Source organism: Hemiscyllium ocellatum, chromosome 18 (genome assembly GCF_020745735.1).
Source record: "Hemiscyllium ocellatum isolate sHemOce1 chromosome 18, sHemOce1.pat.X.cur, whole genome shotgun sequence".
Lineage (NCBI taxonomy): Eukaryota > Metazoa > Chordata > Chondrichthyes > Orectolobiformes > Hemiscylliidae > Hemiscyllium > Hemiscyllium ocellatum.
The window spans coordinates 15,186,169-15,318,531 of NC_083418.1; the positions used below are offsets into that span (position 1 = coordinate 15,186,169).

The window sequence follows — 132,363 nt, forward strand, 5'->3', positions numbered from 1 at the left end:
GTCCCAGACAGTGTTCCAACTTGTAATTATGCACTTTGAGAAGGCCTACTGGGGATTTGTGGTCTGTTACTGTTATAAATTTACATCCATGAAGCTATTAGTGGCAATTTCTCACTCCAAAGATGACCGTCAAACCATACTTCTCTGTCTAGGCATATTTGCCTTTGCATTAGCCAAAGGCCAGGAAACAAGCAATATTGGGCATTCCTTTCTATTGGGCCATCTATGAGCCAATATTACCCTGATACTGCATAGGGAGGAATTGCATATCAGCAACAGATCTCACTTGGGATTGCAATGTACTATCACCTTAGATGATGATAGCTGCTTTTTCACTTTCCTGAAGGCTATGTTTTGGCGTCAACACCATTTCCAAGGCTGACCCTTTTCAATAGCAGATGTAAGGGTGCCAGGATGGAGGCCAGGTTATGTATGAACTTTCTGTAATAATTTATCAATCCAAGGAAAGACCTAAGCTTCAGTACAGACGTGGGAACCGAGGCACCTTTAATCACCCTTACTTTATTTTCCAACAGATGTAACCTGGTCCAGTCAATTCTGTTGTCCAAGTAAATCACATGGGGTGCCTGGAACACATTTTACCTTCTAAGGTGCATGCCTAGCTTGTCTAAGGATGATGTCCAATTCTCTAAGTGCTCCTCATTGGTCTTCCCTGTTATTAGTACATCATCCAGATAAATGATGACTGGGGGTAGACCTTGTAAAATATCCTTCATCGTCCACTGAAAAACAGTACAGGTTGATGATACCCAAATTGCAGTCTCAGATATTGCAGGATATTTCTGAGAATGCTCACCTTATCGCAATTGCAGTTATGCGTGGCTTATGTCCAGCACATGTGAGGAATTGGGTATTTATCCAGCTGCGAGCGGCAGTTTATCATTTGTTTAAAATTCCCACAAAGGAGAATCGAGCCATCAGGCTTCACAATTTGTAAAACTGGTGCAGCCAAACTGTTCTGATTTGATAATTCCTTTGTCTTCCAGCCTCCTGATTCCTGCTTCTGCTTTTGCACATGAGGCAAATGGTACAGGGTAGACCTTGCAGAATCATATGTTACAACATGATTCTACAAGGCCTACCTTTTGTCATTCATTCCTGATGAAGGGCTTTTGCCCAAAACGTCGATTTTCCTGCTCCTCGGATGCTGCCTGACCTGCTGTGCTTTTCCAGCACTACTCAAATCTTGACTCTGATCTCCAGCATCTGCAGTTCTCACTTTCACCCTGTTACAACACAGAGTAAACCCTACTGCTCAATTTAACCCAGCAACACAGAAATGATTTATCCCATGCAGTAATCTGTGAAAATTCGAGAGGACAAGAACTATTTAAAATTAACAACTTTATTTCTTAAGGCATAACAGAGAATAATTAACGAACAACTATTAACAACTTCTTCTCTAACCTATCTTTTACCTTCCCCTTCTACAATACTAGTTTGATAAAACCTCTGATTAAGATTTATAAAACAAAACTTCTTATCTCAAAACCAGGCAGCTTTCAGTTCTTCTCTGTATTCCGGTCTTTTCTTCTTTTTGGGGATTCTGCCACACAAGTTACTGATTGATAAAGATACCATTAAGAGAACTATTTTTCAAGCAGTCTTTACATGCTGGTAGCTTGGCAGTTCTCCTCTTAACTGTTCAAATTTCCTGGTCCTATACCCCGAAGCATCGGATTGTGTCATTGGCTTTTAAGATTGTCAATATACTCAATTCAAACTTGTTTGGAATTTGGTATTTTTGGAGTATAATTTAAACTGATTGGCCAAATTCAAATTTATTTTTGTCTCATAGCAACTCAGCAGTGCTTTCTGTTCTGAGCCAAATGTAAATTGTAAATTCTCCAGCACTCGGAGTGCTTGCCAAGTCCTTCACTCTCTTAAATGTACAGTACGCCTCTACACCTTCACAACACATGGAATTGCTTCCTGGTTAACATGCAAAATGGCCTTTTTCCTTTGATAGTTCCTGGACCTTCCTGAAATAATCTGGGTATTTAATTAAGACTTCACTCAGGCAGCCATTTTCTAATCAAAAAATGTTGAGCCAATCAAGGTGACTCTTTCTCAACAAATTTCACCCCATCAAGCTTGGGCCCAAGCCTTTTACAACAATTACTGGTAACTGAACCAGCTGTTTCTCATACGAGACTGGAACCGAAGTTGTACCCCTAATCTGTAAATGTTTCCTGGTTCATGTTCTCAGTCTAGCCAAGGGCTTACGTAAACTTAAGGATTGGAGTCCAGAGTGAATTTTGCTAAAGACAGGTTCTGCAATCGCTAATGCAGCTGCACTGCTATCAATCTCCATTAGAACCAGATGACTGTTCAACCAGATGTTTATTTTGATTCGATCTAATTTGGATTTCACTAAGCAATTTAACTGTTCCAAGCCAGATGTAGGTGAGTGTACCAGATACAACTACAATGGCTTGCCAGCCTGGATCCTCAAGAAAATATTAACTGTTTGCCCGAGGTTTGGCTTTGTTTTGGGGTTTTGCTTTGGGCTGACCAAGCACCTCTCTGTTCAGGATATGTCCTGACTGAAACTAAGGCTATGCAATTGCCTTAACTGAAGTGCTGTGCCTCAAACTCAGTTGTTCTGCTTGTTTGAGGTCCATTTGGTCTTCAGCTAGTAGGAGCTTTTAATCCCATATACAAAACAGTCTCTCAGCATCTCATTCAGGGTTAAACCAAAGTCACATGCCTCTGCTAGTCATCTTAACCTCGTCAAAAATCCCAACATGGATTCCCCTGGTTCTCATATTGCTGAGTAAAACTGATAGCATCTCAAATGAGAGGAGGCTTCAGTTTGTAATATTCCTAAACCAAACCAGTCAAATCCTGAAAGGTTTTAGTATCTGGTGCCTCAGGAAAAGTTGGGCTCCTAATAACCAAAAAAACTGTGTGTCCACAAGCTGTCAGAATTACTCAGAACTTTTCATCTGCCCCAATGTCATTTGCCTGGATAAAAAGCACATTCTTTCACATATTTAGCCCAGTCTTTGACGGCAGAATTGAATGAGTCAAGTTTCCCAACTAACAGCATGACGTTAGAAATTCCAATTCAGAGATGAATATAATATGATTACCTTTGCTATTTTATGTAGGAATAGTAAATAAACAGTATTTCCAACTTTGGAGAGGACAGTGCAAGAAGTTACAAAATCCAATGAAAGTATTAGGTGGAGTCGCAGATAGAAAGGATAGTGAAGAAGGCATTTGGTATGCTTTCCTTTATTGGTCAGAGTATTAAGACAGGAGTTGGGAGGTCATGTTGTGGCTGTACAAGCAAATTTCTTCAGGCATTCATTTTTTCTCTTGTCGCCATTGAAGTAACTCACAAAGGCTGGTATCCCGTCACCAAGTCACCCTTTGTCTACATGTGCATTTTTACTATGTTCTTGACTTCTGAATCTTGGGTAGAAATATTTTACACAATTTGCAAACATAGAACAGACTAGGTGGTTCCTTTCATAAATTAACATGCCTATTAATGCGCTGAGCTGACAAGTTCTAATTCCTAATCAACTTTGGAGTTTTAAAACTTCTGTTGGAATTTGTAAATTGTTTGAGTTGCAATCATTAAATGGACAGAAGGAATAAAACAATTTTCTCTTGCAGGGAGTCGAAGAAGTTGAGGTAATCATTAGTGATCTGAGGCTTCACATGCCTGAAAAATTAGTCCTATTTCTCCTTTCATAAAAGGTACCGGAGCTACTGAATATTCCCAGCAGCTTTGTTTGGAGGAGAATGTTGGGACCATTTGTTTGAGACCTGGAGATTTATTTTCTTTTTGGGTAACTGCATTTGTGCAAATCATTCTCATCTTAACCTCAATGGATTTTTAATTTATGCAATTCAACAACTATGCAATATCTTTTCTAAGTGTGAGGCTGACTAAACAACTACAATTCATTTGTTACATTCTGTTCTGTTTTAAACTATTATAATATTGCCCAGCCACAATGTCTCCATACCGACTTATGCTTGGCAGCACAACTTCCCAAACCACCAATAACTGTGAACCTCCAATAGACTTCCCTGTATGGCACATGCCCGAAACAGTATGGTGGAAGCAGCTATGGTTGGTATGTAATGTAGATAATTCTTCTGATCTCAGAAAGTAAGTCAACTGAGATGAGTGTAGACAATTTTGATACGTGCCCCACTGTGGACCTTGGGACTCATACAGTATGATTACCTTTGCTATTTTATACAGGAATAGTAAATAAACAGTATTTCCGACTTTGGAGAGGACAGTGGAAGAAGTTGCAAAATCCAATGAAAATATTAAGTGGAGTCACAGGTAGAAAGGATAGTGAAGAAGGCATTTGGTATGCTTTCCTTTTTTGCTCAGAGTATTAAGACAGGAGTTGGGAGGTCATGTTGTGGCTGTACAGGACATTGGTTAGGACGCTTTTGGAATATTGCGTGCAATTCTGGTCTCCTTCCTATCGGAGAGATGTTGTGAAACTTGAAAGGGTTCAGAAAAGATTTACAAGGATGTTGCCAGGGTTAGAAGATTTGAGCTATAGGGAGAGGTCGAATAGGCTGGGGCTGTTTTCCCTGGAGCGTTGGAGACTGAGGGGTGACCTTATAGAGGTTCATAAAATCATGAGGGGCATGGATAGAATAAATAGACAAAGACTTTTCCCTGGGATGAAGGAGTCCAGAACTCGCGGGTATAGGTTTAGGGTGAGAGGGGAAAGATATAAAAGAGACTAAGGGGCAAATCTTTTCACTCAGAGAGTGGTACATATATGGAATGACCTGCCAGAGGAAGTGGTGGAGGCAAGTACAATTGCAACACTTGAAAGGCATCTGGATGGGTATATGACTAGGAAGCGTTTGGAGGGATATGGGCTGGGTGCTGGCAGGTAGGACTAGATTGGCTTGGAATATCTGGATGGCAGGAACGAGTTGGACGGAAGGGTCTGTTTCGTGCTGTACATCTCTATAACTCTATGGATGGAGCTGATGGTATTTTAACAAACTTTCTTTTCCTAAATCCACTTAAAAAAAACTTTCTCAATTCTCACAAAGGTTACTTCAACATTACTTCAACAATTATTTCTTATTTTACACTATTGTCTTCAAGGTAGATAAATTTATCTATTCAGTACTCCAGTGGAGCAGCATGTTTGAGTTTCATTAATCTATTGGACAGTTAGTTTTCAGTTTGCTAATTTCATAACTTAGATGATAAACTTAACACCACTTTTGTAAAAAAGTTTAACAAAGTCAACCAAGTTTGCTCTGTACAGCATACCAAGTAAGATTAATTCATAAGAAAGGTCTGTGTTTCACTGATGTTCCAAACAGGAATTAAATGTAACGAAAGAGCAGTCCCCTAGCATACTAAGGTCACCACAGCTAAGAAGTTTGAAAAAATGTAATTAGATAAATTTAGTTTCCAACGGTAAACATAAATTACAGCAAGGTTCCCACATTTCTAAATCATTAAAAAGAATACCAAAGATTAAATGAGTTGAACTTAACACAACCTGAGAGGTAAATCAAGGGAACTATAATTCTTGGGATGACTAACATCAACAAATATCTTTCAAAGATATTCAGGATCTGCATGTTTCATATAGGACATGAGAAGCAGAAGATTATAATGTACTGATTGCTTATGAAAAGTAGATATAATGAAAAGAGTCATTGCATTATAACTGCCTGTTGGTGAGGAGGCAGTTGGAAAACAACTTGCATTCCACAGTGGAATATTTTCTCTCCGCAAAGTATTAATATAATTTCAGACTTTCTTCTTAAAATGAATATTTATTCATGTAATTACTTGAATGAATAATTTTTGTATTTAATATGTGGTTTTCACATACCTTTTGATTTCTAGGTGCCCTAATAATCCATTTGCATTTCACATTACTGGAATGAAAACCAGGATAATTTGGTGAGGTGAAACTGCCAGCATTTCTCGTGAATAGTTTTCCACAGTTCTCTTAATTTAAAAAAGAACAAAAATCATTTATACGGCATCTTTCATGACCACAGAATATTCAAAAGCACCTACAGTAAATTAAATACTTTTAAAGTTTAACCATTGTTGAAAGTAGAGAAACATGACAGTTAGCTTATCCTTAGCTGACATGTTATCAAAAAACAGCTGAAGGCACTGGATACTATGATTACTATGGGCCCTGACAACATTTAACCATAGTACAAAAGACGTAGGCTCCAGATCTAGCTACATCCCTAGCCAAACTGTTCCAGTACAGCTACAACACTGGCACCTACACTGTAAGGTAGGTGCCAGTGTTGTGGCACTGTAAGTGGAAAATTTCCAGATATGTGTTCTGCACAAAAAGCAGAACAAAACCAACCAGGCCAATTAATACCCTATCATTTTACTCTTATCGTAACTAAAATGATAGGTGGGGCCATCATCACTACTATTAAGTAATCCTTGCTCAAAAACAACCTGCTCACTGACGCCCAGTTTGCATTCAGCCAGGGCCACCCAGCTCCTGAGCTGATTACATCCTTGGTTCAAACATGGACAAAAGAGCTAAATTCCAGAGGTAAGGTGAGAGTGACAGCCTTAATACTAAGGTCATGTCTGACCAAGTGTGGCATCAAGGATCCCTACAAAAATTGTAGCAAAATTCTGGCTGAGTCAATATTTATTCCCTAACTGCCCTTGAGAAACTGGTGGTGAGCTGCCTTCTTTAACACTGTAGCTCATGACAGTGTAGGTAGATCAACAATGCCACTAAGGAGAAAATTCAAAAGTTTCTCCCAGGGACGCTGAAGAAACGATGATATATTTCCAAGTCAGGATGGTGAGTGGCAATAAGGGGAAATTGCAGATGCAGTGTTCCAATGTATCTGGTGCCCTTGATCTTCTGGATGATAATGGTTGCGGATTTGGAAGGTGATGTCTAAGGAATCTTAGTGAATTTTGAAAATGTATCTTGTAGGTGCTATACACTGCTGCTACTTAGCATTGGTGAAGTGGGGAGTCAATATTTGTTGATGGGGTACTAATCAAGTGGGCTCCTTTGTCCTGAATGGTGTGAAGCTTCTTGGATATTGGTGGAGCTGAACCCATTCCGGCAAATGGAGAATATTCCATCATATTTTTTATTTGTGACTTGCAGATGGTAGATAGGTTCTGGGGAGTCAGGAGGTGAGTTACTTGCTGTAGGATTCCTAGTCTCTGGTCTGATCTTGTAGCCACTGAGTTTATATAGCTAGTCTAGTTCAGTTTCTGGTTGGTGATAATCCCAGTGATGTTGATGGGGGATTCAGGGATGACAACACGACTGAATAAGGGTAATGGTTAGATTCTCTCTTGTTGAAGATTGCCATTGCCTGGCAAGTGTGTAGTCCAAATGTTAAATGCCATTTTTCAGCTCAACCTGGGTATTGTTCAGATCTTGCTACTTTTGGACAGAGGCTGCTTCAGTAACAGAGAAGTAACAAATGATGCTGAACATTGAGCAATCATTGGTGAACGTCACCACTTGTGCCAGAGGGAAAATCATTAATGAAACAGCTGAAGATGGATGGGCCGAGGACATTACGATGGGGAACTCCTGCAGAGATGTCCTGCAGATGTACAACAACCACAACCATCTTCCAACTTGCCAGGTATAATTCTAATCAGCAGTGAGCTGTCCCCCTGAATACCATTGGCTCCAGTTTTGCTAGGGCTCCTTGGTGCCACACTCAGTCAAATGCAGCTTTAACATTAAGGGCTATCACTCTCATCTCACCTCTGGAATTCAGCACTTAACAGGGCATCACTAAGCAGGCTATTGGTGAGCAGGTGCTGCTTGATAGGAGTGTTGACGACACATTCCCTCATGAGTCGATTGATGGGCAGTAATTGGCCAGAATTAATTTTTCATGCTTTTTATGTGGAGGACAAACCTGAGCAATTTTCCACCTTACTGGGTAGGTGCCAATGTTGTAGCTGTACTACATATGGACTTTAGATGTTAAATGCAAGATATCTTTTACTTTTATATAGGTTTCCCTCTAATCAGGCAGCCCAACTGACAGCCTTTCTGCATATTGGGTGGAAAAACATCCATTAAATGGACACATCAGAGCAAGTCAACAGAGAGAGAGAGAGATCATAGTTAGGGATAGGATGAGATCAAGGGGTCATTGGTTAGTAGACAGTCATTGTTGACTGTAACAGACCTGTCAATAACACATAAAGGCTAAAATCAAGAAGCTTCTGGTTAGCTATTGTGAAACATTTGAGATGCTGACAAGTTCAAGATGAATTGTTACTCTAGCCTGAATTCAGTCTTTTTTGGGGAACATTAACTTTGTCCAGAAACTTTTAAGTCCTTAAAATCTAGAAAACTCAATTTCAACTTCCTACCAATGAGATTTATCTGTAACATGAGCAAGAAACTACCTGGAGTTCTGATGGGAATTTGTTTGAATTAGGTGAGTTTTAAGAGTTCAAAGTTTGTGCGAAGATTTGTAGCTCGGGTGCTTGTTGTAGTGGTTCTGTTCGCCGAGCTGGAAGTTTTTGTTACAAACGTTTCGTCCCCTGGCTAGGAGACATCATCAGTGTCATCAGAGACACCAACACCTACCAAATGAAGGATTCTGACCCCACACCACAACTCACCAATAGAATAAATAACACACTAAGGAATCTACAAAAAAACGGACAGATAATCAAAGCAGACCTACGAAGAATGAAACCGGGAAGCAACAACACCCCCAGATTCTATGGACTACCCAAAGTACACAAACCAGACATCCCACTCATACCCATAGTATCACTACCAGGGACACCAGCATACAAACTGGCCAAAGAACTACAACAGAAACTGAAACACCTGGTCAGCGGATCCAAACACTCCATACAATCAACACAGGAATTCTTGGACGCCATCAGGAATACACACATAGACAAAGAAGAAACCATGATCTCATTCGATGTGACGGCACTGTTCACTTCGATTGACAAAACCCTAGCCAGAGAAACAATAGCCAACCTACTGGACATACAGAACAGAAAACAGGAGGCTGAACCTATCAACAAAGACGGCATACTTATACTACTGGACTTGTGCCTCACTACACACTTTACATTCAACAATCAGATATACGAACAAATCAACGGAACACCCATGGGATCACCAATCTCGGGACTCATAGCAGAGGCAGTTATGCAAAGGTTAGAACAAACAGCCCTACCACAAATTCAACCCAAACTCTGGGTCAGATATGTCGATGACACGTTCGTAATCATCAAAAACACGGAAATAGAAAAAACACACCGGATCATCAACGCCACACTCACAGGAATCCGATTCACAAGAGAAGTAGAAAAGGATAGCCAACTCCCATTCCTAGACGTGATAGTACAGAGAACACCGAACAGAGAATTCACCACAAGGGTACACAGGAAAACAACACACACAGACCAAGTCCTAAACTATGAAAGTAACCACCCCAACACACACAAACGAAGCTGCATCAGGACACTATTCAAAAGAGCTACAACACACTGCAGTACACCAGAACTGTGAAAAGAGGAAGAGGAACACCTATACAAGGTATTCGCCAAAAACGGATACCCGCGCAACTTTATCAACAGATGCCTAAGAGATAGACCACGGAACGAGGACATGCCACAACCAAAAGGACTAGCCACACTACCATACATCAGGAGCGTTTCAGAACTGACAGCCAGACTACTGCGACCCTTAGGACTCATAACGGCACACAAACCAACAGCCACGCTCAGACAACAACTTACTGGAACAAAGGAGCCAATATCCAACATGAGCAAAACTAATGTAGTTTATAAAATACCATGCAAGGACTGCACAAAACACTATATAGGACAAACAGGAAGACAGCTAACAATCCGCATACATGAACATCAACTAGCCACGAAACAACACGACCAGCTATCCCTAGTAGCCACACACTCAGACAACAAGCAACATGAATTCGACTGGGAAAACACTACTATCATAGGGCAAGCCAGACAGAACAGCCAGGGAATTCCTAGAGGCATGGCATTCATCCACAAACTCCATCAACAAACACATCGACCTGGACCCAATATACCAACCACTACAGCGGACAGCTGAAACTGACACCCGGAAGCGGCAAGGACAGACCACTATAAATACTGGAAGAAACATCAAAGAAGCGCTTCGCAGGAGGCTCCAGAGCACTGATGATGTCTCCTAGCCAGGGGACGAAACGTTTGCAACAAAAACTTCCAGCTCGGCGAACAGAACCACTACGAGTTTTATGAGTGGACAGTGTAAACATTAAGGTGCATTAGTTCGCTTTTGGTTTTAAAAAAAGGTATTGTTTTTGCAAGAGGAGATTGCCTAATATTTTTTGTTTACTGAAGTGCTGGTTGAAGGTAGCCATACAAAGCAGTTTCTCCGAGAGCTAGAATCATAGAATCCCATAGTACATTCAGCCCATCAAGTCAGCACCAACCATCTGAACAGCATCCCATCTTAAGCCTGGCTAATGCATCTAGCACACACATCCCACTCTGGGGCAATTTAGCTAGCCAATACCCTTAACCTGCATAGCTTTAGACAGTGGAAGGAAACTGGGAGCACTCAGCAAAAACCCAAGCAGACACAAGAAGAATGTGCAAACTCCACATGACAGTGACCAAGATTGGAATCGCTGTGCCATTCAAAAAAAGATAATTAAGAAATGTTAGGAAATAGATTTCCTCAGTGTAAGGAAATTATGTTGAAAGTTCCAGACCTGGAGTGTGATTAGAACCCAAAGATGTTATTCAAATTTGAGCAAGTCGAAAACAGAAGCTGCTGAAGAAACTCAACAGGTTTGGCAGCATTTGTGGGAAGAAAGGAGAGTTAATTTTTCTGTTCTGAAGAAGAATCACTGGACTCAAAACATTAATTGTTTTCTTCCCATGTTTGCTGCCAGACATGCTGAGTTCCTCCAGCAATTTGCGTTTTTGTTTCAGATTTCCAGCATCTGCAATTATTTGTTTTATTTATTTGAGAAAGTCTAAGCTTATTTGTGTGACTATTAAATGAAGAGTCTGGCAAAACTTTGTTAAGGTTATGTATTAAAAGAAAAAGTCAAGATAAATCCAAGGTATGACACAGAAGTAAACTTTCTCTGGTGTTTGAATACTGTAAAGTGACAATGTTGGGATAGATGTATTTGTATTTTTACTGTGTGTTTTGAAACCTTTCAAATTGTGATTTCGAGGTGCCGGTGTTGGACTGGGGTGTACAATGTTAAAAATCACACAACACCAGCTTATACTCCAGATTTAATTGGAAGCACACTAATTTTCGGAGCGCCTCTCCTTCATCAGGTGATAGTGGAGGACATAATTGTAAGGCACAGAATTTATAGCAAGAATTTACAGTGTGATGTAACTGAAATTGTACATTGAAAATTACCCTGATTGTCTTTTGAGTCTTTCATCTGTTCGAGTACTATGATAGTTTTACTTTTTTCATGTGTAAATCACAAAACCTTTTTTAAAAAATTGCATTCTCAGGTTAGCTATAACAATTGATGTTAGCTGGACAATATGTTGAAGGTGTTAGCCCCGTGTTCTCTGTCTATGCCATGATGTTTAGATTGATTCTAATCTAAAAAGTGAGATAACAGAGTTTTACATGAGTTTATGCAGTTTTTGAGCTCAGAGTTCTACATGAATTCATGCAGTTTTTGAGCAAAGTACAATGTAACTCTGCAAGTCCAAATTCACCCCACAAAATATATGTGTGCATGTGAGTCTTTGTGTCTGTCTGGGTTGGGGGGTTGGCTGTGAGAGAGAGTGTACATGTGTGTGTAGTGAGTGTAGAGTGTCTTAAGTCTGTGAGGGGGTGCATGTGTGAGTGTGGGAGTGTGTGTGTGTATAGGGTGGGGAGTTGTGAGTGTTTGTGAGAGATAGTGCATATGTGGGTGCATGAGTGTAGAGTGGTCTAAGTCTCTGAGAGGATGCCTGTGTGAGTGTGTGTGTGTGTGTGTGTGTAGGTGTAGGAGTGTCTGTGTGAGTGTATAGTGCAATGGTGGTCACCTGTAATGTGATATGAACCCAAGGCTGAAAATGTGTTGCTGGTTAAAGCGCAGCAGGTCAGGCAGCATCCAAGGAACAGGAAATTGCTAGACACACTTTCCTCATTCCTGATGAAGGGCTTTTGCCCGAAACGTCGAATTTCCTGTTCCTTGGATGCTGCCTGACCTGCTGCGCTTTAACCAGCAACACATTTTCAGCTCTGATCTCCAGCATCTGCAGACCTCACTTTTTACTATGAACCCAAGGTCCCGGTTGAGGCCCTCCCTATGGGTACCAAACTTAGCTATCAGCCTCTGCTCGGCCACTTTTCACTGCTGCCTGTCCTGAAGTCCGCTTTGGAGGATGGTCACCCGAAGATCCGAGGTGGAATGTTCTGGACCATTGAAGGGAGGGAACACTCCTGTCTGTTGATTGTTGTGCGGTGCCCATTCATCCATTGTCATAGTCTTTGCTCGGTTTCCCCAATATACCATGCCTCAGGGCATCCTTGACTGCAACGTATAAGATAGACCAACGTTGGCTGAGTCACATAAGTACCTGCCACGTACAAGATGGGAGGTGTCCCCACATGTAATGGTGGTCTCCATGTCCACACTCTGACACGTCTTGCAGTGCCTACCGTGACAGGGTTGTGAAGTTGTCTTGAAAGCCGGGCAGCTTGCTATAAACAATGATTTGTTTGAGGTTTGGCAGTTGTTTAAATGCAAGCAGTGGAGGTATGGGGAAGGTCTTGGCAAGGTGATAACATGTTGCAGGTCACGAAGAATATGGCGTAGTTTTTCAGTTCCTGGGAAGTACTGAACAACGATGGGTACCCTATCGGTTGCAGCATGTGTCTGTCTCCTGAGGAGGTCATTACGGTTCCTTGCTGTGGCACATCGGTACTGGCGCTCAATGAGGGCATCCTTGAGTACTTCCAGGTGTGCGTCATGTTCCTCCTCATCTGAGCCGATCCAGTGTACGCATAGGGCTTGTCCATAGGGAATGGCTGTTTTAATATGTTTTGTTTTGGGTGGAAGCTGGAGAAGTGTAGCATTGTGAGGTTGTCTGTGGGTTTGTGGTAGAGTGTGGTGCTGAGGTGTCCATCCTTGATGGAGATGCATGTGTCTAAGAATGAGACAGATAGCTGAGCCTAGTCCATGGTGAGTTTAATGGTGGGATGAAACTTGTTGATGTCACTGTGTAGTTTTACCAGTGACACCTCGCCATGGGTCCAGAGGAAGAAAATGTCATCAATGTAGCTGGTGTACAATGTTGGTTGGAGATCCTGCGTGGAGAAGAAGTCTTGTTCAAATGTGTGCATAAAGATGTTGGCATGTTGGCAAATTTGGTCCCCATGGCTGTTCCACATCTCAAAACATCACCTGTTCACAACGCAATGCCATCCAGACTCTCAAAACCAATCACAACATTGTCACCAAACCAGCAGATAAAGGAGGAGCCATTGTTATTCAGAATAGAACAGATTACTGCAAGGAAGTGTACCGACAACTGAACAACCAGGAACACTACAGGCAACTACCAGCTGATCCGACCAAAGAACACAACCGTGAATTAAACACATTGATCAGGACCAAATTTGCACCCCAATAGGCCAACATCTTTATGGACAGGTTTGAACAACATTAGCCACTCTCCATTCATCTGGCACCTCACCCAAAGTTATATAAATATTTCCTCATGGAGCACTACAATTTTCTCCCTAACTTCCTCAAAGTCTGGGATATAGCTTTTTTAATGCCATTTTATTCTTTTTTTCTTTTGTGTAATAAACTTCTGTTTATTGTTAAAACCATGTGTGCAGCATTGTGTGTTTGAGTTGCAGTGAAAAAATATTCATTAAAAAAATTATCCACCAAGTTAGATTCAGTTTGACATCTTAGTTTTCCAACAATAAGAACAGCTGAATTCATAATGCTGCTAAGGCATCTACTACAGTGGCTCAGTGGTTAGCACTATTACCTCACAGCGTTAAGGAATTGGTTTCATTTCCAGCCTCAGGTGACTGCCTGTATAGAGTTTACACATTCCCCCTGTGTCCACATGGGTTTTCTCTGTGTGCTGTAGTTTCCTCCACTGTTCAAAGATGTGCAGATTAGGTGGCCATGGTAAATTTCCCATAGAATTGAATGATGTGCAGGCTAGTTAGATTACCAACACAAAATGTGAAGTTATACGTACAGAGTAGAGAGATGTGTCTGCTGGGATGCCCTTTAGAGGGTTGATATGGGCCAAATGACCTGTTAGTAAACTGGAGAGACTCTATGAGATGTAATCCAAATGTAATCATTTTGTTAAATAAATTATGGTTTGCCACTGCTTTCTGTCTTTGGTCACTAAAACTGTGGATTTCCAATTTTGGAGCACTGATGCATGAATGATTTCACAACTATTATCACAGTGGTGTGTCTTTCATTTCATTTTGTTTGATTGACAGTTACAAATAGTTGTAGACTCTTTGAAATGTGACTATGAATTCTAAAGCTTGTTTCATTAGATTAGATTCCCTACAGTGTGGAAACAAGCTCTTCAGCCCAACAAGTCCAAACCGACCCTCCGAAGAGTAACCCACCCAGACCCATTTCCTGCTGACTAATGCGCTTAACACTATGGGCAATTTAGCATGGCCAATTCACCTGACCTGCACATCTTTGGACCGTGGGAGGAAACTGGAGCACCCGGAGGAAACCCACGCAGACACGGGGAGAATGTGCAAACTCCACGTAGACAGTCGCCTGAGGCTGGAATCGAACCCGGGTCCCTGGTGCTGTGAGGCAGCAGTGCTAACCACTGAGCCACCGTGCTGCCCCATAAAGTAAATAGCAGAGGGTTTGTATGCTTGAATGAAATCTTTATTGTCATAAAACTTTGAAATTTATTTAGTTGCAGGGATAAAATGTAGGAAATGATTTTTTTATGAACCCGTTTTTAATCAATTCTGTTCCAAAAATGAGTCATTGGACTTGAATCATTTAACTTTGCCTCTTTCTCCAAAGATGCTTCCAGACCTGCTGAATTTCTCCAGTACTTTGTTTTTATTTTGACTTTGCTTGCTTGAAATCTACTTGATATTTTCTGAGATACTTTTTGTCAATGTCGCTGTAGTGATTGGAACATGGAGGACTTTGTTGACTATGAGGTCCTTGAATGGGGTTGTTAACCTGGGCCAATCAGGAGGCATTGGCTGACCAATAGTAACAGGAGATAATATAACCAGGAGATTAGAATCTCCTCAGTTGAGAGAGAAAAAATATTAATGGGGATTTAGAATCTCATCAGTTCAGGGAACTGTCTCCAAGCTGGAATACTGGCCTCTGTGTATTATTTCAGTCTAATGCACATGATTAAGAAGTGTTTTGTGCTTAAAAACTCAGATTTTGAGGATTTAACTATCTACCTGGCTGACATTTTTATAGGTTTGTAGGAACAGCAGTTATTTTCAAAACATGATTTGTGATTATTTGTTTTTCTGAGCAGCTCCTGATGTCACGTTTGGTTTAATTGTTTCTGTACATATAAATGGATATGGATGGACCATGAGCTATCATGAATTAGCAAGGTGGGTATGGGGTTAATGAGAATACTGGGGAGTCGGGGGTTGGCATGGAGTACATGAAAGATAGTGTGCATAAGACCTTTAAAACTTATCTTTCAAAAGGGTCCTAAATCTGTAAATGCTCTGAGGGGCCATGTAATATACAACATGGAGAAATGGCCTGACTCCACAAAAGTTGTTGGGACCAGGAAATGTCCACTCCTACAGTAGTATGGCCAAGTCAGGAGTAGAGAGGGTGCAATTTCCCACAAATATGCATCCAATTACCTCCTGAAATCATTTACCACTTCCATTTCCACCATTCAGGTAAGCAGTGAGCACCAGATCATTAGTACTCATTTGATTATCATAATCTCTTTGCATTGCTTTACCAAAATTTTAAAGGTTTGCCCTCTGGTCTTTGAGCTATGGGATCAGCCTTACTTTATCTAAAATTGTCATAATGTTCAACATTTCTATCAAATCTGCCCTCAATCTCTTTTGTTTCAAGGAGAACAAGCCTACTTCTCCAATGAGCTGGTGGTAAAATTTCTCATTTCTTGAACCACTAATGTGAAGTTCATTTGCACCCTTTCTTGAATATACTTAATCTTGGTTTTAAATAAAGTTAAAAATCACACAACACCAGGTTATAGTCTAATTGTTTTATTTGGACTATAACCTGGTGTTGTATGATTGTTAAATTTGACCACCCCAGCCCAACATCGGCACCTCCACATCTTGGTTTCGAATGAATACTTTGCATCCATCTCCACAAATGAGGGGCAGGATGATGCACATATTGTAATTAAGGAGGTTGTGTGAAATATTGGTTTTAGTATCTTTGATGGTGGCTAAGTCATCAGGCTCATTTGAAATGCATACTGAGAATGCTAAATGAAGTAAGGGGGGAATTAATGGAGGCATGAAATATCACTTTTCAATCTCTAGGCTAGTGTGTGTGTGTTGCTTGAAAAGTGAAGCACTCCTAACATTGCACTATTGTTTAAAAAGGATGAAAAATGGATATATGAATAGGTAGGGTTTAAAGGGATATGGGCCAAGTGCTGGCAAATGGGACTAGATTAGGTTGGGATATCTGGTTGGCATGGACAAGTATGCTGTACATCTCCATGACTCTAAAAGACAAAGTAATTGTGAGCCAGCTAGTCTGACCTTGGGTGTAATAAATTTAATTAAACAGATTTCGAGGGACAGTATAAATCATCACTGAGAAAGGGACAGACTCATCAAGGTCAGTAGGAATGGATATGTTCAGAGATGATCAAAGCTGATTAAATTGTTTGATTTTTTTCTTATCAACCAAGAGTTCAGCCAATGAGAATAGTATGTTCAAGGCATAGTACTCTATATAGATTTTGGCAAGGCTTTTGACAAGGTTCTAGAGAACTTAGCAGAGACTTGCCAAGGTTCCATGTGGTACACTGGTCAAAAATGTAAGCTTGCATGTGATTCAAGGACAAGTGGACCCATAATTGGCCATTGGTATAATATAAAAGACAATATTCAAAAGGTGTTTTTGTGACTAGAACAGAATTTCTCGCAGAGTTATGCAGATATCTATATTAAATCGTTTGATTTTCATGGTATATCTCAATCACTTGAAATTAAATGTGAAAGGCATGATTAACAAGTTTGCAAATTGCAATGGTTGATGGTATGCTGTTTGGAACAGAGGAGATGGATTTAGTCAAGAGACAAAAAATTACGAGTGGCTAGGAAGGAATTTTAAACAATAGTGCTATAATTTCCATTAGCTTTGTAATAAAGGGGCATAGATTTATAATAATGTTGTTGTGGTTCTGTTCGCCGAGCTGGGAATTTGTGTTGCAGATGTTTCATCCCCTGTCTAGGTGACATCCTCAGTACCTGGGACCCTCCTGTGAAGCGCTTCTGTGTTGTTTCCTCCGGCACTTATAGTGGTTTGGGAGAAGATTTGTAGCTCTGGTGCTCATTGTTGTGGTTCTGGTCGCCGAACTGGGAATTTGTGTTGCAGACATTTTGTCCCCAGAAGCGCTTCACAGGAGGCTCCCAAGCACTGAGGATGTCACCTAGACAGGGATCGAAACGTCTGTAACACAAATTCCCAGCTCGGCGAATAGAACCACAACAACGAGCACCCAAGCTACAAATCTTCTCACAAACCTTGAATTTATAATAATTGACAGGATTGGTGTTGAGGAGATTTGTTTTCCTGCCAGAGAGTGGTGGGTGCTTGGAAAAGTGGGAGAGACAGAAAACCTAATTTTATTTATAAAAAAGGGTAAGGACAAAAAGTGCAATAATTTACTGGAGTTAAGCACTACAAAGTGAGATCAGTTTGGAAACATTTTTTGGCTGGCAAAAGTCCAAATAATCTACTACTGTGAGATACAATTTGTATTTCTATTCCAAACTTATAGAGTCACAGGGTTGTACAGAACGGAAACAGACCCTTCGGTCCAATGCATCCATGTTGACTAAACATCCCAATCTGACATAGTCCCATTTGCCAGCATTTGGCCCAAATCACTCTAAACCCTGCATGTTCATATCCCCAAATGTTATAATTGTACCAGCCTCCATCACTTCCTCTGGCAGCTCATTCCATACACACACCACCCTCCACATGAAAACATTGCCCCTTGGATATATAATAACTTGGACATATAATATCAGCTATAATAGAAGCCCAGAAAGCTGTGCTACAATCAACCACTAGAATTGTCTCAGGAGCCTCAGATATTAGTTTAACCAGAAAATAAAGTTGATTGTACTATCAATGAATAATAAATAGAGTCAAAAATGCTGAGTTACAGACATATATATATATTTTTAAAATTATTTTAAATTAAATTTTAAAAATTTTAAAAAGTATTGGGCAATATTTACATTTATTGTTCAAGATTTGATATAACTGAGTGACTTGATATGCCAGTTCAAAGGTTATTTAAAAGTAAGTCAGTGTGGCACCAGATTCATGTTCAGACAAGGACAGGTAACAATAGGTGACAAACTATCAGTTTCATGGTTACTCTCATCAAACTTTTATAATTTCAACTGAATTCAAATTTCCAAGCTACCATTGAGACATTTGTATTCTTGCTCTCTGAAGTAGTCCAGACTTCTGGAAAAACTATTCAATATAATCACTATATTATTGTGTACTTACAAAATACTAAAGTGATACACCATTGGAAACAATTATTTTCTGGTTCAAAGTCTTCAGAAATCAACAAGTATTAAAGGACATTATTTAACGAAAAATAAATTTATATTGTTATACTTACTGCAATTATACAATCTGTTTATCTTTATAACATCTAGTTCAGAAAGCCCTCTTATTTGTCCAATAAGTACCGTTCGATTTGGTTTGGGAAGAATAGTAGGTAAACCATAACCTTTTGAAAAAACATACCTGTTTAGAAAGATGAAAGATATATAATTGCTTTTTTAAATGAAATGTTGCTGCTTTCCTATGTTAAGTGTTAGAAAACAAAAACAGTATGAGAAATACAACTTTGCTCATTTGCATTTAAGAACTGATTATCAGTCATGCCTGCTCCCTCTCACCAATCATCAATAAAGAAAAAGTATAAATAAATCAAATGTGAAACGAAAATATGCTAGTCAACTGATCATGAGATACCACTATCTCTTTAAGTCGCTTGATCTCTCGCAAAAGCATCTCTCTAATCATAAGTAGCATGAAGTCCGCAACAGAGTGTTTCTTCTACAAAATACTTAATTTGTGAATATGGATTGATCTCTTCCTTAGTATTTATTAGTTAAATGGTAATGTTGTGGCAATGTCACTGGGCTAGTAATACATAACCCCAGGTTAATGTTATGGGGATGCAGGTTTGAATCTCACCATGACATATGGTGAAATTTGAATCCAATGAAAAAGCTATTATAATGGTAACAACTGTCAATTGCTGTGAAAAACTCATCTGGTTCACTAATGTCCCTTAGTGAAGGAAATCTGACCTCCTTTCCTGTTCTGGCCACATTTGACTCCAGACCTACACTTGATTCATGACACATCCAGACTCTGAAATGTAGTCTGAATAATTAGGGATGGGCAGGAAATACTGGTTTAGTCAGCAATGTCCAAATCCCATGATAAGTTAGGGTTAAAGTTAATTTTTATAATGTTAGAAATTCATAATCAAACTATCTTCTCGTGGTAACTGCGTAGTTAATATAAAGAGTTTCTACTAGTCTGCAGGGCCTCCCTCAGAATTTTGGCATTTTTGGCTGGTATAAATTTGTTTTCTAACAAATGGAGTCTGGATCGACAAAATACTGTTTCTACAAAGGACTTGACTCAGTAATTTGGTGAGCTGGGACAATTGATTTGATGTAATTTATTCTAGTCACATGTACCTCAGTGCAGTGAAAAGCTTTGTTTTTCAAGTAGTACAGGCAGTTCATAGCAAACAAGAACATACAGATCGCAGGGTACTTGGGCACAGAGAGGTATATGAGGTTATAAGCTGCACAGGAGGTTCACAGAGCAAGATCAACATTAGCGAGATCAATAATCATTTGAAGTTAAAAAGGAGCATTCAGCAGTCTAATACCAGCAAGGAAGAAGCTGTTCTTGAACCCATTGGTGTGTGTGTTCAAGCTTCTGCCTGATAGAAGAGGTTGGAAGAGAGCATTACCAGGATAGGAGAGGTCTTTGATGATGTTGGCAGCCTTTTCACGGCAGCAAAAAGTGTAAATTGAGTCCATGGATGGCAAGTTAACTTCCGTGATGGTCTGGACTGTGCACACAACCTTTTGTAGTTTCTTACGGCCCTGGGCAGAGCAGTGGCCATACCAAGCCATTATGCACACGGATACAATGCTTTCTATGGTACATCTGTAAAAGTTGGTGAGGGTCCTTATGGACATGCCAAATTTCCTAAGCTGCCTGAGGAAGAAGACATGTTGCTGTGTCTTCTTGACCATCACATTTATGTGGGAGGTCCACGACAGATTGCTAGTTTCTGTCACTCCTAAGAACCTGACAATCTTGACCCTCTCCACCTTAATTAAGGAAGAAGCACTGTTCTGATGTTTTAAAAGCAAGGAGTGCTAAGGGAATGAAGCATTAGTTAGGTGAGCAGGTCAGTGACTGTTATGCTTATTATTTATAATGTGAAGATTATATAGCTCCAAAATTAGCAACTCAACCTCTCTTATGAACACTAATGTTAAACTGTGCTTTTCATAAACAAGAGAAAGGCCAAGAGAAGATGAACTGATCATTTCCAAAACTTTGACAATGAATGTCATTGATCAGTTAATATAGAAAACTGGTGCAGGATTAGGCCATTTGGCCCTTTGACTCTGCACCACCATTCATCATGGCTGGTCATGCAATTTCAGTATCCCGCCATTAGCACATTTTCTCTGTACCCCTTGATCTCTTTAGCCACAAAGGCCACGTCCAGCTCACTCTTGAATATATAAAGTGAACTGGCCCCAATAACTTTTTGTGGGAGAGAATTTCATCGGTTCAAAATTCTGAATGAAAAAATTCTTCTTCATTTCAGTCCTGAATGGTTTACCTTAGTCTTAGACTGGGAACCCTAGTGCTGAATTTCCCCAACTTCTAGCCTGTCCAGTCCCATCAGGATTTTATATGTTTCTATGAGATCCCCTTCATTTTTCTAAATTCCAGCGAGTACAACACAGTATGATCAGACTCTTTCTCATTTGAAATTCTTTGTACGATTTCAAATTGCTGCCAGAAAAATATCTATTACTTATCATTCTTCTATTAAACTGTAACTTGCGTGTCTTGCACTTCTTATGCACTTTATGCCGTGTACGAATGTGTAGCTTGTGCTATCCACTGTAACACCCTCGGTCCTGAAGGAATGCTGTCTCGTTTTTACTGTATCAATTGTATATGGTAGAAATGACAAATAAAAAGCTACTCAACTACTCTACTCTACAAGCCCAATTGATCCAGTGTTTCTTCATATGTCAATCCTGCTGTCCCAGGTATTAATCTGGTGAATCTTCACTGGACTCCTTCAATAGCAAGAATGTCCTTCCTCAAACTAGCAGATCAAAACTGCACATAATCCTCAAAGTATTGCCAATAAAAACTTTGCAAAGAGACAAACACATCTCAACTGCAACAAAATTGTGATTACATTTGAATGATTAAGAATCTGATCTTGAGATACACAATGCCAATGCTGATGAAATAATCAAATGCCTCAATAAACTATTTCTATTTACAGAGTCTAGAAAAATCCTCCAGGAGTATAAAGATGCTTCAATTGTTCATGTGGCAAAGACACAGCAAGTTGTTTTATCTGTAAAAATCACTTAAAAATATATTTAATTATCACTGCTGGAATGATTCTTGCAAAAGATATTCAATCAGTTTAGTTTAAACATTGTTACGTAGATCCGACAAGTTAATGTTGGCTAGAAAGGAAGATGCACAACTGATATAATCTTTGCAGCCAGAGAAAAGCAGATTAGCAGCCAATATTTCTCCACTTATGAATTTCACTAAGTTCACAGTTAATTTCAAACTCATTCTAGGAACTCGTTTCCTAGTTTCTCATTTGGTTTGAAATGAACTACCTTGAAAATATTTACTAAGACAAAGGAAAATGTTTAAAAATGGCCCTGTGAAAAATCAGCTGCCAATTCACTACATGTTATATTCATTGTATTACATTCACTGAAATTCATTATAATAGTCAAACATAATGCTTTAAGTAAGGAAGATTGGATTAATTCTATCTTCTTCTTGACTATAAATGTTGCAATGCTTTATCAATGACCTTCCCTTCATCTTAAGATCAGAAGAGTGGATGTTCTCTGATGACTGCACAGTGCTCAGCACCACTTGCTGAGATAATGAAACTATCCTTGTCCAAATGTAGCAGTTCAGGCTTGGATTGTTAAGTATCAAATAAACATTCATGCCACATGAGTGCCAGGATCTGACCATCTCCAAAAAGAGAATATCTAACTATTGTCCATTAAAATTCAATAGTAATAATGCCACTAAATACACCACTATCAAATTCCAGGAGGTTGCCACTGTCCTGAATCTGAAGTGGATTAGTTATTGTTGCTGCAAGACCAATTCAGAGGCTAGGAATTCTGGGGTGAGTAACTCACCTCCTGATTCCCCAAAGCCTGTCTACCACACAAATGGAATGCACTGACCATCACCAATATAAGACAATCTAACCACTGCTTCTTGACATTCAATGATGGTGACATCACTGAATCCCCCATTATCAACATCTTGGAGGTTATTAACCAGAACCTCAACTGGACTCACCACATAAATACAGTGGTGACAAGACCAGGTCAGAGGCTAGGAATACTGTAGAGATTAACTCAAATCCTGACTCCCCAAAGCGTGTTCCATCATTGACAAGGCACAAATAAGCAGTGTGATGAAATACTTTCCGCTTGCCCAGAAGGGTGCAGCTCCAACAACACATGAGAACCTTAATACCATCAAGGACAGAGCTACCGCTTGATTGGTATCCAATGTAATATTTTTAACATTAACTCCTGGTATCACTAAAACAATGTAGCAGCACTGTACATCATTTACAAGATGCATTGCATTGACTCACCAAAGCTCCTTTGATGACATCTTTCAAACTCACTGACACTAATTATTTGAGTTATTGTTATAGAGAATGAAGCTTAGCAGATAAGGAGAAGTTGAGAGGAGAGGCAGTCAATGCAAGACTGACCGTGTTGTATTTAAATGAACTCTGTATTCAAAACAAAGTAAATGAGCTTGTAGCGCAGAATGAAATTGGTAGATACGTTGCTGTGGACATCAGAGAGACATGGCTGCAAGTGCATCAGGGCTGGACACTAAATATCCAAAGACACATATCCTATCTAGAGGACAGGCTGATGGGCAGAGGGTTGCCATGTTAGTAAGAAACAAAATTAAACTGCATGGTAAAATAGGGTGGAGTCATCACGTCTTCATCATGGAGAAGTTATGCCTTTCAAATCTGTTCAAATTCTCTGAGGAGGTTATGAGCAAATTAGACAAAGAAGAACCAGTGAACATGTTCTGTTCAGATTTACAGAAGGCCTTTGACAAGGTACCAGAAAGGAGGCTGCTAAATAAGAGCCCATGGTGTTTGGGCAAGATACTGGCATGGATTGAGAATTGTCTGGCTGGCAGAAGGCAGAAAGTGGGGATAAAGAGGTCATTTTTCACAATGGCAGCCAGTGACTAGTGAACTTCTGCAGGGGTCAGTGTTGGGACCACAACTATTCATGTCATACATTAACAATCTGGACGAATGAACTGAGAGCATTGTTGATAAGTTTGCAGATGACACAAAGATGAGGGAAGGACAGATAGATTTGAGGAGACAGGAAGGATACAAAAGACTTGGGTGGGCTAGGAGATTGAACAAAGTAATGACATATGGAATACCATGTGGGAAACTGAGAGGTTATGCACTTTGGTAGGAAGAATAGAGGTATAGACTATTTTGTAAATGGGGAAAGTCTTCAGGAATTTGAAGCGCAATAGGACTTTGAAGTCTAGTTCAGGATTATGTTAAGATTAACAAGTAGGTTCATTTGGCAGTTTGGAAGGCAAATGCAATGTTAGCATTCATTTCAAGAGGACTAGAATACAAGAGCAGGGATGTGCAGCTGAAACTGTTCAGGGTCTGGTCAGACTGCATTTAAACTATTTTGAGCAGTTTTGGGCCTTGTATCTAAGAAAGGATGGGCTCATGTTGGAGGTGGTCCAGAGGTTTACAAGAATAATTCCAGAGATGAAGGGCTTATTATATGAAGAAAGGTTGAGGACTCTGTACCTGACGGAGTTTAGAAGAATGAGGAGATCTCATTGACATTTACAGAATACCGAGAGGCCTGGATAGAGTGGAAGTGAAAAAAATGTTTCCTTGAATACGTCAGACTAAAATCTGAACACAGCCTATGAGTGAAGGGATGACCCTTGAGAATAAAGATGGTGTGCAATTTCTGGTTGATGAATCTGTGGAACTCATTGTCACAGAAGGCTGTGGGGGGCCATATCATTAAGTGCATTTAAAACAGTGCAGAAGCAAGGGGAACAAAGGTCATGAAGAGAAGGCAGGTGAATGGAGTTGAATAGAGAAGCATACTCATATGGGCAAAATGGTCTAAGTCTGCTCCTACATCTTTTGGTCTTATGGTCTCCTAAAATGTTTCCCTCCCTTTTTGAACAATTTTGTCACATCTGCAGTTTTCCAATCCCCTCGGACTTTACCAGCATCTGTGGATTCATGAAACATCACTATCAATGCAACCACTCTCTCTGCAGCGTAAAGACTTTGGATGCAACCTATTAGGTTCACGGATTGCTTTAGCTTCATTCATTTCCCGAGCACCTATCCTTTAATCAATCCTGTACCATGGTAACATTTCAAACTTAACACTTTCATGATCATAACAGATGCCTCTGATGAAATGGATATAATAGATCACCATATAAAAGATGAATACACTCACCAAATGTGTGATAGCTCTTTTAAGAATATGGAAAAAAAATGATATGGAGGAGGTGAAAAATGACATATTTGGGTATGAAACTATTAATACCTCCTGATAAATTGGAAGTTTATAGTCGTTTATATAAGTAATTTCTGTAAAAGTAGATACAATATTTAAATTTGCCTAAAGCAGAGCAAATCTTGTTGAAAAATTAAAGATCTTGAAAATCTGCTAGAATTTGGGTTTGCCAAGAAGTATTAACAGCCAATATTTTGACTCAGATTATTATAGTTAACTGTGGTCTTGTGAAGCTTAGACATTCATCACAATTCGTCACATCATGCCATGGAGCATCCCCTACGCTTTCACAAAAAATCTCTGTTGGATTCCCTGAGAAACATGACTTTGATGGGATGACACTTAATTTCCTACCCCTTGCATACTTCTGGTATGTAGATGATACTTTCTTATATTGCATTCCCAGCTGCACTTCAGAATTTCCTTGCAGGTTTTATGGGCTTCATCCTGTGTTCAAATCCACACTTGAAACTGAATACTCAAATGAGCTCCTTTTCCCTAATGTCCTAGTTAAGAAATAAGCCAGGGCTTTTCTGCCTTTTGTAAACATATCTCTGCCAGTTAATAGTCATGTTGGAATTCATGCAATTGCATTCACTATGCAGCCTGCCCTATCATTAATCTCTTAAATAGGGCCCAAACCATTTGTTGACCATGCAAGTTTAATGCTGAAATACATCACATCAAAGCCATCCCATGGGATAATGGCTACTGTGCTAATTTCTTGCTGTATATCACGCAAACTCATGAATGGCTCAGGGACCATTCCCTTTGGTCCTGAAAAGTTCTAAGTCTACCTCAGATTACTCTGGAAATGTGACACATCGCAAAAGTTTGAGCAGCATGTGAAGCTAGCTGTTCATGCTGCTCCTGTGCAACAACAACACAATGATGCTGCAACCAAGGTGAAAGAATTCTCTCCAAAACACAAATGAACAATGGGATCTATGAATTTCAGTGCTGGTGTGATGCCAAGTATATGGACTGTAAATTGTAAAGACTGACAAAATGTATCAAATATCATATCCTTTCACTGTTTGCAACAAGCCACATCAAACCAGCTGGCACTTGCAAACTTGTGACATAGTGTCCAATACTAGGTGTGACTGCACAATTGGACAACATTTGCTGCATAATCCTGAGTGTGTGACAGATTAAGTTGCCAATCAATTTCAGATTGTCACTTGATCTGGCAGGGTGGCACACTTGTGTATACTGGAAGCTACACATATTAATGCACAGAGCCCTGTTATTTGTAGTCAGAAAGAACATACCTTTTTCAACTCAAAATCAATGACGAACATTCAATGGCTCATTTTAAAGGGAAATGCCTTCATCAAACAGTGTCAACCTACCTGGTTTAAAATTTAAGCAAAGCCAATCATTCACTGCCAATCATCATTTAGCTGGTGCATTTTCCATGGTCATGCCTCCACCAGCTTGCCATCAAGCTTGCAGTCTCCTCTCACAATGTGTAAATGTTGATTTTTCTCTTAAATTGTTATTCGTTCAAATTATTTTTATTACTGTAAGACAAACAGCTTCACCAAAAGAGTGTCTCTTTTCCAGCAGTACTGAAGTTCTATACTATTAAATAACTATATTATTCTTAAGTGTTCCTTCTTCCATTGTTGGTCCCCTTTTTAACTCCTACTTGCATGAATAGACCCTGAAAGGATCATATTACAAATATAGTCTGACCCATATTATGGGGAAATATCACAAATTATAGCCAGGAATTTTGTTATATCTTTGTCTGCTCAGTTGCTGGTCTACACAGAACTCGATTCTACAAATCACAAAACCCCTGCTCACACTGGCTACATTTTTAATAGTTATTGTGACAGACAAAAGAAGTTTTGCCAAAATATCTGACCTATGCCCTGTACTAGTTTTGTTTGCATACTATTATAAAATTTACACGTAAGCTGTACTTACTTTCCATAATGCATAATTGATCCATAATCATATGGGAATCCCATGTTATTAGACTGTTTTGTTTTAAAATTACCATAACTACCTGTAAAAATAACATGGCAAATTAAATTGAATTAAGCTCATTTGCACAGTTGAAAAATATCAAATACTATATATGAAAATAATATCTTCTCAAAACATTCATCCAGAAACATTACTGGTAAGACTGAACAATCAATTGTCAGTTAAAGGCAGCAGTTCCATGTGTAACACAATTGAGGTGTTTGTGCTGTTGCTGATTTGCCTCAAAATTTCTATCTGAATTGATCATTATTCAAAGCTTTGAAAGCAGGTTTGCCTTTGAGCAGAGAATCAACCATGAGGGTTAAGTGGAATTTTTGGCTATCAGGTCTGTATTAAATGGATTTATTCACTTAAGTGTACAGTTAGATAAGTATCTATGTTTTTATTCTTCTGCAGTTCTCTGCCCAAAGTCAGGCCTGACTCACAGAGTCATGGGTAGGGCAAGGAGGAAGATCCTGTATCTACCCTGGACAGAATAATGATTGAATGCTGTGCTGTTGGCAACAATCTCATTCACAATAGCTACCTCCCAGAATGCATGATTCTGTAGCAATGTACACTTTTACACGAGGCTTTAGTCCTGGAGCTGAGAGTGGTGATAGCAGAAGTTCTAATTTTCTTTATGGCTGGCCAGGAAACTCTCCCATTCTTACCATCTGGCATTAGTGTATGGTAAAAGAACTTGCTGATACTCAAACTGTATGGTCATGTTATGATTCATCTTCATATCATTTACACTGATCAACACAGAAGTTCACTGACCGATGCCATTACATTTTTTAAAATTTTGCATCTCTGAATGCTTCACCTTGGTGCTGCTCAGCTGGAAGCAGTGGTTGAGAATAATACCCATTGTGTGAGATTACCTTGATGTAATGTTTGGTGGTCCAAAGTCTAAAGGTTTGAGGCTCATGGCCTGGTATATCCCCCACCGTGGTTCAATGGAGAATGCAGGAGGGCATACCAGGAGCAGCACTATGCATATCTAAAAATGAGGTGTCAACCTGATGAAGCTACGAAACATGTCTAGAGTCACAGAGATGTATGGCACAGAAACAGACTCTTTGGTGCAACTTATCTATTCGGACCAAATATGCTAAATTAATCTAGTCCCATTTGCCAGCACTTGGCCCAAATTCCTCTCAACCCTTCCTATTTATGTACCCATCCAGGTCTCTTTTAAATGTTGGAATTGTATCTGCCTCCTCCAGTTCATGTGACAGCTCATTTCATACACAGACCATTCTTTATGAGAAAAAGTTGCTCCTTAAGTCCCTTTCCTCTCTCACCCCAAACTTGTGCCCTCGAGCTCTGGATTTTCCCAATCCAGGGTAAAGACCTTATCTATTGACCCTCCACATGCCCGTCATGATTTTATAAATCTCTGTAAGGTTGCCCCTCAGCCTCTGATGCTCCAGGTAAAACAGTCCCAGCCTATTCAGCCTCTCCCAAAAGCTCAAACTCTCTAACCTTGGCAGCATCCTTGTAAATCTTTTCCAAATGCTTTCAAGTTTCACAACATCCTTCCTGTAGGACGGAGACCAGAATTGTACACAATATTCCAAAAGCAGCCTAACCAATGTAAAGCTGCAACTTGACCTCCTAACCCCTATACTGAATGCGCTGACTAATAAGGAAAGCATACTAAATACCTTCTTCACTATGCTATCTATCTGAGATTCTACTTTCAAGGAACTATGAATTTGCACTCCAAGGTCTCTTTGTTCAGCAACACTCCCCAGGATCTTACCAATAAGTGTATAAGTCCTATCCTTGTTTGCCTTTCCAAAATGCAACACCTCATGTTTATTTAAATTAAACTCCATCTGCCACTCCTCAGCCCATTGGCCCATCTGGTCAAGATCTTGTTGTAATCTGAGGTAACATTCTTCACTGTCCCCTACACCTTCAATTTTGGTCTCATCTGCAAACTTAATAACTGTACTTGCGATGTTCACATCCAAATCATTTATATAAATCACAAAAAGCATTGGGCCCAGCACCAATCCTTGTGGCACACCACTGGTCATATGCTTCCAGTCTGGAAAGCAACCCTCCACCACCACCCTCTGTCTTCTACCTTCAAGCCAGTTCTGAATCCAAATGGCTAGTTCTCCTGTATTCCATGTGATCCAACCTTGCTCACCAGTCCACCATGAGGAACCTTGTTGAATGCCTTACTGAACTCCATATAGATCATGTCCACTGCTCTGCCCTCATCAATCCTCTTTGTTACTTATTCAAAAAACTCAATTAAGTTAGTGAGACATGATTTCCCATGCACAAAGCCATGCTAACTAGCCCAAATACGGTTTCGAAACAGTTTCTACCCTTCTGTTGTTAGAATACTAAATAGACTCAGAAACTCTAACATTCACCTGTACCTATGTTTTTGTTTTGCCACTCTTTGCCTATTATTTACTAATCTATGCCACTTAACTATGTGATCTGCCTGTATTGCTCGTAAGACAAAGCTTTTCACTGTGTCTCAGTACACGCGACAATAAATTCAATTCAGTTCAATTAAATTCAAATACACGTATCCCTCCAACAATTTGCCCATCACAAATGTCAGGCTCACCGGTCTATAGTTCCCTGGCTTTTCCTTTCCATCCTTCTTAAATAGTGGCAACATGTTAACCAACTTCCAGTCTTCCAGCATCTCATCTGTGCCTATTGATGGTTCAAATATCTCAGCAAGGGGCCCTAGCTTCCCACTGACTTCTAGGGTACACTTGTTTAGGTCCTGAGGATTTTTTGATCTTTATGCATTTTAAGACAATCAGCACCTCCTCTGCAATATGGACATTTTTCAAGATGTCACCATTTGGGTGTTGGTTTGCTGGCTGAGCTACAAATCTTCTCAAACCTCAATGTCACCATCTATTTCACCACATTCTGTATCTTCCATGTCCTTCTACACAGTAAACACTGATGCAAAATGCTTATTTAGTATCTCCTGTGGTTTCACACAAAGGCTGCCTTACTGATCTTTGAGGAGCCTTATTCTCTCCCTAATTACCCTTTTGTCCATAATGTTTTTTATAAAATCCCTTTGGATTCTCCTGAACCTTATTTGCCAAAGCTATCTCATGTCCCCTTTTTGCCCTCCTGATTTCCTTCTTGGGTATATTCCTACTGCCTTTATACTCTTCTAAGGATTCTCTCGATCTATGCTGTCTATACTTGACATTTGCTTTCTTCTTTTTCTTGATCAAAACCTCAATTTTTTTTAGTATCTAAGATTCCCTATACTTACCAGCCTTTCATTTCACCCTAACAGGAACATAATGTCTCTGGGCTCTCGTTATCACATGTTTGAAGGCTTCCCATTTTCCAGCCATCTCTTTATCTGCACCCAATCAACTTTTGAAAGTTCTTGCCTAATACTGTCAAAATTGGCATTCCTCCAATTTAGAACTTCAACTTTTAGGTCCTGTCTATCCTTTTCCATCACTACTTTAAAACTAACAGAAGTATGGTCACTGGCCCCAAAGCGCTCCCCCACTGACACCTCAGGCACTTGCCCTACCTTATTTCCCAAGAGTAGGTCAGGTTTTGCACTTCTCTAGTAGGTACATCCACATACTGAATCAGAAATACTTAACATTATCTCTCCATTCAGACCCTTAACACTATGGCAGTCCCAGTCTATTTTTGAAAAGTGAAAATTCACTACCACTACCACCCTGTCATTCTTACAGATAACTGAGATCTCCTAACAAATTTGTTTCTCAATTTCTCTCTGACTATTGGGGAGTCTATAGTACAATTCCAAAAAGGTAATCATGCCTTTCTTATTTCTCAGTTTCCCCCAAACCTCCCTAGACATATTCCCAGGAATATCATCCCTAAGTACAGCTAGAAGGTCGATCGCTTCTCAAAAAGCCACTTCTCCTCCTCTCTTGCATCCCTTTCTATCCTTCATATAGCATTTATATCCTGGAAAATTAAGCTGCCAGTCCTGTCTATCCCTGAGCCACGTGTCTGTATTTGCTATGATATCCCAGTCCCAACAGAGTTCCTAACTCTGCCTTCCCAGTAAGGCCTTTTGCATTGAAATAAATGAAGTTTCATTTACCTCGTTCTCTACTTCATTTTTGCCTGCCCTAACTGTTTATCTTGCTCCTTGTCCCAACTGTACCAGTCTCAGACTGATCTGTTTCCTCACTATCTTCCTGGGTTCTATTCCTCTCCATCTTACCCATTTAAATCCTCCCAAGCAGCTCTAGCAAATCTCCCTTCCAGTGTATTAGACCCCTTCCAATTCAGGTGCAATCCATCCTTCTTATACAGGTCACTTCGACCCCAGAACAGATTCCAATGATCCAAAAATGTGAACCCCTCTCCCCTGCACCAGCTCCTCAGCCATGCATTCATCTGCACTATCCTCCTACTCCTACCCTCACTAGCTCAGAGCACTGAGATAATCCAGATATTACTATCCTCGAGGACGTCCTTTTTAAATTCCTGCCTAAGCTCCTATACTCTCCCTACGGAATCTCATCCTTTTCGCTTCCAATGTCATTAGTTCAAACATATTCAACAGCGTCCTGCTGGTACCACTCCCTTTTGAGAAAATTCGGCAGTTTCTCCAAGATATCCTTGATCCTGACACCAGGGAGGTAACACACCAATCTGTGCCTCTGACTAGAGAGTCCCCTATTTCAATCGATCGCTTAGAAACTGACGTACACCTTGTTACATTTGAGCCAGCCTCAGTACCAGAAACTTGGATGTTTGTGTTACATTGCTCTGAGAGTCCATCACCCCCTCCATTTTCCAAAACAGCATATTTATTTGAGATGTGGATAGCCACAGAGGACTTCTGCACTACCTGCCTCCCTCCCCTACCTTTGCTGGGAGTAACCATCTATCTGACTGTATCTGCAGTTTTTCTCCCTTCCTATAATTGCCATCCATCACACCCACTAGCTCTTGTAAATTCCTCATTGCCTCTGCTGCTCCAACTGATCCATGCGATCTGATAGGATTTGCAACCAAACACACTTACTACAGACACATCATCAGTAACAAGGAATCACTCCCTAATCTCCCACATCCAACAAGGCCATCTTTGCACCTCAATAGTTTATAGGAAACAGTACAGTCTTACTGTTCTAAAAAACACTGCTCCAGCCAAACTTAGTATTTATGCTTTATATTTTTAAATTTTAATCAAGAGATGGATCTCAATAAAACAAACCCACTCTACTGACTATTAAAAAAAACTACTTGCATACCAAACAGCATAAGCAACAAGTAATAAACAGACCTTGTTGTTTTTGAGGACAGCATGAAACATGCTGATATGCTCGAACAGGTTGATGTTATAAAGGAGGATATGCTGAAAATTTTGAAAAACATGAGGGAAGATAAGCCCCCGAGCCAGACGGGATATACCCAAGGTTGCTATAGGAAGTGAGGGAAGAGATTTGGCAATGATCTTTGCATCCTACCTGTCCACTGGAGTAGTACCAGATGATTAGAGGGTTGCAAATGTTATTCCCTTATTCAAGAAAGGGAATAGGGATAGCCCTGAGAATTACAGACCAGTCAGTCTTATGTCAGTGGTGGGTAAATTATTGGAGAGGATTCTGAGAGACAGGATTTATGATTATTTGGAAAAGTATTAGAAGTAATCAGCATGGCTTTGTGAGGAGCAGGTCATGCCTCACAAGCCATATTCAATTCTTTGAGGATGTGACAAAACATATTGATGAAAACAGAGCAGTGGATATGGTGTACATGGATTTTAGCAAGGCATTTGATAAGGTTTCCCATGGTAGGCTCATTCAAACAGTATGGAGGCATTGGTTACAAGGAAATTGGCTGTCTGGATATAGAATTGGCTGGCCCATAGAAGATAGAGGGCGATAGTAAATAGAAAGTATTCAGCCTGGAGCTCAGTGACCACTCGTGTTTAGATTAGATGACTTACAGTGTGGAAACAGGCCCTTCGGCCCAACAAGTCCACACCGACCCACCGAAGTGCAACCCACCCATACCCCTACATATACCCCTTACGTAACACTACGGGCAATTTAGCATGGCCAATTCACCTGACCCGCACATCTTTGGACTGTGGGAGGAAACCGGAGCACCCGGAGGAAACCCACGCAGACACGGGGAGAACGTGCAAACTCCACACAGTCAGTCGCCTGAGGCGGGAATCGAACCCAGGTCCCTGGCGCTGTGAGGCAGCAGTGCTAACCACTGTGCCACCGTGCCACCCCTAACCACTGTGCCACCGTGCTGCCCCTAACCACTGTGCCACCGTGCCGCCGTGTTCTGCAGGGATTTGTTCTAACACCTCTGCTCTTTGTTATTTTTATAAATGACTCAGATGAGGAAGTGGAATGGTGGGTTAATAAGTTAATTGATGACTCGCAGGTTGATGGCATTATGGATAGTGTGGAGGGCTGTTGTAGGTTGCAATGGGATCTTGACAGGATGCAGAGATGGGCTGAGAAGTGGCAGTTGGAGTTCAATCTGGAAAAGTGTGAAGGGATCCATTTTGGAAGGTCGAATTTTAATGCAGAATACAGGGTTAAAGGCAGGGTTCTTGGCAGTATGGAGGAACAGAGGGACATTGGGGTCTATGTCCTCAACGTTTCCACGCAAATTGATAGGTTTGTTAAGAAGGCGTATGGTGTGTTGACTTTCATGAGCAGGAGGATTGAATTTAAGAGCTGCAAGGTAATGCTGCAACTCTATAAAGCCCTGGTTAGACCATATTCGGAATATTGTGTTCAGTTCTGGTCACCTCATTATATGGAAGCTCTAGAGAGAGTGCTAAGGAGATTTACCAGGAAACTTCCTGGACTGGAGAGCATGTCTCATTAAGAAAGGTTGAGGGAGCTAGGGCTTTCCTCATTGAAGTGAAAAAGGATGAGTGGTGACTTGATAGAAGTGCCCACCACAGGCAATTGTCTGTGCGGAGTCTGCACATTCTCCCCGTGTCTGCATGGGTTTTCTCCAGGTGCTCCGGTTTCCTCCCGTAGTCCAAAGATGTGCAGGTTAGGTGAATTGGCCATGCTAAATTGCCCATAGTGTTAGGTGAAGAGGGGAATGGGTCAATGTGGGCTTGTTGGGCCAAAGGGCCTGTTTCCACACTGTAAGTCATCTAATCTAAAATGTGTACATGATGATGAGATGATGTGAAGGTGCCGGTGTTGGACTGGAGTGGACAAAGTTAAAAATCCCACAGATCAGGTTATAATCCAACAGGTCTATTTGGAAGTACTAGCTTTTAGAGCGCTGTTTCTTCAGCAATAGCCTGCTCAGTGCCACTCAGTTTGTGTTCTGCCAGGGCCACTCAGTTCCTTACTTCATTGTAATCTTAGATCAAACATGGACAAAAGAGCTGAATTCCGTAAGTGGTTGAAATTGACAGTCCTTGACATCAAGGCCATATTCACGAAGCGTAGCATGGTTGTGGTTCTTGGGAGGTCAGTCATCTCAGCTCCAGGACATCTCTTCATGGGTTCCTCAGGGTAGTGTCCTAGGGCCCACCATCTGCAGCTGCTTCATCAATGACCTTCCCTCCATCATAAGGTTAGAAGAGGGGATGCTCGCCAATAATTGCATAATGTTCAGCACCATTTGCAACTCCTCAAAGCAGTCCATGTTCAAATGCAATGGGATCTGGACAGTATCCAGACTTGGGCTGACAAGTGACAAGTTACATTCGCACCGGCATAATTGCAAGGCAATGACCATCCCCAATAAGGGACAATCTAACCACTAAACCTTGACATTCAATGGTATTACAATCACTAAATCCCCCACCATCAACATTCTGGGGATTATCAATTACCAGAAACTCAACTGGACTCACCACATAAACACAGTGGCTAAAAGATCAGGTCAGAAGCTAGGAATATTGCAGAGAGTACCTCAAATTCTGACTGTCCAAAGTGGCTCCACTACCTCCAAGGCACAAACAAGGAGTATGATGAAACATTTCCCACTTGCCTGGATGAGTGCAGCTCCAACAAAACTCAAGAAGTTTAACACCATCAAGGCCAAAGTAGTCCATTTGCTTAACACCACATCCACAAGGATCCATTCCTTCCACTACCAGTGTTCAGTAGCAGCACTGTGTACTATCTCCGAGATGCACGGCAGAAATTCACCAAAGATCCTCAGACAGCATCTTCCAAGATCCACAACTCTTGCATTTAGAAGTATAAGGGCACTAAATACATGGGAATACCACCACCTGTACGTTCCCCTCCAAGCAACTCACCATCCTGACTTGGAAATATCATCACCGTTCTCTCACTGTCGCTGGGTGAAAATGCTGGAATTCCCTCTCTAAGGGCACTGTGGGTCATCTACACTGACATGGACTGCAGTGCTTCAGGAAGGCAGTACACCATCACCTTATCAAGGGCAACTAGGGTGAGGCAATAAATTCTGATCCAGCATATGATTCCCATGTCCTCCATGTAACTTCTAAGGGCTGCCACTTACTTGTCTCAATCAGTCTTGCCCTGTTTGACCACAATTGCCATTCAGTCTCGATTATCAATGCCTCTTCTCCTGTGGTTCAATGATTCCTCCCATACAAGAAGCAGCTCCTTCTCAATCCATATCCACCAGGAACACAATTTCACATGGTGCACACTCATTTTAATGGTTATGAATCTGAAGTCTTATAATTATCATTTGCTGATTACTTATTCCTAAAGGTGCACTGAATTCTGAAATTGTCATTTTAATGAATACTCATGACACACTAACACATTATGTCAATTAATTCTCAATCCACAGCAATTTCATATCCATTTTCGCCCCACTATTGAAAAGTTGGCACTTCATCTCCCATTCAATTAAAGGCATCACGGGGTATGGGTAGAAAGCAGGAATATGGTGCTGAGACTGAAGTTCAGCCACAAACATGTTTAAGAGTGAAGCAGGCTCAAAGGACCTGAATGGCCTACCACTGTTCCTAGTTTTTATGTTTCTAAATGCTCATTTCCATCTCACTTCATGCTTCTGGGCTTCACAACATTTGCCCACGAGAGTGGAAACATAATGTGCAATTAATTCTGATGGCATTGCATAAATGCTGCAGCAGTTTCTTCTCTTTCAAAGATGGTGAAAATAAAGATGCAGAGATGTCTATTCTGGCACTTAAGGCATCTTCCCAAAGGATACCAGTATTATTTTGGTCTCAAGAGGCCTGTATGTGCCATCATCAAGTACATAATCTGTAGGCCACAAAGTAGCTGGAGAACCAAAAGATTGCTGTATGTCATGAATGGCCTAAATGTTGCTAGCCTGTTTCAAATGTACTCTTCCACTTGTAATACTGCATGTTTCCTTGAAATATAGCTGGGAAGTGAGCCTTCAGGTTGATTAGCCTCATCCATTGCTGAGTGAAGTGTGTGTGAGAGGGGCAAGTGGAGAGTGAATTAAGGTAACTTGAGTGATAATGGAGAAAATGAAAAATAAGACTACATATAAGAATGCTGGGGGAGGGGATGGGAAGGAAGCTGCTTAACTCAATACACCAAAAGAGAGATAATGAGACTAACAGCATCACGAAGATGGCATAGTGAAGTGATAGAAATATGGCCCAAATTTATTGTGGGGCAGGGTCTCAAACTCCAAGATAAGAGTCAGGGGCAACCACCCTGGCTGGCTTTTCCCATTGTTATTTACCAACTGTCAGCCCATTCACAGAGGATTGTGTCTCCATTTGGAAGAAACTCCTACCCCTGAGAGCAATTGACTAATCAAACTAGTCAAGCCTATCTTGACAGCACCTTCCAAACTTGCAACCTCTATCACCAGAAGAACAAGGGCTGCAGATGAACAGGAGAACCATTCCCCTCCAAATCACTTATCACCTTGAGTTGGAATTATATTGCAATGCCTTCATTGTTGGTCGGAATTCTGAAACTTCTGAAACAGCATTGTGGATGTACCTATATGTTGGGACTGCAGCAAGAATATGGCTCACTGCCTCCTTTTTAAAGGCAACTGGAGATGGGCAACAGATGTTGGCCTTGACCGTAACAAGCAGATCCCACAAAATAATAATTAAAAACAAACTATCTTGTTTCAGAATCAGCACTGGGAGTAGTGACTAACTCTGGGACTACAGTCAGAGGAGCCCTGAAGTTCAAGATCTTGTTCAGGCCAGGACCTGCTGAGCAAGGTGAGAGCTGGGATTTTCAGAGCTGGCTAAAGGTCAAATGTGGGGCATGGGATCCGAAAAGGAGACACCCTACCCTTGCCCATCTTGTCAGGTTTTGCCAGATTAAAGATCAGCAATTATTAATTAAATTTGTCAATGACATCTTCTCGAAGGTAACTAGGGATGCATAATTAATTATATTAATGCCTACATCCCATTAAGTGACTAAGATAAAGTAACAAGGCCAAAACTGATAGACAATTATTAATACAAATAACCAACCAGTTACACATACATACTGACATAATAAGAGTGCAGAACATAGCAAGGATTTCCCACAGTCATGAATTGCACACAGTTCATATCAAGCAAGAGTGCTTGTAAATTGCGAGTGGTTTCTGTCCATCAATATGCAGCTGATGTGCAAAAAATGATTTATGTAACTTTGTGCCACATTCCCAGGGAGCTGTCAAGATACAAACCTTCTATGAATATCATTCCTTCTTTAGCTCTTATAGATCTCTTTTAGACTTAAGAAATGACTGTGAGGAAACAAAGGACAATCATTCAAACGTGGCTGAAAACACTTGCAAGGAACTGATGAGACTAAATCAAGAATAGTTTCTCTGACAAGTAAGTATGTCTTTTAGAAATCGACTAACATGCTTTATGCTTACTGCAGGTGACTAGACTGTTCTAGATCTGCACTTCACCAGCCAAAACTCCTAGAAGATTATAGTGTACTGAACGCGCCACAGTATTGTTTAGCTATAATGAAAGCCACAGTTGGAATATTAAGGCACTAGTGAGTTTTAAGAAGATTTGTAGCTCAGGTTGAGGGTCTGGATGTAAGTTTGCTCATTGAGCTGCAAGGTTAGTTTTCAGATGTTTCGTCGCCATACTAGGTAACATTATCAGTGAGCCTCTGGTCATGCACTGGTGGCATGGCCTGCTTTTTGTTTATGTGTTTAGTTTTCCTTGGGTTGGTGATGTAATTTCCTGTTCTTTTTCTCAGGGGCTGGTAAATGGGGTCCAAGTCAATGTATAAGTTGATAGAGATCCAGTTGGCATGCCGTGATTCTAGGAATTCTCACGCGTGACTCTGTTTGACTTGTCCGAGGATGGATGTGTTGTCTCAGTTGAAGTTATGTCCTTCATCATCCATATGTAAGGATACGTGAGAGATGGTCATGTTGTTTTGTGGCTAGTTGGTGTTCATGCATCCTGGTGGATAGTTTTCTGCCTGTTTGTCCAATGTAGTGTTTGTTACAGTCCTTGCAAGGTATTTTGTCAATGACATTAGTAATGCTTGTTGCCTGTATAGGGTCTTTCGTGTTCATTAGCTGCTATTTTAGTATGCTGATGGGTTTGTGGGCTACTATGATGCCAAGGGCTCTGAGTAGTCTGGCAGTCATTTCCTCGATGTCTTTGGTGCAGGGGAGAGTGGCTAGAGTTTCTGGACAGATTTGTCTGCTTGTTTGCATTTGTTGCTGAGCTTCACCAGAGGCTCACTGATGATGTTACCTAGTATGGTGATGAAGCATCTGAAAAAGGAACCTTCCAGCTCAGTGAGCAATCTTACATCCATATTAAGGCACTCAGAGTCTATTGGTGAATTGAATTGAATTTATTGTCACGTGTACCAAGGCACAGTGAAAAGCTTTGTCTTGCGAGCATTCCGGCAGTTTACATAGTTAAGTCATGAATCTCCTGAAGAGGAAGCTGGACCTTGATGATTGGATTAAGGTCACACAGCTGTTTCTAGTGTCCAGAGGCCTCAATGTGAATGAGCAGGCAGTGCTTGTGAAGGATGACCTATATGGAAAGGCCATCAGGAAATACCAAGAGGTATAGATGTTCATAAAAGTCTACCAAGAATGCTTGAGATATTGACAAGGATGTCAGTGATACCTTTATAGCTGCATAATCCTGCTGGTTCCTATTATCAATAGACTCATGTAAACAACCACACCCAATGGCCACTCTCATTGCAATCTCCCTGAACCTTAGAACAAATCAGTACCATAACCAACCCTTCATCTATTGCCACAGCAACCATTTCTGCCCTTCCTCCCACACCACTGACACCACTCAATTGAGCTCCTCCTAATCAATAGAGAACTATAAAAGGAACAATTGGTAAACAAAAATGGATTACACAGAAAAGTGCTGCAAAGTTACTAATACATTTTATGTGATTCAATTAAAGAATGCAAAATGAGCAATATAACACAGTGTCACACACTCATGTGCATGCTCTGTGCTATACAAAGCTTTACTCTTTCTGCTATTGCCTCTACATGGCACAACCATAGTGGATTAGCAGATGTGCAGCCAGGCTGCTCAGAGCCCTGATCTTAAAGCAAAAGAGTGTAGATGCTCCAAGTCTGAAATAGACAGAAAGAATGCAACAGCAGGTGTGTCAGCATCTGAGGAGTTAACCTGTCAAGTCATGATCTTGTATCAGAACTGTGGCAGCTGAAAGGTTTCAATCTTGAACAGCTAAAAATATCGAGGTCTCATTGATATCCAGCATTCCCTCCTCTGCAGTTGTCAGTCGTGAGGTCTGTGAAGGGCTACCGCAATTTCACTCTGTTGTTTTTGTTCTGCAATTTTTTTCATTTTATATTAGACAAGAGGTGGGGAAAGAACATGTGACCCTAATGTGATGAGTTCAACCAATGATTAGCCTGACAGCCTGACCTGCTGTGTTTTTCCAGTGCCAAACTCTCAACTCTAATCTCCAGTCTGCAGTCCTCACATTCTCCAATGATTACATTTGTTAATTATGTTTATTGGAGCATAAAATCACATAATGAAGATGATGAGGGACAGTGCTAGATGTATAGATGGCTCTATGTCAATGTACATACTAAGATAGACTTGAAAGAAATAGGGAATAATTGCAGGATTAAGCCATTCAGCCCTTTGAGCCTGCTCTGCCATTCAATATGATCATGGCTGATCATTCAACTCAGCTCCCTGTTCCCTTTTTTCTCACCCTTATTCTTTGATTCCTTTAGCCCCTAAGAACTATATCCAACAGATTTACAGAGTCATAAAGTCACACAGTATGGAAACAGACCATTTGGTCCAACTTGTCCATGCCAATCAGATATCCTAAATTAAGCTAGTCCCATTTGCCAGCACTTGGCCCACATCCTTCCAAACCCTTCCTATACATGTACCCATCCAGTTGCCTTTTAGATGTTGTAATTATACGCATCTCCATCCATCCTCTGGCAGCTCAAGTATGTACCACCTCCTGTATGTAAAAAATCCTTTTAAAGTCTCCCGCCTCTCACCTTAATTCTATGCTCACTAATTTTGGACTTGTCTATCCTCAGAAAAAGAATTTGATTATTCATCTTATCTATGCCCCACATGATTTTATAAACCTCTATCAGGTCACTCCTCAGCCTCCGATGCTCCAATGAAGGAAGTCCCAGTCTATTCAGCCTCTCCCTATAACTCAAACCCTCCAGTCCCAGCAACATCCTTGTAAAATCTTTTCTGCACCCTCTTAAATTTAACAACATCCTTCTGAAAGAAGGGCAACCAGAATTGTGTTCAGTATTCTAAAAGTGGCCACCTTCTTGAAAATATTCAGTACAGCTTACGGTTGCAGAGAAATCCACAGACTCACCATTCTGTGAGTGAAGAAATTTCTCCTTATCTCGTATGTGGCCTACCCTGTATCCTTAGATTGAGAAATGGGTTGCACGGTAAACAGCTTGAAGTCTTGAAAGCTCCTTGCTTAATCTGATGCACGAGCTTCTGCAAGCCCAAAATGTAGAAAGCTGAGTTAGAAATATTGCTGTCTTTGCCTGGATGAATTACAAGGTGACCCTCATCAACGTTTCAGAAAAAGGTCAAGCCATCCACATTTATGCCTGTGAAACAATGAGTCACAGAAGTCATTTTAGTAATCTGGCCAGATTTGTTATTTACTTTATTTATCACTTGACTGTGTTAATTTGTCTGTCTGCCTTTTTTGTGAATAAGGGCGAAAACAAATGTTTTGGGTTTAAAGCACAGACAAAAATCAGTTTACCGTGCTTCTTAATTTCCTCTCTGCTAAAGTTACTATGTACCTAATAAATTATTAAGCCTTTTGTTTAAGACACAAAACTGGTGGCTTGGAAACTAATCTTTTACAAAATCTGGGATTAGTTATTCACAAGTCTGGTTAAGAACAATCGGAGTGACTATTTGGAGGTCTTTGATGGTTTGATAATTGGGGCTCAATTCCTGAATCTTCAAATGCAGATAATATAGGTCCATGCAAAACTCAGGAAAATTGACTGGAAAAGAACATTGTTTATTGTTGAACACCAAAATAGAGCCATTATTCATGGCACAAATAGGCCAGTCCCAGCTGAGGCAGACAGTTCTGCAGACCAATCCTGGATATGCTTTGTTTTAAAATATATCCAGAAGTACTCTGGAAAAGAAAACAGATTTTTCCCCATCACCAAATCACTGACTGTTTTTGCTTTTAAACGAGCAATCCCCACCAGTAAAACACCCATTCGGCCAATTGGCTATTTATAGGAAAAGCCTGTTATGCATAGCGCAAACCATCAAAAGTAATGGAGAGTAGGGAGAGCAGGCAGGAGCTAAAGCAAAATGGAGTTGGAGTGGAAAATAAAGCACTGAATCCCTCACAATATCCACTTCTCTCTAAAGGCATTGAAAACATTGATGGGACACTCTGTGCTCCCTCTCCAAGGACACCCAGGCATGAACATAACCATCGAAGAGAAAGTGAGGACTGCAGATGCTGGAGATCAGAGCTGAAAACGTGTTGCTGGAAAAATGCAGCAGGTCAGGCAGCATCCAAGGAACAGGAGATTCGACGTTTTGGGCATAAGCCCTTCTTCAGGAATGAGGAAAGTGTGTCCTGAGGAAAGTGAGGAAAGTAGGACACACTTTCCTCATTCCTGAAGAAGGGCTCATGCCCAAAACGTCGAATCTCCTGTTCCTTGGATGCTGCCTGACCTGCTGAGCTTTTCCAGCAACACATGAACATAACCATAGAAAGATCGGCAGAGATGGCCCATTCCACAGCATGCTGCCTGGACTATTCATGGCTAGCCTGACCAGATCCAGGAGCAGACACACATCCCTCTGCACTGGATGCCCAAAGCTCAGGAGGGTGGGGATAAAGTGCAACCAAAAACACCACAAAAGATTTTTTGAAAAACTAAAAAGGGGGTGTATTCACTCACAATCGATATATATAGTGGATCCATTTTTTTCCTCATCTATTTTCTAACTAAACTGTTCAGAAAAAGTTATTAAACACCTCTGGAACTGGTGGGACCTGAACCTGGGCCTCCTGGCTCAAAGGGAGGGACTCTAGCACTGTATTACAAGAGTTCTGGACCTACTTAATAAAGGGTTCAGGTGACAAATTATACCTGGATAGGCTATTTCCTATTACCTAGGAAACTCAACAACACCTTGTATTCATCTAAATTAAACTCCATCTGCCATTCCTCAGCCCACTGGCACAGTTGATCAAGATCTCACTGTATTCCCAGATAACTTCTTCTCTGTCCACAATACTACCAATCATCCGCAACCATGCCTTCTAAATTCTCATCCAAATCATGTATATAAATGATGGATAACTGTGGTCCGAGCACCAATCCCTGTGACACACCGCTGGTCAGAAGCCTCCAGCTTAAAAATCTTCTACCACTACCCTTTGTCTTCTAGATTCAAGATACTTTTGTATCCAATTGGCCAGCTCTCCCTGGACCCTGTAGGACTTAACGCAACAACCCACCTTGCGGTAACTATCAAAGGTCTTGCTAAAGCCCATGTAGATAATATCCACTGCACTGCCCTAATCTACTTTCTTAGTCATCCCTTCAAGACTCAATCAAATTCACGAGACACAATTTCCCACGCACAAAGCCACGCGGACTATCCCAAATGAGACCTTGGCTCTTCAAATGCCTGTAGATTCTGTCTCTCAGAATCCTAACATCTTACCCTCCACGACATTAGGCTCACTAATCTACACTGATCTACAGTTCCCAGGCATTTCTGTGCAACCTTTCTTAAATAATGGCACATTAGCCACCCACCAATCTCTGGGCACTTCACACGTGGCTGTTGATTATACAAATGTTGGTGAACATCCCACATGCTTTCCCTCTGCTTTGAGAGCCTGCATGTCATCCTTACAGGATGGTGATTCAACCTTCTCAACATATGGGGAAAAAAGCAGATCAGTGACTGTTCCTCACACAGTACAAGCTTCTAACCCCCATTTGAGACTGGCAACAGGGTTCCATAGGTCCATCAGAGAAAATGTGACCTCTGTCCTTTTCTGAAATAGTGGGACCAATTTTATTGAAATTGCTACTATGCTCTATAGCCTTGATATTTCTCCTCAGACTTACACATTTGCCTTTGTTAACGTGCCATATAATGATTCGGTAATGTAGTTAGAGCCCATTAAATAGAAGGATGGATCTGAAGTTGGCTGAGTGACAGGAAACAAAGGATAGTGGTGAAATGTTGTTTTCTGACTGAAGGGAGGGGCTACCAGGTGTCAATGGTAAGACCCCTGGTTTTCTTGCTAAGTTTTAATATTCTAACTATGAATGTACAAAATACAATTTCACAACAATTACACAAAATGTAATTTTCACTAAACTCCTTAATATAATACGGGCTCTGTAAATAAAGGCCAATTATGATAAATCTATACAAAATACTGATACTGTCTCAACTGGAGTATTATGCTTGGTTGGAGACACCACACTTAAAACCAAGAAGAGGTTGCAGAAAAAAAACCCATAATTGTTCCAGCTATGACTGACTTCAATTGTGTTTGTACATTTGGGAATTCAGGCTAGTCGTCTTGAAGAAGACGAGATGAAAAGGAAATTATTAGATGTGTTGAAATCCAACAGGTCAGGATAGAGTAGTGAAAAGAAACTATTTCCATTGCCGATTGTGAACCAAGGATACCGATTTAAGGTTTTTGAGCAAAATCATTTTAAACCTAAACCAAAATTCTAAGTCTGTAAAGATTACTAATAATGTTCTTTTAACTCTATTTACAGGTTTGAGGATTCTACAAACATCCAGACCAGGGTACTACCAATGCTGGATTCACAATCCCAGGACAAATACAGAGTTCCTGCATGAGAACACCCGGAACCAAAATCCGAATCCTGACCTAGAACAAAACCAGTCCCAACAGCGACTTGACCCCGAGAAGACCCAACCAGCCCAGGACCTAACGCCAGACCCACAGCGATGCAACCTCAAGGAGGCCTAACCAACCCAGGCCCACTCCCCAATCCTGCAGCTCGAACCCGGGAGGTCCGGCCATTCCTGAATTACCTTCCTGAATCACTTACCTTCTGGAGCAGCAGACTAACACCACTAACAGCTGGTATCGTCCAGTAGCAGAAATTCTACTGCGGAAATCCATTCCCAAGGAGACCAGACCAGTCTAAGGCCAAACTCTGACCAGACAGTGTCCCACCCCAGGGAAGCTCAGCCAAGCCGTACCTGACTCACCTACCTTCTGGAGCAGCAGACTTACACCACTTACTCCCAGGGTAAGACAAAGGGTGGAGGGGTATGCTTCCTAATCAACACTTCCTGGTAATCCTATCTTGCAGTGAAATGCCAACCCTACTATCCATCGCAGGGGTTCACCTCCGCAATCCTGACATCAGTCTCCATACCATCCCGTACCCTGGATGAAATTTATACTACTACAAATGTTCTGGAGTTGAAATTCCCCATGGCCTTATTCTTCATGGCTCGCAACTTAAACCAGGCCAACCTCAAGAAGGCGCTGCCAAAATACCGTGAGTATGTCTCCTGCCCCACTGGAGGACCAAACAACTTGGACCACTGCTACATAACCAAAGATGCCTACCGTTCCAGTGCCTGTCCACACTTTGGAAAATTGGATCACAACACTGTGTTCCTCTTCTCAGCTTACAAGCAGAAGCTGGGATGGGTGGATCCTTCACAGAATGTAGTACAATGCTGGTCTGAGGCAGTGGAAGAGCTTCTCTGGGACTGCATGGAATCGTGGACTGGACCATATTCAAGAACTCAGCAGATAACCCAGACAAGTATGCCACCACTGTCGCAGACTTCATTAGCAAGTGCACAGACGACTGATTGCCAAAGTGATTAATCCGGGTGTTCCCCAACCAAAAACCTTGGATGAACCAGGAAATCCACTGCCTACTGAAGACCAGGCAGGCAGCATTCAAATTAGATGACCAAGACCTAAACAGAAAATCCAGGTATGACCTCCACAAAGCCATCAGGGATGCCAAGAGGCAATGCCAGACCATGTTAGAGATCCAAACCAACCAAATGGACACCCGCCACTTGTTGCAAAATCTACACAACATAACAGGATACAAAATGAAGCGGTGCAAGATGGCGGACAAAAACACATCCCTCCCTGATGCGGTCAATATTTTCTATGCTTGGTTTGAGCAGAATGCCAGCGGCACAGCGTCACCTGCCCTGACAGTCTGGGATGTACCTGTTCCCTCTATCACCATTGCAGATGTCAGATCAGTCTTCCTGAGAGTCAACCCAAAGGAAGCAATGGGCCTGGACAGAGTCCCAGGCCATGCACTTAGGTCCTGTGTGGGCCAGCTGGTGGAGGTATTCACTTACATCATCAACCTCTCCCTCTAAAACCCAAAATACCCACCCCTTAAAAGAGGACAACATCATCTCATACCAAAGAAAGCTTATGGAATGTGCCTTAACAGCTACCACCTCATGGCTCTGACCTCCATAATCATGAGATGTTTTGACTGGCTGGTCATGGTCCACATCAAGTCTTGCCTGCCTCGATGCTCCGCAATTTACCTACCAATGAAACAGGTCCACAGTGGACGCTATTTCCCTTCCACTACACTCATCCCTGTAACATCTGGACAACAAAGATACCTCCATCAGACTCTTACTCAGACTATAGTTCCACCTTCAACAACAGGGTGAGAGGGGAAAGGTATAAAACAGACCGAACTCATACTTTTTTTACTTGATCTGGCCTACTTGTGACTCCAGACCCACAGCAATGTGGTTGACTATTAACTGCCCTATGGACAATCAGAGATGAGCAATAAATGCTGCATAGCCAGTGACACCGTCATCCCGTGAATGAATAAAGAACAAAAAACTTACGTACATGTGACTACAACAAATCAAATCAAATCATCTTTGCAGAGAGAGTGCTTAGGATCTGGAATGTGTAATCTCAGGGTGTGATGAAGGCAGAATCAATTAAGTTGTTCAAGAAATGCCACAAGAGATGCAAAACCTGCAAGCATACCTCCCCCATCATTTCCAGCCAAGCTACAAAGGATCCTTCTACGTCCAGCAGAGAGATTTTCCCGTACATCCAACACCTCATCTACTGTATCCGTTGTTCTCGATGTGGTCTCCTCTACATTGAGGAGACAGGCCGCCAACTTGCAGGACAGCATGGTGACTGAGTGGTTAGCACTGGTGCTTCACAGCATCAGGGATCCAGGTTCGATTCCAGCCTTGGGCGATGGTCTGTGTGGAGTTTGTACAGTCTCCCCGTGTCTAGTAAGCTTCCTCCCATAATCCAAAGATGTGCAGGTCAGGTGAATTGGCCATGCTAAATTGCCCATAGTGTTCAGGGATGTGTAGGTTAGATGCATTAATTAGGGGTAAATGTAGACTAATCAGGTAGGGGAATGGATCTGGATGGGTAACTCCTTGGAGGGTCAGTATAGACTTGTTGGGCCAAATGGCCTGTTTCTACACTGTAAGGATTCTTAGTTCTATGTTTCAGGGAACAACTCCGAGACACACACACCAAACAAGTCCACTGCCCTGTGGCCAACCACTTCAACTCCCTCTCCACACTGCCATGGACATATGAGTCCTGAGCCTCCTCCATCGCCAAATCCAAGGCACCTGATGTCTGGAGGAAGAAAGCCTCAACTTCCGCCTTGGGACCCTATAACCACATGGCATTAATGGCAACTTCGCCAGTTTCCTGATCTCCCCTCCCTCCATCTCATCCCAGATCCACTCCTCCAACTTGGCGTCCCCGTCTTGACCTGTCCTACCTGTCCAGCTTTCTTCCCACCTATCCGCTCCACCCTCCCCTCTGACCTATCACCATCACCCCCCACCTACATCTACCTATCGCCTTTCCAGCTATCTCACCCCCACTCCCAATATCCTATTTATCTCTCGGCCCTCTTCCCCCTTCCCACCCCACATTCCTGATGAAGGACCCATGCCTGAAATGTCGATTCTCCTGCTCCTTGGATGCTGCCTGGCCTGCTGTGCATTTTCGACCATACTTTTCGACTCTGGTTACAGTGAGTGGTAGAATTGAGCTAGCACTGAACAAGAGGGGCGCTATATGGATGGGTAGATAATTAATAAGGCAAATTTGGGATGATAGTGTGACAAATTCACCAGTCTTCATTAAGCTTCAGAGAGAAAAGTTCTCGATAAAACTCAGATAAAATATCATAAGATTCAGTCCAAAATTATGTGTACCAAGCCTTTACACTTGTCCAGTATCAACATCAGCAGGGATCATAATAATGGGCAGAATCTAACTAGGTTTGAGGAACATGGGCTATGGTGAAATGAATGAGAATTAATGAAAGCTGGCAGAATTAAATAAGACAACCAACGAGGCCTGTCTTGACATCAGGAAATAGGAAACTTTGTGCTCATGGACAGACATCCAGATCAAGATTGGACCATGATTTGGAGATGCCGGTGTTGGACTGGGGTGTACAAAGTTAAAAATCACACAACACCAGGTTATAGTTCAACAGGTTAAATTGGAAGCACACTAGCTTTCGGAGCGACGCTCCTTCATCAGGTGATTGTGGAGGGCTCGATCGTAACACTGAATTTATAGCAAAAATTTGCAGTGTGATGTAACTGAAATTATACATTGAAAAATTGATTGTCTGTTAAACCTTTCATCTGTTAGAATAAAGTGATAGTTTCACTTCTTTCATGTGTAAATCACAAAATCCACAAAGGTGATAGCTAGACAATATGTTGAAGGTGTTAGCCCCCTGTGTTCTCTGTCTATGACCTGATGTTTAGATTGATTCTAATCTAATAAGTGAGATAACAGTGTTTTACATAAATTCTTGCAGTTTTTGAGCTCAGAGTTCTACATGAATGTATGCAGTTTTTGAGCAAAGTGCAATGTAACTCTGCAATACAAATTCACCCCACAAAATATATGTGTGCATGTGGGTCTTTGTCTGTCTGTGTGTCTGTCTGTCTGTCTGGGGTGGGGTTGTGAGTGTGAGAAAGTGTGTGTGTGTGTGCGTGCTTCCAATTAAACCTGTTGGACTATAACCTGGTGTTGTGTGATTTTTAAGATTGGACCAGGTTGCATCTCAGGGTCGCTCATTTGCTTTCTTACTGCTTGCTTATTTAGTACCTATCTGCATGCTCGCACCATCCATGATTTCCCTGCCTTGCTTTGTCAAATAGTGTAGTCACACAACCAGGCAGCTTGCTTTGCTGGTCAGCAATCCTCTGTCCAGGGGATGCACAGCTTGCTGTATGGCAGTGTCCTATATCAATCTCAAACCTGCGCCACATGCCAGGAGCTTATGCAGCAAACAGATTGCATTTGTAGCAAGCAGGCGGCCATGTCTCAAAGTCTTAGTGAAGTAGTTCTCATTGATATTCTGTGCAGATACTATGGTGGTAATCACTATCGGGGCTTCTGGCACAGTACATCAAAGACAGCCTCCCGTATCCAGGCAATTGGCTATGGTCAGGCATTTATTTGGCATGTTTCCAGTCAAGGGATGGATGTTTCTGCAGTTTGGGAGGGTAGGCCAGGTTCTTATAGAGGCTTACAAAATCATGAGGGGCATGGATAGGATAAATAGACAAAGTCTCTTCCCTGGGGTGGGGTGTCCAGAACTAGAGGGCATTGGTTTAGGGAGAGAGGGGAAAGATATAAAAGAGACCAAAGAGGCAAATTTTTCACGCAGAGGGTGGTACGTGTATGGAATGAGCTGTCAGAGGATGTGGTGGAGGCTGGTACATTTAAGAGGCATTTGGATGAATATATGAATAGGAAAGTTTGGCGGGATATGGGCCAGGTGCTGGCAGGTGGGACTAGATTGGGTTGGGATATCTGGTCAGCATGGACGAGTTGAACTGAAGGTTCTGTTTCCGTGCTGTACATTTGTATGACTCTATAAATTAAGATGAAAAGGGGAGAGGGGTCAAATGGCTGACATGTCTGAAGGAGTGAGAATCATCAAGTCAGACTTTAGGACTGGAGGATCTGGAAGAGGAAGGAATATAGCAGTGACAGGGGAGGCATAGTATCTGCATGGAGGTATACAGTAAAACAAGGCTGCAAACAGGGAACTGTGGGAGGGTGAGGATGGTGTCATCAATAGTCAAGAGCACCTTGGCTTTAAGTGGGGGAAGTGAATGATCTCTGTATGACTCAATGATCACATACGACATGGTCACCCTGTATACCTGGAGCTAGGTGGGAAAAGTAGGCAGGTGCAGGAGCGCATATCTTTGAAAGTAGCAGAACAGATGGAGAGAACTGTTAATAAATCATATAGTGTTCTCAGCTTTAATTATAGGAACACAGAATACAAGAGCAGGGAGGTGATATTGAATTTGTTAAACATTTGTTAGAATTTAGATGAAATATTGTGGACATTTCTGGGTGCCACACTATCAGGAGGATAGGTTCCAGAACATTCCCAGGAATGAAAGCTTCACTTCTGAGGATAGATTGTAGAAATTGGGAGTGTTATGCTTGAAGAGAAGAATGTTAGAAGAGAACTGATACAGTTTTTTTCAAAATCATGAGGGGCTTGCTAAAGTAGGTAAGGAGAGATTTTTCTACTTGTAAAGGAACAAGTACATGAGGACATAGATTTAAAGCAGAAAGTGAGGACTGCAGATGCTGGAGATCAGAATAGAGAGTGTGTTGCTGGAAAAGCGCAGCAGGTCAGGCAGCATCTAAGGAGCAGGAGAATCAATGTTTCGGGCATGAGCCTGAAATCGACATTCCTGAAGAAGGGCTCATGCCTGAAACGTCGAATCTCCTGCTCCTTGGTTGCTGCCTGACCTGCTGCGCTTTTCCAACATAGATTTAAAGTAATCTGCAAAAGAAGCAAGGATGATGTCAGGAAAAATGATTCACACAGTGAGTAGTTAGGGTGAGGAATGCACTGCCTGAAAATGTGGAAACAGATTCAGTAGGGTATAAAATAATGTGCAATGGTAGAGAAATGGCAGAAAATTGGCAGTAGGTAATGATACTTATTTAACAAGCCAATGTAGGCACAATGAGTCAAATGGCCTCCTTCTGTACCATAGCACTTTGTGATTCTGTGATGTAGACGGATTGGTTGGGGACCTGGATAAGTGTGAAGCCCGTGGAGTTTACGGTGTGGATTATCGGGAAAAGAATGTGGATATTTGGTAGTGGGATATGGATGTCTTGGCACCGCCTTAACAGGAGCCCTGGTTTTCTCCTAGGAGGGACAGGATTCTCTCTTTGTAGTGAGGAGCTGAATATCTGGCAGTTCTCCATCTGTACAACCTCAGTCTGCACTATTATGGGCTATCTACTGAAGTGAGAGAAAAGGAAGGGATTGAGTGAGATGAAAGTGGGTGGCACAGCCTCCTCTCCCAAACCTCCAGGAACAGGCTATCACCTGCATCACCTTTCCACCTGGACCACTAGGTTCCTGGCAGAGTCATTTTCCCATTCTGTGACATGTCCGCATTCTGACGGTTAGGACTGTTTTGGAATGCTTGTGTTCATCCAGATGCACAGCAGCCTTTTAAAAGTGGAAAAGATTGAAGGGATGCTGGTCTCTCAGCAGACACCTGCCGACCGGTGAAATATTCCAGGAATGACATGTGGTAAGATAGAGATGGAATTGGAAGTGAGAAATGATGTATAATGTAGTAGATAATTAATAATATGCGATTGATAAGGTAAGGCAGTAAGATGAGATAACTCATTGGGCCTCATGCTGAAAAACCCTTCAAAAAATTCAAAGCAACTTTGACTTAGCCAATAGAACATTAAATCCAGCTCACCTCAATTTAATTTAGCAGAAAGTGAACAATATATAGAAATAATTCAGACCATACTGTATTCCTAGCAGTACTTCAATAGCCAATATTTCTGAATAGTATCAATCAATTTAATATTATGCTCCAAAAGACTATATACATGGAATAAAGACAAGAAGCCAGTTCAAACAAACCAGTTACCACATGAAATCATATACATCTAACTTTGTGAAAAGGATTATTTAATATGTTAGGCAGTCTGAAGTTATATGCTAAATTGAAACCCAAAATGTATCCCCGATATTGAAATACCTTAAAGGGAAGCAGTCCGCACTTTAATTCTCTACAATATAATATATAACTTTCCAATGTACTGGTCTGCTCTAGAACTTATGGGAAAAATGGTCATATTTGGAAAGAAAGATACTCATTTACAAGTGACATTATAAAATCACCTTACCTGGTTCAATATTACTTATTATGATATCAATATATTTATCCCGATCAGTCCTGGTATGTTCATGTTGAAAACCAAGTGCATGCATCACTTCATGTTGTATTATACCAGCTTGTATACAACCACTTGTAGAGAGTGATATTTCTTGTGACTTTCTATTCATTGGTCCTATATATGACCAACATCTAGAAAAATATGGGTTTAAAATATAACAAATGAACTTTCTTACCCGTGAGCTTGAATTTAACTGGAAAAATTAACATATAAACATAAATCATGAAGCTAATACATAAACTAGTAGCATTCTTAAGAATTTGGTATAGTGGGGGGGAGGTGGCAAGTGCTTTAAAATGAGGGCAATTGTACTATAAACACATAGGTCAATGCACGATGGGACAGTTAAGACTGTTACCTATAATTCCCTGAGTGCATATTCAAGAAGATGGGCACCCCACAGCTACACACAATTAGGAAGTGGATGCCCATCTGGCAAGGTAGGAAGAGACAGATGGCACAAAAATCTTCAGACAGCACAGCACTCAAATATTTTCAGTATTGAAGGATGGGAGAGTACAAACAGCTTGTGGGAATGTCGAATATGTCCTTGGCAAGTTTGGGAAGACAACGACCCAGTAGTATTGTCACTAGACTATTAATCTAGAGAGGAGAAAGTGAGGACTGCAGATGCTGGAGATCAGAGTTGAAAATGTGTTGCTGGAAAAGTGCAGCAGGTCAGGCAGCATCCAAGGAACAGGAGAATCAACGTTTCTGAAGAAGGGCTCATGCCTGAAACATTGATTCTCTTACTCTTTGGATGCTGCCTGACCTGCTGCGCCTTTCCAGCAACACATTTTCAGCTATTAATGTAGAGACCCAAATAATGTTCTGGGGTTGAATCCCATCATGGCAGATGGCGGAATTTGGAATCAATTTTTAAAAAAATCTGGCATTAAGAATCTACTGATGATGTTGATTGTTGGAAAAATCCATCTGGTTCACTACAGTCCGTCAGGAAAGGAAATCTGCCACCCTTACCTGGACTAGCCTTCATGTGACTCCAGATCCACAGCAAAGTGGTTAACTCTCAATTGCCCCGTGAAATGGCCATTCAGTTCTACCAATCACTAAAAAAGTATCAAAGAAACGAAACCAGATGGATCACCTGGCATTGACAGGAAAAGACAATAGCAGAAATAGCTTTGTAAACCCTGCAAAGTCCTCTTCACTAACGTCTGGAGGCTAGTGCCAAAATTGGGAAAACTGTCCCACAGGCTAGTCAAGCAACAGCCTGACATAGTCATCCTCACGGAATCATACCTTAGAGAAAATGTCCCAGACACCACTTTCACCATCCCTGGATATGTCCTGTCTCACTTGCAGAACAGACTGACCAGAGATGGTGGCACGGTGGGATACAGTCAGGAGGGAGTTGCCCTGGGAGTCCTCAACATTGACTCCAGATCCTGTGAAATCTCATGCCTTCAGGTTAAACATGGGCAAGGAAATCTCCTGCTGATGATCACGTACCGTCCTCCCTCAGCTGATGAATCAGTACTCCTCCATGTTGAATAACACTTGGAGGAAGCACTGAGGGTGGCAAGGGCACACAATGTCCTTTGGCTAGGGGATTTCAATGTCCACCACCAAGAGTGGCTCAGCAGCAGTTCGACTAATCGAGCTGGTCGGGTTGTAAAGAGCATAGATGTTAGACTGGGTCTTCGGCAGGTGGTGCAGGGAACAATAAGAGAGATTGACATGCTTGACCTCATCTTTACCAATGTGACATCTACAGATACATCTGTCCATGATAGTATCAGTCAGAGTGACCACTGCATAGTCCTGTTGGAGACAAAGTCCCACCATCACATTGAGAATAACCTTCATTGTGTTGTGCGTCACTATCACCATGCTAAATGGGACAGACTTCAAACAAAGGCACTGTGGGCCATCAACAGCAGCAGCATTGTACTACAGCACAATCTATAACCTAAGGCCTGGCACATCCTCCAATCAACCATTACCATCAAGCCAGGAGATCAACACTGGTTCATGGAGAATACTGGAGGGCATGCCAGGAACAGCACCAGGCATGCTTGGTAGATGAGGTGTCAACCTGGTGAAGCCACCAAGCAGAACTACTTGCATGCCAGACAGCATAAGCAGCAAGTGACATCCACATAAGTGATCCCACAACCAAAGGATCAGATCTAAGCTCTGCAGTCCAGCCACATCCAGTGGTGAGTGGCGGTAGATGATTACACAACTCACTGGAGGAGGAGGCTAATGGAAGAGCCCAGCACATCAGTGCAAAAGATAAGGCTGAAATCTTTACAGCAATCCCTTCAGCCAGAAGTGCTAGATAGATGATCCATCTCGGCCTCCTCCAGTGATCCCCAGCATTTCAGATACTATTTCAAGACTCAGCCAATTCCTTTCATTCCACATGCTATCAAGAAATAGTTGGAGGTACTGGATACTGCAAAGGCTACAGGCCTTGACAATATTCTGGCAATAGTCCTGAAGACGTGCTCCAGAACACGCCACTCCTTGAGCCAAGCTGTTCCAGTCCAGTTCCAGGTATCTACCCGACAATGCGGATAATTGCCCAGTTATGTCCTGGATATAAAAAGGACAAATCCAACCTGGCCAAATACTGACCCATCAGTCAACTCTCCATCATTAGTAAAGTGATGGATGGTGTCATCAACAGTGCTATCACACAGCATCTGCTGATTGATAACCTGCTCAGTGATGCCTAGTTTGGGTTCCGCTAGGGCCACTCAGCTCCTGACCTCATTACAGCCTTGGTTCAAACATGGACAAAAGAACTGAATTCCAGATGGTGAGGTGAGAGTGACAGCCCTTGAGATCAAGGCTGCCTTCACCCGGGTGTGGCATCAAGGAGCCTGAGCAAAACTGAATCAATGGGTATTAGGGGGTAAACTCTCCGGGGGTTAGAGTCAGACCTGACAAATAGGAAGATGGTCGTAGCTGTTGGATGTCAGTCATCTCAGCTCCAGGACATCTCTGCAGGAGTTCCTCAGGGTAGTGTCCTAGGCCCAACCGTCCTCAGCTGCTTCATCAATAACCATCCCTTCATCATTAGGTGATAAGTAAGGATGCTCATCGATGAATGCACAATGTTCAGTACTATTTGTGTCTCCTCAGACACTAAAGCAGTCATGTCCAAATGCAACAAGATCTGGACAATATCCAGGCTTGGGCTGAGAAGTAGCAAGTAAGAATCATGCCATACAAATGCTAGGCTATGACCATCTCCAATCAGAGACAAACGAACCACTGCCCCTCGACATTCAACGGTGTTACCATCACTGAACCCCCACTATCAATATCCTGGGAGTTATCATTGAAGAGAAATTCAGCTGGACTCACTACATGAATGCAGTAGCTATAGGAGAAACCAGAGGCTAGGAATCCCGTGGTGAGTAACTTATCTCCTGACACCTGAAAGTCTGTCCATCATCTACAAGACACAAGTCAGGAGTGTGATAGAATACTCTCCACTCACCTGGACAGGTACAGCACCAACAACACTCAAGCAGCTTAACACCATTCAGGACAAAGCAGCCTGCTTGATTGACACTGTATCCACATGGATCCACACTTTTCACCACTAATGCTCAGTAGCAGCAGTGTGTACTATCTACAAGATGTACTGCACAAATTTGCTAAAGATCCCTCGACAGCATCTTCCAAACCTACTACCATTTCCATCAGAAGGACAAGGGTAGCAGATATGTGAGAACATTATCACCTTCAAGGTCCAAGCCACTCACCATCCTGACTTGAAAATATATCGTTGTTCCTTCACTGTCGCTGGGTCAAAACTTGGACTTCGCTCTCTAATGCCATTGTTGGTCAACCCATAGCAGGTGGACTGCAGCAGTTCAAGAAGTCAACTCATTACCACCTTCTGAAGGGCAACTATAGAACCAGGCAATAAATGCTGGCCAGCCAGCGACAGCCACATCCCCCAAAAATGAATAAATACATTTTAAAAATGGTGGAGATGACAGCATGGTTGGGGAAGAAGGGGTGCTTAGCAAAGTATGGGAGGAAACATTTTGGATAGGGTGAAGTGGGTTACTGGCAATATTAGTCACAGAAATGATTGTAGCACTGGAGAGGTTGTATACTGTTAAGGATCTGTTAGGTTGGAAGAATAGAGGAGCTGCTAAAATATCAGAATTTTTCTAGCCCTATGAGAAAAAAAGCAAATCCAGTTCTGAGGAATGAGGAGGGCAGGAAGGTGATGGCATCATAGTAATAATGTTATGTAGACTAGTAATTCGGAACCCTAGGTTAATGATCTGGGGACCTGGAGATGAATTAAATGAAATTTGAAATGGTGAAATTTAAATTCAATAAAATAATGTGGAATTTTAAAAAGTTAGCCTAAAGGTTAAAAATCACACAACACCAGGTTATAGTCCAACAGGTATAATTGGAAGCACACTAGCTTTCGGAGCGACGCTCCTTCATCAGGTGATTGAACGTCACTCTGAAAGCTAGTGTGCTTCCAATTAAACCTGTTGGACTATAACCTGGTGTTGTGTGAGTTTTAACTGTGTACACCCCAGTCCAACACCAGCATCTCCAAATCATAGCCTAAAGGTGATCAAGTAATCATTGTGAATGTTGCCACAATGAGTTCACTTCTGTCCTTTCAGGAAGGGAATTTACCATCCTTACTTGGTCTGGCTGCATAACTCTGACGCACACTCTTTGTCTTAATAATTCAGAGTAGGCAACAAATTTTGGCTTGCCAGTAATCTCCACATCCATCAACTTTGTTTTTAAAATATAACCTTCTGTGTTTTGGTGAAAGAACATTTGGGAAACACATAATGTTACATCAACTAAAGCAGTTACGGAAAAGGACAGGTACAAAGAAGCGTAAAAATTATTAACTTGAGAGTCAAAATTGAATATTTTAACAATTGATGTGATAATAGAACAATAGGCAATCAAGCTGAATAAAAAGTTCAGAGCAGATTCTAACAAGAAAATAAGAGGCACACAAAGAGACTACAAGGAAAAAACTAGTAGTAAACATAAAAGGGAACCATACATTACACGAATCCAAGCCAGATGCAGGAGCATGGAACAAGACACAAGCCTTTTCTTTAGGTCCCAAGCTGAAAATTTGATACTGTTCTTGCGGCTTGCACTGAATGTTGCTGGAGCACCGCAGCAGGCTCGAGGCAAAAATGTTGGTCAGGAAACACAATAGTGGCTTAAGATGGCAGGCTATTGGAAGCTTGAGAGTATTTTTATGGATATAATGTAGGCGCTTCGCAAACAGGTCATCCAGTCTGCACTTTGTCTAGCAATTTACAGGAGACCACATTGTGAACAGCAAATACTGTAGATTAGATTGAGTGAAGTGCAGGTAAATTTGCTGCATTACCTAGAAGGTAGTCTGTGGCCTTAGATAGAGAGGACAGAGAAGGTAAATCGGCGGGGGGAGGGAAGCGGGGAATAGGTGTTACAGTTTCTGTAATGCATGGGATGGAGCCGTGGGTATGTAGAGGTACTGGAAATGGAGAAGGAGGGACCACAGTGTCATAGTGGAATGATCCCTTTGAAACGCTGACTGGGAATGTATGTCTGGTGATGGCATCCCACTGGAGGTGGTTGAAATGGTGGCTTACTATCCTTCAAATTTAGATTCTGGTGAGGTTGGGTCCCTGCCCTTTTATGGGAAAGAAGAGAAGGGGTGAGGGCAGAAGTGCAAGAAATGGTTCCTGTCAAACATGGTGGCAGGGAATTCTCAGTTGAGGAAAAAGATGGACATTTCTGAGAAACCCTTGTGAAAAACTGTATCATCAGAATAGATACAATGGAAATGGAGAAACTGGGAGATAGGAATTGAGTCCTTACATGTAGCAGGGTATGAGAATGTTTAGTCCAAGTAATTGTAGGAGTCGGTGAGTTTGTAATGGATATCGGTGGTCAGCCTCTTCCTAGAAACAGAAACAGAGATATTGAGGAAAGGCAGGGTTGAGTCAGAGATGAATCAGGTGAAGATAGAGCTGGGTGGAAATTGGATGTGAAATTGATCAATTTTTCCAATTCTGAACAAGAGAAAGAAGCAATGCCAATGATGTAATCTATGTACTAGATAAAGAGTCGTTAAGGAGGGTGTGGGGGAGGTGGATGGGGCACAAATAGGATCGGAACAGGGAATGTTCTACATACCCCAAAAATAAGCATAACTGGGGCCCATGCAACTACCAATGGTCACAAATTTGATCTGAGAAAAATGAAAAGAGTTAAAGGAAAAGTTGTTCAAAATGAAGACGAGTCAGGTGGAGGATGGCCATGGTGGATGGGGATGATTCAGGCCTTCGAATGAGGAAGAACCAGAGAGCTGTAAGACCATTCTGAAAGGGGATAGACATGTAGAGGGATTGCATGTCCATAGTGAAGAGGAGGTGGCTGATGCCTGCAAACTGGAAGTTTTGAAACAAATGCAAAGGGTCAGAAGAATCATGGATGTAAGTTGGATAAGACTGGACAAGAGTAGAAAAGAAATCGAATCAAGGTGGGAAGAAATAAGTTCAGTGGGGGAAGAACAGGCGAAGCCATGAGTCTGCCTGGGTAGACCTGTTTATAGATTTTGAGAAGATGGTAAAAGTGGGCTGTATAGGGCTGGGGAATCGTGAGCTTGGAAGCTGTGGAGTGGGGTGTGGGAGGATGGTGGATCACTAGCTAAGTACAGTAATCATTACAGACAATGGACACTATAGCCCAATGTCAAATGGTGGAGTCATGGTTTGGGGAGATAGGAGGAGGTCTTGAAGAGTTGACACTCAGCTTATGCAGTGCAGAGTCAGACAACAGCAACATCGCTCTTGTTGGCAGGCTTGAGTACAAAGTCAGAGTTGGGTCTTAGAACATGAAGTCCAGAGGGATATAACGGGTGACAAGGTCAGAGAAATTAAGGCAATCAATGTCACATCAACAGTTTTCAATGAACAGGGCAAGTACAGGCAAAAGGCTAGAGGGAGCAGTTCAGGTGGAAATGGATGAAGGGATCTGTGGGACGGTGAGGACTCTTGTCCAAATAATTGGGCAAAGACACAAAGGCGATGGAAGAAGAGTTCAATATCATTTTGTGCCTGAAATTCATTGTGGTAGGGTCTCAGCAGGATAAAACTAAGTCCTTTACTGAATAAAGCAGAAGTCAGTAGGGATAGTAAGTATCTAGGTAAAAACAATGAGTATGGTTGCTGGAAACCAGATTTTGGATTAGTGGTGCTAGAAGAGCACAGCAGTTCAGGCAGCATCCGAGGAACAGTAAAATCGACATTTCAGGCAAAAGTCCTTCATCAGGAATAAAGGCAGAGAGCCTGAAGTGCGGAGAGATAAGCTAGAGGAGGGTGGGGGTGGGGAGAAAGTAGCATAGAGTACAATAGGTGAGTGGGGGAGGAGATGAAGGTGATAGGTCAGGAAGGAGAGGGTGGAGTGGATAGATGGAAAAGAAGATAGGCAGAAAGGACAAGTCCGGACAAGTCATGGGGACAGTGCTGAGCTGGAAATTTGGAACTCGGGTGAGGTAGGGGAAGTGGAAATGAGGAAACTGTTGAAGTCCACATTGATGCCCTGGGGTTGAAGTGTTCCGAGGCGGAAGATGAGACGTTCTTCCTCCAGGCGTCTGGTGGTGAGGGAGCACCGGTGAAGGAGGCCCAGGACCTCCATGTCCTCGGCAGAGTGGGAGGGGGAGTTGAAATGTTGGGCAACAGGGCGGTGTGGTTGATTGGTGCAGGTGTCCCAGGGATGTTCCCTAAAGCACTCTGCTTGGAGGCGTCCAGTCTTCCCAATGTAGAGGAGACCACATCGGGAGCAATGGATGCAATAAATGATATTGGTGGATGTGCAGGTAAAACTTTGATGGATGTGGAAGGCTCCTTTAGGGCCTTGGACGGAGGTGAGGGAGGAGGTGTGGGCGCAGGTTTTGCAATTCCTGCGGAGGCAGGGGAAGGTGCCAGGATGGGAGAGTGGGTTGTTGGGGGTGGTGTGGACCTGACCAGGTAGTCACGGAGGGAATGGTCTTTACGGAAGGCGGAAAGGGGTGGGGAGGGAAATATATCCCTGGTGGTGGGGTCTTTTTGGAGGTGGCGGAAATGTCGGCAGATGATTTGGTTTATGCGAAGGTTGGTAGGGTGGAAGGTGAGCACCAGGGGCGTTCTGTCCTAGTTACGTTTGGAGGGGTGGTGTCAGGAGACAGAGTTGGGGGAAGAAGGAAGGTTCCTTTCATGTCCTTACCCACCCTCACACCCCAGGCCCTGTGGGCTGCTTTCAACACAGTCAACTCATTTTCACCTCCTCATGATCCTCTTCACCAGCTTTCTCCTTCCCTGGCTTATTACCAACAATTCCTTTGCCTGCCTGCCTTATTTTCTCTCTTGTCTGGGCTCTGTATTCACATGTCTGCTTAATCCTTTCTGCTCCACTTCCTCTCATCAGCAGATATACAGCATTTCTCAAGCTGCTATTTGTCTTGAAGGTGATCATTGGACTCAAAATGTTAACTCTGCTCTCTCTCCACAGATGCTGCCAGACCTACTGAGTTTCTCCAGCAATTTCTGTTGTTGTTTCAGATGTTCAGCCTCCATAATTCTGGTTTTATTTTAATCCAGTTTTAATCTGTGACTACAGGATGCGCAAATAGAGTCAGAGTCACAGAGATGTTCAGATGGTTACAGACAGACCATTTAGTCGAACTCGTCCATGCCGACCAGATATCCCAACCCAATCTAGTCTCACTTGCCAGCATCTGGCCCATAACCCTCTAAACCCATCTTATTCATATACCCATCCAGATGCCTTTTAAATGTTGCAATTGTACTCGCCTCCATCATCGGCAGCTCATTCCATACACATACCACCCTCTGTGTGAAAAAGTTGTCCCTTAGGTCTCTTTTATATCTTTCCCCTCTCACTATTCTTCGTCATTTATATAAATGATTTGGATGTGAGCATAAGAGGTATAGTTAGTAAGTTTGCTGACAACACGAAAATTGGAAGTGTAGTGGACAGTGAAGAACAACATTCCGTTAGGAAGGAGACCAGAATTGCAAGCAATATTCCAACAGTGGCCTAACCAATATCCTGTACATCCGCAACATGACCTCCCAACTCCTGTACTCAATACTCTGACCAATAAAGGAAAGCATACGAAATGCCTTCTTCACTATCCTATCTACCTGCGACTCCACTTTCAAGGAGCTGTGAACCTGCACTCCAAGGTCTCTTTGTTCAGCAGCACAGGGTTCAGAAAAGATTTACAAGGATGTTGCCAGGATTGGAGGATTTGAGCTATAGGGAGAGGATGAACAAGCTGGGGCTGTTGTCCCTGGAGCGTCGGAGGCTGAGGGGTGACCTTATAGAGGTTTACAAAATAATGAGAGACATGGATAGGATAAATAGGCAAAGTCTTTTCCCTGGGGTCTGTAACCGTCTGAACATCTCTGTGACTCTGACTCTATTTGCGCATCCTATAGTCACAGATTAAAACTGGATTAAAATAAAACCAGAATTATGGAGGCTGGAACTAGAGGGCATAGGTTTAGGGTGAGAGGGGAAAGATATAAAAGAGACCTAAGGGGCAACTTTTTCACAGAGGGTGGTACATGCATGGAATGAGCTGCCAGAGGAAGTGGTGGAGGCTGGTACAATTGCAACACTTACGAGGCCTTTGGATAGGTATATGAATAGGAAGGGTTTGGAGGGATATGGGCTGGGTGCTGGCAGGTAGGACTAGATTGGGTTTGGATATCTGGTCGGCATGGACGGGTTGGACCGAAGGGTCTGTTTCCATATCGTACATCTCTATGAGTCTATAATGGAATTTTAATATATGCCAGAATAGTGTATGAAGGAGCTCTTGTAAGAACTGTATTTCGGGATTCTATTGCTGCCTCGAAGTTGTGCTGTGATTGCTGAATAAAAGAGACTATTTTCACCACTCCCTGTTTCTAGCCATTATTTGAACATGATCCAACAAATATAAACAGATAACTTAGGGAAAGGACACCAGAAAACAGATAGCATTGTAAGAGGGCATTTATAAAACATTACTTAGTCATTATGAACTTGGGAAAATAAGTAATCACAGCTTCATAAGACACCTAACAGCACCCACTCAGTATGATACAGCTAGAAAAGCACAGCAGGTCAAGCAGCATCCGAGGAGCAGGAGAATCAACGTTTCAGCTATAAGCCCTTCATCTGGATTTAGGCTGTGGGCAGGGGGGCTGGGAGATAAATGGGAGGGAGGGTGGGGCTGGGGGGAAGGTAGCTGAGAATGCAGTAGGTAGATGAAGGTGGGGGTGAAAGCGATAAGTAGGAGAGAAGGGTGGAGTGGATAGGTGGGAGTAGAGATGGACAGGTCAAGAAGGTGTTGCCGAGTTTGAGGCTTGGGACTGGGATAAGGTGGAGGGAGGGAAAATGAAGAAACTGGTGAAATCCACATTCATCTTGTGTGGTTGCAGGGTCCCAAGGTGGAAGATGAGGTGGAAGAGAAGGTGGTTAGGGTTTGGCGATGGAGGAGGCCCAGGAACTGCATGTCCTTGGTGGATTGGGAGTGGGACTTGAAGTGTTCAGCCACGGGGCAGTGGAGTTGGTGGGTGCAGGCAGGTTTCTCAGAGATGTTCTCTGAAACAATCCGCAAGTTGGCGTCCTGTCTCCCCAGTGTAGAGGAGATCACATTGGGTGCAACAGATTACTGTAGATTGATGTGTGTGGAAGTACAGGTAAATTTCTGTCAGATGTAGAAGGATCCTTTGGGACCTTGGACAGACGTGAGGGGGAAGATGTGGGCGCAGGTTTTTCACTTCTTGAGGTGGCAGTGGAAGGTGTCATGAATAGGGGATGGGCTGGTGAGGGGTTTGGTTCTGACAAGGGAGTCACAGAGGGAATGATATCTCTGAAAAGCAGATAGAGGTGGGGAGGGAAATATATCCCCAGTGGTGGGGTTTATTTACAGGTGCCTGAAGTGGCGGAGGATGATGTGATGTATCCAGAGGTTGTTGGGGTGGAAGGCGAGGACCAGGATGTTCTATCCTTGCTGCAATTGGAGGGATGGGATTCAAGGCCAGAGGTAACGGAAGTGGAGGAGATGTGCTGGAGGGCATCGTTGACCACGGGGAAGGTAAAATTGCAGCCTTTGAAAAATGAGGCCATCTGTGATGTTCTGTGATGGAACTGGTCCTCCTGAGTGCTGATGTGGCAGAGGCAGAGGAATTGGGAATAGTGGATGGCGTTTTTACAGGAGGCAGGATGGGAGGAGGTGCAATCCACATAGCTGTGGGAGTCTTTGAGTTTGTAATAAATGTCCGTGTCTGCAGTCCTCACTTTCTCCAATTATGATACAGCTATCAAAAATCTGGGGAAGGGCAGGAACATGCTGATGTCAATATTGCATGATGTAACCATTGTAACATGGAAAGTATAAATATCCTTTATTTATGGGGGGAGAGAAAAAAAAGTGGCTTGGAGTCTGTCCCCAGAATCCTCTTGCAGGCTGTACGTTAAGGAGCTCTGAATAAATAATTAATTCATGCAGTTGAACACAGGACTATTTAAAATCTCCCTATTATAGTATTCTTCAAGTCAAAGAGTAACGTCTAAAATATTCTAAAGTCTATCATGTGTAGTGAAGTCAATAATCATGTAGTTATCTCAAGTGTTCGCAGACACTGGTTACTCAGGAAATACAAAACCATTCATTCAGAAGAACAAAGAAATTTCAGCCTGAAGTTAAGGGAGGTTTTATTTCAAAAGGAAGGAGGTAAGCTGGGAAGCCCTGCCTTGTAAATTCCTTAATTTCCAACTGAAGACCTGATAAAACAAGGAACTCTCCTTGTCAATTGCTGTTCAAAACGCCCGAGCAGGAATTGACCACAAAGGAAACATTTATCACCAGTTGTGTGATCAAGGAAAACTTAATTTAAAAATGTTCCAATGCCCAAAGTGACCTTCCAATGGTCTCTTTTAAAGAACCCATTTAAGGCACTGTCACAAAATTTGAAATAAATTAATTTTCTACAACTCTTTAACATTTACTTTTCCAAAAACTTTAAAAGTGTCATGTTAAAGTATAAAATATTAAAATACTAAATATTAAAATTAACTACTAATCTATGTAACTTCTCTTTTGGAGGAACATAAAAATGAAACAGCAGGTATAAATGCATTCCAATGTAAAATGTGGACAAAGTAAAAAAAAATGTTAAGACAAATCCTTACTTTGCAAGGACATCCTTGAAAGGACAATAACATTAAACAGATATCCATACAGTGCAGGTAAAAGCTGCAGGTGGCAAGGTGGCTCAGTGGTTAACATTGCTGCCTCACAGCACTAGGGAGCTGAGTTCAATTCCAGCCTCGGGCAACTGTCTGTGTCGAGTTTGCTCATTCAAAATCTGTGGGAAGATTTGTAACGCGGGTGCTTGTTGTTGTGGTTCTGTCCGCCAAGCTGGGAATTTGTGTTGCAGGTGTTTCGTCCCCTGTGTAGGTGACATCCTCAGTGCTTGGGAGCCTCCTGTGAAGCTCTTCTGTGATCTTTTCTCCAGCATTTGTAGTGGTTTGAATCTGCCGCTTCCGGTTGTCAGTTCCAGCTGTCCGCTGCAGTGGCCGGTATATTGGGTCCAGGTCGATGTGCTTATTGATTGAATTGGCCATGTTACAATGCCCGTAGTGTTCAGGGATTTGTAGATTAGGTGCACAAGTCAGGGTAAATATAGGATAGCAGGGTAGACAAATGGGTCTGGGTGGGTTACTCTTCGGAGGGTCAGCATGGACTTCTTGCGCCAAAGGGTCTGTTTCCACACTGTAAGGATTCTATGATTCTATAGAAAATCTGAAAGCAGTACATTCTGAATGCGATCCTTAGGCATTATACTCCACTCAGTAAGACAAATTCTGGCCTCAGGTTCTCTTGGCCACATCATACCAAATTTTGAATTAATTTCAATAATAGCTGAGAGGGACAGGCATTGTATTGTGGCCTGGAAACATTGACTGTAGTTTACAAAGTAGCAAGCACCTTGCAAGGTGTCCTAGCCTGTTGATATAATATGTGCGACTGACTTCATACCTTGGAGCACTTAACATTGTACAATGCAAAGAATACCTAACTTCTGTACCTTCATTCTTGTAATTGCAACTAGAATGACACCCACTTACAAAGTTGATGAAGATAAATGAACATATATGTGAAAACATATTTGTCATGAAATTTCATGTATACCACTTTTGTGCCCTTCAGAGATTGTTTTCTTGCTTTTCTTTCCACTATGTCTTGGTGAGGTCCATGACCTGCAGGTGGATTGGAGGGAACCTGCTCAATGTACAGCCTCCAATGTTTGAGTCAAGTGACCCCAGAGTTGTTTGTGTATAGAAGACCCAGACATTTAAAGTCTGGTTGAAGATTTGTAGCTCGGGTGTCTGTTGTTGTGGTTCTGTTCGCCGAGCTGGAAGTTTTTGCTGCAAACGTTTCGTTCCCTGGCTAGGGAACATCATCAGTGCTATTGGAGCCTCCTGTGAAGCGCTGCTTTGATGTTTCTTCCGGTATTTATAGTGGTTTGTTCTTGCCGCTTCCGGGTGTCAGTTTCAGCTGTAGTAGTTTGTATGTGGGGTCCAGGTTGATGTGTCTGTTGATGGATGTTCTTGCCGTTTCCGGGTGTCAGTTTCAGCTGTAGTGGTTTGTATATGGGGTCCAGGTCTATGTGTCTGTTAATGGAGTTTGTGGATGAGGCATGGCATTCATCCACAAACTCCATTAACAGACACATAGACCTGGACCCCATATACAAACCACTACAGCTGAAACTGACACCCGGAAACGGCAAGAACATCCATCAACAGACACATCAACCTGGACCCCACATACAAACTACTACAGCTGAAACTGACACCCGGAAGCGGCAAGAACAAACCACTATAAATACCGGAAGAAACATCAAAGCAGCGCTTCACAGGAGGCTCCAATAGCACTGATGATGTTCCCTAGCCAGGGAACGAAACATTTGCAGCAAAAACTTCCAGCTCGGCGAACAGAACCACAACAGACCCAGACATGCTGCAAAGACTGTCATTGTATTTTTTTGGTATTTTTCATTGTGGACTGAAAAAGGTAAAGAACTGTATTAAATTGAAAGACTGTTACATGTTTTGAATGCAAGTAACCTGTCAAACATTATAAACAACTGTTTAAACAGTTGCTAGCAGTTGGAATGTAGTTTACAGACAAATTATATGAGGATGATTGTGTTTTTTTTCACAAACACACTGATCCAGCTCGCAGAGTGACCAGGATGTTTGACACTCCTTTTATTTAGAACCTCTGACACTCCTATTTATTTTTTTCTCTTTTTTTTAATCCCTACACAACCACCTGACAGCAGTAGTGTTTATTTTTTCCCAGCACCCATATCATATGTGTGCAGATGAGAATGATTGTATATAAATAGAGATTTGGCTAATAACAAGTAGTCATGATTTAGGGATGCCACACACACGCACACATAAACCCACATGCACGCATACACATATATGTTTGCGGGGTGAATTTGTACTTTGCTCAAAAACTGCCTGAATCCATGTAAGATTCTGTTAATTCATTTTTTTAGATTAGAGTCAGTCTAAACATTATGGCACAGACAGCAGCACACATCTTCAATGCATTATCTGGGCTGATGCCAATTGTTAAAGTTAACCTGAAAATGAAACTTTTAAAACAAGTTTTGTGATTTACATATGAAAGAAGTGAAACTAACATGGTCATTCTAACAGATGAACAATCAAGGTATTTTTCAATGTATAATTTCAGTTACATCACGCTGTAAACTTCTGCTCTAAATTCTGTGTCTTACAGCTGTGTACTCCACAACCACCTGATGAAGGAGCGGTGCTCCAAAAGATAGTGCATCCAATTAAACTAATAACATGATTTGGAGACGCTAGTGTTGGACTGGGGTGTACAAAGTTAAAAATCACACAACACCAGGTTATAGTCCAACAGGTTTAATTGGAAGCACACTAGCTTTCGGAGCGACGCTCCTTCATCACTTGATGAAGGAGCGTCGCTCCAAAAGCTAGTGTGCTTCCAATTAAACCTGTTGGACTATAACCTGGTGTTGTGCGATTTTAAACTAATAACAAGTAGCTAATTGATAACTGGTCATTAGGCCACAGACCAAACAGGTAGCTGAACAGCTTGGGATAATGAACAAGATAAAAATAAGTCATTAAATTGATACCTGCAGAGAATTTTTCTCTGTTCTGCAAAGAAAAAAAACCCTAAGTCTGAAGAAAACCAGTTTATTTTTCCTTCATTAATTGCTGTTAGCTATAACTTGTAATTAACAAGCCAGAGACCTTTCTATAAGTGTGAACCAGTCCCCTGTGCCTCCTGCAAACCAATGAAGGAAGAACAAGAAACAATATTCTGAGCAGCACAAGAGTAATTTCAACAACTACTGAATTGCCACCCCAATCTTTTACTCTGCCTATATAGCCATGATATTTCCTTGTCTGTGTAAGGGGAGTTCATAAGGAGTTTAGAGTTTTAACCAGTAGACTTATATACCAACAGCTCATCATTGTTTATCTGTAGTTAGAGTCTAGTTACTTATTACTTACCCGTCTCCATTACTGAACTCAAGGTACTCATTCTGATTTGTTCGGTGCAGAAATCTGATGCATGTCAAAATATTAAACTGCATTAAAGCATCAATTATTACTTGCTGCTGCCATTTATCTAGGTATTAAAAAAAACAATATTCATTAATAAATAATAAAAAAAACTGATGTCACTTATAAATTATAAAATAGCTATTAAATGTGGAGGTGGCATAATAATAATGTGTAATGATGCTGTGGCTTTAAGAGGTTAATTTTTTTCTGTTCTGTTTTGAAAGAGAACGGTTTTAAGGCAAAGGAGACAAGTGGAAAAGCCAGTAAGGTCAACAGCTTGTGAAGCCTTGGGTGCTTTTTTAGAAATTAGAAGAATAGCAGCAGCCTGAAGGTGTGGTTAAACTTTTAGTTTAGCGTTCAGCAGTTGCTGTTCGGGTTTTGAAGAGGTGGACGCTATTTTTGTCTCTCTCTTGGCTCTCTGCCTGCTACGAGAGTCACGTGTGAGACAATCCAATTTCTGAATTTGCCTTTTGCTAAGGGTGTGGTCACAGGAGCTTACTATGTTGGAACAGTAATAGGCATTGTATCTATTATTCTGTTGAGTTTTCCAATAGAGTTAAGTTATTTTGATTCTTTCTTTCATTATATTTTAACTATAAGAGAATGAATAGAGTGTGTATTGCTTGAAATCTGGTAGTTTAACAATCGAATTGCATCTGGAACGCAACACCTTACATTTATCTTTAAAATAAGAAAATGTTAGGGTTTAGACTATTTTCTGAATATTTTGAGGGGATTTGGTCTGGTTCAAAGCAAGCGCTACTGGAACAGTAATTCAGAGCCCCAAACTTATATTGTGGGAGCAGGGGTGAGCATGACAGATGGTGAAGTCTGAATTCAGTAAAATCTGGAAATAAATGCTGGCGACCATTGTTGATTGTAATAAAAAACCATGTTGTTCACTAAGATCCTTTAGGGAAGAAAACTTGCAATTATCTAGTCTAGCCTAAATGTGAAACAAGACCCACACGTAGCTTGGTCACAGTAAACTGCCCATAGTGTCCAGGAATGTGTATATTAGGTGGAATAGACATGGGAAATGCAGGGATAGGGTTGGAGATTGTGTCTGTGTTGGATGCTCTTTGGAGGGTTGGTGTGGACTCAATGGGTTAAATGGCCTGCTTCCACACTGTAGAAATTCTATGGTTTTATGATTTCACAGCAATGTGCCCTCTGAAGTAGCCCAGGGAGCCAATCAGTTCAACGGCTACTGGAAATGAGCAGTAAATGCCATTCTTACCCACAATGCCCATATCCGATACAAAAATCAAATGACAAAAAATTTACATAGCTGGTAATTTTACTGCACAATTACGTTGAGACAGTTCACCTAATGTTAATGCTACACCACATTTCATTCTAGAGGTAATTTTGTTTTATTGCTAATCGCCTGACTTGCCTAGTTTATGAGATTAGTTCAGGGAAATCGTTTTGGGAGACATATATGACATCATTATTATCAATTGGAATGGAGAGGATTGGGTAATTCCTTTACAATTACTCCATGAGACCTCACTGGTCTGAGCAACTGCAATAGATATTATGCAAATATTTTGTCTGCTATGTTTTTTTGTTCAGTAAATAAATTTGTCGTAAATGGATTGTTTCCTCATTTTTATGTTGAACATTCCGTTCCACCTCCAATTTATTGGCTGACATACTGATAATTTTGGAATCCTTTATTAAAGGGAGACTGATTTTTTTGAAAGACAAGACAAGACAGATAAAAAAGGAAACTGAAAAACAAATCAAATGGCTACAGGGAAAAGTTAGAGCAGCGAGACTAAACGAATTGCAGAAAGTCAGCTCATAACAGACACAATGGATCAAAGAGACTCATTTCTGTGCTGGATCTACTCTATGGTTCTGTGATCCTTAGAAGAGAGGAGCTCAAGTAAACATTCATCCCCTACAGGAGATGACAGAGTTGATAATTGGAAATTAGAAAATAATGCATTTGAACAATTTTTTTAATCTGGCTTCATGATAGCTGAGAGTAAAAGCATCTTACTAATGGAAGCAAATCAAGGATGGAAAGGGAGAAGCTCAAAACATTACTATTTATGAGAGTAAACATCTGTAGGTGAAGGTGAGGGTGTCAATAGGAGGAAAAATGTACTTGATATCCTTGATAAACAGCTGCAGCAGATGCATTAGTAGGATGACCATGACACAGTCTTTGTTGAGATAAAGTCCTGCCTCACATTGTGGATGCCTTCTATCATGTTGTGTGGCACTCCCAGCATGCTAAATGGGACAGATCGAGAAGTTCTGACTTTGGCATCCATGAGACATTGAGAATTATTAGCAGTGGCGGAACAATACTTAATCACTGCCAATAATCTCATGGTCCAGCACGTGGCCAATTCAAAATTACTATTAAGTCTTGGGGGTCAAACCTGTTTCAATGAAGAGTGCAGGAAGAAAAGCCAGGAAAAGAACTAGACATACTTAAAAATAAGGTATCAACCTGGTGAAGCTACAGCAGAAGATTACTTGCATGTCATGGAGCAGAAAAAAGGAATAGACAGAGCTAAATGGTCCCACAACCAAGTGACAGCACTTGAATCTGTCACCTATGTCAGGAATGGCAGCAGACAATTAATCAAGTGACAAAAGGAGGAAGCTCCACAAATATCTCCATATGGGAGAGCCCAGCACAACACAGCAAATGGTACAACTGAAGCATGTGCATCCATCTTCAATCAGAAGTGCTAAGTGCATGATCTATCTCAGGCTCCTCCAGTGATCTCCAGCAACACAGATGATACTCTTTAGGCAATTTGATTCACTTCTTGCAATATCAGGAAATGGTTGAACATAGTGGATTATACAAAGGCAACAGACTTTTTTTTTATTTCAAAAATATACTTTATTCATAAAATATTTTGATGGTCTGTACAGCTGGTCATGCCATGCATACATAAACATTCCATTTCTTTGCATTGAGAGATCTGAATTTATCATTTGTATATACAGGTCTGTATGTTTATCAATCATATATCTATATATTTAGCTGAGGCGTCAGCAGAGCCCAAATGACTGGGTGGGCCTACTGTTCTTCTTAGGCAGGCAGACGTTACACAGTGGTCTTTCCCCACCACGCCTGGGCGGCAGCTACCTCAAGCTTCAACGCGTCCCTCAACACTAGTGCTGGACCTTGGAATGTGCCAGTCTGCAACACTCAGTCGGGGTCAACTCCTTCAGCTGGAAGATCAACAGGTTTCAGACCACCCAGAGAGCGTCCTTCACCGAGTTGATGATCCTCCAGGCACAGTTGATGTTTGTCTCGGTGTGTGTCCTGCGGAACAGACCGTACAGCACAGAGTCCCGCGTCACGGCGCTGCTCGGGACGAACCTCGACAAACACCACTGCATTCCTCTCCAGACTTCCTCTGCATAGGCACATTCCAGAAGGAGGTGTGTGACAGTCTCATCCCCCCCGCAGCCGCTTCGAGGGCAGCGTGCAGTGCAGCTGAGAGTCCGGGCATGCATAAAGGATCTCACCACCAGCCAAGCCATGCCTTGGTGCTTGTTGGAAAGTTCTGGCGATGAGGCATTCTGCCCAATGGCTTTGACAGTCTGCTCAGGGAACAGCTCGACAGGATCCGCCCTCTCCTTTTCCCGAAGGGTCTCAAGGACACTACGTGCTGACCACTTCCTGATGGACTTATGGTCAAAGGTGTTTTTCTTCATAAACTTCTCCACGAAGGACAGGTGATACGGAACGGTCCAACTACTCGGAGTGTTCCGCGGCAGCGAGGCCAGGCCCATCCTTCGCAACACCGGGGACAGGTAGAACCTCAGTACGTAGTGACACTTGGTGTTTGCGTACCGGGGATCCACGCACAGCTTGATGCAGCCACACACAAAGGTGGCCATCAGGGTGAGGGTGGCATTGAGTGTAATTTTTCCCTCGTTGCCCAGATCTTTATACATCCCTTCAGACCCGGTCCATCTTTGACCTCCATGTAAATTGGAAGATGGTCCGGGTGACTGCAGCGGCACAGGTTCTGGGAATAGGCCAGACCTGTGCCATGTATAACAGCAATGACAGTGCCTCACACCTGATGATCAGGTTTTTTCCTGCGATGGAGAGCGACCGTAGCTTCCATCTGACCAGTTTCTGCCTCATTTTGCTGATACGCTCCTCCCAAGACTTGGCGCACGCCCCAGCCCTCCCAAACCAAATGCCCAGCACCTTCAGGTGGTCAGTCCTGACGGTGAAGGGGATCGAGGATTGGTTGGCCCAGTTCCCGAAGAGCATGGCCTCGCTCTTGCCTCGGTTTACCTTGGCCCCCGAGGCCCATTCGAACTGGTCACATATGCACACGAGTCTGTGCATGGACAGCGGATCCGACCAGAAAACGGCGACGTCATCCATGTACAGGGAGGCCTTAACCTACAGGTCCCCGCTGCCAGGAATAGTCACCCCTCTCAGGCTCGCATCCTTCCTGATGGACTCGGCAAATGGCTCTATGCAGCACACAAACAAGGCAGGAGAGAGAGAGGGCAGCCCTGCCTGACTCCAGATCTGACTGGGAAGCTATCTGATTCCCACCCATTGATTGAGACTGCACTGACAATGTTGGTGTAGCTCAGTCTGATCCAATTGCAGATTCCCTCCCCAAAGCCCATTTTGGAGAGAACATCTCTCATATGCCTATGTGATACCCTGTCAAAGGCTTTCTCCTGGTCCAGGGTATCGGGCAGGTGACCAACCCTCTGTCCTGCACTTAGGCGATCGTATCCTTGAGGGGTGCGAGACTCTCAGCGATCTTCCTGCCCGGTACAGCACAGGTTTGGTCAGGGTGAATCACCGACCCCAGGGCAGACCTGACCCGGTTGGCGATAACCTTTGACAGAATTTTGTAATCTGCATTCAACAGCGAGATTGGTCTCCAATTTTTGAGTTTCTCCCTCTCTCCCTCCCGCTTGTAGATGAGGGTGATGATGCCTTTCCTCATGGATTCACTCATGGTATCTGCCCGAAGCATACTGACATACACCTCCAGCAGGTCCTGGCCAATCAAGTCCCGCAGAGCAGAATAGAGCTCGACAGGTAAGCCGTTGCTTCCGGGAGTTTTATTCTTTTCGAAAGATTCGAGGGCCTTGGTCAGCTCGTCCAGAGATAGCGGCTGGTCCAGCCTCTTCCGTGTTCTGTCGTCTAAGACCTCCGCGATAGAGAACAGGGTGGCCTCGCTGTTGGTTGACTTCGCTTCATACAGACTGGCATAGAAGGATTTGCTGATCCTCATGATGTCAGCCTGAGATGACGTTATCGAGATTTCTTCTTTCGTCAGCAACAGTGGAAGCTGCTGCAGGACGGCTAACCGTTCACTCTTACCCACTGGGGCGTACACATTAATCAGTCTCAGAGGAGCATTCCTGTACATGACTTCGGTGACAAGGAGGCGTCCGCCCACCACCTCCTTAACCTCGGAGATGGTGAAGTTGCTTCCTCGCAACAAGATACCCAGGCCGGAGGCGCAGCTATTGTTGCCCCCCGACCAAACTGACGGCCTGTGGGCCCACAAGCTCGACCATCTCCTGTAGCTGCTGAGGTGCGGTATCCCACACTCCTGCAGAAACAGGAGGTCGGCTTTAACGTTGGCCAGGAAGGCCATCGTAGAAACACATCATGTAGCCGATTTGTTGCTACGCACATTGATGCTGGCAATTCTTTTCCCCATTTTAAAAGTTTACGAGGTTACCAGTGTCCATTTGCTGCTGGTTTTGCCTCTCTGGGGTAGCTGTGTGCATCCCCGTGGTGACGGCAAACTGCTGGATCTTCCCAGGGCTGAGGTAGCTGTCCGGCTCCACGCTGGGGCCATTTCCCCACTCTGGTGTCTTCGGGTCGGACCCTGTGCGAGGGTCCGCACAGTCCAATTCTCCATCTGACAGCGGGGCTGTCATAGGACCGCTTCTCCCAGTTACCTGGAGCTCTGGGCCGGTGGGTACCTCTTGGTTCTCACTGGGTGGGGGGAGGTTTCTACTCATCCCCACAGAGGGATCGTCTTTCCCTGTTTGGGCGGTGCCACCCTCCTTTTTCCCCTCGGCGCTCTGTCTCTTCCTCTGGTGACGACCCTCCTTGCGCCCATCCTCACCATCGGAATAGTTGCCTGTATCCTCGTCGTGTAGGTGTCGCTTCCCCCTTCGCTGGGTGGCTTTGGGGGCCTGGTGAGGTTTCCTCTTCCTGCTTTTGACAGTAATCCAATCCTTTGCCTCCTTTGATCCCTCCTCTTCCATTTCCTCCGTCTGTCTTGAAAGAGCTTAGATCGGCTGCTGTACCTCCCCGCTGTCTGCAGTCTGCAGTCTGCTCCGCTACAGCCGCCCTTCCTTCTGGGTGCCTCGAGACACCATTCCCGTACTGTTTTGTGGTACATTGCTGGTCTTATGCGGTCCCCGGCTCGTGTTGCCACCTTCTGCTATCTGTGCGTAGGTGGCGGCCCCTCGTCTTGGGCAGGCCTTGTACATGTGGCCTGCCTCTCTGCACAGATTACAGTTTTGGCCTCCTTACATTCCTTGGTCGAGTGGCCTTCCTGCTTACAGTTTCGACAGACGGTCACCTTACAATCCGCCGCCATGTGGCCTGACCTCCCGCAGGTTCGGCACACTTTCGGCTGCCCTGCGTATGTCAGATAACCTCTGCTTCCTCCGATGACAAAGCTGGATGGTTGGTGGTGTTCCCACTGGCATCAACTCTTAGGGTTACCCTGACCTGTCGTTTGCTGGTCCAATTCCCGAAAGGATCGACCACATCGCGCTTTCTCCCTCGACCTGAACGTATCTTCTTAGGAAGGTCAGGACATCCGCTGCAGGGACATGGGGGTTGTACATATGGATTGTTACAACCAAACTCCTCTGTGCAGGAAGTACACACAATAGGATCGCCGACAAGATGGAGAACAGAGGTTCCCCTTCCCTCTCCTTGAAGATCTTCAGGAGCTGCTCGTAATTCTTCACACTCCTGAAGGTCACGTCGAAATAGCCTGCCCCAGGGAAATCCTGCAGGCAGTACACGTCCGCTTTTTTTTATTTCAAAATATACTTTATTCATAGAAATAAATCTTTGGTACCTGTACAATTTGTCATGTCGTTCATAGGTATATACATTGCATGTCTTAACATTACAAAGAACAGATTGAATTAATTGAATTTACAGTTATCTTATTTATAGTTCCCTTTATTAACCATCCAGTCTCTTATTATTTAGCTGTGGCTTCAGCGGAACCCACCTACTGAGTGAGTGCCCTGTTATACGATAGTAAAGGAACCTTCTTTAACTCCTAGTTTATGGGGTTACCATTGTCCATTTGACTGTCCTGTCTCTGGGGTAGCTGTCTGCATCCCCATGGTGAGCACGAACTGCTGGACCTTTGCTGGGCTGAGGTAGCTATCCAGCTCCCCACTGGGGTAATTTACCCGCTCTGGTGTCATTGAGCCAAGGCAAGGGTCCACACCGTCCAGTTCTGTGTCTGACAATGGGACTGTCAGAGGATAACAGCTTTCAGTTACCTGTCATTGTGGGGCAGTGGGTACCCTCTGGTTCTCACTGGGTGGAGGGTGGACTTCGGGGGTGTCCGTTGTTTCCTGGTTGGGAGGAAATGCCCTCCTCTTTATCTACAGCACTTTGTCTCTTCTTCTGGTGGTGATGGCCTTCTTTGCGCCTGTCTTTCCCATCCGAAGCGCTAGCCATCTCTCCCTCGTGCAGCTGTATTTTTTTTTTCCCCTTTGCTGGGAGGGTTCAAACCCGCAGCATTCCAGCAAAATCTTCTTCACAAACACCGTCTGATCGACTGGTGTGTGCTCCTCCACCTTCTTCACAGTCACCCTGACTGTGTTGCGAATGCCCTGGCCAGGGCTGCGAGCGGCTGCTGAGGCCATAGCTCTGAGGTTGTCCGGTACCTGAATTAGCGTTAGGCCGAAGCCAGCATTAAGATCCACCAAGAGCAGGTCAGCACAACCAAACGATCCTCCAACGTCCAATCACAATCCAACGATGATCTCCAGCAGCTCCGACAACTCGCAACATGACCCCCGTAGTATCTCCCCCGCCAGCACACGTCTGCTGCATAGAACCTGCAGCACTCGAGCAGAATCTCTTCCTCCAGTCCTCAGGAACTACACATATTCCGAGCCAAAAGGCCGAGAAGCGATCCCTTCGAGCAGCAGGGAGTCTTCTGAAGGAACACAACGTCCACGCAGTCAGTCAGCACTCACTTGGTAGTGTGCTTGCTTGGGTGTGACAGAGTATAAGCCTGTGCAAGGGTGTGTGCATAGCTGTGGGGGGTGTATATGCATGATCACTTCAGCGGTCAGGGATATTCAGCCTCGGATCTTCGGGTGACCATTCTCCAAGGCAGACTTTGGGATATGCAACAACACAGAGTGGCCAAGCAGGTGCTGATAGCCAAGTTCAGTATCTGTTAGGATGGCCTTAAACGGGACCTCAGGTTGATGTCACACTACAGGTGTGACCCCACTACATTATGCTCTCTCTCTCTCTCTCATACATACACACACACAAACCTTACATACTTCCGCACTTGTGCAGACCCTCTCTCATACACATGCTCTCAGACACAAAACATACATTCCTCACACTCATGCATGCATCCTGTCACAGACTTGTACTCCATTACACTCAAACACACCGCAAGCACACCACACACATTCACATGCATACACACTCATGCGTACACTCTCTCTCTCTCTCTCTCTCTCCCCCCCTCATACATATAAGTCTGTGGGGTGAATTTGCATTTGCAGAATTGTATTTGTAAATACATTATCTTTTTTCTTTAAAAGCTCAGGCAGTCAATGCAGACAGTCAATCCATATAACATTTTATAAATTCCTTCTTTGGAAATAGAACTAGTCTGACTCAAGATTAGGATACAGACAGACACTAACCTCTCACCTTTAATACATTGTCTGAGCAGAGATGTCACTTTTCTTTATAAAACCTCAAGTTATCTCAAGAATGTGACTCAAAAGTAGTTCTGGGATAATGAACAGAAACCTGCAATCCATTCTAAAACATGAAATACTTAACAGCATTCTAGGTTTGTACAATATATAATTTAACTGCATGGCACTATGATCTTTTGCCATTAATTCTGTGTCTGATGATCCTGCCCCACTAGTTACATAACGAAGGAACAGCATTCCGAAAGCTAGTATTTCCAAATAGATTTGTTGGAGTATAAATAGTGTTGTGTGATTTTTAACGTTACCATCTTTGACAAACATCTTGGGGGGTACCACTAACCAGAAACTGAATTAGGTATATAAATTTGAGAACAGGTCAGAGTGTAACAATTCTTCACTGAATAACACACTTCCTGACTCCCCAAAGTTTGTCCATCTATGAGGCACAAGTCAGAAATGTGATGGAATACTCATCACTTTACCGGTGAGTGCCATTCCAACAACAAACAAGAAGCTTGACACCATCCAGGCCAAATCACATCCACTGTCACAGTGAGACACTCACTCAGAGGACATCTCTTTCACACTGATTGTGGTTTCTCTACACCAAAGCACATAGCAGTAGTGTTTACTATCTACAAGATGAATTTCAGAACTTCACAAAGACTCCTTGGACAGCACATTCCAAAATATGCCTAATTTCATCTAGAATGTCAAGGGCAGCAGATACAAAAAGGCACCATTTGCAAGTTCCCTCCAAACCAAACATAATCCTGACTTGGAAATATATTGGTGTTCCTTCAATGTCCCTGGTTCAAAATCCTGGAACTCTCACCCTAACACACAATCTCCAATGTGACAAGGCTTGTAGCAGTTAAAGAAGGCAACTTAGCACCATCTTCCCAAGAGAAAGGGGATGGACAATAAGTGAACCAACCAGTGAGATGCACATTCCATGATTAACTTTTTAAAAAATGTTAGTGTACTATTGCTACTGACCATTCTCAGTGAGCTTCCTGTATACTATGTTGCATATATGCTGACACTTTCTCACTAACCCCACCTGAGAATGGTACACGTCACCTCTCACGTGTGCATTGTGACATTGTGGCTCAGTGGTTAGCACTGCTGCCTCAAAATACCAGAGCCCAGGGTTTAATTCCAACATTGGTTGACTGTCTGTGTGACAACCTCATGTTCACATCCTGCAGGTATCAGTGACTTCCCCTCATCACTTCCTTGAATTGCTGGTGCACGGCTAGCTTTGTGGGTGTCCCCGGCTCAAGCTTTTGCTGTTGAATTGATGGGTAAAGTGTACACCCCTGATCACTACCTCTGGAGCTTTGACTGTGCTACTCAAATGTTAGGTCCATGATTTGCTGGCTTAACCATAAGAAATTTGATCAGGAGTAAGCCATTCAGCTCCTCAAGCCTCCTCCATTCAACTGGATCATAGCTGATTGAACATTCCTCATAAGCCGTGTCCTGCCTTTTCCTCCTAACTGGTGAATCTCCTACTAATCAAGAATCTTTCCATCTCAGCACTAACCAAAGTCTCTGCCCCTACAGTTCTCTGTGGCATGGAGTTTGTATACTCTCAACCCTCGAAGGGAAAACATTCCTTCTCATCTCAGTCTTAAATTGGTGTCCATTCATTCTGAGAATGTGCCATCTGGTCCTAGATTCTCCCATGTGGGAATACATCCTCTCAGCATTTATACTTACAAGTCTCTTAGAATTCTATGTGGCTCAGTGGAATCACCTCTCATTCTTCTAAATTACAAAAGGGTAGAGTCTGAACCTGTTTAATCTTTGTTCATAAGCCAATGTCTCCATACCCAGGGATCATTCTAGTGAACCTTCTCCGAATCACCCCCAATTGAATGATATATTTCCTTGGATAACGTGGATTATGAATGTTCACAGTATTCCAGATGTGGTCTCACCAACACCTTGTACAGTAGCAGTAAGACTACCCTATTCTCATACTCTCATCCCTTGAAATAAGGGTCAATATTTCATTAGCCTTCCAGCTTACCTGCTGAACCTGCATGCAAGCTTTCTATGCTTAATGCACAAGTAGCCCTCAGTTCCTTTGTGTTGCAGCTTTCCACAATTTTTCTCCATTTAAATATTACTGGTCTTTTGTTCTCCATTCCAAAATAAACAACTTCACATTTCTCTCGCAACCTTGCCTTTCCATCTTTTTTTGTGTTGTTCGCAAATTTAGCTTTCTTCCTCCAAGTTATCAATATAAGCGTTTGCGATCCCAGCACTGGTCCCTTTGGAACCCCTCTGGTTATAGATTGCCAATTTGGAAACAAACTCCTGAACCTCATTGTTTCCTGCACATTAGCCAATTCTTTATCTTTGGCAACATACTATCTCCAACAACATGGGCTCTTATCTCATAACTTACCATGTCAAATGTCTCCTGGAGGTCCAATACAACACATCTACTAGTTCCCCTCTATCTTTTCAGGTTGAGACTTCTTTGAAAAACTATAATAAAATTAGTCAGCAACTATTTCGCTTTCATGAAGCCACAGTGACTTTGCTTGATTAGATTATGATTTTCCAGAATGATTACTTCCTTAATAATTGATTCCAATTCTTATTTAACAATAGATGTTAGACTAATCAGTTTATAGTTACCTGCTTTTTGCTTTCTTCCCTTTTTGAATAGGGGTATCATACTGGCAGTTTTCCAATCCTCTGGTGCTTTTCCAGAATGCTAGAATTTTTGGAAAATTTACAAAGTAATGCATTCACTGCCTCTGTAGCTACCTTTTTCAGGATCCTAGCACACAAGCAATCAGGATCGGGGGATTTATCTGCCTTTAACTCCATTCATTTATCTAATTCTACTTCTCTAGTCATGGTGATAGTACTTAATTCTTCCCCCATGTTCTTTCATATTAATGGGATGCTTGTAGTATCTTCCATTGTAAAGACGGATTTTAAATATTACAAGACAAAGTATAGACATATATTGTGCTGATGGAATGAGACAGTCATAAGGGTCCTGATGGAAGAGCAACACCTCTTTGTAATTGTGGAAAGTATGCCACTGCTTTGACTTCAAACATCACGTAAGTACTTAGCGGGGAGATTGCGACAGACTTAATGCCAAAACATCACGTTATGATCAAAGTTTGTAAGATGGTTCTTTACTATCAATATATTAATGCCAGGATAGCCTGCTGCCTTGTTGTTTCGAAACCATTTTGAGAATATCCACCTAGTCCAACACAGGCACAAAGTCAGAAGTCACATGACACCAGTTTGTAGTCCAACAGGTTCTTCACTTGGTGTAGGAACAGTGTTCCAACAACTTGTATTTTTAAATAAATCTGCTGGATTATAACCTGGTGTCGTGTGACTTCTGACAAAACCATTTTGGTCTTGTTATCAAAACTTAATTCAAGCCCACATTGAGCAGAATATCTTGTGGTTGAAGGGTTTGTGCAATGAATGAACCTCTAACATACCATGCACGAATGCATATATCACCTATTGTATGGCAACAAATAGTATGACCTCTAGCTATCTTGCTGAGGAGATGTGGGACACTTTAATAGATTATTTGAATTGAGTTCCCACAGGGCACATGCACAGTCACAGCCAAGCTTCAAAATCTCTTCTGGAAACATTTCTCAAGAACCTTTGTTATTTAAGTAATTTGGCATCTTCTGGTTGTACAATAATTAAAATCCTGCATGCTTCTCTAATCCTCATACTATGTATCCTGTTACTCCATCACTGCTTTTAGGAGAAATTTGACAATTTTCACCATTTTTTATCCTTTGCTATTTGTTTTTTTAAAATTTCCATTTCCTGCTCATACATTGTGACATAATTTATGCAAACTGCTTCAACATTGTCTCAAAGCAATACTTTCCCTTCTCTCCTCAATACCATACAGCCTATATTATCAAGCTTCATTCCCAGGCTACTACTTTGTACCCTGAAATCCAGTCTAACTGTACTCAACTTGGGAAAGCAGTCATTATCACTGTTAATCCAGAAACCCAACTAATATTCTTGGGATCCAGGTGTGAATCCCTCCACAGCAGATGACAGAATTGGAATCCAAGTTTTAAAAATCTGGAGTTTGGAATATAATGATGATTATGAATCCATCGTCAATCATAGAAAAAAACTCAAGTAGTTCATTAATGTCCTTTAGGGAAGGAAACTGCTACCCTTACCTGTTCTGGCCTACATGTGATTCCAGATCCACACAATGTGGTTGACTCTTGTTGAGTCATAGAGTATGGAAACAGACCCTTCGGTCTAACTAGTCCATGCCAAACATAATACCAAACTAAATTAGTCCCACCTGCCTGCTCCTGGCCTGTATCCCTCCAAATCCTTCCTATTCATGCATCCATCCAAGTGTTGTAATTGTACCACATCCAAACATTTCCTCAGAAAGTTCATTCCCCACTCGAACCACCCTCTGTGGAAAAAATATTGCCTCATGCCTTTCTTAAATCTCTCTCATCTCACTTGAAAAAATGTGCTCCCTAGTCTTCAAATTCCCCATCTTAGGGAAAAGACAACTATTGCCAACTCTACCTATACCTCTCATTATTTTATAAACCTAACAGGTCACCTCTCCATCTCCTACATTCCAGTGAAAAAGGTCCCAGCCTATCCAGCCTTTCTTCATTACTCAAACCTTACACACCCAGCAACATCCTAATAAATCTCTTCTGAACTCTCTCCAGCTCGATAGTATCCTTCCTTTAACTGGGTGACCAGAACTGGATACAGTATTCCAGAAGACGCCTCACCAATGCCCTGTACAATCTCAATAAAACATCCCAACCTCTACACTCCCCTGAAAAATTAAGGATAAATGCTGGCCTGGTCAGTGATGTCTATATCTCATGGACGAATTAAAAATAACAACCAGAATACAGGAGAAACCTTCAGATTTACTGACAATAGTGCAAATCTAATGAACCAAGATAGCTCAATACTATACATGTAAATCAAAAATTGAAAAATCCTAGATATATTCAGCATGTTAGTCAGCATCTTTGAAGAGAAAGAAATTAAATGCTTTAGGTCAATGACCTTTCATCAAATCTAACCGCTCCACAAATGCTGCCTATCTGCTGAGTATCTCCAGCACTTTCTGTTTTAGTTTCAGATTTCTAGCATCTAGCATATTAGACCATAAATTTTAACTTTAACATTATCCAAATCATTTTCACTATTAGAATACAATATCCCCATCAATAAGATTAAAATGTTTTAAAAGAAATGGATAAATAACAGCTCCATAACAAACTTGGAAAAATTACTATAAAAGATGAATTCACATTACTTACTAAAGTTTGCTTTGAAAACATAAGGTATATAAACATTGCCATCTTTTGAGATTGTCCATAAGCAACGCTTATCATTTTCTTGGCATAATTTAGCAGCTCTGGTAATGTCAACATTGATATCTCCACCAATATACTGCTTCCCTGTAAAAGAAATAGAAAATAAAGATGTTAAGTTTAAAAGAAAAACAAAGCATTGCATCAACATGGTGTCAGGACAAGCCAAGGAACCATAGACCAGTGAGCCTGACCTCGGTGGTGGGCAAGTTACTGGAGGGAGTGCTGAGGGACAGGATGTATATGTATTTGGAAAGGCAATGACTGATTAGGGATAGTCAACGTGATTTTATGCATGGGAAATCATGTCTCACAAACTTGATTGAGTTTTTTGAAGAAGTAACAAAGAAGATTGATGAGGGCAGAGCAGTAGATATGATCTATATGGACTTCAGTAAGGTGTTCGACAAGGTATCCCATGGAAGGCTGGTTAGCAAGGTTAGATCTCATGGAATACAGGGAGAACTAGCCATTTGGATCCTGAACTGGCTCAAAGGTAAAAGACAGAGGTAGTGGTGGAGGGTTGTTTTTCAGACTGGAAGCCTGTGACCAGTGGAGTGCCACAAAGATCAGTTCTGGGTCCACTATTTTTCATCATTTATATAAATGATTTGGATGTGAGCATAAGAGGTATAATTAGTAAGTTTACTGACAACACCGAAATTGGAAGTGTAGTGGACAGCAAAGAAGGTTACCTCAGATTACAACGGGATCTTGATCAGATGGGCCAATGGGCTGAGAAATGGCAGATGGAGTTTAATCTGGATAAATGCGAGGTGCTGCATTTTGGGAAAGCAAATCTTAGCAGGACTTGTACACTTAATGATAAGGTCCTAGGGAGTGTTGCTGTACAAAGAGACATCGGAATGCAGGTTCATAGCTCCTTGAAAGTGGAGTCACAGGTAGATAAGATAGTGAAGAAGGCGTTTGGTATGCTTTCCTTTATTGATCAGAGTATTGTGTACAGGAGTTGGGAGATCATTTTGTAGCTGTACAGGACATTGGTTAGGCCACTTTTGGAATATTGTGAACAATTCCGGTCTCCTTCCTATCAGAAAGATGTTGTGAAACTTGAAAGAGTTCAGAAAAGATTTACAAGGATGTTGCCAGGGTTGGAGGATTTGAGCTAGAGGGAGAGGTTGAATAGGCTGGGGCTGTTCTCCCTGGAGCGTCAAAGGCTGAGGGGCGACCTTATAGAGGTTTATAAAATCATGAGGGGCATAGATAGGATAAATTAACAAAGTCTTTTCCCTGGGATTGAGGGAGTCCAGAACTAGAAGGCATAGGTTTAGAGTGAGGGGAAAGATATAAGAGACCTAAGAAACAACCTTTTTCACTCAGAGGGTGGTATGTGTATGGAATGAGTTGCCAGAGGTAGTGGTGGAGGCTAGTACGATTGCAACATTTAAAAGGCATCTGGATGAATATATGAATAGGAAGGGTTTGGGTGGATATGGGCCAGGTGCTGGCAGGTGGCACTAGATAGGGTTGGGATAGCTGGTCGGCATGGATGAGTTGGACCGAAGGGTCTGCTTCCGTGCTGTACATCTCTATGACTCTAAGCTGCATATTTGACTTAGTTTTGATAAAACAGCTGACTTTTTAAAACATAACAGTTGTGCTTAGGGAGCTTACAGTCAGATGAAGCTGAATTGGAACACCATATCTATATATAAGGGAGCCAGTTAGCTTGGACAGCTGGTTTGCAATGCAGAGTGATACTGACAGCAAGGCTTTAATTCCTCCATTGGCTGAGATTACCATGAAGGTTTCTCTTCTCAACCTCTTCCCTACCCAAGGTTTAATGACCCTCAGGTTAAACGACCATCAGTCATCTCTCTCTGACAACAGCCCTGTGGTCTAGTCAGCCATTGGTGACTTTACATTGACTTTACAATACCATAAATAATAGTCAATCTCACGTAAAGGTTGACACCCATGTCTGGCCAAAAAAAAATCCTTAGTCATTCAAATATGTGACAAGACAATCATTCCAAAAATGCTTAGTCCAAAGATCCTTAACTTTTCATAATCGTTTTAGGAATGGGTGTTGATTGTCTTTTTCACAATTATTCTTCATATTTAAATCATCAGACATAATTGTCATGGAACTGCAGTTCCTTGCTGAATTCAGAATTAAGGTCAGCAACAGTGGAGACAGTGGACTAGATAACACTGTCAGATGTATTTTTGGTCAGTGCCATGTAATATAAATTGGGTGATGAGTAGACAACTTTCTCACTCACTCTCAAGGTCCCCTCAATAATAGGTGGAGGAGTTGCCATAATTTACAACTTGTCCACCAAATATAAATAAATTAACAACTAAACCTTGTTAAAAGCCTTAATTAACTATAATATTCAGCTGCCCATTCCAAAAAGTAGTTGGTAGACTGTTTCCTTTTAAAATGGAAGTAACAGGTTACTGCAGTTGGAGGATGTCCCCAGCCCTGAAAAGATAGCAGTTCTACCCTTCATCTTACCCATCCCTAGTCCACTCCTCCAACTTCATAAAAGTATTGGATGCCCCTTGCTCATCATCCCAAGACTGACCTTCTTACAGAATCCATAGGACTTTCTTTTTGGGCTCTTTGCAATCCCAGTAGGGTCCACTATGAAGCACTGGGATAATAGCAGGACTCAAGTGCAGGATCTCCTCCCAGTGATTGATACAAGACCCACAAGGAGCTTGTTTATCCCACCTACAATGCTTTATGATTGTAAGGCAGGTTTCTAGTATGTCAGGTGGCTGGCCACCAGCTTTCTTTCTGGAGGTCAGCTGTCCCCTGTTATTTTGTGCCTAGTGTTACTCTTAGCAATTCTCAAGAGGTGTATGATTGAAACATGACTTGAAAATATGACTGAAATATTACTCTTGTAAAAGTCAAGCCTCTATGTTTTCCCTCAAAAATTTGACTTTTACACAGGTTATAAGCGGAATGTTATGAAGCCTGTGGCTTTCTAGTTTATCATAGTCATAAAAATAAAGTACTGGACAAATTTCAGAAGAGTAGGTGGACTTTTTTTTAAAAATTCACTCATGGGACACGAGCCTTGCTGCCTGTGTCAGCATTTATTCTCAAATTTAGTTGCCCTCGAGAAGGCAGTGGTGAGTTGTTTTGAACCATTGCAGTCCAGCTGCTATAGGTAGACCCACAATGTTGTTACAGAGGAACTTCCAGGATTTTGAACCAACCACAGTACATAAACACCAATATATTTCCAAATTATGATGGTGAAGTGACTTGGTGGGAATCTTATAGGAGGTGGTGTTCCCATGTATCTATTGACCTTGACCTTCTAGGTTGTAGTGGCATGGGTTTGGAAGGTGCTGTTTAAGGATCTTTAGCAAATCTCTACAGTGCATCTTGTAGATAGTAGCAGCAGTGTGTACTGAGCATTGGTGGTAGATGCGGTACCAATCAAGTAGGCTGCTTTGACCTGGATGGTGTCAAGCATCGAGTATTGGATGTTTTATGGAGCTGTACCTATCCAGAGAAGTGGGGAATACTCAATCAAACTCCTGACTAGTGCCTTGTAAATGGTGAACAGGCTTTGGCAGTCTGGAGGGGAGTTATTCACTTAATTATTCCTAGCTACTAATCTGCTCTTGTGGCCACTGTGTTGCATTTGGACATGGACCGGTTCAGTGTCTGAAGACTCATGAATGGTACTAAACATTATGCAATCATCAGTGAACACCCTGCTCTGACCTTATGATGGAGGGATAGTCATTGATGAAGTGGCTGAAGATGTTTGGGTCTAGGACACTACTCAGAGGGCTTTCTGCAGAGGTGACTCACCTCCAACAACCACAACTATCTCATGTGCCAGATATGACTCCAACCAGCAGACAGTTTGTCCCCAATTTCCATTGATTCCAATTTTGCTAGGGTTCCTTCATGCCACACTCAGTTGAATTAATGCTTCAGGCTATCTTTTGCTTTGATATACGAGGCTGTCCCATCATTGAGGATGGGCATATTTATGCAGCCTCCTTCTCTGTAGTTGTTTGATCACCATCATTCATGATCAGTTGTCGTAAGACTGCAGAGCTTAGATCTGATCTGTTGGCTAAGGGATCCCATAGCTCTGTCTATCACTTGCTGCTTATGCTCTTTGGAACACATGTAGTCCTGTTTTGTAGCTTCACTAGGTTTATACCTTATTGTTAGGTATGGTTGGTGGTGCTCCCAGCATGCCCTCCTGCACACTTCATTGAAGTAGGGTTGGTCCCTTGGCTTAATGGTAATGGTTGAGTGGGGGATATACGAAGCCACAAGGACACAGATTCTGTTGTGAGTACAATTCTGCTGCTGTTGACGGCCCACAACCATTCATGGATCCCCGATCTTGAGGTTGCTAGATCTGTTCCATTTAACACAATAATAGTCCCACACAAAGTGATTCAAGGTATTTTCAATATGAAGGCAGGACTTTGTCTCTACAAGAACTGTATGGTGGTCACTGTTACTAATACTGTCATGGACTGATGCATCTGCAGCAGGCAGATTTGAGAGGGTGAGTTTTTTCTCTCTCTTGTTGGTTCCCGCATCACTTGCTGCTGATCAAATCTTGCAGCTATATCCTTTAGGACCAGCTCAATCAGTAGTGCTCAGTGGTGGACACTGAAATCCTTTACCCAGAGTACACTCTGCACTCTTGCCATCCTCAGTCTTCCTTCAAGTATTGTTCAACACATATTAGCACAGAGTCATCACTCAAAGGAGGATGGTATGTAGCGAACAGGAGAAAGTTTCTTTCCCGTGTTTACCTGATGCCATGACACTGCACAGTGTCCACAGTCAATGTTGTGGACTCCCAGGTCAACTTCCTCCCTCCTTTTTATCACAGAATCATAGAATTCCTAGTGTGGCAACAGGCTATTAGGCCCAAAAAGACCACATCAATGCTCCGAAGAGCAACTAACCCAGATGTACTACCCTACCCAATTATTCTACATTTACCCCTGACCAATGAACCCAACCTACACATCCCTGAACACTGCAATTTAGTATAGCCAATTCATCCAGCCTGCACATCATTTGGATTGTGGGAGGAAACCAGAGCAGAGAAGAAACCCACACAGACACAGGGAGACTGCGCAAACTCCATGCAGACAGTTGCCTGAGGCTAGAATCAAACCCGGGTCCCTGACTCTGAGAGGCAGCAGTGCTAACCACAGAGCCACATTGCTGTCTCTTTTGAACGTTTCCTGCAGTGAGACAGGACATATCCAGAAATAATGATGGTGGTGTCTAAGTCATTGTCTGTAAGATATTATTCTATGAGTACACATTTAACTCATTTGAGAGATTAATTCCCAGATATTTAACCCCGAGGGCATTTTTTGTTATTATTGCTTCTGATGCTTCAGTCAACGCCAGGTTGTCAATCTGGTTTCATTTTCTTCCAGACCTCATGGTATTTGTTACACTGGAATGGCATGTTTGGCAGTTGACAGTCAACTACTTTGCTGCAGGTCTGGATTCATGTGTAGCCCAAACAATGTCAGTATCTCAGAATTCCTTCCTTCAAGGACATGAGTCAGCCAGGTTGTTTTCCTGACAATCAACAATCGAAAGCTGTTTCAGGACCATCATTAGACTCTTATTTCCTGATAAGGTGAACGACTGGTGTCTTTTCCCTAGGATGGGGATTTCACAAGAGAAGAAATATTTAAAAAGGACATGAGAGGCAATTTTTTTTTAACAGAGTGGTTCGTATGTGCAAAAAGTGGTGAAGTGGTGGATGCGGGTACAGTTACATCTAAAAGACATTTAAATAAGTACATGAATAAGAAATGTTTGGAGGGATATGGACCAAATGCAGGTAAGTGGTACTAGTTTAGTTTGGGATCATGGTTAGCATGGACTGGTTGGACCAGGGGGTCTGTTTCCATGCAATTTGACTCAATGACTCTATGATTGTATGGAACACCATTTACACTGCATCTGCTGTATTCTTTGTAGTTCTGCTCCCTTGCCTAATGAAGAATGTCCCTTCCATACAGCAACTGCAGCAGAGTACCAGACATTCCAGGTGGGATGGTGGGACTATCTTTTGAGGAGAGATTAAGGAGATCTTGCCTATATTATCTGGAGTTCAGAGGAATGAGATGTTATGTATAACTTTTCACAATCCTCATGGTTCACAATAATCATACCAAGAAAGCACTTTAAGTAATAGCCACTGTTGAAAGGTAGCTGAAAATGTGTTGCTGGTTAAAGCACAGCAGGTCAGGCAGCATCCAAGGAACAGGAAATTCGACGTTTCGGGCCAGAGCCCTTCATCAGGAATGAGGAAAGTGTGCCAGGCAGGCTAAGATAAAAGGTAGGGAGGAGGGTCTTGGGGGAGGGGCGATGGAGATGTGATAGGTGGAAGGCGGTCAAGATGAGGGTGATAGGCTGGAGTGGGGTGGGGGCGGAGAGGTCAGGAAGAAGATTGCAGGTTAGGAGGGCGGTGCTGAGTTCGAGGGAATCGACTGAGACAAGGTGGGGGGAGGGGAAATGAGGAAACTGGAGAAATCTGAGTTCATCCTTTGTGGTTGGAGGGTTCCCAGGCAGAAGATGAGGCGCTCTTTCTCCAACCGTCGTGTTGTTATGTTCTGCCGATGGAGGAGTCCAAGGACCTGCATGTCCTCGGTGGTGTGGGAGGGAGAGTTAAAGTGTTGAGCCACGGGGTGGTTGGGTTGGTTGGTCCGGGCCTCCCAGAGGTGTTCCCTGAAGCGTACCGCAAGTAGGCGGCCCGTCTCCCCAATATAGAGGAGGCCACATCGAGTGCAGCGGATGCAATAGATGATGTGTGTGGAGGTGCAGGTGAATTTGCGGCGGATATGGAAGGATCCCTTGGGGCCTTGGAGAGAAGTAAGGGAGGAGGTGTGGGCGCAAGTTTTACATTTCCTGCGGTTGCAGGGGAAGGTGCCGGGAGTGGAGGTTGGGTTGGTGGGGGGTGTGGACCTGACCAGGAACTGTTGAAAGGTAGGCAACATAACATCCAATTGACTCACTGAGTGACCAAATAAACAGATTTTTGCTCGAGAAACACGCATGTTTCTAAAATAGTTAGCCAAGACAACTGAGTTTTCACTTTTCTTACCCAGATCTTCATTAATTTTTATTATTCTGCTAACTATATCCGGCTCTTCAAAGTCTGTTTGTATTGTGTTGAAAATATCTGGAAGTTGAAAACAACTTTAAGTATTTTAATAAAATTGTTATTTAAAGCACATTTTAATTGAAAAAGGTGTTAAAATCCCACCCTTAACTCTTCATCCAGATTTACCACCTGATTGTCCTTTTATCTAAGCAAAGCCCTCTCTTCCAATAAAAACCATGTAAAATACTTATTTGTGGGATCTGAGAGTCACTGACAATGTTAGCACTTTTTTTTAGATTAGATTCCCTACAGTGTGGAAACAGGCCCTTCGGCCCAACAAGTCCACACCGACCCTCCGCAGAGTAACCCACCCAGATGACTAACGCATCTAACAGTATGGACAATTTAGCATGGCCCATTCACCTGACCTGCACATATTTGGACTGTGGGAGAAAACCACAGCACCCAGAGGAAACCCACGCAGACACAGGCACAACGTGCAAACTCCACACAGTCATCTGAGGCTAGAATCAAACCTGGGACCCTGGTGCTGTGAGGCAGCAGTAGTGGGCGGCACGGTGGCACAGTGGTTAGCACTGCTGCCTCACAGCGCCAGGGACCTGGGTTCAATTCCCGCCTCAGGCGACTGACTGTGTGGAGTTTGCACGTTCTCCCCGTGTCTGCGTGGATTTCCTCCGGGTGCTCCGGTTTCCTCCCACAGTCACAAAGATGTGCGGGTCAGGTGAATTGGCCATGCTAAATTGCCCGTAGTGTTAGGTAAGGGGTATATGTAGGGGTATGGGTGGGTTGCGTTTCGGCGGGTCGGTGTGGACTTGTTGGGCCGAAGGGCCTGTTTCCACACTGTAAATAATCTAATCTAAAAAAAAATAATCTAATCTAATCTAACCACTGAGCCACTGTACTGAATCCTAGAGAAAGCCAGAGAATTCAAAACACCAGCATTCCAGCATCCTCTCAGCACCCTCAAAGAAATAGCCCAGCAAATTATCAGGAATTGGTTAGTTATTGCATTAATTACCTTGTACCTTCACTCCTCACCCTCATCCTGAGCTGGATTCCATAGATGGAGCAACAAGGGAATTCTTTCTTTCCTCCTAATAACTCTTTCCCAAACGTCTAAACCCCTTATAATTTTGTACTTTCACTTGGCAAGGATCAATGGATACCCATCCCCAAAAATCCATGAGGAAAAACCAAGCCCAAGAAACTAAATCACTTGACCTTAAACTTGCAGCCATCAATTCAGATAACGTCATTTATGAATGTTTGACAGTAGCAACAAATCAGAATCAGCACATGGTGTATAATTGTGCACAAGTGGCTGCATCCTGGACAGGGTATACATCACCTTGTATGTGAACTCCCTGGAGAGTAGGATCATAAATAAGCTCTGCTACAGGGTACTCACACGAGAACCTTTTAGGGCAAAATGGAGGAAAATGCTTATGAAAATTGTAAAGATTGTTTGATATAATTTTCTGTATTTTTGATTGCAGAAAAAAATGAAATAAAAGACTATGTTAAAATCAAGAACGGTGGAAGGAATTGCTGCACAAGTAACTGAAACTCATTTTGTGTGGTGTTTAAACTGCTATTTTATTCAATCTATAGGGAAAAATGTTTTTGGTGGTACAACACAGGTATTGGTGTGCAGTGTGAGATTTGGCCAGTAACAAGAAGTTGAATTATTTGTGCAATTGTGACCAGTCATAATTGTTAAAGGGCATCAGCCTGATCATAACTCCGAAATGTGTGTCTCTCTCTGTCTCTGCAGTAAAAATACCTGAAGCTTGAAGACAGCCAATTAGTTTTTCCTCAGCAGTTGCTGTACTGTAAGCGGTTGCCTTTAACGAGTAACTAAGAGCATTTAATGTATCAATGGCTCCTCCTTCAAAGAAGTGAGAGAATATGAAAAAAGGAGATTGAAGAACAGAAAGTTCTGGCAAACTGAAAGAAACATCTTGATGAATAATGTAGACTGGTGATATCAAACGCTGCTTCCCAATAAACTTCCCGCTAACAATAAAATCATTTTTTTGTTTGTCTATGTTTGTCTGTACAAGTGTAGAGGTTTTAAAAAGAGGGTTAGAGTCTGAACTGCTACGACAAATATTGATAGTTCACAGCTGTAAACTGGTGATTAGAATTTATTTATTTGTAATAATTAGTAGTTAATGCTAATCACAGAAACGTGGTCAGCATTTTCTATAATGTTGATTCCATCATACAGGAATTTTGTGTGCTTTGATTAAACTGTTAACTTCAGTGGAACCTCAAGAATAGTGGGACGTGAGAATCAACACACTTTCTCAAGCGAGTCATGAGAAAAGATTGGGGGCTCTCGGTCACATTATTTTGAAATAGACATAATGTGGATTAAAGGTGGCATTTGTAAGTGATAAAAATAAAAAGAAACCTCCGATTTTGTACTGCAAATAAGAAACCCCACTGGAAATTGCAAAGGATTTCTTGCAGGTGGTACAATGGTCCCTGACAGTCTTAATTAACCATTCAAAAAGTAGGTTGCTTGAATTGGCAAGTAAACTGGCAGTGGCCTCCCCTGCTAAAGCTAGGGAGCTTGGCATCATTGAAGTACCAGCAAAGTACTCAGATTTGGGAGTAATACAAGATCGACCAAATATTCAAGGTAGTAAAACATCAGAATCAGGTGATATTCATGTTTTTTCAAAGCATGAAGAAAACATGGAAAATGTGAAGATGGAATTCTATAGGGAAAACAAGGGAAATGGAATTTTTAAAAACCCATGAAATGGAAATACAAATAAATAAGACAAATACAATTAAAATTGCAGAGGGAAAAGAAAGAGAGAGATCCAAAATTTAAGCTTAAAGTGGTGCAGTCAGAGAAAATTTCACCAGATAGAGTCTCTGGACTCAAAATGTTAACTATGCTTTCTTCCCACCGATGCTGCCAGACTTTGAGTTTCACCAGCAATTTCTGTTTTGGTCTTGGATCTCCAACATCCATGTATCTTTGTTTTACTCACTAGATGCTGACAATGCTTTTAGGAGGTGAATTCAAGTCATATCTAGTAAGAAAATGCTTAAGTTTGAACAGGCCTTGCCTAAAATTGTGAAAAGAATGCAAAGTATTTCATTTTAGAAAATAATAAAAGCAATGAATTGCAAAAGGAAACCTGGACTTTGTCCATGCAGAGTTAGATGGCTGGTAAAGCACAGGTACTTTATGTCTCACTGTCAAAGAAGATCTCTAGTGATCACAATGTGTAATAAAAAGAAGCTACTTTAGCTGCATGTAAGGCTACAAGCATTAGGAAGTAGGTAATTCAGTCCATTGAGTCTGCTCCAAAATTCAATGAGATCAAGGCAGATCAGACAATTGTTGTGGTTCTGTTCGCCGAGCTGGAAGTTTTTGCTGCAAACGTTTCGTTCCCTGGCTAGGGAACATCATCAGTGCTATTGGAGCCTCCTGTGAAGCGCTGCTTTGATGTTTCTTCCGGTATTTATAGTGGTTTGTTCTTGCCGCTTCCGGGTGTCAGTTTCAGCTGTAGTGGTTTGTATATTGGGTCCAGGTCCATGTGTCTGTTAATGGAGTTTGTGGATGAATGCCATGCCTCTAGGAATTCCCTGGCTGTTCTCTGTCTGGCTTGCCCTATGATGGTAGTGTTTTCCCAGTCAAATTCATGTTCCTGGTTGTCTGAGTGTATGACTACTAGGGATAGCTATACAAGGTATTCGCCAAAAACGGATACCCACGCAACTTTATCACCAGATGCCTAAGAGATAGACCACGGAACGAGGACATGCCACAACCAAAAGGACTAGCCACACTACCATACGTCAGGAGCGTCTCAGAACTGACAGCCAGACTACTGCGACCCTTAGGACTCATAACAGCACACAAGCCAACTTCCACACTCAGACAACAACTCACTAGAACAAAGGACCCAATAGCCAGCACGAGCCAAACTAATGTAGTTTATAAAATACCATGCAAGGACTGCACAAAACACTATATAGGACAAACAGGAAGACAGCTAACAATCCGCATCCATGAACATCAGCTAGCCACAAAACGACACGACCAGCTATCCCTAGTAGCCATACACTCAGACAACCAGGAACATGAATTTGACTGGGAAAACACTACCATCATAGGACAAGCCAGACAGAGAACAGCCAGGGAATTCCTAGAGGCATGGCATTCATCCACAAACTCCATTAACAGACACATGGACCTGGACCCAATATACAAACCACTACAGCTGAAACTGACACCCGGAAACGGCAAGAACATCCATCAACAGACACATCGACCTGGACCCCACATACAAACTACTACAGCTGAAACTGACACCCGGAAGTGGCAAGAACAAACCACTATAAATACCGGAAGAAACATCAAAGCAGCGCTTCACAGGAGGCTCCAATAGCACTGATGATGTTCCCTAGCCAGGGAACGAAACATTTGCAGCAAAAACTTCCAGCTCGGCGAACAGAACCACAACAACGGACACCCGAGCTACAAATCTTCAACTAGACTTTAGATCAGACAATGCTTAGCTCCACTTTTGCACCTTTTTCACGTAATCCTTGATTCCCTTACATATGAAAAAATTGCACTTCAGCCTTAAGAGTCTTCAGCAGCAAAGGTATGGAGCTGTGGGATGACAAATCTGAGTACAGACTGACTTCATCCTAGGGTCATAAAACATATTACTAATTATGTAGTAGGCATACTGTGTTAACATTCCAAAATTTCCAAGACTGAGGAAAGTTTCATTGAACTGCAAAGTAGTAGATGCAATTCCTAGATTTTGGAAGGAAAGGAGGCGTAAAACATGAAATTATAGCCCAGTTACTTTGATAGCTATGCTGGGGAAGATGTTGAAATCAATTGTTAAAGAGTTTACAGCTGGACATTGAGAAAAACCAAGGTGACTGAAGAGGAACAACATTGTTTCATCAAAGGGTTGATATGTTGTGATTAATGCTGTTATAATGGCATATGAAAGGGAAATCATTCTTAGCAAAAATCTACTGGAGTATTTCAAGGATATAACCAGTTGAATAGATAACAGAAAACCAGTAGATTCAGTATTATTTGGATTTTCAGAATGTCCTTCATAAAAGGTTAGTGGACAAAGTTAAAAATACATGAAATAAGGAGGCATTATATTGGCATGAAACAAAATTGGTTGACAAACAGAAAACAGAGTTGGAATAAATATTTCTTTTACTGAGTGGTAGGCAGTGACTAACAGTATACTGCAAGAATCAGTGATTGGGGTCTAGTTAAATTGAGCAGGATTGGGAGTTAAGAAGAAGATGCAAGGAAGCCTCAAGATAATTTTGACAAGTGCATTAAAAAAAATCAGTAAAACAGAAAGTTAGAGAATTACTTAGGAAGCATTACTTGGGAAGTTTAGATAAGCAAAGAAAACTGGGGGTCCTTGTAATGCCCAGTGGCTCTGAACTCAATCATGAAGTGCTTTGAAAGACTGGTCATGGCCTACATCAACTCTTGCAGCCTAGCCTGCCTCCATCCCCTACAATTTGCCTACCGACAAAACAGGTCCACACCAAACACCATCTCCCTAGGTCGACACTCACCCCTGAGACATCTGGATAATGACACTGACGTCAGATTCTTACTCATTGACTACAGCTCCACCTTCAATACCATAATGCCCTCCAGACAAATCTTAAAACTCCAAGACCTAGGACTTAGCTCCACTTTCTGCACCTGGGTCCTCAGTTTCCTGACTCACAGACCGCAATCAGTGAAGACAGACAACTGCACCTCAACCATGATAATCCTCAACATTGGAGCTCCCCAAGGATGCATCCTCAGCCCCAACACTGTACACCCTGTGCACCCATGACTGTGGAGCCAAATTCCAAATGAACGCCATCTATAAGTTTGCTGACAGCATCACCGTGGTAGAATGGGTAGCAAACAATGACGAGTCAGAATACAGAAAGGAGACAGTATTGTGGTGCAGCCTCTCTCTCAAAGTCCAGCAAAATAAAAGAACTGATCAGTGACTTCAGGAAGAAAGGATGTGGACATGTCCCTATATATAGAGCTGAGAGGGTCGACAGCATCAAATTTCTAGGAGTGACAATAACTGGCAACCTGTCTTGAACCTCGCACATCGACACAATGGTCAAGAAGGCACAACAATGCCTCTTCGTCCTTAGGCAGCTTAGGAAATGTAGCATATCCACAAGGACTCTCACGAACTTAACAGATGCACCATAGAAAGTATACTTTCCAGGTGCATAACAGCCTGGTATGGCAACCACTTTGCCCAGGACCATAAGAAACTACTGAATGTTGTGTGCACAGCCCAGATCATTGTAGAAGCTAACCTCCCATCTATGGACTTCATTTACACTTCTTGTTGCCGGGGAATAGCTGCTATCATCATCAAAGATCTTCCTACCTGAGTAATGCTCTCCTACAAACTCTTTTGTCAGGCAGAAGCTAGAGAAGCTTGAATACACACACCAACAGTTTCAAGTACAGCTTCTTCCCTGCCATTGTTAGATTGCTTAGATGAGCCTCACTAACATCAAGTAATGTTGATCTTGCTCTACGCACATCTTGTGCGGTGTTATGTTTATGCCTCAGTCTGTCTAAGCATCCTTTGATTTCCATGTCCTTGTTTGCTATGATCTGCCTGCATTGCTCGCAAAGCAAAGCTTTTCACTGAACTTCAGTCATGTGATTACAATAAATGAAATGAAATCAAATCAGTCAATGAAAGTAGGCAGGCAGGTGCAGCAAGCAATTAGGAAAACAAATAGCATATTGGCTTTGTTTCCAAAGGATTTGAGTTCAGAAATCAGGATATCTCAGTGAAGTTACACAGGTCTTGTTGTGACACCTGAAGTACCGCAAGCAGTTTTGGACTTCCTACCCAAGAAAGGATATGCTTGCCACAGAAGGAGTGTGGTGGAGGTCACTAAGCCGGTACCAGAGATGGCAGGATTGTCTGATGAGGAGGGATTGGTTTGACTGAGCCTGTATTCGCTAGAGTTTAGAATGATGAGAGTGGATCTGATTGAAATATCTAAAATTCTAACAGGGCTAGACAGATTATACGCAGGGAGGATATTTTCCTTGGCAGGAGTGTCTCAAACTAGGAATCATAGTGTCAGGATGAATCTTCTCTGTTCAGAGCAACAGAAAAAAAAATGTTCCTCAACCAGTACCAAAACAAAGCCTTAAAAATCAGAAGGTGCCTGTGTTAGACTTGGGTGGACACATCTAAACATCACACAACACCAGGTTATAGCCCACCAGGTTTATTTGAATGTAGAGACAAAGATAGATAAAGAGAGATAAATAGAGAGAGACACAGAGAGAGAGAGAGAGAGAGAGAAAGATAGAGAGAAATAGTGAGAGAGAAATAGAGAGGGAGAGAGAGAGAGAAACAGTGAGAGAGATAGGGACAGATATATATAGAGAGACAGAGATAAGAGAGAGAGATACAGAGATAGAGACACAGAGAGAGAGAGAGACAGAAAGAGATGGAGAGAGGGATAGAGAGAGATAGAAAGAGAGGGATGGGAATAGACAGATAGACATTGAGAGACAGAGAGAGAGAGACAGATAGAGAGAGAAATAGTGAGAGATAGAGAGAGAAAGACAGAGATAGAGAGAGCGATAGAGACAGAGATAGACAGATAGAGATAGAGACAGAGAAAGAGATAGAGATAGAGATAGAGAGAGTGACAGAGATAGAGAGAGCGACAGAGACAGAAAGAGTGTCAGAGACAGAGAAAGCGATAGATACAGAGATGGGGAGAGATTGAGAGAGATAGAGATAGAGGAGATAGAGACAGAGATACAGAGAGAGTGAGATAAAGAGAGTCATACAAAAAAGAGAGACAGAGATAGAGAGTCAGAGAAAGAGAGATAGAGATAGAGAGAGAGACAGAGACAGAAATAGAGAGAGACAGAGATAGAAAAGGATAGAGAGAGATAGAGAAAGAGATAAAAAGTTAGATACGTACATATATATACATATAGAGAGTGTGATAGAGATAGAGAGAGAGAGAGAGATGGAGAGAGAGATAGACAGATAGAGAAAGAGATAGAGATAGACAGAGGTAGAGAGAGTGATAGAGACAATGACAGAGGCAGAGACAGCAATAGAGACAGAGATTAGATTAGATTACTTACAGTGTGGAAACAGGTCCTTCGGTCCAACAAGTCCACACTGACCCACCGAAGCGTAACCCACCCATACCCCTACATTTTCCCCTTACCTAACACTACGGGCAATTTAGCATGGCCAATTCACCTGACCCGCACATCTTTGGAATGTGGGAGGAAACCGGAGCACCGGAGAGATAGAGAGATAGAGAAAGATATATCCATATACATACATATAGAGAGAGTGATAGAGATAGAGAAACAGAGAGAGAGAGAGACAGAGATAGAGAGAGAGATAGAGATAGATAGATAGAGATAGAGAGATAGTGAAAGAGATAGAGAGAGAAACAGAGATAGAGACAGATAGAGTGACAGCGATAGGGACAGAGATAGAAAGAGAAAGATAAAGAGAAAGATGCATACGTATACATATAGAGAGTGTGATAGACATAGAGACAGAGAAAGAGAGATAGAAAGAGAGAGAGAGCCAGAGACAGAGATAGAGAGATATATAGACAGACAGAGATAGAGAGACAGAGATAGAGAGAGAGAGACTGAGAGAGAGAGAGAGAGAGAGAGAGAAAGACAGATATAGAGAGATAGACAGATAGAGACAGAGAGATAGAGAAGGAGATAGAGCTATAGAGAGAGATGGAGAGAAAGAGATAGAGACAGACAGAGAGAAACAGATACTGAGGAGGGAGAGATAGATAGAGACAGCTAGAGATAGAGAGGCACAGAGATAGAGAGAGACACACACAGAGGTAGAGATAGAGAGAGAGACAAAGAGAAACTGAGAAAGAGAAAAGAGAGAGAGATAGAGAAAGGTAGAGCGAAGGATAGAGAGAAATAGAGAGAGAGAGATAAAGAGAGATGGAGAGCAATGGAGAGAACAAGGGAGAGAGAGAGAAAGAGATGGAGCTAGAGAGATAGAGACAGAGAGAAAGATAGAGAGAGAGAGATATAGACAGAGACAGAGAGAGCGAAAAAGATAGAGAGAGGAATACAGTAGAGATAGAGAAAAAGATAGAGAGACAGACAGAGAGAGATAGAGAGAGAAATAGAGAGTGAGAGATAGAGAGATAGACAGAGAGAGATAGAGAGATTGAGAGAAGGGGAGACAGCGATAGAGAGAGAGAGGGAGAAAGAGAGCGAAAGAGATAGACAGAGTGAGTGACAGAGATAGAGAGTCAGAGAGAGTGATACAGAAAGAGATAGAGGCAGATAGAGAGAGAGAGACAGAGATAGAGACAGAGACAGATATGGAGAGATAGAGATGGACAGATAGAGGCAAAAAGAGATAGAGACAGAGAGAAAGAGATAGGGAGAGATCGAAAGGTAGACAGAGATAGAGATAGAGACAGATAGAGAGTGACAGAGAGAGAGAGAAACAGAGAGTGAGAGATAGACAGATAGACAGAGAGGTAGATAGAGAGAGATAGACCTAGAGAGATAGCGAGGTAGAGATAGACTGATAGAGATAGAGAGAGAGATAAAGAGAGAGCTAGAGAGATAGACAGAAAGAGAGAGAGATAAAGAGAGAGACAGAGACAAAGACAGAGAGAGAGAGAGATCGAGATTGAGAGAGAGAAGAGATTGAGAGAAACAGAAATAGATAGATAGAGAGAGAGACAGAAAGATATAGAGAGGGAATGATAGAGAGTGAGATAGAGGGTGAGACAGAGAGATATAGAGAAAGAGATAGAGACAGATAGAGAGCGAGATAGACAGAGTGAGAGATAGACAGCCAGAAATAGATAAAGATAGAGATAGAGAGACAGAGAGAGAAAGATAGAGCAAAAGATAGGGAGATATAGAAATAGAGAGAGAGTTAGAGAAACGGATAGGGACAGGCAAAAACAGGGAGACAGATAGAGAGATAGATACACAGAGAGATACCTATAGAGAGAGATACAGAGAGAGAGAGAGAGAGATGAAGAGATAGAGAGATATAGAAAGGGAGAGGTAGAGAGAGAGAGAGAGAGAGAGAGAGAGAGAGAGAGAGATAGAGAGAGACCGATACTGAGAGAGACAGAGACAGAGATGGAAAGAGAGATAGGGAGAAACAGAGAGAGAGATCGAGATTGATGGCGATAGAGGTAGATAGAGAGAGAGAGACAGATAAAGAGATAGAGAGAGACAGAAAGAGAAAGAGACAGAGTTAGAGAGGGAGAGATAGAAAAAGAGAGAGAGGGGGGAGATAGAGAGACAGACAGAGGTAGATAGAGGTAGAGAGAGAGAGATATAGAGATAGAGACAGGCAGGTAGAGAGAGAAATACAGAAGCAGATAGAGATAGAGAGACATACAGGAGGGATAGAGAAAGATAGGTAGAGAGAGAAAGAGATAGATAGATAGAGAGACAGAGATAGACATAGAGAGAGTTGGAGAGAGAAAGGGATAGAGAGGGGTAGATACAGAGAGATAGAGATAGAGAGAGAGAGAGACGCAGACAGAATTAGAGAGAGAGAGACAGTGATAGAGAGACAGACAGACAGACAGAGATAGAGGGATAGAGAAACAGAGAGAGATATAGAGAGAGAGAGAGAAAGATAGAGATAGACACAGAGATAGAGAGAGAGAAAGAGATAAAGACAGAAAGAGACAGAGACAGAGCTAGAGAGAAATAGAGAGAGTCAGAGTTAGGGACAGAGAGAGACAGAGATTGAGATAAAGAGACAGAGATTGAAAGATATAGAGAGGGAGAGTTAGGGAGAGAGATAGAGATAGAGACAGAGATAGAGAGAGACAGACAGAGAGAGACAAAGGCAGAGTTAAAGACAGAGCTAGAGAGACAGAGATAGGGACAGAGAGAAAGAGTAGAGAGAGATAGACAGAGGGAGAGGCAGATAGAGAGAGATAGATAGGAAGAGAGTAATAGAGATAGACAGATAGAGAAAAAGAGAGGTAGAGAGAGACAGAGATAGATAGATAGAGAGAGAGAGAGATAGAGAGATATAGAGAGAGAGGTAGACAGAGAGTGATAGGGATAGATATAGAGAGAGACAGATAGCGAAAGAGAGAGAAAGATAGAGATAGACAGATAGAGAGTGTGACAGAGAAATAGAGATGGATAGAGGGATAGAGAGAGAGAGAAATAGAGATGGATAGAGAGAGAGATGGAAAGAGATAGATAGAGATATATGTATATAGAGAGAGACAGAGATAGATATATATATAGAGAGAGAGACAGAGACAAAGATGGGGGGAGAGATAGCGATAGAAAGAGAGAGAGAGGGATAGAGAGAGAGAGAGAAATAGACAGAGAGAGAGAGATAGACAGAGATAGAGATAGAAAGATATAGAGAGGGAGAAATAGAGAGAGAGAAAGAGAGCTATAGACAGAGAAAGAGTCAGATAGAGAGACAGAGATAGAGGGAGATAGAGAAAGGGATAGAGAGAAGCAGATAGAAAGAGAGAGAGAGATAGCGAGCGAGACAGAGACAGAGAGATAGAGAGGGAGAGATAAAGAGAATGAGATAGAGAGAGGGAGAGATAGAGAGAGAGATCGAGAGAGAGAGATAGAGACAGAAAGAGAGAGACAGATAGGGAGAAAGACAAAGACAAAGATGGAGAGAGGTATAGAAAGAGAGATAGAGAGTGAGAGGGATAGAGAGCAAGAAAGAAATAGAGAAAGACAGATAGAGTGAGAGAGACAGATATATATATATATATATATATATATACACACACACACACACACACAGAGAGAAAGTGAGAGGAAGAGATAGAGGGAGGGAGAGATAGGGAGAGAGATGGAGAAAGAGATAAAGAAAGACATAGAGATAAACAGATAGAGATAGTTAGAGTGCGAGATAGAGAAATAGAGAATGAGAGATAGGCAGAGAGAGATATAGAGTGAAAAATAGAGACATAGAGAGGTAGAGAGACAGAGATAGACATAGAGAGAGAGTTTGAGAGTGATAGAGATAGAGAAAGGGATAGAGAGAGGCAGATACAGAGAGATAGATATAGATATATAGAGACAGACGGACAGAGGGAGAGAGACAAAGAGAGATAGAGATAGAGAGAGACAGAGAGAAACAGGGACAGAGCTAGAGACAGAGTTTGAGAAATAGAGATGGACAGACAGTGATAGAGGTAGAGAGATAGAGAAACAGACAGAGACAGAGAGACAGAGATAGAAAGACAGAGGGATAGAGTCAGAGAGATAGAGAGACAGAGATAGAGTGGTATTGAGAGGGAGAGATAGAGAGAGATAGAAATAGAGACAGAGCTAGAGAGAGAGAAAGAGATAGACAGAGACAGGTTGAGAGAGAGCTAAAGAGATATATAAAGGTAGAGAAAGAGAGAGATAGATACAGATAGACATAGAGAGAGACACAGAGAGAGAGAGATAGAGATAGAGACAGATATATATAGAGAGACAGACAGAAATAGAGGGAAATGGAGATATAGAGTGAGATAGAGAAAGAGAGACAGAGAGAGAGAGGACAGAGAGAAAGAGATAGTAAGACACAGAGAGATAGAGTTGGAGAGGGAGACGTAGAGAGAGATAGAGACAGAGACAGAGAGATAGAGAGACAGAGTTAGAGAGATAGAGAGAGACAGACAAAGAGAGACAGACAGAGACAGACACATATAGAGGGAGACAGAGACAGACAGATATAGAGAGACAGAGAGACAGAAGATATAGAGAGACAGAGAGATAAAGAGAGACAGAGAGAGAGAGACAGACAGACAGATATAGAGAGAGAGAGAGACAGACAGACAGATATAGAGAGACAGAGAGAGAGGCAGATATGTATAGAGAGCGAGAGATAAAGAGAGACAGAGGGAGAGACAAAAAGAGAGAGACAGACAGAGATAGAGAGACAGAAAGATAGGGATAGATAGAAATAGAGAGAGACAGAGATTAAAAGAGACAGAGAGATATTGAGAGAGATGTGGAGAGAGATAAATAGAGAGATACAGAGAGAGACAGAGAGGTAGAGAGATAAGAAGACATAGAGAGAGATAGAGAGATAGAGATAGCGAGAGATAAACAGAGAGAGATAGGCAAAGAAAGATTGACAGATAGACAGAGAGAGAGATAGAGAGTGATATAGAGAGAGACTTGGAGAGATAGAGGTCAAGACAGAGAGAGATAGAGATTGATAGAGATAGAATGAGAGAGATAGAGATGTAGATAGAGACAGAGTGATAGAGAGATAGATAGAGAGATGGTCAGAGAGAAAGACAGAGACACAGACAGAGAGAGAGAGAAATAGATAGAGAGAGAATGAGAGAGAGAGAGAGAAGTGAGTGTGGGTTGTCTGTGTGTGTATCTGAGAGAATGTGTGTGTAAGAGAAAGGGTCTGCGTGATTGTGTGTATGTAAGCATGTATGTATGTGTGCTTGTATGTGAGAGAATGTATAGTGTAGAGGTGTCACCTGTAATGTAACATCTACCTCAGAACCCAGTTTAGGCCATCCTCATGGGAACCGAATGTGGCTATTAACTCTACTCAGCCACTCTGCATCATTGTGTATCTCAAAGTCCATCTTGGAGGTTGGTCACCCAAACATCCGTGTCCATACACACACACACACACACACACACACACACACACACACACACACACACACACACACAGACATAAGTCTATGAAGGTGAATTTGCATTTGCAGAATTGGATTTGCAGATTAATTCTATTTTGCTCAAAACGCACACAATCTGCAGGCAGTCAATCCATGTGACATTTTATAAATTCGACTTTGGAATTAGAACGAGTCTGACTCAAGATTGGCATACAGACTCTAACCTCACACCTTTCATGCATTGTTTGAGCTGAGATGTCACTGTTTTTTATAAAAACTTAAGCTATCTTGGGAATGTGACTTGAAAGAAGTTCTGGGATTTACATAGAGTCATAGAGATGTACAGTATGGGAACAGACCCTTCAGTCCAACCCGTCCATGCCGATCAGATATCCCAACACAATCTAGTCCCACCTGTCAGCACCCGGCCCATATCCCTCCAAACCCTTCCTATTCATATACCCATCCAAATGCCTTTTAAGTGCTGTCATTGTACCAGCCTTCACCACTTCCTCTGGCAGCTCATTCCATACACGTATCACCCTCTGCATGAAAACATTGCCCCTTAGGTCTCTTTTATATCTTTCCCCTCTCACCCTAAACCTATGCCCTCTAGTTTTGGACTCCATCACCCCAGGGAAAAAAACTTTGTCCATTTATCCTATCCATGCCCCTCATGATTTTATAAACCTCTATAAGGTCACCCCTCAGCCTCCGGTGAAACAGGGAAAACAGCCCCAGCCTATTCAACCTCTCTCCCTATAGCTCATGTTCTCCAACCCTGGCAACATTCTTGTAAATCTTTTCTGAACCCTTTCAAGTTTCACAACATCTTTCCGATATGAAGGAGACCAGAATGAATCTAAACCAGCAATCCATTCTAAAAGATGAAAGACTTAACAGAAATCTAGGTTATTGTATCAGTTGCATGACACTATGATTTTGTGTGATAAATTCCGTGTCCTATGATCCTGCCCCACTAACTAGCTGATGAAGGAGCAGAACTCCCAACGGGTCCAAATAAACCTGTTGGACTATAACCTGGTGTTGTATGATTTTCAACTTTAAAAATCCTTCTTAGCCTCAAATTTAGCAAATCCCAGCACGCTAATTTTGTCTGCAGATGATGGATCCAGGATGAGCTCCCAAATTACATGATCCCATAGCAGACCAACCACCTTATGTTATCATTCCAGACGAGGTCCCAAAATTAAGTTATGATCTGATGAAGGATCATCGATTTTAATTTTTGTCATAGACAAATGGTGAGATCCTTTAAGAGAACAAAACCACAGGATTCTAGAGTTTTAACATTTGCAGGAGAGAGAGAGAGAGAGAACCTGCACAGTTACTATCTTCGCTGTTTGAATTCATGTATCGTTGGACATCAGAGTGTTATCTGGGCAATTTAACAAACAGTGAAATTCACAACTGATCTTGGAGGAACTGCTGGGTGAAGTTCACAGCACAGAACCAGATAAGTTAATCGTTGTTTTAAGTGTGGCCTACAGAGAATCTGCAGTAATGAGTACAGTGGGTTCTTTCTTGATGATATGTTTTTGGAGATATGTCTCTTGATTAACCTTAAAATATAAGCCATAACTATTAATTTAACCTGGGGCAGTGTTTGTAAAGGAATAAGATGGTTTTAATTTCTGAGTCTGCAGATTGTGAATGAACAAAAATGGCCTTTAATAGAGCAATATGTACTTCTTGTCAGACGTGGGAGTTTAAAGAGAGTTTAAGGGTTACTGCGGATTATACCTGCCACAAATGCTGTTGGATGTGAATCTTATCAGATTGAGTGGATCGGTTAGAGAGACAGATAGTGGCAATGAGGAATTTGCAACAGCAACAGTATGTGATGGATGGCAGTTATAGGAAGGGGGGAAAGTCTCAGATACAGTCACATTGATGGGTTAACTCCAGGAAGGGTAAGAGAGGTAGGCAGCTAGTGCAGGAGTCTTTTGTGGATATACCCATTTCAAATGGATATGCTGTTTTGGAAAATGTAGGGGGTGATGGATTCTCAGGGGAACGTAGCACGAACAGGCAAGTTTCTGCTATTGAGACTGGCTCAAATGCAACGAGGGGTACGTTGGGTTCCAAGAAATCAATTGTGTTTGTGGATTCTCTAGTCCGAGGTACAGGCAGATGTTTCTCTGGATAGCAGCGAAAAATCAGAATGGTGTGTTGCTTCCCTGGTGCCAGGATCAAGGATGTCTCAGAGAGGGTGCAGAATGTTCTCACGGGGGGGGGGGCCAGCAAGAGGTCACTGTCCACATTGGAACCAATGACATAGGAAGGGAAAAGGTTGAGATTCTGAAGGGAGATTACAGAGAGTTAGGCAGAAATTTAAAAAGGAGGTCCTCAAGAGTAGAAATATCTGGTTTACTCCCGGTGCTACGTGCTAGTGAGGGCAGGAATAGGAGAATTGGGCAGATGAATGCATGGCTGAGGAGCTGGTGTATGGGAGAAGGATTGACATTTTTGGATCTTTGGAATCTCTTCTGGGGTAGGAATGACCTGTACAAGAAGGATGGATTGCATCTAAATTGGAAGGGGACGAATATACTGGCAGAGAGATTTGCTAGAACTGTTAGGGAGGATTTAAACTAGTAAGGTGGGAGGTGGGACCAAGGGAGATAGTGAGGAAAGGGATCAATCTGAGACGGGTACAGCTGAGAACAGAAGTGAGTCAAACAGTCAGGGCAGGCAGGGACAAGGTAGGACTAATAAATTCAACTGCATTTATTTCAATGCAAGGGGCCTAACAGGGAAGGCAGATGAACTCAGGGCATGGTTAGAAACATGGGACTGGGATATCAAAGCAATTACAGAAACATGGCTCAGGGATGGGCAGGACTGGTAGCTTAATGTTCCAGGATATGAATGCTACAGGAAGGATAGAAAGGGAGGCAAGAGAGGACGGGGAGGAGGGGGGCATTTTTGATAAGGGATAGCATTACAGCAGTGCTGAGGGAGGATATTCCTGGAAATACATCCAGGGAAGTTATTTGGGTGGAACTGAGAAAAAAGAAATGGATGATAACCTTCTTGGGATTGTATTTATAGACCCCTTAATAGTCAGAGGAAAATTGAGAAACAAACTTGTAAGGAGATCTTAGCTATCTGTAAGAATAATAGGGTGGTTATGGTCGGGGATTTTAACTTTCCAAACATAGACTGGGACTGCCATAGTGTTAAGGGTTTAGGTGGAGACGAGTTTGTTAAGTGTATACAAGACCATTTTCTGATTCAGTATGTGGATGTATCTACTAGAGAAGGTACAAAACTTGACCGACTCTTGGGAAATAAGGCAGGGCAGGTGACTGAAGTGTCAGTGGGCGAGCATTTGGGGCCAGCGACCATAATTCTATTAGATTTAAAATAATGATGGAAAAGGATAGACCAGATCTAAAAATTGAAGTTCTAAATTGGAGAAAGGCCAATTTTAAAGATATTAGGCAAGAACTTTCGAAAGCTGATTGGGGCAAATGTTCGCATGTAAAGAGACAGCTAGAAAATGGGAAGCCTTCAGAAATGAGATAACGAGAATTCAGAGAAAGAATCTTCCTGTTAGGGTGAAAGGGAAGGCTGTTTGGTATAGGGAATGCTGGATCACTAAAGAAATTGAGGGTTTGGTTAAGGAAAAGAAGGAAGCAGATGTCAGGTATAGACAGGATAGATCAAGTGAAACCTTAGAACAGTATAAAGGCAGTAGGAGTATACTTACGAGAGAAATCAGGAGGGCAAAAGGGTTACTAAGGAAAGTGCTGGATGTCTTGAAACGGGTAAAGGTGGATAATTCCCCAGGATCTGATCAGGTGTACCCTTGAAGCTAGAGAAGTGGTTGCTGAGATATTTATATCATCGATAGTCATAGGTGAAATGCCAGAAGACTGGAGGTTGGCAAACGTGGGGCCACTGTATAAGAAGGGTGATAAGGACAACCGAGGGAACTATGAACCAGTGAGTCTGACCTCGGTGGTGGGCAAGTTGTTGGAGGAAATCCTGAGGGACAGGATATACATGTATTTGGAAAGGCAAGGACTGATTAGGGATAGTCAACATGGCTTTGTGCATGGGGAATCATGTCTCACAAACTTGATTGAGATTTTTGAAGAAGTAACAAAGAGGATTGATGAGGGCAGAGCAGTAGATGTGATTTATATGGACTTCAGTAATGCGTTCAACAAGGTTCCCCATGGGAGATTGATTAGCAAGGTTAGATCTCATGGAATACAGGGAGAACTAGCCATTTTGATACACAACTGGCTCAAGGGTAAAAGATAGTGGTGGTGGAGGGTTGTTTTTCAGACTGGAGGCCTGTGACCAGTGGATTGCCACAAGGATCGGCAATTTTGTCATGTACATAAATGATTTGGATGCGAGCATAAGAGGTACAGTTAGTAAGTTTGCAGATGACACCAAAATTGGAGGTGTAGTGGACAGCGAAGAGGATTACCTCAGATTTTCACAGGACCTTGACCAGATGGGCCAGTGGGCTGAGAAGTGGCAGATGGAGTTTAATTCAGATAAATGTGAGGTGCTGCATTTTGGAAAAGCAAATCTTAGCAGGACTTAAACCTTAATGGTAAGGTCCTAGAGAGTGTTGCTGAACAAAGAGACCTTGGAGTGCAGGTTCATAGCTCCTTGAAAGTGGAGTCGCAGGTAGAAAAGATAGTGAAAAAGGCATTTCCTTTATTGGTCAAAGTATTGAGTACAGGAGTTGGGAGGTCATGTTGCGGCTGTACAGGACATTGGTTTGGCCACTGTTGGAATATTTCATGCAATTCTGGTCTCCTTCCTATCAGAAAGATGTTGTGAAACTTGAATATGTTCGCAAAAGGTTTGCAAGGATGTTGCCAAGGTTGGAGGATTTGAGCTATAGGGAGAGGGTGAACAGGTTGGGGCTGTTTTCCTTGGAGCGTCGGAGGCTGAGGGGTGACCTTACAGAGGTTTACAAAATTATGAGGGGTATGAATAGGGTAAATAGGCAAAGTCTTTTCCCTGGGGTCAGAACTAGAGGGCATAGGTTTAGGGTGAGAGGGGAAAGATATATAAGAGACCAACAGGGCAACACTATCACACAGAGGGTGGTACGTGTATGGAATTAGCTGCTAGAGGATGTGTTGGAGACTGATACAATTGCAACATTTAAGAGGCATTTGGATGGGTATATGAATAGGAAGGGTTTGGAGGGATATGGGCCGGGTGCTTAGCAGGTGGGACTAGATTGGGTTGGGATATCCGTTCGGCATGGAAGGGTTGGACCGAAGGGTCTGTTTCCATGCTGTACGTCTCTATGAACAAGCAAAAAAAACCTTACTATACCAGTTAGAACAATAATACAATCTAGAATACAACTATAACATATTTTTAAAATCTAGAATTAGCATGTCAAAAAATGTGGTACTATTTTTATTAAAACACTATCTGATTAAAACACCCAACAACACATATCAAGTAGCAAATTTTACAGAGCTGGAATTAAATCTGGATAAATGTGAGATGATGCACTTATACAGGGCAATGAAGACAAGGGAATACATGATGAACAATGGAACACCGAGAATCAGAAGGGCCTTGATGTGCATGTATGCTGGGGCTTGAAGGTAATAGGATGGGTGAATAGTGGTTAAGGTAGCATGTGGTAGACTTGTCTTCATTAGCTGATGCATAGAGTTTTAGAAGATGTGAAGTTATTCACTTTGAAAGGGAGAATAAAAGAACTGAGCATTATTTAAACGAAGAAAGATTGTAGAATGTTGTACCACAAAGGGATTGAAAGAAGTAAATGAAACATGGAAAAATGCCACACGAGTGCAACATGTAATCAGGAGGTTTAATGGAATATTGGCCCTTATTTCAATGGTGTTGGAGGATAAGAGTTTGGAAGTCTTACTATGACTGTACAAACTGCTAGAGAGACCACACCTGGAGTACAGTGAGCAGTTTTGTTTCAGTGAAGATATCATGTCATTGAAGACAGTTCAGAGAAGGCTCACTTGGATGATCCCTGGTGGGGAGGGATTGTTTTTCTGAGCAAAAGCTAAACAGTTTAGGACTCCACTCACTGCACTTTAGAAATAGGAGGGGTGATCTTATTGAAACATTTTGGATTCTTAAGGTGCTTGACATGGTAAATACTGAGAGAATGTTTCTCTTCATGGGAGAGTCGCGGGTCAGCTGGCAAAGTCTCAGAATAATGGGATACCAATTTAAGACTGTAAGGAGGAGGAATTCCTTCTCCTCGAGGTGTGAGAGTGTTTGGAACTGGTCATGGGGGCAGAGCCCTTGTGTATGTTTCATGCTGAAACAGATGTATTCTTGATCAGTAGGAGAAATCACAGGTTGCAGGAAAAAGGCAGGAAAGTGATTGTCAGGAATGTTGGATCAGCCACGATTCTAATGAATGAAAGTTAGGCTCAAGAGACTAAATAGCCTTCTTATGTTCCTATTTCTTACAGTCTAAGAGCAGGGAGGTGATCATTGAACTGTATAAAACATCAGTTAGCCCCTAGCAAGAGTATAGCGTGCAGTTCTGGAATCCACACTATCTGAGGGATGTGATAGCTCTGGGGAGGGTGCAGAGGAGATTTACCAGGATGTTAAATGGGCTAAAAAGTTTCAGTTATGAAGAAAGATTGTACAGACTGGGGTTGTTTTCCTGAGAGCAGAGAAGATTTAGAAAGACATTATTGTGATGTATAAAATGATTGGGCAAAGACAGGGGTGACAGGAAGAAATGTTTACAGAGATCAATGATTAGGGTATAATTTAAGGCAAGGGCAAAAGGTTTAGAAAAGATTTTAGGAAAATGTTTGCACTCAGAAGTTGGTGGGAATCTGAAACACACTGCCCGTAAGGGTGATAGCGGCAGAAACCCTCGTAACTGGAAAATAGGTGGTTGCTTTTGACCAGCTCAGAATTGACAGCTAAAGGGCCTTATACTGTACTGTAGATCTGTATGACTTGAAGATAGATTACATTGATTTTACAATGACTCCCAATAGTCATAAATGACAAAATGAGTCTCTCCAGGACTTTGTCCAAGTACTGACTCTGCAGAACTACACAACCATTCTTGACTTTTTCACTGCAGGACAGAGAATCCTCCAAACAACACGACTTTCCTGAAATTCCCTCATAACTATAGATTCCCTTTACTGATTAAAAGTCTGTCTATTACAGCCTAGATTATGTTTAATGACCCAGCTTCAATTGCCCTCTACAGTAAAGAATTCCATCGTCAGAGAAGAAATGCTTCATCTCTTTCTTAAGTTTGCAACTTCTGTTTCTAAGATTGTGCCTTCGGGCCCTAAGGTTGTTTCCCATATTGAGAAATTAGGACCAGAGGGCACAATCTCAGAATTAGGGATCACCCAGTTATGACAGAGATAAAAAAGTATTTTCTCCTCTCAGAGACCAATCAATCTGTAGAATCTTTATCATAAAGGGCTACCAAGGCTACGTTTAGTATTTTCAAAATTTGGAAGTGCCTGTGTTGGACTAGGGTGTGCAAAGTTAAAAATCACACAACACCAGGTTATAGTCCAACAGGTTTATTTGGAAGCACTAGCTTTTGGAGTGCTGCTGCTTCATTAGATGGCTGTGAGTATTTTCGAAGTTGACGTAGTCAGAAAGGGAATCAAGGGTTATGAGAATCAGGCAGGGAAGTGGAGATGAGAATCAACACGTCAACTATGACCTCACTGAATGATGAAGCAGATTTGATCGACCAAATGGTCTAATTTTGCTTCCCCATTTTATGGTATTGAATATTGTTGATATCTTGCATACTGTTTTCAAGAAGCAAAGGAGGCTTTCTAACGGACTCACCTCTGCAACCACATATCTCACAAACTTCAGTGCATACTCACAAACTGCACTGTAAACCAAGTGTGAAAAGGCAAAACATGGTGTGTGTAGTTTACCCATGGATCAGCAATGCAGTTGTGAAAGATTTCCCCATGGCCAGAGTAAGTTTCAGCCCCTTACTTATGCTTAACATTATAGAGAATGGTAACTAAGTTACAAATTAAAAGCTAAAATTAAAACTTAGCTGGACTTACCAGTATATATTTTAGAAATAATAAAACATGAATTTAACTGAGAAAGGGTCAGTTTGTGCTTCTTTATATGAATAATATGGTTATATTGCTCCTTTTAAGAAATAATTCAATTCAGTTTGTATTACAAAATTCATTCTCTGATATTAATTGAACTTGATGTAGAAATAAAAGAGTTAAGATTATGGGGTGCTGTGATGTTAGGGCATTTTGGTAAGATCCAAAAGCTGACAGTTTTAAGGAAGTTAGAAAGAGTCCGGGAATAATGCGGCATTGGCAGGGGAGATAATTACTTTATACAAAAATTCAACATTTATAACAAAGGATCTCCTGCTGTTTTCACATACTGGGGTGAGTTCTATGAATATAACTCCCCTTAATATATTCTGTAAAGAAGGACTACATTAAGCACTTTAATTACTACATAATGGCACTAGTCCCAGGAAGGTCTCTTGCAGTATAAAGCTACAAACACTGTATTAGACTTACTATTGTTCTAAACAATCTTTAGTTTCCTTTTCTTTATGTTTAGTTTAAACCTGCCATTGTATAGACAGTTGAATTATATTGTCAAATTTGAAAAACCTGGCTGTGAAATTACTTAGAAGAGACAAACCTTGTGCTGTGGACATCATTGAACTGTTTGCCTGTATCAAAATAATAATATGTTACAAAACATATTTTGTACAAAATATGTTTTAAAAATAGGAACTTCAGAGACAACATTGATATTTCATTTATTTCTTACCGAAGTTTGACTAGCAAACAAGATGCACATCAGGGAGAAGCTCAATTGTACGCCTAAGGTAAGGTCCATCTTCTGCTGTATGCTCTCCAACCACTTTTGTAGAAATATGCAAAGGATCAAGATGAAAAATTATTTTCAAAGATGGACAGCGTAATATTTGCTATGAGAAAGAAAATTCCAAAATACAAGAATGTGACTGGTTTTCATTATTACTATATTCCAATGATAAACAATAAAATCAATGGCTTATTTATTCTTTGCATTCTTCCAAATTTACAGAACAGAAGCAGGTTATTTAATGTCCATTTTTCACATGAATTCCCCACTTTGTTTAATTCATCATATCTAAACAATATATGCTTCTATTAATTTATCCCCAATGTATTTACCTTTCTCCTAGGAAACACACTATGTTATTCATCTCAAGTATTGGTAGCTAGTTACTCAATTCACTAATCTCCAAACAAATAAATTTCACCTGGATTATTTATCAGATTTATCTTTAAAAGGACCCTAGTTTTTCAGTCACATAAAAGTGGAAACATTTCTTCTACATCTTCTATATTTAACTTATGGATAATTTTAAAAGCTTCTATGAAATTTTGGTTTGGGAGATGAGTTGACAGTGAACTGCTGCTGCATCATGTCCACACCAGCATTGGCCCATCAATCAACACTTTTTTTTTGCTGTATAAACGGGTGCCCCCATCAACACCAAGTCTGTTTCTTGTGTCCTGGCCCTGATGAGCGTAAGCCAAAAAACTTCAATTCCCTCTCTCCTTTTAGAAATGTTTAATGTCACCAAGCAAATAGTCCTAAAAAAATACATAAAGTATCTGATTATTTTGTTAGTTTAGATCAAAATCTGTTGGTAAAATAGAACTCAAGCTTCCTTCTATTTACAGACAGAATTTGGGTGTGCAGTCACACAGATAATTCTATACCTAGGATCACCTGCTTTCACTTCACATTTACTAAGCCACTTAAACCAGTCATCAGTTCAACTCTTGCTATGCAGACAGGTTCCTGTCTTCTCTTGGAATCAAGCTTTGAAGATATAAAAACAAACTTTTAAAATAAAATAATGAAAAAATGTAATTTAGTTTTCATATTCTACATCTTTTCTTATAATAGAAACTGCTGTATTTGCCCTTCTTTCAATAAACATACAAAAATATGTTTGATCAATAAATGACCTTAATTTATTTTCATTTCCTGTAACTTCTCATAAAGCTCTTAATTTTTTATGAAGCACTCAGGTAACAAATTGCTGACTTGCAGCCACTAGCCTTATTTTGGAAACTTCTTTCTCGCATTTCCATTATGAGAGCAAGATCAATCCTTGAGCATCTTTGAACTGTGGGAGGAAATCAGAGCACCGACGGAAACCCATGCAAACACGAAGAGAATGTGCAAACTCCACACAGACAGTTTCCCCAAGGCTGGAATCAAACGCAGGTTCCTGGCACTCAGAAACAGCAGTGTTAGAATTACAGAATCCCTACATTGTGGAAACAGAGTAAACGATCCAGACGCATTCACCTATCCTAGTACTCTACATTTACCACTGACTAATGCACCTAGCCTACATGTCCCTGAACACTATGGGTAATTTAGCATGACCAATTCACCTAACCTGCCATCTTTGGATTGTGGGAGGATACCTGAGCACCTGGAAGAAACTCACGCACACTCAGGGAGAATATGCAACCGCCACACAGACAGTCGCCTGAGACTGGAATCAAAGCCAGGTCCCTGGCGCTGTGAGGCAGCAGTGCTAACCACTGAGCTACCATGCCACCCTAAATTGCTTACACTTTTGCAATGTACTTAATTTTGAGTTATTTTCAATGTAGAAATTTAGCAGTATAAAGTAAAGGTGATTCTATAGCTCAATTTAGCAGGCTCAAGCTGAATGTTATAATTGATTCCCTACTGCTGAGCAAAGCCATATGGAGCGTAACTCCGGTCATAAAATTGATTCCTATAGGAATCAAATGCTTCCCTTAACAGCTTTTCGCTTAAAGTCATCATTTATAAGAATGTAAATCCAATTTTGAGTGAGGACACCCTGTATACATTTTCCCTTTAAATTCCTATCTCCTCATGCCAATAGCAGCCACTTAATATTTTGTTTAGAGGAGTTAGGTCAAAATAACGAAATACAATATAACTGAAGTCTGGATTGTGTAAACAGTAAATCCAGTGATTTTTCAAAAATAGTTGCCTTGTCGTGTTGCATAATAAGTTTTGTTGAGCCCTTTTGATAGGTGGCCTACTCAGCAATAAGGTATTTCACTTGACACTGTAGCCATGATGACAAAGTGATCAACCCCAACTATTTTACAGGGAATCAACACTTTTGAGGGTGACTGCAGCATGTTATCATGTTCAAACATGAAGCAGGTAGAAGTGTCAAATCTTCATCCGGAGGCTCACTGACGATGCTACCTAGTATGGTAATGAAATATCTGAAAACGAACCTTTCCACTCAGCAAGCAAACCTATATCCAGAAGTCTCAAATTCCTTACCCTTACTTAAGGTTTCATTTAAAGAATATAGGTAACATTTTAGCCAATCCACTTCACCCGCTGTGGACTTACATCCACTGTCCAAACTGCACAACTGTGGTCTACAACAAAAACCTTCATTAATAGGCTGAAGTTCCTTATAACTCCTTGTAAAAAACCTTATTATTCAGTATACTACAATTCATTGCAAAATGATACTCTGAAACACAAAAATGTATTAAAAACATCTGTTGAACTCTCCCATTCTTGGGATTCATTCTCCTGTTTCAGTTCCGCAATTCCTGTTATCTGTTACAATTACCAAATATGTGTCTATTCTTATTCCTTTTAGTTATGATTCCACTTCTGTAACAATCCTTTCAACCTATATGCAGATGGTCTGCATTCCAGCTATCACTGAATCCTCCATTCTTTGTATCACTGCTAAATGCGCATTACAACCATCAAGGCCACTTGGAATGAATGTTTCCCCAGAAATTTGAGACTTTGGACATCTGTTCCAGAACATGGTTCTTTCTGATAATCTAACACCAGTTAACATTAGGAGTCCATCCATGTTGCAAACAGTCCAACAATTTAAAGGCAAGCATTGAGATAGGGATCTCCAAATAGAATTTTTTCTCCAATCTTGAAGGTAGCCTGTTAAATTCAATTATAAATTCTTCAGTGGAGTACCTGTATGGAATTCTAAATTTATCAAAATCTGACTATACATCAGAACAAAAATATTTTAAAATAAATTTTGTCCATTAACATTAATAGATTATCCAAACCTTCCTATGTGTCCACAGATTCCACAGTCCTTCAGGCTACAGATTTGAGATTACTTTATACCTGATCCTTATTCTAGTACGAAGCAACACTGCCAAAACCATTTCCTTTGGTCAGGACATAACTGTGTCTATTTTCCCACTTCATTTTTCCATTAATTATAAGATTACATTTCACACATCAGCAGGCAGTCCCAATTCCTTACACTTGGGGTTCAGCCATTCTTCTCAAAGGTGAACTCAAATTTCTAACTTTTCTTCTGAAAAAAAGACAACTTCCATCCTTATTAAGCAACCATTCTCTGCTGTCAATATTAATTCGGACTGAAGTCTGTCGATGAAACAGAACTCAAGACATCTTGGCCTTGTGAACTGAATTCACTCTGTCTAAAGTTCATTCCATATCCAGCACCACCTGTTTACTCAGTCACTTAGTTAATCAAATAACTCAAGTCAGCAATCTAACTCGTGCTATTTCTAACACATTTGAACACTATTCTACCAAAATTTCTAAGCGTGGTTGAGAAAGGGTGGTTGTTGGGAATCTGTTTACATCAGGTGGTGATACGAGGACCCGTGGGCACTGCCTGAGAATTAGAGGGAGTCAATTTAAAATGGAAATGAGGAGACATTTCTTCAGTCAGAGCGTGGTGGGCCTGGGGAATTCATTGCCACAGAGCGCAGTGGAGGCTGGGACGTTAAATGTCTTCAAGACAGAGATTGATAAATTCTTAATCTCGCAAGGAATTAAGGGATACAGGGAGAGTGGGGTTGAAATACCTATCAGCCATGACTGAATGGCTGAGTGGACTCGATGGGCTGAATGGCCTTATTTCCACTATGTCTTAAGGTCTTAAAATTGAATCCCAGTTCTTCTTAACATTTTTATTACTTTGTTAAATGGTTTGCTAATTTGATTGATTCGTGTACCTGCACCCCATGCCCTTTTATTTCCCAGTTTCTTGCCCAAAATGTACCAGCTTACACTAAAGTATATTGAAATTCATTTGCCACTTTTGTTCCTTATATTTGTTAACGTATTCTTGAACTATATTGAAATCCAGTTCAGAATTAACCGTACCCCTTCCCCATGTAATTTAGTTAAATCTGTAAATGATGACATTGTACTTAACTAATGTAGATATTTTACGTATAATTTTGTTTCCTGTTTTCAGAGAAATTGTTACCTGTTTGCTACTTGTCCCTTGATTCCACATGTTCCAATCATGGGATAAAAACCTTAATAAAAAGATATCTGGCTGTCTCTCTGTCTACCTGGATCTATGTACACATGTGTATCTATCTCTCCTTCTGTGTGTGTGTGTCTCCCTCACTCTGAGACCACAGGGTAATCACAATTTATCTCAGACAGTTTCCCAAATCCTTAAGAGGACAAAACCATGCCCCTGCTCATGACCCCAGCCATGACCCCAGCCTTGCCCAGCCTTGAACAGCCCCCGCTTCCCTCAGGCGCCGCTGAGATGTCCGTTAGTTCCAGGCTCGCTCGTGCTCCTGCCGCGCGCGCGCTGACCTCAGCTGACCTCCTTCCTCGGCGAACAGGGCCGTCTGCATGTCACCTCTCTGAGCATCAACATTGTCACTCTTCACACCCCCCACCCCCCGCAGAGCCAACTTCTCCCCGTCGGTTTGCTCCCCAGCTCGCACAACCGCTCCACTCCCGCAACTCACGTCCTGTACCCTCCACTTAAGCTCATTTTATCTCCTTGTCCACTTTCTTGCTCACACACTCTGCCAACCTGACTTCTACCAGCCCCTCTTTTCTGCTCAGCCTCCTACTACACTGTCTCCCTTCCCATCCTCTTCATAGACTCCTTCCCCCGATGTCTACCTTTACTTATCACTGCACCTCACCCTTCTCTCCCCTTTTTCACCTCCATCTATTTAATTCCCCTTTCCACCATACTTCACTGTCCTATTCCTCTTATTTCCCTCCCTTTCACATTCTACTATGCCTCTACGCTCACTAAATCCCCTCAGAGAGTTAATATTGAGCATTGTTTTACACTTCCAAGCAGTATATTCCAGAACAAAATAGGTCACTGTCTAAAAAAATGGATTCTGCATGTCACCCATTCTTATACCAATTATTTTAAATCTGTGTTGTTTCATTACTATCCTTTCTGCCTTCGGTAAGAGTTTGTCCTTATTCCATTCAGCACCACCTAGATTGGTGATGTTGAATTTCAATCTGAGACCTGTGACCTATGTGTTCACATAATTCCAGGGCTAATTGAGCCATTTAGGATGCTGAAACCAATAGCTATTCTTGGTACGTCTGGCACTCATGGCGGAGGCATTGATCTTGCTACGCAAGGTATTCTCCATATGAGCACAAACTGCTGGAGATCAGCAGATCCGACAGCAGCGGTGGAGAGGGAAACAAAGTTTACATTGTTTGGTTTTGGAGATGAGTCATACAGCACATTAAACATTAACTTTGTTTCTGTCTCCACATTTCTCCAGCACTTTGTTTTTTGATTTCAGATCTTAAGTGTCTATATACTTCGTTGTAATTGTAATAGTCTCCATCACTTCGTGTGGCAGCTCATTCCATACACATACCACCCTCTGCATGAAAAAGTTGCCCCTTATGTCCTTTTTATATCTTTCCCCTCTCACCCTAAACCTACGCCCTCTAGTTCTGGATTCCCCCACCCCAGGGAAAAGGCTTTGTCTATTTATCCTATCCATGCCCCTCATTATTTTGTAAACCTCTATAAGGGGCATGGATAGGATAAATAGACAAAGTCTTTTCCCTGGGGTGGGTGAGTCCAGAACTAGAGGGCATAGGTTCAGGGTGAGAGGGGAAAGATATAAGAAGGACCTAAGGGGCAACCTTTTCACGCAGAGAGTGGTACATGTATGGAATGAGTTGCCAGAGGAAGTGGTGGAGGCTGGTACAATTGCAACATTTAAAAGGCATTTGTATCGGGTATATGAGTAGGAAGGGTTTGGAGGGATATGGGCTGGGTGCTGGCAGGTGGGACTAGATAGGGTTGGGATATCTGGTCGGCATGGACGGGTTGGACTGAAGGGTCTGTTTCAATGCTGTATATCTCTATGACTGAAATCTTTTTAAAAATTCTTTACAATTGCCTACTGCATTGAGCTTTCCCAAAGTCTCTTATTTTATTATCCTTCCACAAAATATAATCACACAGCCTTGCTCAAAAGCAAGCTGCAGAAACATTTGTTCAACTTGTGTGAGGGTGACAAGCTGCCTGCAATGAATATTATATGATCCATTTTAGAGTCATAGAGGCGAGGGTTTTGAGATGTGAAGATGACCTGGGTATTGAGATAAGTGGAAGAAGGAACAAGCAGTTGTTTACATGTGCCAAACAGCCTGCCTGATCCAGATAATACCAGCCTCAACATATTCAAATTATGCATTTGCTTATGCAGAGGGCAGAAAGTTATTATGATAGGCATGAGTCTTCAAATGAATATTCCTCAGATTAGATTGATTGATGATCTTCAGGTAAACTGCAATTAGTAAGAGCTTTAAATTGTGTGTGGATTTCATATGCTGGAACTTGCCTTGATTAATGTTAAAGATTGCAGAAATATTTTTGTTAAGTAGCTTGTTTTCTTACAGTGTTCCTCCATGAGACTGAATGCACGGAACATTAACTGCAAAGTGGGCCACATTAACTTTTTATTGCATATTTTTCTTTCAATGTATCTTAAAAGCTAAAGCATTGTTGAACATATCAATATTAAAGTAACATTTTATTAACAAATAATTTCATTATAAATATCACAAAATGTTTATCTGTGGCACAATAAATAAACAATGGAGCCAGTAACTTGGCTGCTGTAAACTAAGAACTTGTGATTTGATTTAAAAACACAGAAACATTACAGCCATCATCATGTTCAATTCAGAGCAAAAGTTATTCAGAAAAAATACTTCAATAGTTACTAAATAAAAAGTGCATAACATTAAAAAAAATGTAATAAATTAAGTTGCACTCTTCTTAAACACAAGGAGGGGCAGGTATCTGGTGAACCTTGAGGTGTCCTGATATTGGTTGGACATCGTGGTTCATTTTAATGGAACCAGCAGGATGAACATCAAAATGTGACAGCCTTCCAGCTAAGAGACTGGGCTTAATGGGTGCCAGTCAGGCACCTCATCCTGAGATTGAACATGTCTGAAAATAGTGATTAAAATTGAGAGACAAAGCTCAGGGAGAGTAATAAGCTCCTGTCTGGCATAGTGGGTAAACAGGAAACCAGCTGCCATCCAAAAAATACTGCTGCATTGTCAAATTAATAGGCATTTATATTTAAAATAAAATTGCCTTGTATCTTCAAATACAATTAAAGTTTATATGAATGAATGAAAATGCCAAACAGCTGCAAAATATTTTTGTCTCCATAGTTAAAAAGATCTAGGCATCAGGTTTACTGCTCAATATCTATATTTTCAGGCTAATTGGGCATTCTTGCCCTCCTGATGAAATGGGTTAATTACACTGCTGAAATAGAACAGAGAATATACAAATGCGTGCTCATTTCCAACAGCAACAATAATTCTCAGTTGATCTTCATCAATGCTTTAGAACATCTGTATATTTTTTGTTGCTTAATATGCAAAACACATGGATTTAGTTCTTCTACATTCCAGAGCACAGAAACATCAGCAATTAAGTCCTAGAGAGATTGTCCATACTATTAGGATGATGCATGAAACAAATGCATTGTAATTGCAATAACTCCCCACACTTCGGAATACAGGAACCTTAGGAGGATTTTTATCTGCATTAAAAAAAACAAATTATCTAAAACTTCCAAATACCAATAAAATGAAAAGTGAATATCTAAAATCTGAAACAAAAACACAATTGCCGAAAAAAATACAGTGGTCAGAAACTGAGAAAGGATATATTCTTTTTTAGTTATCTATCAACATGCCCTACATTTACACAAATTGGTTGTTCTAAGAGTAAATAGTTAGAATTTGTATTAAAGTTCAGAGGGAAGAATTGTGATACAAGAATAGTACCATGGACTTAACATATCCAGGAATAGCAGAGCTAGATTTTCAGTGTGCTACCACAGTGAAGAGTGACAAAGTTTGGGAACTCTTGTCAGGATTGATTTTGGAACACAGACAACTAAGGTTTACTAAGTATTAGTAAATAAGAGGTGATGAGAGAAACCGTTAGGTTTATATTTGAGGAATAGCACTGGAAATGGCAAAGCATTCCCTGCAAATGGCACAGTTGTCCCTGACAGTCTTAAGGGAAGTTAGGTAAGGGGTAAATGTAGTGGTATGGGCGGGTCGGTGTGGACGTGTTGGGCTGAAGGGCCTGTTTCCACACTGTAAGTAATCTAATCTAATCTAATTTAATCTAATATAAGTTGCAAATCCTGGTTCATTGAACTGAACTGGCAGGTAAACTGAACGTTGAATTACCTGACAGAGCTAGAAAGGTTTATTTAATTGAGGTACTGGCCAACTATTTGGGTTTGGTGAAAGTACAAGACTGACTAAATACTCTGGATAATGAATCATTGAAATCAAGTCATATGGTCAAGCTGTTTGCACTGTAACTGAATAGGGAGTAAAAGAAGAAACTAAAGATGATGGAAAAAAGAGGAATTTGGAATTAAGAAGATAGGAAATAGATCGAAAAGTATGGACTTGAGAAATTTAGAATTAGAATTCCAAAGAGGAAGCAAGAAAACATGAGTACAAGCTTAAAATTATACAGTTGAAACAGAAGATGTCAGATGCTGATATAGACAAGCATGTTGAGGAAAATATTGGTAATAATTTGAAGCCTAGTAAGGAAATGTTCATACTTCTACGGCTGTACTAAAATTTGAGGGATAAGATGTGGAAGCATTCTTTACATCATTTGAGAAAACAGAAAGACAAATGGATTGGGCAAAAGAAGACAGGACACTGTTTCATGCAGACTCATTAACCGGTACAGCATAAGAAATATATGCTTTGTGTTAGAAGAAGTTTCTTGGGATTATGGCTGCACATGAGTTGTGCCTGAGGCATATATGCAAAGTTTCTAGAATTTAAGAAAACAGTCTGGACAAAGCAATATTGAACCTGAAAGGGTTAAGCAAAGCCATTTTGACAGTTGGAGTATTAGAAGCCATAACCATGCATGACCAAGAAATTGTTCTCTTACAGAAATGTAAAAGCTCACTGCCTTCAATAATAACAACCCATATTGAGAATGAAACTGATAGACAGGTGGCAATAATGGCTGATCTTTATGAGCTGATGTATAAAACTCTTTTTTTTCCATCACCCTGATAAATAGATTGAAAATTGGAGACTGAAAGGAAGTCCAGGAACCAGGATAAGAATTGTACTGCTGGAATATCTCAAAGTGCCATCATCAGACCAGAAGATGAAGTACTGGAAGTAAAGGTAAAAATTGGAAGCTGAGGTGTTTCAAGGGGGATACATCCATTCAGAATGCTGGATGCTGTGAGGGAAACTCATAAGAGTCTTCAGAGATTGTAAAATTGAGTCTAAAAAGGAAACTCAAAAGGAAAAGGCCATGGATCAAATTACAGATTTAATTATGACTAAGAGACTGGACGTAGACACTGCTATTACTGCAGAAGTAGTATATAGGGTCGATGAGAGGTATGGAGGATTTTTGTCTAAGAGGAAGATAACCTGTTTTTCTTCAACTGATACATCCAAGCCTAAACTATACAAAAGGGACACACGAGCTTTTCAAATACTTCTGCTGTAGAAACATACAGTTTTCTCTGCAGAGAGTTCAGTGAAAGCCAAAATTTTGGTAAATGAAATAGTATGTGGAGTAGTTAAGGAGTTACCTGTGGATGGAGCAATCTACTTCTGGGGAATGATTTAACAGGATTGAAAGTTATGACTTAGCTACAAGCATAGAAAGTCCAGTTGAGACTAAAGCACCAGAAGGGTTGCGAGAACAGGTTCTGTGTATCTTTACATTTTGTACAGTGAGCAGAGCAATGGCGAAAATGAGAGTTCATAGTAGTACTGCAAACAAATGTTAGGATAGTGAAACTGTACTCAAAGAATTAACATAAGTCAAAAGATGTGTTTGGTATATCTTTATTAATTAAGTCTGCACAGACTGCTCATATTGAAGCTGAGGCTGAAGGAGTTCCAGAACGCTATTCAAACTGGAGTTCTGATGAGGAAGTGAAGACTTCCTCACAGACCTACAGACAGGCCCATCAGACAGTGGTACCACCCTAGATATCATACGTAGATATTGTGAATCACACATCAAGTGCCTACGGCAGGGCATATAGCAATTTGTAAAACGCAGGCATCAATAAACAAGTATTGTAAATGGCTAAGACACATAAGGACAAAGTGCAGCTCCCTAAAACATATCATATGCAACCTTAAAGTGTGAAAACACCAGCACCATGACAACCCAGTTCCCAGAAGCTATACCTTCAAAGAGTAGCAGTGGAAAAGTTATATCAATTTTTCTTAACTAATGATAGACTATTAATTGAGATACAATCTGATATGTTTCTAGTTTTATGTCCAAAGTTTCGAAGAGATTATTAATTCTTTAGGTGTAAAACACAATGTCAACTGCATATCATTTGCAAACAAGGCATTTGGATTTGGAAAAGAATGTGTATGTTAGGGATAGTAGGCATGGCTTTGTGCAGAAAATGTCTTGTCTCACAAATTTGATTTAGTTTTTTGGGAAAGTGACAAAGATAATTGATAAGGGCAGGGCAATGGATGTTGTCCACGTGGACTTTACTAAAGCATTCAACAAAGTCTCTCATTGTAGGCTAGTTCAAAATATGAGGTCACATGGGATTCAGGGTGAGTTGGTTACAAACTTGGATTGGTCATAGAAGACAGAGGGTAGCTATGGAGGGATGTTTTTCTGACTGGAGATCTGTGACCAGTGGTGTTCCACAAGAAACAGTGCTGGGACCTCTGTTATTTCGTTGTTGTTTTAAAAATTATTTTGATGAAAATGTAGTGGTCTGATTATTAAATTTGCAGATAACAAAAATTGGTGGGGTTATGGACAGTGAGGAAGGTTGTCAAAGGAGACAGTAGGATTTATGTCAGTTGGAAATTTGGGCAGAGAAATGGCATATGGAGGTAATCCAGACAAGTGTGAGGTGATGCATTTTGGGAGGTCAAATGCAGACAGAAAGTATATAGTAAATGCCAGGACCCTTAGAAGCATTCATATACATAGGCTTCCTGAAAGTGACAACACAAGTGGATAAGGTAGTAACAAAGGCATATGGCATTTTTGTCTTCATCAGTCAGAGCATTCAGTATTTAAGTTGGCAAGTCACGTTGCAGCTGAGTAAAAGTTTAGTTAGGCTACATTTGAAGTACTGTGTGCAGCTCTGGTCGCCACTCTTTAGGAAGGAATTGGAGGCTTTGGAGAGAATGCAAGAAGTGCTGTCTGGATTGGAGTGTATTAGCTGTAAGGAGAGTTTGGACAAACTCTCTTTTCTAGAGCATCAGAGGCTGACAGACCAAGCTGATAGAAGTACATAAAAATTATGAGAAGCAGGGATAGGATGGATCATCAGGATTGGTCTATGGAATGATGTCTACTTGTTGATGACAAAAGCTTCCTGCCTGCCAACAACTATGTGACTGGCTCAGACGCAGCTAAAGCTTGTAGAAAATCAGTGTCTGACCAACAGCTAGAAGTTGGGACAGTGTTATGAAGTAAGGCTGAAGAACTTGAGGCCGTTTTTGTTAGACAGAAGAGGTTAAGAGGTAACTTAATAGAGGCATACAAGGTGATCAGAGGGTTAGATAGGGTGGACAGTGAGATCCTTTTTCCTCAGAAGGTGATGGCTAGCACAAGGGGGCATAGCTTTAAATTGAGGGGTGATAAATATAAGACAGATGTCAGAAGTAGGTTCTTTACTTAGAGAGTAGTAAGGGTGTGGAATTCCCTGCCTATAACAGTAGCAGACTCGTCAACTTTAAGGCATTTAAATGGTCACTGGATAAATATATTGATGATAATGGAATAGTTGAGATTAGATGGGTGTCAGATCGGTTTCACAGGTCAGCACAACATCGAGGGCCGAAGAGCCTGTACTGCACTGTCTTGTTCTATGTTCAGCGTAGGCCGACCACATGTTCTTGTCTGATCTTCACACAAGTCCATGTAAAAAGTCCACTTGTGGTTGTAGGTATTGTATTTTAGGACTTTTGCAGTTTTCTTAAAAATATTGGGTATATTCCATCGTTAGAGCTACCTTGTGTTAGTAATGTCCAGAGTGAACCAAACAGATGAAAGAAAATGGGAACAAACACCAGGATATTAAAGATCATATGACATAGGAGCAGAATAATGCTGTTCAGATCATCAGATGTGCTTCACCATTCAATGAAATCATGGCCAATCTGAAAATCCTTAACTATACTTTCCTGCCTTTATCCCAACAACCTTCAATTCCCTTGCTGATTAAACAGTCAACCTGGAATGTAATTAATGACCTAGCTTCTATAGCCCTCTGTATAAAGAATTCCATCTCTATGACTCCATTTATAACTGTCAACCTATTGGTCCGTAGTTCCCTGGTCTATCGCTACCGCCCTTCTTATAAAGTGCAACCACATTAGATGTCCTCCAGTCCTCTTACATCTCCCCTGAGACCAGAGACAATTAAAAAAATTGGGTAATGAGTAAGTGTTATCTTGTGCTAAACTGAGAAGAGAGAGGGAGTACCAGAGACTGAGAAAGGAATTTTGTAAAGGAGTTATAGGCATTCATGGGTAAAGAAACGAACTACAAATCTCCTGAAAAGACATTGAAAGAACAGTTTGAACAATTCTGAAGAAGAGTATTGTCGAATTCAAAACATTAACTCTGTTTCTCTACTCACAGATGCTGCCAGATCAGCTGAGTTTCTCCAGCATTCTCTGTGTTTGAATGTATATCTCCTTGTAGATTCCTTATGTCCTCATCACAACACGCCCTTCCTCCTATTTTTGTTTCGTTAGCAAATTTACATGCACTACACTGTGGCCCTCCTCCAAGTCATTAATGAAATAATTAACACCCAAAGACTGATCCCATTAGCACTCCACTGGTTATAACGCTCCAACCTGAAAAAGGCACACTAACTCTTGACTCTCAGTCTTTGAGTGTTAACAATCCTTAATCCATGCCCATACATTATCCCCAATATTATAGGCTCCTATTTTGTGTAATAAGCTTTCACATGGCACCTTTTTGAATGCCTCCTAGGTTCCCTTTCTCAACTCTGTTTATTATATTTTCAAAGGACTTGAGTACATTGTCAAACATGATGGCCCTTTCCCCTTTGACTCTATTTGATTGTGTTATGTTTCAAATTCCTTGATGTTTCTTCTTTAATATTGAACTCTTGCATTTTCCAATGACAGATGTCAGGCTAACCACCCTTTAGTTTCTTGCTTTCTGTCACCCTTCCTTTTTGAACAGAAACACCACATTAGTACTGTTCCAATCTGCTGGAACCAGTGAATTCTGGAATGTTAGTTATAGTAGATTAAAATAGATTAGATAAAAGATTGTAATAAATATTATAATGTATAATCTTTATAATGGATTCTGACACTTTCTCAATGACAGATGTTAAGCTAACATTTGTCTCCCATCCTTTTTGAATAAGAGTGTTATATTGACCGTGTTCCAAACACCTGATTCTCTTCTAGAATCTAGATTCTTAAAAGATTATAATCAGTGCATCCACCATTCTGGAAGGATCATTGGTGGTCACATTGGAGAAGTGATTTCTAGAATCCTTGTACAACAATGTGTGTGATGGCCTAGAATTTCTTAAGTAGCTGAGAAATTAATATTGTCCTGCCATATTCATGAAAAAAAAGATAAACACCAAAGAAAATGACTATTATCATCTATGATGTGGAGGTACTGGTGTTGGACTGGGGTGGACGAAGTTAAAAATCACATAACACCAGGTTATAGTCCAACAGGTTTATTTGGAGTGTTGCTCCTTCATCAGGTAGCTGTGGAGCAGGTTCATATTGATATGATATATTGAACAAATATATTGTATCAGTTGCATGCATAATACTGTGATCTTTTACTATAAATTCTGTGTCTTATGAACCTGCTCCACAGCTCCCTGATGAAGGAGCAACACTCCAAAAGCTTGTACTTCCAAATAAACCTGTTGGACTATAACCTGGTTTTGTGTGGTTTTTAACTATTATCATGTAGTTTATCACTCAGGGCTTTTTAAATGTTGGGACTCTTCCACTTTAGAGGACCTGGTTGCAGTAGATTATTCCCTAGAGGTGGTTTGAAACTATTAGAATGCACACTGCAACAGTTAAAACAGTTATCATAAAGAATAGTTTTTCAACTCATGGCTTTCCAGATTAAATTGTCTCAGACAAAGCTACAGAGTTCATGAAGGAATATTTCAAAAATTTGCAGAAGGATGTAGAATCAATCACATTACTTGTCTTTGCCCAAGGGAAATGGAAAAGCTGAGATGGCAGAGAAAACCGTCTAAACAGTAAGGTCTAAAAATAGGGACTGGGATTCAGCCTTGCTGAATTAAAGAGGGATACCCTTAAGTAACAGTTTCTCACTATCCAACTTTCTTATTTGTCAAATGTTGAGAACACAGATATTTCTATTGCAGCAGAATCTGGAACCGAGTAGTGAGTGAGGAAGAAACATGAAATAGAATCTACAAGATAAACCGAACAACTGTATAACTCCAAACTACAAGAGAAAGCAAAGGTGCTATCAGGTTAAAAGTATGGATCAGAGGTCAAAAACAAGGCTGCACTTACCTTAGATCAGTGCTTTCCAAACCTTTTTCTTGTGCAAACCACTCCCCCCCCCCCCCACCCCCGCCCCACACACACACACACACAGTGAAAATCTGGGAAAGTTTAAGAGTTGTTGAATGTAGAAGGGCATGTTCCATCGTGAAGCAGAGTGAGGGGGTGGTTGTGCTTCAGTTTTAGCCATTGAGTGTGAGCCCTTTCTCCTCCTGTTTTCACTAACTAAGCCCCCAATGCCAACCCCATCCTCTGCTCTCCTCTCTTCAATAACTAATGTCCCAACTCCCCTTCCTGTCATCAACTAAGCCCCCCATCTCACCCTACCTTTGCTAACTAACTCCAATCTCACAATCTCTTCACAAAATAATTCCCATCTTCCCTTCCCATCAGCTCTCCCTAACCTCCCCTCCCTTTAGTTTCCCTCTAACTTGTCCCTGCCTTCAACATGACCACCCTTCCACCCGAACCTCACTTGTGCAGTTGCCCCAAATCTTCTCCATGCCTTCCTCAACCCTCCCCTCTCCCACAAATCCCATCCTTACTTCGCCAACTCCCCCTTCCTTCACCAATCCCTGCTTTCTTCACACCCTCCTTAACATGCTTATCCTCCATTTGACAACAAACCCACATCTCACCCTTCTTCAACTTCCCCCAGTCTCCTCTTCCCTTCACCAACTCCACCAACTTTCCCCTCCCATCAACTCCCTTGGCCTCTCCCCCTTCATCCACACTCCTCATTCATCAATTTCCCCCAACTCTCCCTCATTCATCAAGCTCATTCATCAATTCTGTACAACCTATTTACTACACCGCAGATTTCTAAGGGAGATAGCTAAAGAGTGTTAGTGGTGATCTTTCAGGAATCAGTAGATCCCAGAGGACTGAAAAATTGCTCATGTGACACTCCTATTTAAAAAGAGAGTAGAGCAAAAGATGGAAAATTATGGACCAATTAGCCTAACCTCAGTCGTGGATAAGATCCTGGAATCTATTGTGAAGAATGAGATTTCTGAATACTTGGAAATGTATAGTAAAATAGGGCACTGTCAGCACGGTTTCATCAAGGGGAAGTCATGCCTGATAAATCTTCTAGAATTCTTTGAGGAAGTAACAAGCTGGTTAGACCATGGAGAACCAATGGATATTATTTACCTGGACATCAAGAAAGCTTTTGACAAGGTGCCACTCAGGATGCTACTGAGTAAGATAAGGGTCCATGGTGTTAGAGGCAAGGTGCGAGCATGGATAGAGGCTTTACTGTCCGGCAGAAAGCAGAGAGTGGGGATAAAAGGGTCCTTCTTAGGATGGCAGCCAGTGACAAATAGTGTCTCGCAAGGCTCAGTGCTGGAACCAGTAGAAAGTGAGGATTGCAGATGCTGGAGATAGAGTCGAGAGTGTGGTGCTGGAAAAGCACAGCAGGTCCAGCAGTATCAAGGAACAGGGGAACCCACAAGCCACATTCCTGATGAAGGGCTTATGCCCAAAACATTGATTCTCCTGCTCCATGGATGCTGCCTGACCTGCTATGCTTTTCCAGCAACACACTCTCGACTCAGTGTTGGGACCACAACTTTTCACTTTAAACATTAACGACCAAGATGAAGAAACAGAGGACATTCTGACTAGGTTTGCACTTGATACAAAGATAGGTAGCATGGAGAAGGTGGGGAAGCTGCAGAAGGATTTGGACAGGTGACGAGAGTGGGCAAAGAATTAGCAGCTGGTGTACAATGTGCGAAAGTGTGAGGTCATGCACTTTGGTAGCAAGAATAGAGCCATGGACTATTTTCTAAATGGAGAGAAAATTCAGAAGTATGAAGTTCAAGAAACTTGGAAGCTCTAGTCCAGGATTCTCTCAACATAAACTTGCAGGTTGAGTCAGTAGTTAGGAAGGCAAATGCAATGATAGCATTTATTTTGAGAAGACTTGAATATAAAAGCAGGGATGTACCTCTGAGGCTCTATAAGGCCCTGGTCAGACCACATTTGGAGTATTGTGTGCAGTTTTGGGCCCCATATCTCAGGAAGGATGTACTGGCCTTGGAGTGTTCAGAGGAGGTTCACGAGAATGGTCTCAGGAATGAAAAGCTTAACATATGAGAAATATTTGTGGACTCTGGGTCAATATTCAATAGAGTTTAGAAGGATGAGGGGGGATCTAATAGAAACTTACAGAATACTGAATGGCCTGGACAGAGAGGATGTTGGGAAGATGTTTCCACTGGTAGGAGAGACTAGGACCTGAGGACACAGTCTTAGAGTAAAGGGTAGACCTTTTAAAATGGAGATAAGGAGAAACTTCTTCAGCCAGAGAGTGGTGAATCTGTACAATTCATTGCCACAGAAGGCTGCGGAGGCCAGGTCATTGAGTATTTTTAAGACTGAGATAGGTTCTTGACTGTAAAGGGGATCAAGGGTTATGGGGAGAAAGGGGGAGAATGGGGTTGAGAAACTTATCAGCCATGATTGAATGGCAGAGTAACTTGATGGGCTGAATGGCCTAATTTCTGCTCTTCTGTCTTATGGACCCCATTCATCAATACACTTCAATTATTAATTCCCCTCAACCTCTGCTCCATTCACAAACAACCTCATTCATTAACCCTCTCTTTTGCTGCCTCTGTTTCCATAGCTCTCTCTGTCTCATTGTCGTTCTCTGTTTCTCACTTGCCATCACCCTCTCTGTGTCTGTCTCTCCTACTGTCTCCCTGTCTGTTTTTCTCAGTTTCCCTCTCTGATTCTGTCTGACTTGCTGTCACACTTTCTATCCCTGTCTCTCACCAACAGCCTCTCTGTCTCTATCACTTGCAATCATCCTCTCTATTTCTGTCTTCCTTTTTCTTGTCGTCACCGTCTGTCTCTTTTGCTGTTGCTCTATCTATCTCGCCATCACCCTCGCAGACTTTCTCTCTCTCATATGCATGCTCTTTATTTCTGCCTGTCACTCTCTCTGTCTCTCCCTCATCGTCAACATCTCTTTCTCTCTTGTCCTCTTTGTTCCCGTCTCTCTCTCTCACTTTTAACCTGTGTCTCTCTCTCCCTTTCTGTCTTTCTCTCTTGAGCCTACACTATCTGTTTCTGTCTTGCCATTGCCCTCTGTCTCTCAATATAACCCTTTCTGTCTGAGTTGCTCTCACTTTTGCCCTCTCTGTTTCTCTGACACTCTCTTGCTATCACCTTGTTTGTCTGTCTCTCTTGCCATTGTCCTTTCTATCTTTACCTCTCACTGTTGTTCTATCTTTATCTGGCCATCGTCCTCTGACCCTGTCTCTCTCTCTGTCACCATCACCCTCCTTGTTTCCCTTGCCATTGTTCTCTCCATCTCTCAGTCACTGTCACCCTCCCTGTCGTTCTCTTGGACACGCCCTCTGTGGCTCACCATCACTTTGTCTCTCTCACTGTTGCTCTATCTTTCTCATCGATGTCTCTCTCTCTCTCTCGCTGCTTCCTTCTGTCTCTCTCTCTCTTTCTCTCTCTCTCCCTCATTGTCTGCCTCTCTGCCTCTGCCTCTACCTCAGCATTGCTCTGCCTCTGTTCTGCTCTCTCTCTCTCTGTCTCACACACCATCACCCTCCCTGGCTCTGCCTCTATCTTGTCAGTGCCCTCTCAGACTCTTTCTTGTAAACACCCTCTTTGTCTCTGGCTCTCTCACCATCATTGTCTTGCCCTCGCCATCTCTCGCCCTCTATCCCTCCTGCTTGCTCTCTCTCTCTCTTTTTTGCATCTTTGCTGTTTCTGTCACACCTGTTTGCTCTCTTTCTCTCTTGCCTTCTCCCACTTTCTCAGGTACTCCCACTCTCTCTCTATTACACACTTGCACACTCTCTCACTACCCTGCCTGCTCACCCTTTTTCTTTATTCTCTCTTTCTCCTGCTTTCTCGTGTTCACCTTCCCTCTTTCACCTTCTGTCTCTCGCCTTCTCTCTTTCACTTGCATCCTCTTTCTCTCTTGGCTTCTTTCTCTCATATCTCTTTCTTGCCCTTTCACCTTTTCTTTCTTTCAACTTTTGTCTCCTGCTGTCTTGCCTGCCCCCTCCCTCTCTCACCATCATTCTCTTCCCCTTACCCCCTCTTCTGTGCTCTCTCGCCCTCACCCTCTCTCTCACCCTCGCCTTCTTGCTATCATGCCCTTACACATACACAGTTAAGTAAAAACAATGGAAGTTAGCCACTGGTGTATTAGCCACTTGTGGTGCATGGACATTGCAACTCTGGGCAGCCATTGCTCCCCAAGCCTTGAATTCCCCACCATCAAATGCCATCCCTTCTATCTAGCACAGGAATTTAACTGCTGCTATACTAACTGCTGTGTACATACTGCTACAAGCAAAGGTTGAGGAAGCTCTGGATGTGTTGTACTCCACCAGAGGCAGAGGATTAACTCCAGTGCTGTCTGGAATCGGCTGATTCGGCCATGTTCAAACAATCCGCAGGTACCTTGGACGTCACAGGCTTTATTAGCAGATGTGTGAAGGACTGCTTACCAAGAAAGTCAATCTGGGTGTTCCCCAACAGGAAACCCTGGATGAATCAGGACACACAGAACCTGCTAAATACCAGGTGTGAGGCCTTCAGATCAGGAGTCCCACTCAAATATAAAGAATCCAAGTATGAAACTCGCAGAGCCATTGAGACAGCCAAGGACTAATGCAGATCCAAACTAGAGACCCAGATAGGTACCCGGTGACTATGGCAAGGACTGAATGACTTAACAGATTCTTAAAAGAGACAGTGCAAGATAGCAGGTGATGACATATCCCTCCCAGATCGTCTCAAAGCCTTCTATGTTGGCTTTGAGCAGAATTTCGGCAGAGAGGCTGATCATGGCATAATCAACTCCAAGTAAAAAGTGAGGTCTGCAGATGCTGGAGATCAGAGCTGAAAATGTGTTGCTGGTTAAAGCGCAGCAGGTCAGGCAGCATCCAAGGAACAGGAAATTCGACGTTTCGGGCGAAGGGCTTTTGCCCGAAACGTCGAATTTCCTGTTCCTTAGATGCTGCCTGACCTGGTGCGCTTTAACCAGCAACACATTTTCAGCAGTAATCAACTCCAGCCTTCCCACTACTCTTGACCCATTCCAATTTGCCTATCGGACCAAGAGGTCCACATCAGACGCCATATCACATGCCCTTCACTTCTCCCTAGAACATCTTGACACCAAGAACAGCTACATAAGAATCCTACTCATTGACTACAGTTCAGTCATTATTACCCCCTCGAGACTGATTACTAAACTGAGTGATCTTGGACTAGGTCCCACTCTCTGCAACTGGATCCTCAGTTTCCTTACCCACAGACCACAATCAGGGGACAATATTTCATCCTCACTAACATTCAACACTGGAGCCCCCCCAGGGTGCGTACTCAGTCTGCTATTGTATGCGATGTATACCCATGACTGCGTCGCCAAATACCAGACCAATGCCATTTATTAATGCCACGTTTACTGATGACACCACTATAGTCGGTCGAATCTCAGATGGTGATGAAACAGTCGGGAGGTGGAAGACCTGGAAAAATGGTGCACTGAAAACAACCCAGCTCTCAATGCCGGCAAAACCAAGGAACTCATTATTGACTTTCACCAGGATGTTACTCATGCACACCCCCCCCACACACACACATTAACAGCACAGAGGTGGAACGAGTGGAGAGTATCAAGCTCCTGGGAGTGGTCATCCAC

General features: G+C 41.9%; 1 protein-coding gene across 1 annotated transcript; it reads right to left on the bottom strand.

Moving 5' to 3' along the window:
* Positions 1 to 18,851: 18,851 nt before the first annotated feature.
* On the bottom strand, positions 18,852 to 74,193 carry LOC132824531 (hatching enzyme 1.2-like). The gene is made up of 5 exons (XM_060839165.1): positions 74,127 to 74,193; positions 67,553 to 67,670; positions 51,884 to 52,065; positions 27,111 to 27,192; positions 18,852 to 19,017 (listed from the first exon to the last, which is right to left on the bottom strand). Exons 1-5 carry the CDS (start codon positions 74,191 to 74,193, stop codon positions 18,852 to 18,854), a joined length of 615 nt encoding a protein of 204 aa, XP_060695148.1.
* Positions 74,194 to 132,363: the final 58,170 nt, after the last annotated feature.

Bases quoted from the DNA above. Each gene is read 5' to 3' on its own strand.
- LOC132824531 (XM_060839165.1), bottom strand. From the start codon at position 74,193: ATGGCGGCGGATTGTAAGGTGACCGTCTGTCGAAACTGTAAGCAGGAA. The intron at 67,671-74,126 runs GTAAGGAGGCCA...TTTAATACCTAG, and splicing joins AGGCCACTCGACCAAGGAAT to ATAAATGGCAGCAGCAAGTA. The intron at 27,193-51,883 runs GTAAGGTGATTT...TTATTTTTACAG, and splicing joins AATAAGTAATATTGAACCAG to GTAGTTATGGTAATTTTAAA.